At 49.2% G+C, this 142,642-nt stretch overlaps 2 protein-coding genes across 4 annotated transcripts in view; one reads left to right on the top strand and one right to left on the bottom strand.

Annotated features, from left to right (window-relative positions):
- ABCC1 (ATP binding cassette subfamily C member 1) overlaps positions 1-48,425 on the top strand; it is a 150,016-nt gene extending 101,591 nt beyond the window's left edge. The window contains exons 19-31 of the mRNA XM_030798043.1: positions 4,256-4,285; positions 7,995-8,085; positions 11,923-12,058; positions 16,558-16,765; positions 19,946-20,256; positions 26,828-27,027; positions 29,968-30,094; positions 30,976-31,077; positions 37,032-37,178; positions 39,510-39,668; positions 41,579-41,745; positions 43,724-43,918; positions 46,546-48,425. Of these exons, the coding sequence (XP_030653903.1) occupies positions 4,256-4,285; positions 7,995-8,085; positions 11,923-12,058; positions 16,558-16,765; positions 19,946-20,256; positions 26,828-27,027; positions 29,968-30,094; positions 30,976-31,077; positions 37,032-37,178; positions 39,510-39,668; positions 41,579-41,745; positions 43,724-43,918; positions 46,546-46,654 (1,982 nt within the window). The 3' untranslated portion in view covers positions 46,655-48,425. The remainder of the gene's footprint in view (positions 1-4,255; positions 4,286-7,994; positions 8,086-11,922; positions 12,059-16,557; positions 16,766-19,945; positions 20,257-26,827; positions 27,028-29,967; positions 30,095-30,975; positions 31,078-37,031; positions 37,179-39,509; positions 39,669-41,578; positions 41,746-43,723; positions 43,919-46,545) is intronic.
- A 6,587-nt stretch (positions 48,426-55,012) lies between these two features.
- On the bottom strand, positions 55,013-129,292 carry ABCC6 (ATP binding cassette subfamily C member 6). Of its 3 annotated transcripts, none has more exons than XM_030798034.1 (31): positions 129,220-129,279; positions 127,426-127,645; positions 125,656-125,804; positions 125,388-125,516; positions 120,235-120,360; positions 118,095-118,156; positions 114,626-114,757; positions 109,285-109,488; positions 107,916-108,093; positions 103,643-103,804; positions 97,976-98,068; positions 95,304-95,507; positions 93,990-94,133; positions 92,300-92,387; positions 90,153-90,228; positions 87,972-88,098; positions 87,605-87,781; positions 84,034-84,201; positions 82,711-82,885; positions 81,166-81,241; positions 78,492-78,612; positions 74,303-74,510; positions 71,079-71,389; positions 68,443-68,642; positions 66,890-67,016; positions 64,825-64,926; positions 63,038-63,184; positions 60,263-60,421; positions 60,018-60,184; positions 56,010-56,204; positions 55,013-55,673 (listed from the first exon to the last, which is right to left on the bottom strand). In XM_030798034.1, exons 1-31 carry the CDS (start codon positions 129,253-129,255, stop codon positions 55,565-55,567), a joined length of 4,572 nt encoding a protein of 1,523 aa, XP_030653894.1. In that variant the 5' UTR covers positions 129,256-129,279; the 3' UTR covers positions 55,013-55,564. The 3 variants fall into 3 exon arrangements, with proteins under 3 accessions (XP_030653894.1, XP_030653896.1, XP_030653895.1); XM_030798036.1 differs by having other exon boundaries at positions 55,146-55,673; positions 125,656-125,781; positions 127,432-127,645; positions 129,220-129,292; XM_030798035.1 differs by having other exon boundaries at positions 55,146-55,673; positions 125,656-125,781; positions 127,463-127,645; positions 129,220-129,286.
- Positions 129,293-142,642: the final 13,350 nt, after the last annotated feature.

The following is a 142,642-nucleotide window of genomic DNA, read 5'->3' as shown; positions in this document are numbered from 1 at the left end:
TCAGCGTGACGCTGTATTTTTAAGCATGTGCAGCAGAAATTCAGTGCTCTTTTTGGGCTGCTGACCTTGTGGCCAGCCCCACTTCTTGGCCTGGGCACACCTACCAACTCCATCATTATAATGTCAGAATGGTACATGTTGTTTCTGTAAAGTGGCATGTTTCTGATACTTCGTGGCCTTTTGTATGTGCGTACCTTGATGGCCTGGACACTTTCAGGATGCTCTTTTGGTTTTTGTTTTTTTTTTTTTTGAGATGGAGTCTCGCTCTGTTGCCCAGGCTGGAGTGCAGTGGCATGATCTTGGCTCACTGCAACCTCCGCCTCCCAGGTTCAAGAAATTCTTGTGCCTCAGCCTCTCGAGTAGCTGGAGTTACAGGCCTGTGCCACCACGCCCGGCTAATTTTTGTATTTTTAGTAGAGACGGGGTTTCACCATGTTGACGAGGCTGGTCTCGAACTCCTGGCCTCAAGGGATCCTCCTGCCTCAGCCTCCCAAAGTGTTGGAATTACAGGCATGAGCCACCATGCCCGGCCTCACAAATGTTCTTAAGGTGAACATGAAGGTTTGAACCTCTTGATCTGCATGATTCTGTGGGGTTTTCTGGATCAAGTGAATAGTGAACCATTTTCACAGATTGCCTCAAGCCACTTACGGGAAAAAAATTTTAAGGGATTTAAAAAAACGGATCATTAACCTTCATACCTGGAAGGTAAAACACATCTTTATGACTCTGGTTTCTTTCTTAGGAACCTAATACCTATAGCAGTGGTTTTCCATCGGGGGCAAATTGCCCCCACCCTGGGGACAATTGGCGGCAATGTTTGGAGACATGTTTGGATGTCACAACTGGAGTGGGGTTTGCCCCTGGCAGGCAACCAAGGTAGAGGCCAGCGATGTCACTGAACATCCTACAGCACTCAAGACGAATTCCTCCTTACCCTGCCCCCTGTGACAGAGAATTCCCTCGGACATCCAGAGCACCAAGAGCAAGAAGCCCTGTGTGCTCCGACTTCACACTGCTGAATTCTTCCCTTGTCCTCTTGGGAGAAGGATCTTTATTCCAACAATGTGGCCATTTGTCTGTTTTAAACAATTTTATTTGTATATTTTTATGTTTTTTTGTAGAGATGGGATATCACTCTGTTGCCCAGGCTGGTCTTGAACTCCTGGGCTCAAGCGATACTCCCACCTTGACCTCCCAAAATGCTGGGATTACAAGCATGAGTCACGGCACCTGGCCTGTGGCCATTTTTCAAAACCTTGCTTGAACCATCTGTTAACCTCATGGCAAATATTTTTCCCTGTTAAGTATTTACCGAGTTTTTTCTTAATGATTAGAAAAGCAACATGTGCTCATCATAGACATTTGCAAACTACAGAAGAGTACAAAGAATCAGGAAAAAAGGTGGCTCATATCTGTAATGCCAGGACTTTGGGAGGCCAAGGTAGGCGGATCACCTGAGGTCAGGAGTTTGAGACCAGCCTGGCCAACATGGTGAAACCCCATCTCTACTAAAAATACAAAAATATCAGGAGGCTGAGGCAGGAGAATAGCGTGAACCCAGGGGGCAGAGCTTGCAGTGAGCCAAGATTGTGCCACTGCACTCTAGCCTGGGTAACAGAGCGAGACTCTGTCTAAAAAAAAAAGTCCCGAAAAAGAACATCCTTCTGCCCTCACTGCCCAGAAGGGGAGCTGCTGTTAGCTTTGGCATCTTTTTCACCTGTCCTTCCTTCCTAGGCCTTTTCCCTTGACAGGATTGAGAGCATATCATAGAGTTTTCTCATCTCCTGCCACCGTTTGATTTCTTTTCTTAACAATGGGCCATAAGCACCTCCCCAAGTTACAGAAATTGGTTGTCAGCACAGAGCAGCTGCCGAGAGAGTTCATCAGACAGACCCCCACATTCCTTCTGGCTGTCCTCAGAGGCCGGATTTCTTCCTCTTTTGAGGTTGAAGAGCTTTCTCTGCCGAGGCTGGGGGAGGAGGTCGGTGAGGCAGCCAGTGAATGCCGTTTTTGGTCAAAAATGAGGCGTTGACTATAAAGCTGTGAGTTGAATTCATCCCTCCGGGAAGGCTGGCCTGCTGGACCTCGCCCAAGCAGAGTTCCAGAACCTTCTTGAGTAAAGGCAGTGTTGGTAGAATAAACAGTGAGAGGGCTGGCAGCGGAATACACAGACCCGGGGCAGCACTTAACGTGGGTCAAGGGTAGAAACAGCACCTGGCTTGACAGCATCCAAAACCCAGCACCTGGTGGTTGCATGAACTCCGTGACAGTCATTGAATTTCAAGTTTCACGTGTTTGCTTTAAAAAAAGAGAAAGAATTCTTGCTACTTTATAGCATTCTCCACCCTAGCCCCCAGCCTTCATTTCTCTCTTCTTCCCTGCTTTGATTTCTTTGTGGCACTTACTGCTGCCTGGAGTAAATTACGGATCTACTTGTTTGTTTATTGTTGGTCTCTTCCTTTGGAATTTAAGATCTGAGGGTTTTTTTGTTTGTTTTTTGTTTGTTTGTTTTGTTTTCTTTGTTTTGGGAGTTTCACTCTGTTGCCCAGGCTGGAGTGCAGTGGTGCGATCTCGGCTCACTGCAACCTCCGCCTCCCGGGTTCAAGTGATTCTCCTGCCGCAGCCTCCCAAGTAGCTGGGATTACGGATGCCCGTCACCACACCCGGCTAATTTTTGTATTTTTAGTAGAGACGGCGTTTTGCCACATTGGTCAGGCTGGTCTCGAACTCTGGACCTCAAGTGATCCACCTGCCTCAGCCTCCCAAAGTGCTGGGATTACAGGCATGAGCCATAGCGCCCGGCTGCTCTGAGGGCTTTTTGGTTGTCTCTCCATCCCCAGGACTAAGAAGAGAGCCTGACACATAGTAGACACTCAGTAAATGTGTTAAATAAGTGAGTGGATGAATCGCGCCTTGGCTGTTCAAGGCATGTCCTGCATAAGCAGTGGGTAGGCTGGAGGGCTTTGGATGTTTACACAGCAGCATAAATACCTCAGACTAGGAGAAAATAGGAGTGGATTTCACCCCTTTCTCAGGTCTGCTTTAGAAACCAGCTTTGTCAGTCCTGCCTATGAGAGGGGCCCCTCTGGCAATGGGAAGTCAGCTCTGCTTCTTGACTGTACACTTGTCAGTCTGTCAGGTGTGTACCGAGTGCCTGCTGTGTGCCACAAGGCCACCTGGTACGTGAGCCTCTGTGTGGAATGGTGCCCCCCCACCTTGAGTTGTGCAGTGTGCATCCTGTGTAACTGCACTTGGCCACCTGCTGTGCCAGGTGCTGGTAATACAGTGATGGATAAGACCCACTTCACGCCCTTGAGAGCTCACAGTCTGATGGGAGAGACAAACACCAAACAATTAAGGGTATCACAGTGCTAAATGCAGTGATGGAGGGGTGCTTGAGGGCCTGGGAAATCCCAGAGAAGGAGCCCCCATCCCAGCCTGGGAGGGTCCAGGGTGATATCTGGGCTAAGTCACCTTCTCTTCTCCTCTTGGGTACATGTGCCTCTGACTCTGAGTGGGGCCAGCCCCTCTCAGGAGCAATGTCTGTCCTCAAAGGGGCTGGAGCTGATGCCCATGCCACCTCCCAGTGTCATGCCTGGCCTGCCTACTGTAACACTTTCTTTTCCTCTCCTGCGTAAAAACAAGCCTGAAGACTGAAGGTTGGTCTGCATTATTTGTTTAGCTCTATTTATGGTTAAACACAGTTATGACTTTGGGCAGGCATGGTGGCTCACGCCTGTAATCCTAGCACTTTGGGAGGCCAAGGCAGGTGTATCACCTGAGGTCAGGAGTTTGAGACCAGCCTGGCCAACATGGCAAAACCCTTTCTCTACTAAAAATACAAAAATTAGCCAGGTGTGGTGGCGGGCACCTGTAATCCCAGATATTTGGGAGGCTGAGGCTGGAGAATCGCTTGAACCTGGGTGGCGGAGGTTGCAGTGAGCTAAGATCACACCACTTCCCTCCAGCCTGGGCTAAAGAGTGAAACTCTGTCACAAACAAACAAACAAAAACCCAACACAGTTATGACTTTGGAGAAAGGGGTTGGTCTTGGGCAGTGTGCTTGTCCCAGATCCACCCAGCACGGTGTGGGATGAGGAAACTGAGGCAGAAATGGAGCAGACCCTTCAGCCATTCTTGCCCCTCCCCCTTTAGGAAAGACAGTCCCTTCACTCCTTTATTTAGATAAGAGGCTTAGGGTGGGAGTTTTGCTTTGCTTCTTAATAATATCTTGGGTCTTCTGAATTCCCAGGCAGCAAAGTGATGGACGAGGAGGAAGCAGGTCAGTACTGCCCAGGTTGGAGTTGGCTCGGCTCATAGAATGAGGCCAGAGACGGGCGGAGACTGTCACTGCATGTCTGGGGAGGTGCCCTCAGATGTCTGTGTTTTCACCCCTCCGGTTGTTCACTGGTTCATTAGCACACATTTACTGGGTACCTACTGTGTGTCTGGCGTTGAGGCTGGCACTGGGGGATACAGCCTGAGTCCCCAGATCTGTTTGTTGTCACTGATGACCTTGGATAAGCTTTACTGTTTCATGCGTCACGTTACCGTGACCAGCATGCCTCGAGGGGACCATGCTTATGAAGTGCCTGGCACACAGTGGATGGACAATAAATGGCAACAGTTTGATTGTGAGCTGCCACCCATGCATCCTGGGGCACAGTCAAGACACACGTGGGCCCAGACAATGCAGGGTGATCAGCGCCTGTTGGGGAACTACAGCAGGTGGTGGTGGGGACCGTGAAGAGGGATGTCACCTAGTGGAATTCCAGTGGCCAGACTGGACCCGTCCCTCCTGCCTTCTGCAGTGTGTGGCTTAGGGTCCCAGCCAAGGGCTTTTTTGTAAGCAGCAGAAGCTGAATCTTGCCACCTTAAACAAACAGAGGGTGTTTCCTGGAAGGATACCAGGTAACTCATGAATCAAAGGCAGAACCGAGCAAGTAGGACTCAGGAAATGGGAACTCTGGGAGACTAGACTCTTTTAGGACAGGTGAACTTGAACTGTCCTTGATCCTTGTAGACCACTGACGATGGTTCAAATCCTGGGAGAGGGGCTTTTATGGGGCAACCTCAGATAGTGCCCACCTTGGCTGGGGGAATCTGAGGCACCCTGATTGACAGGCCCACCAAGGCTGTAGGAAGAGGGAGAGCTGATCCCTTCAAAAAGCCAACAGGGGGCCAGGCGCAGTGGCTCACACCTGTAACCCCAGTACTCTGGGAGGCCGAGGTGGGTGGATCACCTGAGGTCAGGGGTTTGAGACCAGCCTGGCCAACATGGTGAAACCCCGTCTCTACTAGAAATACAAAAGAATTAGCCAGGCACAGTGGTGCATGCCTGTAATCCCAGCTTCCTGGGAGGCTGGGCTGGGAGGATCGATTGAACCCAAGAGGCAGAGGTTGCAGTGAGCCAAGATCGCACCACTGCACTCCAGCCTGGGCGGCAGAGAAGACCTTGTCTCAAGACAAGAAAAAAAAGAAAAAGGCTGACAGGATGGTGGACTAACTGATGTTCAGATTCCTCCTCTTAGGCGCTTGGTCCTCCTCCATGCAGAGTGGAATTTTCCAGCTGCCCAGTTCAACCTGTGGGCTAACTGGTGGGTTGAGAGGGTGAGGCAGCCTTAGCGAGCACTGCATGCCTGCAGAAGCTCCTAGCTGACCGTGGTGGCTGTGCTCAGTGAGGAACAGGAGAAGTGAAGGCTGAGGCTTATAGGAGGGCGGCCTGAGGCTGCTGTTAGGAGAGGGGGGGCTCTCTGCGGCATGCAGCCTCCAGATGGGGGTCCCTGGGAGTGTTCTGGAACATTCTTATCCCTGCACAGAGAAAGGTGGTTAAGGGCGTGGCTGGTTCCCAGTGTCACGCATGTGTGTGAGGACTGGCTGGTATCACTCTTCCTTCCTGGGTGATGTGGCTATTTGTGTTTTGTTTATTTGTTTGTTTTTTAATTTAGTGTTTAGTTAGTTTAGACAAAACAGATGCTGACATTAAAGGGAATGTTTAAAGCAGACGTTCTCAGTTCCTTGCTGTGCCTAGAATTCTCTGTAGAACGTGTTTAAAAATGTATTTAGTAATAAGCAACACGGGGTTGCCATCACTGAACAGTTGCTGTGCCAGGCACTACGTGTGATCTCGTTTCACCCTCTTGTGAATGAAGGTTGGGTCTGCTGCTGTTCCTGTTTTGCAGATGTGGAAGATGAGGCTCAGAGAGGTTTATCATTTCCCCAAGGCACACAGCCAGGAAGTGAGAGAACATGTCCCACACATCACAGTTACTAGAGCGTGCTCTAATTGAGAGTCACAGCAGGGGCTGGGCTGGACACGAGGGCACCTGCTCATTTTTTAATTTTAATTTTTTGGGTTTTTTTTCTTTTATTCGTATTTTTAGATTTTTTTTTATTTTTATTTTTTAGTTTTTTTGAGACAGAGTCTCGCTCTGTTGCCCAGGCTGGAGTGTAGTAGCACGATCTCAGCTCACTGCAACCTCTGCCTCCCAGGTTCAAGCGATTCTAGAGCCTCAGCCTCCCGAGTAGCTGGGATTACAGGGACGCACCACCACGCCCAGCTAATTTTTGTATTTTTAGAATAGAGATGGGGTTTTTCCATGTTGGCCAGGCTGGTCTCGAACTCCTGGCCTCAAGCAATCTGCCCGCCTCGGCCTCGAAAGTGCTGGGGATTACAGGCATGAGCCACCATACCCGACCGCCAACTGCTCATTTATACAGCCCCCTGTGACTCATTTACAACCAAGACTGAGAATCCCTGGCATGGAGTGCCTCCCTGAGTCCAGGAATGATCTGCAGCCCCCTCTTCCCTTCCAGGTGTGTCTGTGTCTCCCTGTGGCTATTTCTGCAAGATTTTGCATTTTTGAGCTCTGCTTTTATTCGTGTCACCCGAGCATGTTCCCAGGGTCACCCTGACTGTGCTGCTGGCTGCATATTTATCACTTTTGTATTTTCTGTCCTTTGTCCTCTCCCACCTTTCCTGGGGTCAGCCCTTTGGTGCCTTACGTTGTGCTGCTTTCTCTCCTGGCACCAAAGAATGAGGCAGTCAGTGCAGAATGGGGGCAGTAGTCATCATCATCACTGAGTTATTGTGAACCGGGAAAGAGATATGATCTGTTTTGACACAACACACAGTGCCCAAGTGCACTTGATAAATGTTGGCTGTCATTGTCATTGTTGATGTTCTGGTGATTATTGTTGATGCTGGGTGGATTCTTCCTGGGATCAGGGCAGATATCCAGCTGCTGTGTCCCTTGGTGTCCTTATCAGGGTCCTTCCTAAGTCTGCAACCAAGGCATCTGCCAGGGCTGGAGTCTCATCTGAAGACTCAATCAGGGAAGGGTCCACTTTGAAGCTCACCTGGTTGTTGGCAGAACTCGGTTCCCCAGTTGTTGAAATGTTGAAATACTTTATTACTGTGGAAACAGCCACTACCCCAGGTACCTTTTACCCTGAACTCTTGGGACCTCACTGTGGTCTAGGAACTGAAGGGTTAACTCCTGGCACTACAGGGGTCTCTGGGCCTCTGCCTGTTGGCTGATGCCCTTGTCAAATTGGTTATCTATGTGAATATCACCTCTTCTTTCAATGCTTGGGAATCACGGGGCTATGCCCTTTCCCTCATGCGGTTCCTTGCATCCTGGTCCTAGGAAGTGAGCTTAACACAGCAGAGCTACTGTTTTCTGGGCTGGGTTTTACCCATTGCTGCTGGCGCAGGATGCTGGCTCAGGCCCAGTGCCCTCAGTGGATGGAGCCCTCTGCACTGTTGCAAAGCACTGTCCCTACCCCAAGGGACTGAGCTCCAGATACCACCCGCCCCACAACCAGACAGCCTGTTCATGGCCTCTGCAGAGCAGGTCTCCTACTTTCTGATCATCCTGGTGGCCAGGTGCTCTGCGGTTTCCTCCCTGAAGTGGCCGGTTTTTGTTGCCCTTGGTTTTAGCATCTGGCTCGTGTAACCCCACTTGCCCCCTTTGTCTCTCTTCTGCCAGGGGTCACGGGCGTCAGCGGTCCAGGGAAGGAAGCAAAGCAAATGGAGAATGGCATGCTGGTGACGGACAGTGCAGGGAAGCAACTGCAGAGGTAAGGGCGGGGAGGGAGGCCCCAACCCGAGGACCCTGCCCTGCCAATGGGCGGACAAGAGGAGGGACAAAAAAAGGCCTCAGCCCCCTGGGGTCCTGGAAGGCCTGGGCTATCTACCTTCCCTCCCAAATCCTCCAAGGACCTTGCTTTTCAGAGTACAGAGGCCCAAAGAAGGAATGTGGCACTTTTCTTGCCAGGTGGCACAACTCACACAGGCCTCATGATTTAACCATCTGTCCACGCTTCTGACACTCGCGTTCCCTCCATGGCGTGGGTCTTCACTCAGGTCTCTTGGTGGGGCCTGGAAGGTTCAGGCTTTGTGAAGTAGCATTCGATTTAAAACTGTCTCAAGGCCAGGTGTGGTGGCTCATGTTTGTAATCTCAGCACTTTGGGAGGTTGAGGCAGGAGGATCGCTTGAGGCCAGGTGTTTGAGACCACACTGGGCAAGACCCCATCTCTACAAAAGAGGAAGTATGCTTGTGTTTGATTATAGAGGGCTTCCTTAGATCCCTGGGGATTAATAGCGTATGCAGTATATTAACCATACTAGCTTTTAAAAAACTGGCTAAGTCGGCCAGGCATGGTGGCTCATGCCTATAATCTCAGCACTTTGGGAGGCTGAGGCGGGCGGATCACCTGAGGACAGGAGTTGAAGACCAGCCTGGCCAACATGATGAAACCCTGTCTCTACTAAAGATACAAAAATTAGCCCGGCACAGTGGCAGGCACCTGTGGTCCCAGCTACTCGGGAGGCTGAGGCACGAGAATCGCTTGAACCCAGGAGGTGGAGATTGCAGTGAGCCGAGATGGCGCCATGGCACTCCAGCCTGGGTGACAGAGCGAGACTCCATCTCAAAAAACAAAAACAAAACAAAAAACAACAACAGAAAACAGCAAAACAGCAACAAAAATTGACAAAGTCAGAGCCTAAACATACCTGACCGTGGAGATTTGAGAAAGGATCGCGGACCTGCAGTTGCTATGGGGTCAGGAGAGGGCAAAGACGATGCAGCCTAGCACTGTGCCTGGAACAGACACACACTTGGTAGATGTCGCTTTTGCCATTGTTATCATCTTGTGTCCGGAATTGGTGGGTTCTTGGTCTCACTGACTTCAAGAATGAAGCCGTGGACCCTTGCAATGAGTATTACAGTTCTTAAAGGCAGCGTGTCTGGAGTTTGTTCCTTCTGCTGTTTGGATGTGTTTGGAGTTTGTTCCTTCTGGTGGGTTCATGGTCTCGCTGGCTTCAGGAGTGAAGCTACAGACCTTCGCGGTGAGTGTTACAGCTCATAAGGCAGCGCATCTGGAGTCTTTCATTCCTCCCGCTGGGTTTGTGGTCTTGCTGTCTTCAGGAGTGAAGCTGCAGACCTTCATGGTGAGTGTTACAGCTCATAAAGGCAATGTGGACCCAAAGAGTGAGCAGCAGCAAGATTTATTGCAAAGAGTGAAACAACAAAGCTTCCACAGTGTGGAAGGGGACCCGAGCGGGTTGCCACTGCTGGCTGTGGCAGCCTGCTTTTATTCTCTTATCTGGCCCCACCCACATCCTGCTGATTAGTCCATTTTACAGAGAGCCAATTGGTCTGTTTTACAGGGAGCTGATTGGTCTGTTTTGACAGGGTATGTTTATTGGTATGTTTATAATCCCTGAGCTAGATAAAAAAGTTGTCCACATCCCCACTAGATTAGCTAGATACGGAGTGTTGATTGGTGCATTCACAAACCCTGAGCTAGACACAGGGTGCTGATTGGTGTGTTTACAAACCTTGATTGGTGTATTTACAATCCCTTAGCTAGTCATAAAGGTTCTCCAAGTCTGCACCAGACTCAAGAGCCCAGCTGGCTTCACCCAGTGGATCCCACGCCGGGGCCGCAGGTGGAGCTGCCTGCCAGTCCCGCACCGTGTGCCCTCAATCCTCAGCCCTTGGGCAGCCGATAGGACTGGGTGCCGTGGAGCAGGGGGCGGCACTCGTCGGGGAGGCTCGGGCCACGCGGGAGCGCATGGCAGGGAGTGGGGGAGGCTCGCATGGCGGCCTGCAGGTCCCGAGCCCTGTCCCGCAGGGAGGCAGCTAAGGCCTGGCGAGAAATCGAGCGCAGTAGCTGCTGGCCCAGGTGCTAAGCCCCTCACTGCCCGGGGCCGGCCGGCCATTCTGGGTGCAGGGCTCACGGATCCCACACCCACCTGGAACTAGCGCTGGCCTGCAAGTGCTGTCTGCAGCCCTGGTTCCCGCCCCCGCCTCTCCTTCCACACCTCCCCGCAAGCTGAGAGAGCTGGCTTTGGCCTTGGCCAGCCCAGAAAGGGGTCCCACAGTGCAGCAGCGGGCTGAAGGGCTCCTCAAGTGCGGCCAGAGTGGGCGCCAAGGCCGAGGAGGCGCCGAGAGTGAGCGAGGGCTGTGAGGGCTGCCAGCATGTTGTCATCTCTCAATCTTACACAGCCTAAATTCTAGTGAGAGACTCCAGACAGTGCATGAGTGTAGAAGGATGTAAGATTTTCTGTCGAGGTGTGTGGATTTGTGAAGTCCTAGGTCATGAAGCAGGAAGCCCCACCTCCCCATCTGAATTCTAGATTTCGTCCAGAGTTGGTTCTGATTCTTCCCTCTGCCACTCCCTGAAAACTCACTCTTGCTTTCGGATTTGATGGCCACTTCCACCTCACTAGGCCTTAACTAAAGACCTTTGCACAGATCTCATGGGTAAGGAGAGGTTACCCACCCCCTGGCCCTAGTTGAAAGAGGGGAGGTGGTGGAGGTTTATTCGGCCTTCAGAAAGTGTTTTCAGGGGACACAGTTCTGGGGGTGCAGGGATGACAGGGATGACTCACATGGGGCTCCTGACCTCAGTTAGCTTGTAATCTTGTGCAGGAGTCAAGTAGGTAGAGGAAAGTGTAGAAGTTTCCACGGCAGTGAGCCACAGCTGTGTTTTGCATGGCCTCCATTGTTTCGTTTCTTTTTTTTTTTTTGACATGAGTCTCCCTCTGTCGCCCAGGCTAGAGTGTGGTGTGCGGTGGCGCGATGTCAGCCACTGAAGATAAAACTGTGGGCAACGCAATCTGTGATAATCTCTCGGGGTCTGCATAAAGCTGATGACCGCTGATGTGCAAAAAGTGCATTTTATTTATTTATCTATTTATTTTTTTGAAGACAGGGTCTTACTCTGTTGCTGAGGCTGGAGTGCAGTGGTGCAATCACGGCTCGCTGCAACTTCTGCCTCTGGGATTCAAGTGATTCTCCTGCCTCAACCTCTCGAGTAGTTGGTATGGTACCATGCCTGGCTAATTTTTGTATTTTTAGTAGAGACAAGGTTTCACCATGTTGGCCAGGCTAGTGTTGAACTCCTGGCCTCAAGTGATCCGCCCGTCTTGGCCTCCCAAAGTGCTGGGATTACAGGTGTGAGCCTCTGCACCTGGCCAAATAATGCTTTCTGAGTAACACGCTTGCTTGAAGGAGCAGTCAGGGCAAGATGCCACCCCAGCGTCCACCACATTTGTAAAACAAGAAAATCGAACTAGCTGGGTACTTTGCCCTGTGCTTTTCATCATGTGTTACATTTTGAATCTTTTTCATGTTTGAAAAATGATCTACGATATGCTCTGTTTTATCTTTTATTGGCTTTTTTTTTTTGAGATCAATTCTAATTGATCTATAACCCTGGGGAATGACATGGTGGGGTGTGGTGCACATGTGCACATATTCATATATATGTTTACATGTGTGCATGTAGAAACACTCCACCTCTTATGCCATGGTTCAGACCCACAGTAGCAGTGCCAGCAGGGAGCCCTCTGACCCTGCCCAAGGCATCCATGCGGTTGACACCCTTGTGCTTTGCTTCTCCAGACAGCTCAGCAGCTCCTCCTCCTATAGCGGGGACATCAGCAGGCACCACAGCAGCACCGCAGAACTGCAGAAAGCTGGGGCCAAGAAGGAGGAGACCTGGAAGCTGGTGGAGGCTGACAAGGCGCAGACGGGGCAGGTGAGATTCGCTCCTTAAATGACGATAGTGGCTGGAGTTTATAGAGCGCCCACTGTGCACTGGGCACTGTGCAAAGTGCCTTGTCTATGTTAAGTCGCCTGTCCATCACAACACACCGCTGAAAGTACTGTTTCCAGCACCAGAAACTGAGGCCAGAGAGGCTAAGTGACTTACCCAAGGTCACCGCTGGTCAGCGGCAGAACTGGGATTTGAACCCTGGCAGACTCCAGGGTTAGTACTTGTAGTCTCTGCTCTTCTGACTGCCTGAGCAACTCAGGGGGTCTCATTTGCTAGAGGCGAGCTGGATGCCTTAAATCAGGGCTTCCTGCAATCTGGGGTTCAGTTGTGCATGAGATGGTGTCCAGTTGTGCACAGACACATTAAATGACAGATGAATGTTTGTTTCATTTCTTCTTTTTGTTTTTGTTTTTTTGAGACAGAGTCTCACTCTGTTGCCAAGGCTGGAGTGCAGTGGTGTGATCTGGGCTCACTACAACCTCTGCCTCCTGGGTTCAAGCAATTTTCCTGCCTCAGCCTCCTGAGTAGCTGGGATTACAGAAACTCGCCACCTCGCCGAGGTAATTTTTGTATTTTTAGTAGAGACAGGGTTTCGCCATGTTGGCCAGCCTGGTCTTGAACTCCTGACCTCAGGTGACCCACCCACCTCGGCCTCCCAAAGTGCTGGGATTACAGGCGTGAGCACCGCGCCCTGCCTGTTTTTAATTTCTCATTTGGTCCTAATGATTAGGTCCCTGAGAAAGTCGCAGGTGGGTCCTACCCTGCCTTCAGTACCTAACAACCGCTAGCCTCTCTTTGTAACAAGGAGACTGGGTTTTGAGCTCCTGTTTTATTGTTTTTAAAGATCGTCTATTTTGGGCAAGTGTTAATAATTCTCCATTTATGGTGGTGATCCAAAGTTTATTTTTAAAAATAAATGTGGTTTTTTTTTTTTTTACAGGGAATGGAATTTTTAAAGTAGGTAAAAAATAAGCATGCAGATAAAGAAGAACAAAAAAAAAACCCATGAAAGGTGGTAGCAGGGGAGTGAGGCTGGGGCACTTTCTCTTAGATCCGCCCGGATGTGTCCAGAGCTTCCCAGAACTGTCTGTTCCTGGCTTCTTCCCTAACTTGTCATCACAGTCAGGACCGTAACAAGGGGCAGAGGTGACTCTGGTATCCTCTCGCCTTACCCTTAGTAACCCTCCAGGAAGCCAGAGAAGTTACCCCAAATCACAGGAAATGGGAAGGAAGGGCCAGAGATGCCAGGCCCATTTAATCCTCATTTAACTCCAATTTTATATTCAAGGATCATCAAAGCCAGGGGGCTTGTAACTTGTCAAAGTTGGACCAAGAGTGGAGCCAGGCACAACATGCTCATCATTTCTTTTTCTTTTTTTTTTTTTTTTTGAGACGAAGTCCTGCTGTGTTGTCCAAGCTGGAGTGCCATGGCGCAATCTGAGCTCACCGCAACCTCCGCCTCCTGGGTCCAAGCGATTCTCCTGCCTCAGCCTCCCGAGTAGCTGGGACTACAGGCCTGCGCCACCATGCCCAGCTAATTTTTGTATTTTTGGTAGAGGCAGTGTTTCACTGTGTTGGCCAGGCTGGTCTCAAACTGCTGACCTTGTGATCTGCCTGCCTCAGCCTCCCAAAGTGCTGGTGCTGGGATTACAGGCATGAGCCACTGCACCCAGCCTTTTTTTTTTTTTTTTAATGTGTTTTCTTTTTGTTTTCTGAGACAAGGTCTGACTCTGTCACCCAGGATGGAGTGCAGTGGCACAGTCATGGCTAACTGCAGCCTCCACCTCACAGATTCAAGTGATTCTCCCACCTCAGCCTTCCAAGTAGCTGGGACTACATGTGTGCACCACCACACTTGACTAATTTTTATTTTTTTGTAGAGATGAGGTTTCACCCTGTTGCCCAGGCTGGTCTTGAACTCATGGGCTCAAGTGACTGGCCCGCCTCCCAAAGTACTGGGATTACAGATGTGAGCCACCACACCTGGTCACACACTTGTCATTTCTGACCCCTGAGCCCAGCACATTCCACTACTCATGAGAAAGAGGTTCCTGAACGCTGCAGGCTAATTTCAGGGACGGCAGGCCGCTTGGCTGCATGACAAAGCCAAGTGGTGAAATAAAAACATTCTTAATTGTGACCTGTCTCCTCACCCACATATTTCATTTTCCAGAATGGAGGCTTGAAAACTCAAAAGGAAGCAATCAGTTACACATCAGACCTGTTATCTTTCACCTGTTACCTTTCAGCTAGACCGCAGGGTCAGATGATGTTTGTTTTTTTTTTTTTCAGGTGAGGGGCAGGGCCTCACTGTGTCACTCAGGCTGGAGTGCAGTGGTGTGACCAACGCTCACTGCAGCCTTAAGCTTCTGGGACCAAGAGATCCTCCTAGCTCAGCTTCCTGAGCAGCTGGGACTATACGTGTGGACCACCACACCTAGCTAATTTAAAAATTTTTTGTAGAGACGGGGTCTTACTGTGTTTCCCAGGCTGGTCTCGAGCTCCTGGGCTCAAGTGATTTTCCTTCCTTGGCCTCCCAAAGTGCTGGCATTATAGGTGTGAGCCACCACACCCAGTCCAGATGATTTTTATGACCCAAAATTCAGCATGAAAAGCTTGAAATGACAATGAGCACAGACATGGGTAAAGATCCCTGGAATTTCCTGAAACCAAGCCGGGTGGTTTAGGTGGGGGCTGGCCTAAAGCAGATTGCCCTGTCTCTCAGGTCAGGCGGCTAGACACATTTGTTCAGCCCCATGCTGGGCCCCACAGGGAATATAGGAGGGAAAGAAACTCCAACCTTCACCTCCTGGAGCAAACTGGGCACTGGGAAGATGGGTGAGATGGTATTCTGTGCTCAGAGTGAAAAGAGTTGGGGGAGGCTGGCCCAGTTGTGGCTTGGAGGTGACATTTGGCCTTGGTTGCCAGGCAGCGTGTCACACATTGCTTAAAACTTATTGGTGGCTTCTGCTTTCTGTCAGTCTTGGCATAAAAGTTGGAATCCTGACCCGAGTCTCCCAGGCCATGTGTGGTCTGACTGCGACTGGTTTTTCCAGCCTCTTGTTCCTTGCTGCCCCATGATCTCCTGGCTCCAGCCACCAGTGCCTTCTCTCAGTTCCCCAGATGCACTGTGTTCCCTCCTACCTCAGGGCCTTTGCACATGCTGGTTCTGCCACCTTTTTTCCATTTTCAGCTGGTTTAACTCCTTTTTTTTTTTTTTCTCCTGGAGGCATTGTCTCCCTCTGTCACCCAGGTTGGTGTGCAGTGGCGTAATTTTGGCTCGGTGCAACCTCCACCTCCCGGCTTCAAGCGACTTTTGTGCCTCAGCCTACAGGCACGTGCCCTCACGCCCGACTGATTTTTGTGTTTTTTGTAGAGATGAGGTTTCATCATGTTGGCCAGGCTCGTCTTGGATTCCTGACCTCAGGTGATCCACTGGCCGCAGCCCCTCAAAGTGCTGGGATCACAGGAATGTGAGCCACGATGCCCAGCACTCTTTATTTGTTTTTTATTTTTCAAAGACAGTCTCACTCTGTCGCCCAGGCAGGAGTGCAGTGGCGCATTCTCGGCTCACTTTAACCTCCGCCTCCTGGGTTCCAGCGATTCTCTTGCCTCAGCCTCCCGAGTAGCTGAGATTACATGTGCCTACCACTATGCCCAGCTAATTTTTGTATTTTAGTAGAGAAGAGGTTTCACCATGTTGGTCAGGCTGGTCTTGAACTCTTGACTTCAGGTAATCCACCCGCCTCGGCCTACTGAAGTGCTGGGATCACAGGTATGAGCCACTGCGCCCAGCCTTGGTTTAACTCTTTAATGTCACTTCCTGGAAGAAAACCTCCCCCAATACCTCTCTAGACTGTGTTAGGTCGGGATGTCCTATTTTATACTCAACGTGGAATTGTGCGCTATTTACAGCCCTTCTCTGTGATGATGCATTTATCTGGGATGATTTTATGGGAGCCAATCTCACCAGGCGCCTGGAAGCTCCGTGCATAAGGGCAGAGCCCTGAGTTTGTCTCTTTTTTTTGAGACGGAGTCTCGCTCCGTCGCCCAGGCTGGAGTGCAGTGGGGCGATCTTGGCTCACTGCTGCAACCTCTGCTTCCTGGGTTCGAGGAATTCTCCTGCCTCAGCCTTCCAATTAGCTGGGATTACAGGTGCCGACCACCACACCCGGCTAACTTTCTATTTTTAGTAGAGGCAGGGTTTTGCCATATTGGCCAGGCTGGTCTCGAACTGTCTACCTCAGTTGATCTGCCCGCCTCAGCCTCCCAAAATGTTGGGATTACAGGTGTGAGCCATGGTGCCTGGCCCTCGACTTTGTTTACTGCTGACTTTGTCGAATAGCTAAAGGGGAGGGGTGTTCTCTGTAGGAGCAAAGGCAGGCAGCTGGGTGGTGCGGTGCTGGTGAAGCCCCTGACCTTGTGGGGCTGGGGCTGGTTGCATGCATGTGCTAAGCTGCCTTATCTCCTGTGGTCTCCAGGTCAAGCTTTCCGTATACTGGGACTACATGAAGGCCATCGGACTCTTCATCTCCTTTCTCAGCATCTTCCTTTTCATGTGTAACCACGTGTCCGCGCTGGCTTCCAACTATTGGCTCAGTCTCTGGACTGATGACCCCATCGTCAACGGGACCCAGGAGCACACTAAAGTCCGGCTGAGCGTCTATGGAGCCCTGGGCATTTCACAAGGTTGGTGCCACTGTCTCCCACCCCGCCTGATTTGGGCCCCTGTCGTGGCTTTGTCTAATTGTAGAAATGGATCCTTAGAGTCCTCAGGGTTTTGTGGGACCCCAAACCAAGCCAAACCCAGAGGAATGGTAGCTGTAAGCTAGTAGACACTCAGATATTTGTAGAGTGGGTGTTTGAGTGCTTTGTTCATATGGGCCTTGGTGGTAGACGGGAGGAGTGCTCTAGTGTGCCCATTTTACAGATGAGGACAGTTGAGAACAGAAGCCTCTAGAAGCACTGTGGGTTGGGAGGACCACCTTGACCCTGTTTGCTTTGTCACGGTGACAGAGCTTGCATGAGGTCCTGCTGAGTGAGGGTGGAAATTGGCTCATACTAGTAATTCCCAATTATGGGCAGGGTTGTCCCTCAGGGATGTTTGACAATATCTGGAGACACTTTTGGCTGTCACAAGATTGAGAAACCCTGCTGTTGGCCAGGCATGGTGGCTCACACCTGTAATCCCACACTTTGGGAGGCTGAAGTCAGAGGATCGCTTGAGGTCAGATGTTTGAGACCAGCCTAGACAACATAGTGAGACCCTGTTTCTAGAAAAAAAAGATAAATAAAATGAACTACAGGTACACGTGGTGGTATGCGCTTGTGGTCTCAGCTACTTGGGCAGCTGAGGTCACAAGATTGCTTGAGCCCAGGAGTTTGAGCCTACAGTTAGACCTATGATTGCACCACTGCCCTCCAGCCTGGGTGACAGAGCAAGACCGTGTCTCAAAAAATAAAACAAACAAACAAAAAAAACCCTGCTCTCTACTGTTCTGTGTGGTCCTATGGGAGTCCTCAAATGCAGCGGTGTTGATAATAACAGCTGGCATTTACGGAGCATTTACTTGGTGCTTGGATTTGTTCTAAACACTTCCACATGTTTTAACTTATTTTATCCTTGCAGCAGTCCTGTGAGGTAGGAGTTAATATTTCCCTCATTTTGGAGATACAGAAATCGAGGCCCAGAGAGGTTGAGTGAGTTGCCGAAAGTCACACAGCTAATATGTGGCAGCATTGGCATTGAACAAGGCAGTCTGGCTGAGGAGCTCACGCTGTTATCCACTGTGCTGTGCAGTATGTGAGCCATGTTTGCAAATACACATGTATGGTCCATATGATATACACACAGTAAATGGATAGTCTTGACACATTTGAGCACTTCTGTATACCAGGCACATTGCCAGGTGGGGACTTCACATTTCACAGTGCTCTGAGGTCAGCGTCATTGTCCCATTTTACAGATGAGGAAACTGAGAGATTCAGTGACCAGTAGGAGGTCCCATAGCTGGTAAGTGGCAGAGATGGCATTTGGCAGCATTGGCTCCAGAGCCTGTCACTTGAGCCCCTGCCTATTGGGTGTCTTCCTGATTAAGGAGGCCGAGACGGAAGCCTCTCTGTTCCTAGGAAGTTGCTGCTCTGGAAAGCACAGTGCCCTCCTGTGGGTTGTTTGAGAGAACCACCAATGTCTCAGGATCTCCAGGAGGTGGTTTTGGGAAAACCCACTGGTAGCAGAGCACACATGGATTCCTTGAGTCTCTCAATCCCCACCCTCCCCTTTCCTTGCCATTAGGGGAAAGGACTGTGGGCTACAAATTATAATTGAGGGAAGGTAGAGAACAGAGAGGGTGTGGTATTACCTGAACTCACACAGCAACAATGTCTGTTCCAGAGCTGTGCTGTCTGGTGCGGTAGTCACGAGACACAGGTGGCTATTTTAATTTCAACTGTTAAAATTAATATTGGGCGCAGTAACTCACGCCTGTAACCCCAACACTTTGAGAGGCCAAGGCGGGTGGATTGCTTAGTCCAGGGGTTCAAGACCAGCCTGGGCAACATGGCAAAACCCTCTTTCTACAAAAGATACAAAAATTCGCTGGGCATGGTGGCGCATGCCTGTAATCCCTGCTACTCAGGAGGCTGAGGTGGGAGGATTGCTTGAGCCCAGGAGGTCGAGGCTGCAGTGAGCCGTGATCACAGCCCTGCACTCCACCCTGGGTGACAGGATGAGAGAGACCCCATCTCAAAAGAAAAATAAAATGAAAGATTTATTCGATTAGACTAGACACGTTTCAAGTGCTCAGTAGCCATCATTTCCATCATTTCAGAAAATTATCTCAGATAGCACTGTTCTAAAGCAGCGATCCCCCAGCCTTTTTGGCACCAGGGACTGGTTTCATGGAAACGGTGGGGGGTGATTTCGGGATGAAACTGTTCCACCTTAGATCATCAGGCATTAGTTAGATTATCCTAAGAAGCGCACAATCTAGGTCCCTTGCATGTGCGGTTCACAATAGGGTTCACACTGCTAGAGGATCTAATGCCACCACTGAGAGCACAGGAGGCGGAGCTCAGCCGGTGACGCTCAGGAGGTGGCCACCACTCACCTCCTACTGTGGGGCCTGCTTCCTAACAGGTCATGAACTGCTGCCAATCTGTGGCCTGGGGGTTGGGGACCCCTGGTCTAGAAGAATATGGCATGTGGATTAAGAGCAGGCTGTCTGGATTAAAATCCCAGTTCTGCTTCTGACAGGCACAGTATACTAAGGGCAAAGGCATTCAGTTGTCTGGACTTCAGTTTTCTTATCTGTAAATTGGGTAGTAATAGAAGCTATTCAGAGTCATCCTAAAAATTAGTTACATGTAAAACCCAGCACAGTGCTTAGCACATAGGAAGTATCCTCTGAATAATAGCTGCCACCACCATCATCATCATCATTATTATTATTATTATTTTTTTTGAGACGGAGTCTCACTCTGTCACCCATGTTGGAGTGGAGTGACACACTCTTGGCTCACTGCAACCTCCACCTCCTGGATTCAAGCAATTCCCTTGCCTCAGCCTTCCGAGTACCTGGGATTACAGGTGCCCGCCGCCATGCCTGGCTGATTTTTGTATTTTTAGTAGAGATGGAGTTTCACTGTGTCGGCCAGGCTGGTCTTGATCTCCTGACCTCAAGTGATGCAACCGCTTCAGCCTCCCAAAGTGCTAGGATTACAGGTGTGAGGCACCATGCCTGGCTCATCATCATTACTATTATTAGAAGTTGGGAATCCAGGCCTGCCTCGTCCACGTGGCCGCTCCTCCCTGCAGTGCCTGGTCAGCTCCCTCTCTGCATTGTGGAGTTTAACTCCGAGTGTCTGCAGGGATCGCCGTGTTTGGCTACTCCATGGCCGTGTCCATCGGGGGGATCTTGGCTTCCCGCTTTCTGCACGTGGACCTGCTGCACAGCATCCTGCGATCACCCATGAGCTTCTTTGAGCGGACCCCAAGTGGGAACCTGGTGAACCGCTTCTCCAAGGAGCTGGACACGGTGGACTCCATGATCCCGGAAGTCATCAAGATGTTCATGGGCTCCCTGTTCAACGTCATCGGTGCCTGCATCGTTATCCTGCTGGCCACGCCCATCGCTGCAATCATCATCCCGCCCCTCGGCCTCATCTACTTCTTCGTCCAGGTAAGGGGTGAGGTCTTAGTGTTCAGGACAAGCCCTACTGCGCATTTTACACCAGTGTTACCTAAAGCCTCGTTTTATCTCACCACGTCCCCAGTGTGGTGCTTTTGAAGTGTAGAGATTTGTTTTTGTCACTTTCGAATACCTAAATTTTTTTTTGGTCACTGTAACAAAATGCACTTTTTTGTGGAATGCACTTTTTTCCTAAGTTTTATTTTTCCACCTGTCAATTCAAAAAGGAAACAAAACCTATCGCTATAAAGACAACTTCATTATTAATTTTTTTTTTTTTTTTTTGGAGACAGAGTCGCACTCCGTCACCCAGGCTGGAGTGCAATGGTGCAATCTCGGCTCACTGCAACCTCCACCTCCCAGTTCAAGTGATTCTCCTGCCTCAGCCTCCCGAGTAGCTGGGATTATAGGCACACACCACCATGCCTGGTTAATTTTTGTATTTTTAGTAGAGATTGGGTTTCACCAGTGTTGGCCAGGCTGGTCTCAAACTCCTGATCTCAGGTGATCCGCCCACCTCAACCTCTGAAAGTGTTGGGATTATAGGCTTGAGCCACTGTGCCCAGCCTAAAATTTCTTCAAGTATAAAATTCTTTAGTTCCTAAGCCTCCTGTAGATAGTGGAAATATGAATAATAGCAGCTTAAACAAGATAGATGTTTCTCTTTCTCTGTCATAATAGAAATTTAGAGTTAGGCTGTTCAGGGCTCGTATGGCAGCTTCAATGAGTTTAATATCCCAGATACCTGCTTTTATTTTAAAAATTTTAAAAATCTTACCATATTTGTACAAGGTTTTCATTCTTAAGTTGGCTTCGTGGTCCAAGGTGGCTGCTGGAGCTCCAGCCATTATATCTATATTTCAGTCAGTGAGACCAAAGAAGGGAAGTAGGGCAAGGGAGCATAGGGGCGCTGAATCAGCACTACCCTCTTATCTGCAGGCACACATTCTAAGATCCCCCGCAGTGGATGCCTGCAACCACAGATAGTATTGAATCCTACATATACTGTTTTTTTTTCCCTGTACATACATACCTATGATAAAGTTAAATTTATAAATTTGGCGTAATAGATTAATAGCAATGATTTATAATAATAAAATAGAACAACTATAACAATAAGCCAGTATCACTACTCTTGTACTTTAGGGGCATTATTTTTATTATTATTATTTTTGAGACAAAGGCTAGCTCTGTCTTCCAGGCTGGAGTGCAGTGATGGAATCTTGCTTCATTGCAACATCTGCCTTCCAGGTTCAAGCGATTCTCCTGCCTCAGCCTCCCAAGTAGCTGGGATTACAGGCACGTGCCACGCCCAGCTAGTTTTTGTATTTTTACTAGAGATGAGGTTTCACTGTGTTGGCCAGGCTGGTCTCTAACTCCTGACCTCAAGTGATCCGCCCGCCTCAGCCTCCCAAAGTGCTGGGATTACAGGCATTGAGCCACTGCTTCCAGCCAGGGGCATTATTAACTAAATTCGGGTTACTTACACGTAAGCACTGCAGTACCATGGCAGTCAGTCTGATAACCGATATGGCTATTAAGTGACTAAACTGACAGGGAGGGTCTGCAGCATGGGCCTGCTGGACAAAGGGATGATTCACACCCTGGATGGCACTGGGGGGGATTTCATCACACTACTCAGAAGGGTGCACAATTTAAAACTTACACGTTATTTATTTCTGAAGTCTTTTGTTTACTATTTTTGGACCACAGATGACCGTGGATAACTGAAACCATGTATATTAGTTTGTCCTCATACTGCTATGAAGAAATACCCAATACTGGGTAATTTATTAAGGAAAGGTTTAATTGACTGATAGTTCCGCGTGGCTGAGGAGGCCATGGCAGAAGGAGAAGCAAACATGTCCTTCACATGGTGGCAGGAAGAAGAGTGAGGGTGCCACAAAGATCTTGTGAGAACTAACTCACTATGGTGAGAACAGGTTGGGGGAAACTGCCCGCATGATTCGGTTGTCTCCACCGGGTCCCTCCCATGACACATGGGGATTACCTATTCAAGGTGAGATTTGGGTGGGGACACAGCCAAACCATATAACCGTGGAAAGTGCAACCTTGGATTAGAGGGACACCTGTACATCTAGTTGTCCAGAACTTCGTCATGGGACTGCCTGTATTCGCAAGGGACCCTGGGAAGTGCCGCGTTTCAGCTGGGCACATTGCACTTCCCAACAAGATGTTTGTGTTGGGCCTAGGCATGGTGGCCCATGCTTGTAATCCTAGCCCTTTGGGAGGCCGAGGTGGGTGGATCACCTGAAGTCAGGAGTTCGAGACCAGCCTGACCAATATGGTGAAAAACCCGTCTCTACTAAAAATACAAAAATTAGCCAGGTGTGGTGGCATGTGCCTGTAGTCTCAGCTACTTGGAAGGCTGAGACAGGAGATTGCTTGAACCCAGGAGGTGGAGGTTGCAGTGAGCCAAGATTGCACCACTGCGTTCCAGCCTGGGCGACAGAGCGAGGCTCTGTCTCAAAAAAATAAAGAAGTTTCCTTTGGGGAAGAAGGAGAAATTGTGTAGGCAGTCAGTCGTCTCTGCTGCATCCCTTCTGCAGAAACGGTTATTTGTTCTTTGTTCTTTGAACACATGTGGTTTCTTAGGATATCGCAGGATAGATCATGTTTTCAATTGACAGGTGGAGCATCTTGCTAAGTGGGAAAGCTGAGAGTGCAGCCTCAAGTCTGTCCAATTCCAAAACTGCCATTACCCCTAAAGGATTAACTGCAGCACAATTGCCAGTAGGGATGGGTTGTTTAGACGGGAGCATTCCAGCTGCAAGGGAAAACAAGAGTAAGAAACCATGAGGCACATCATATCTCAAACCACGCTGCACAGCTGTTCAGGTGGCGTCCAGGGGGCCTTGGTTCAGTCATCCGGCCCCTGCGCCCCACCACACCATAGCCCGATGATTGATGAGAACGAACACTGACGGAATCAGAGAGAGTAGGTCCAGTTCCCGGAGTCTCATTATATCCCCTTGAAATTGGTGCCAGCTTTTTTTTTCTTTTTCCTTTTTTTTTTTTTTTTTTTTGCATTTACCAAAAAATGTTATCTGTGTTCATACGCCAGCTGGAAAATTTCCTGAAAGACTCAAAAATAACAAAACAGGCCAAATGCAATGTTGAAGGCAACTTAAATGTCTGCCAATAGCAGGACCTTGGGTACACCGTGGAGGGATGTGGCTTTGAGGAGGGATAATTAGAAGACACAGCTGTTGGAGCACTAAGGATTTTATTTTTCAACAACAAAGGAAATGATTTCAGCAAAGGACCAAGTTCTAGGTGCACTGTCATTATCGCTGAGATGAAATGCGTCATGTGTGTGGGCAGGACTGGAAGGGAGGCAGATACATGAAAACATTGTCTTTTTAAGGGTTGAGATTATAGGATAGTAAATTTTTTAATGGCTTTTGGCTAAATTTACATTTATATACTCTCACTAGGCAGTCTCATTCCTAAGTGTATATGGAAAAAAAAACAAAACAAAACACAAAGGCAGTGCTTAGAATGTTCTCAGCATCTTGATTCATAATCGCCCCAAACTGGAAACAGCTCAAATGTCCATTAACAGGACCGTGGAGAAATAAATTGTGATGTAATTATACAATTTGTGGTTGAGTAGTAAAAAGGAATGAAATGCTAATACACAACAATTTGGGTTTATCTCACAGATGTTATAGTGATCAAAAGAAGCCAGACAAAAAAGAGTAGGTACTGTGAGATTTCATTTATATGAAGTTCGGTCGGGTGCGGTGGCTCATGCCTGTAATCCTAGCACTTTGGGAGGGCTAGACAGGAGGATCACTTGGGCCCAGGAGTTCGAGACCAGCCTGAGCAACATGGGAAAGCTTGGTCTCTACAGAAAATACAAAAATTAGCTGGGTGTGGTGGCGTGCACCTGTAGTCCCACCTGCTTGGGAGGTTGAGGTGGAAGGGTCACTTGAGCCTCGGAGGCTGAGGCTGCAGTGAGCTGACATTGTGCCACTGCACTTCAGCCTTGGTGACAGGGCGAGTTGTCTCAGAAAAACATCAGATCGGCAGGGCAGGTGGATCACCTGAGGTCAGGAGTTTGAGACCAGCCTGGCCAACATGGTGAAACCCCATCTCTAGTAAAAATACACAAATTAGCCAGGCACGGTGGTGGGCGCCTGCAATCCCAGATACTCAGGAGGCTGAGGCAGGAGAATTGCTTGAACCTGGGAGGCAGAGGTTGCAATGAGCCGAGATTGTGCCACTGTTCTCCAGCCTGGGTGACAGAGTGAGACTCTGTCTTAAAAAATAAGATCATTCCTGAACAAATATTCATCTCAGGTTAGATATTTCCAGTAAATGAGGTTCAGAGGCAGTGGCAAGTGGAGGAAACTGAACAGGTAACACACTTGAGAGCGATTTGTATCTGGAATGTTCAGAAAGCAAGCTGGTAAGAGAGGAAGGAGATGTGGTCCGGGGTAAGATGGGGCAGATCACCTGGGCCTTCAGCCATGCAGAGGGGTCTGGATTTCATGGGAGGCGGTGGGAACAGCTGGAGAAGAAATTATATCTGATCCACATTCCAGGAATTGTCAGAACAGCTATTCTGAGACTGCGTGGGGTTGTATGGTGCCTGGGTTCACTTACAGAGCTTCTGAGGCCCCAGAAGTCTCTCCATCTGTGGGTCCCAATTAACGCCCGTGCCGCCACCCAGAAAGAGGCTGCCAACCACAGAGGCCTCGTAAAAGCCACCTGCTGCTATTGATGCTTTTTGTTGGACTCTGCCCCAAAGCAGCCCAGTACACCTGGCCCAGGGCAGGACGCAGGGAGGCTGAGTTCCTAGCAACCCTTTGTTAGTTTTCCTAGCCCTGCTGTTGATAAGCAATTGTAGGCCCCTTGTGGAATCAGGAACCCCGGGCTTACCAGTTCCTTTTGCACAGATGAGAAAAACCTAGGCTAGGAGAGCACAGTGTCCTCATATGGCTGCTGCAGCCTCTGATCCACAGCTCTGCAAAGCTTCCAGAAGGTGGTTGGCTTTTGTTCTGAATCTAACAAGACTTCTCGGGAGGCTCTTGGTGCCTGGCACTGGCTAAGTGCCAGGTTGGGGGAGGCGGAGCAGATGAAGCGTCTGCCCGCGAGGGTGGATGGAGCTGCTTGTGAAACGTATCATCGTAGCCCAGGAGCTGGGACACTGAAGCCCGGAGAAGGTGCTCATGTTGGAGGATAGGAAGGGCTTCCCGAGGAAGTGACATCTGTGCTCCCATCTGCTGGGTGATGAGGAATGGCCTAGACGGCATGGGGATGATGGTGGAGGCAGGCGGCCAGTGTGCAAGGAAGAAAGGGGAGAGTTGCTGGACGAGATGAGTTGAGGGAGGCATGGTTGGCAACTCTAACAACCCTGGGAGGCCATCGAAGGAGGGGGGTGACGCGATTGACCCTGTCCTCATGGGCGTCTCAGCCGGGCTGAGTGTGCTGGAACCGGCCATTGCATGGACACAGTCACTCCTGAGGGGATGTGATCAACAGGCGGAATTCTGTCACTTAATGTCAACAATAGTCACCAGCTAACTGAGTGCTTACTGTTAGGTCAAACTATATGAAACTGCTGATACTCATTTCTTATCTATAGAAACAGCCATTTCCTATGGTTCCACCTAGTGTTACCAGGCACTGTGCTTAGTGACATCATGTATATCTATATGATTTATGAAATAATGTGTCCACGCAAATATACGTCACATGTAAGACTGTAATTCTTACATGTCACCCTAACAATGACCCCGTGAAGCAAGCCTTGTTTTGTTTTGTTTCTTAGTAATTTTTTATTTTTGTAGAGATGGGGTTTTGCCATGTGCCTGGGCTGGTCTCAAACTCCTGGCCTCAAGTGATCTCCCGCCTCTGCCTCCTGAAGTGCAGGTGTTACAAGCATGAGCCACCACACCCGGCCGAGCAAGCCTTGTTCCCATTTTACAGATAAGGAGACTGAGGCTTAGAGAAATAAAGTGTTAGTCGTGTTTATATTGCCAGTCAGTAGTTGAGTCAGGATTTGAACTGAGGTCTCGTTGACCTCAAAGGCTATGCCGAAAACCACACTGCTGGTTCCAGAAAACCCTAGAGGTGAAAGGCTTCAGAGAGGCAGTACGGGGTAGAGGTTAGCACTTTGCAGCCCAGATGGCCTGGGTTTGAATCCCAGCTCTGCCCCTTGCTAGCCACTTGACCTTGGGGAGGAGATTAACTAGCTTCTTTGTGCCTTAGTTTACCCATCACATATAGGAATGAGCACCTCAGGTTTTTTGTGAGGATTGAGTGAACTGATGTTTGTAAAAATGCTTAGAACGATGCCTGGGGCTGTGGGCTTTGTATAAGCATGAGCTATTATTGTCACTGTCCTTGTCATTGGTGGTGCTGTGCCTGTGGTTCACCAGGTGAGTGGGCACCCCTGTGAGGGCAGCCCGGCTCTAGCATTTTGCCTCTTGGAGGTATCGGTTACATCTAGACTTTCTCCAGCACAGCCCTGCCCTGGGAGGATGGTATGAGGGAACCTTCATCAACTCCCCATGTCTGTTCTCTACCCCAGAGGTTCTACGTGGCCTCCTCCCGGCAGCTGAAGCGCCTCGAGTCGGTCAGCCGCTCCCCGGTCTATTCCCATTTCAACGAGACCTTGCTGGGGGTCAGCGTCATTCGAGCCTTTGAGGAGCAGGAGCGCTTCATCCACCAGAGTGACCTGAAGGTGGACGAGAACCAGAAGGCCTATTACCCCAGCATCGTGGCCAACAGGTGGGCGTGGTGGGCCTGCAGGAGGGGGTGGAGGAGGCCGCCTTAGCACCTTGTCCCTTTGCCTCGATCTCTTCCTTGCACCTTGAGCTGTGTATAAAGCCAAACCCGGGCCTTTGCAGAAAGGATGGAGAGGCTTGATGAGCGCGGAGGACAGATGAATCATTCGGAGCAGACAGCGGCGCTGTAGACATGCAGTGCCCGGGGCATTTAAGTGCAGGGACACAGCTCTTCTGGAGTCAGAAAGCCTTGCAAGTGCCTCCCTTTAACTGTCATCCTAGTGATACAAGAGTGCAGCGACAGACTCTGCTGTTGGGCATCTTCATACCGCTGTTCCCATCTGGGGGTGATCATGCACTCCTGCGTGATGTGTGTCAGAAGCAATTTACTAATACTAAGTTAAACCATATGAGATTGTCATCTTGTGGGCCAGATGTCATGGCTCATGCCTGTAATCCCAGTACTTTGGGAGGCTGAGGCAGGAGGATCCGTTGAGGCCAGAGATTCCAGGCCAGCCTGGGCAACATAGCAAGACCCCCATCTCTCAAAAAAAAAAAAAAAAAAAAAAAAGTAGCCTGTCATGGTGGTGTGTGCCTGTAGTCCTAGCTTCTCGAGAGGCTGAGGCTGGAGGTCGTTTGAGCCCAGGAGTTCAAAGTTGCATCGAGCTATGATTGCACCACTGCACTCCAGCCTGGGCGACAGAGTGAGACCCTGTCTCTGGAAAAACAAAAAAAGGAGATGGGGATGGGAGATTGACATCTTGTGGATCACAGATAATAGCATCAATCCAAAAGAGGCAGAAGTTTGCTAATTATTTGCTGAATTCAGAGAAGTGTCCCTCTCACCCATTTGCATCTTGATAGACTTTCCTCAAAAAGTGACAGCACCCCAGAGGTGTCCCATAGCCATGAGCCCATCTTACACACTCTAATCCCATAGTGTAAGTCTGGGTGGGTCAACCCTGAATGATTAGAGACCTTGACTTCCCTTCAGAATTTTTAGGGAGTTTGTCACAATCTGGCTGTGTCTGGCAGAGTAGTGAGGATCAGTCACTTGGTTCATAAGGGCTGCAATGGAGAAAAGATCAACACCCCATCTTCCTAGAATGCTTTATATTTCAGAACTTTAAAATAATAGTTCTAGTGGTACATGATATACGAAGCCTAGCTTTAAACAAATAAGATGGCCAGGCGCAGTGGCTCACATCTGTAATCCCAGCACTTTGGGAGGCCAAGGTGGGTGGATCACCTGAGGTCAGGAGTTCGAGACCAGCCTGGTCAACATGGCTAAATCCCGTCTATATTAAAAATACAAAAAAAATTAGCCGGGCATGGTGGTGGGTGCCTGTAGTCCCAGCTACTCGGGAGGCTGAGGCAGAAGAATCACTTGAACCCAGGAGGCAGAGGTTGCAGTGAGCCAAGACGGCACCATTGCACTGGGCAACAAGAGCGAAACTCTATCTCAAGAAATAATAGAAGATAAGAGAAGAATAAAATAAAAAGTAAAATAAAATAGTTCTGATGGTACATGATACCATACGAAACCTAGCTTTAAACAAATGAGATGACCAGGCACATTGGTTCACACCTGTAATCCCAGCACTTTGGGTGGCCAAGGCAGGAGGGTCACTTGAGCCCAGGAGTTCGAGACCAGCCTGGGCATTATAGGGAGACCCTGTCTCTAAAAAAAAACAAAACAAAACAACCAAAAATTTGCCAGGTGTGGTGGCATGGGCCTGTAGTCCCAGCTACTCAGGCTGAGGCAGGAGGATCCCTGGAACTTGGAAGGTTGAGGCTGCAGTGAGCTGTGATCATGTCATCCACACTCCAGCCTGGATGGCAGAGTAAGACCCCATCTCAAAAAACAAGGCCGGGCGTGGTGGCTCACGCTTGTAATCCCAGCACTTTGGGAGGCCGAGGCAGGCGGATCACGAGGTCAGGAGATCGAGACCATGGTGAAACCCCGTCTCTACTAAAAATACAAAAAATTAGCTGGGCGTGGTGGCGGGCGCCTGTAGTCCCAGCTACTCGGAGAGGCTGAGGCAGGAGAATGGCGTGAACCCGGGAGGCGGAGCTTGCAGTAAGGCGAGATTGCGCCACTGCAGTCCAGCCTGGGTGACAGAGCGAGACTCCGTCTCAAAAAAAAAAAAAAAAAAAAAAAAATGACAGAAAACATGATTTCTGTTTCTATTTTAAAGGGTAACATAGTATATTTTAACACTTTGAAATGAAGAAGAGTCTGGGTTTGGGAACGTTACAATGATGTTTACTCGTACTAGTTACCTAGTACGCACTCCCCTCCCAGATCTGTCTCATAACAAGAGACTGTTCTTTTCTACTTATTTTTAGCCAAAAGGCCAAGAAACGACGGTTATTTTAAATCACTAGTGTCTCTTATAGTTAATGCCTTCTTAGTATTTAGGAATTTCCAGGACATCTTTTTGTTGTTGTGAATAACTCTGTGTGTGTGTGTGTGTGTGTGTGTATATGTGTGTGTGTATATATATACACATATATATATACGTATATATATGTACATATATATATATATATACGTATATATATGTGTATATATATATATGTGATTACAGGAGTGACCCACTACGCCCGGCCTATATGTATATATTTTAAAGGCTTCAATGAGAAAAAAGTTCTTAAAAAGGCAAGCTTCAGATTCCAGGGAAGATTGCCTCTGGAGAGCTCTGTTTTAATCCATGGGTTTGCCAGATTAATGAGGATTTACTGGCGTCATGCCTTTCGGCCGTCCCTACCCTGCGCCCATTGTGCATGTTTTGAAAAAGCAGTGCCAGGAAGGACTCTCTCTGGAACTATTGCGGAGTTACTTGAGTTAGCACAGAATCCCCTTCCTCCCCCAAGAGCTGTAAGCCAAGTCTCTGTAAAGCTGACTCCACGCCTGTTTGTCTGCCTGTGTGTCTTGGCGCAGGTGGCTGGCCGTGCGGTTGGAGTGTGTGGGCAACTGCATCGTTCTGTGTGCTGCCCTGTTCGCGGTGATCTCCAGGCACAGCCTCAGCGCTGGCTTGGTGGGCCTCTCAGTGTCTTACTCATTGCAGGTAAGAGGGGATGCTCGTGGCTGGATTATTAAAGTCTGTTAATGGGGGAGCCAGTTGTCCTTGGCTTTGGATTCCAGCTTCAACAGGAATCGGGCAGAGGAGTGTGAGAGGCATGGAGTTTGAGGAGTGGATACAGTGCTACAGTGCCAAGTGACCAACTAGAGCAGGAGAGGGATTTGACATGTGGCCAGGATTTTCCCCATCAGTCACAGAGATTCCTTAGTGGCCCAAGAGGATACTTCCAGCTACAAGGGGAATGCTTTTAAAGCTATGAATTTCCCTGTAAGAACTGCTTTAACTGCATCTCACAAATGGTGATACATTGTGTTTTCATATTGTTACCTGGCTAAAAATATTTTCCAGTTTCTTATGTGGCCCATGAGTTATTTTGGAAATGTGGTGTGTGCTTAGGAGATGGCAATGTGGCAGGCCTGGGTGATGGCTATACCTGGGGTTGCTAATTTCTGTACCTTTCTTACCTGAATGTTTCATAATTCATAACCTTTTTTTTTTGGAGGTGGAATCTTGCTCTGTCACCCAGGCTGGAATGCAGTGGTGCAATCTCGGCTCACTGCAACCTCTGCCTCCTGGGTTCAAGTGATTCTCCTGCCTCAGCCTCCCAAATAGCTGGGTTTACAGGTGTGCATCACCACGCCTGGCTAATTTTTGTATTTTTAGTAGCGACTGATGGGGTTTCGCCATGTTGGCCAGGCTGGTCTCAAACCCCTGACCTCAGGTGATCTGCTCGCCTCAGCCTCCCATGATTCATACTTGTTAAAAATAATTTGTTTCCTGTTATCTCAGTGGGAAAAAAAAAAGAAAAAGGAAAGTAAAGTACGCCTGCTCGCTCTAGAAATGTCACGTGACTCTTCCACTCACAGGTCACCACGTATTTGAACTGGCTGGTTCGGATGTCATCTGAGATGGAAACCAACATCGTGGCCGTGGAGAGACTCAAGGAGTATTCAGAGACTGAGAAGGAGGTAGGCAAGGGCCCCTGGCCGGACCTCTTGGCCTTTGGTGTAGCTTTACCCCAAGGAGATCTGTGGACCCTATCCTGTGCACCTCTGTCTCTGAGCAGGAGAGTGAGCTGGATACCTCACCAGGTGGAAGTGCATCTTATGCTTGTCCAGTCTTTTTGCAGCACTTAGTTAGAGCCCGGTTTTAGGGTGAAAATAGTTTACCGGCTTTCCCCAAGATCTGGGGTATCCGTATATGAGACTGTGGGATGCTGTCAGGGCATTCAGAAAGTATTCACATTGTGAAGAAGTTTCCCCCTCTAATTGTCTTTCATAACTTTTGACGGTATCACAGAGAAAGTCTTAGTCTGGGGCTAGCAGATCTTTAACACAATTGTTAACAGATCTTTAGCAATTGAGATGATCTCCCTTCAACAGACAGATAAACAGCAGCCCTCACACTTGGAGTCTTCAACAGGATGGCTTCTGTCTATCAGAAATAACCTTCCGTTATTTGTTATGAATTTGGTTTTTCTGTGTGTGAGATGGAGTCTCACTGTCACCCGGGCTGGAGTGCAAGGGCACAGTCGCGGCTCACTGCAACCTCTGCCTCCCAGGTTCAAGTAATTGTCCTGCCTCAGCCTCCCAAATAGTTGGGATTACTGGTGCCTGTCATCATGCCTGGCTAATTTTTGTATTTTTAGTAGAGATGGGGGTTTCACTAAGTTGGCCAGTCTGGTCTCGAACTCTTGACCTCAGGTGATCCGCCTGCCTCAGCCTCCCAAAGCGCTCGGATTACAGGCGTGAGCCACTGCGCCTGGCCTGTTATGTATTTGTATAGGGGACTCCTGTTATGGAAAATAATACTACTTTTCCATTTGTGATTGTAATAAATTTTCCTCTTAAGTTGAGAAGTTAAGTCTAAGTGACTGGATTAAGCATATTAAAACAACAAGAGAATGAGTACATGCATACTACACGAATAATTTAGCTGGGAAGTGTCCAAAGTTTGGGAAACTGCAGTTATTGAACCCCAGTCCCCTTTTTATAGATGGAGAAAAAGGGAGCCTGGGGAGGGACGGCGGCTGATCCAAGGTCCCACGTGGCTTGGTAGAACAGCTGGGACTAGGACCCATGCCTCCAGTCTTTGATGTGGTGTTGCCCTTAATAACTGCCTTCTTAGGCACTGAACACCAGCACGAGTAGGAACGCAGTGATAATAGATAATCACAATAATGCCTGGCGGCACCTCCACCCCACCATTAATGATAACAGGGACACACGTAGTGCCTTGTAGAATGTCAGGCCCATAGTTAAACGTTTAACACAGAGTAATGCACTCAGTCTTTACCCCGCTCTATGATTGATTTTTGAGACACGGTCTTACTCTTGCCTGGGCTGGAGTGTAGTGCAATCTCACTCACTGCCTCCCAGGCTCAAGTGATTCTCCTGCCTCAGCCTCCTGAGTGTCTGGGACCACGGGCGTACGCCATCACGCCCAACTGATTTTTGTATTTTTAGTAGAGATGGGATTTTGCCATGTTGCCCAGACTCGTCTCGATCTCCTGAGCTCAAGTCATCTGCCTGCCTTGGCATCCCAAAGTGCTGGGATTATAAGCGGGAGCCACCGTGCCCAGCCCAGCCCTATGATTTAGATGCTACTATTACTCCCATTTTACAGGTGAGGAAACTGAGACAAAAAGATGAAGTTACTTGCCCAAGATCACATGGCTGGTAAATGGCAGACCTAGGCATTGAGCCTGTGCCTCCTCAGAGACCCTATCCAGTGCCATGGGAGTCATGCTGCCCGGCCTCCTGAGGAGAGATGCCCCTTGGGAGTGAGACCAAGGCCTCCATAAGGTCTGTCCTCCTGAGGAATTCACAGAGTGACCTCTGCCCACTCCTTTAACATTCTGACTGGGTGAACCAAGTCCCATGTCACGGGTGAGCATTATAAGAATGGCGTGAGTGCCCCCGTGAGGAATCAAGGGTGTATTACACCGGCAGCTTCCAACTTGACGCTGAATTTATTTAATTCATTCACAGGGTATTTCATTAGGTTTTTTTTTTTTTTTTTTTTTTTTTTTTTTTTTTAGATGGAATTTGGCTTTTTTTTTTTTTTTTTTTTTTTTTTTGCCCAGGCTGGAATGCAGTGGCACGGTCTCAGGTCACTGCAACCTCCATCTCCTGGGTTCAAGTGATTCTCCTGCCTCAGCCTCCCAATTATCTAGGATTACAAGCACCTGCCACCGTGCCCAGCTAACTTATTTCATTAGTTTTTATAATAGCCTCATTGACATGTGAATTTCACATGCCATGCAATTCACTCAGTTAAAGCATGCAGTTTGATTGAATTCAGTTTTGGTTTTTTGTTTGAGACTTAAGTCTCGCTCCAGGCTGGAGTGCTGTGGCATGATCTCGGCTCACTGCAACCTCCACCTCCTGGGTTCAAGTGATTCTCAGCCTCCTGAGTAGCTGGGATTACAGGCGATTTTTGTATTTTTAGTAGAGACGGGATTTCACCATGTTGGCCCGGCTGGTCTCGAACTCCTGACCTCGTGATCCACCTGCCTCAGCCTCCCAAAGTGCTGAGATCACAGGTGTGAGCCACCACACCTGGCCTGAGTTCAGTTTTTAAAAGCATTTTACTTTTGACTGATATTTTTAGAAGGATTGTGTTTGACAAACCCAAGAGAAAGTAATTGTCCTCATTAGTCCTACCACTATTCTATATTTGCATGTATTTTTATATATAGATAGAAAGTTCCACATACTTCTCTCCATTCTGCTCACTGTTGTTATAGCATCTCCCCTTCAATTATGTACATAAATTATGAAATAGAGATATGCTTGTTGTTTTAAAAAAGAAAAAATCAATACAGGGCTGGACACAGTGGCCCACACCTGCAATCCCAGCACTTTGAGAGGCCATGGTGGGTGGATCACTTGAAGCCAGGAGTTCGAGACCAGCCTGGCCAACATGGTGATTCCCATCTCTACTAAAAATATAAAAATTAGCCGGGCATGGTGGCAGGTGCCTATAATCCCAGCTACTTGGGAGGCTGAGGTGGGAGGATCGCTGGAACCTGGGAGGTGGAGGTTGCAGTGAGCTGAGGTCACATCACTGCACTCCAGCCTCGGTGACAGAGTGAGACTCTGTCTCGAAAGACAAACAAAAAAAAAAACAAAGAAGTTTATGGTGGAGAAAGACAGTTTGTTCCTGTTCACCCCATTCCTCTCCTCTCCAGAGAGAGGCCCCATTAGCATTCGAGTGCATTTCTCCCAGAACTTTCCTGTGTGGATTCCCACATACCCCCACATGTTTGTTTGCTTGTTTCTTTTTCTTTTAACATAAGTGGGATCTACCTGTTATCCTGTGACACCTTTTCTTTAACCATGAGGCACCTTTGCATCCATGTATAGTAACAGTCACTGCCTCTAAGGGCTGCTGTGAGGCTCAGATGAAATCATGGGTCTCAAGTGCTGAGCAGAGCAACTTGCATTACTTGCATTGTAAGCGCTCAATAATAACACTTATTTTTTGGCCGGCATGGTGGCTCACGCCTGTAATCCCAGCACTTTGGGAGACCAAGGCAGATGGATCACTTGAGCCCAGGAGTTTGAGATGATCCTGGGCAACATGGTGAGACATCGTCTCTACAAAATAAAAAATAACACTTTTTGTTGTTGGCAGTGGCGGTGTTTTTTTTTGCTTTGTTTTGTTTTGTTTTTTGAGACAGAGAAGTCTTGCTCTGTCACCCAGGCTGGAGTGTAGTGGTTTTATGTTGGCTCAGTGCAACCTCTGCCTCCCAGATTCTAGTGATCCTCCTGTCTCAGCCTCCCAAGTAGCTGAGATTACAGGCTCCCAGCATCAGGCCCAGCTAATTTTTGTATTTTTAGTAGAGCCAGGGTTTCACCATGTTGGTCAGGCTGGTCTCAAACCCCTGACCTCAAGTGATCTGCCCGCCTCGGCCTCCCTAAGTACTGGGATTACAGGTGTGAGCCACCATGCCCGGCATTGCTGTTATTTTATAGCACATCCACAAAAGGGCTGAATGTCTTGCCTAAAAGGTGCCCAGTGTTTTCTTGTTATGTGCCCTCTGCAGTGCCCCTGAGCTTGGCCATGTGCTCTGCAGCCTGGTTCAGCACCTGTGTGTGCCCTGGAGGGGGATGTGCACTCCCTGAGGCTAAAACCACTGAACCTGGCCCAGGCCACATCCAGCTGTGGGCCTCAGGAAATGCTGAACTGAACCACTTTTCAGAAGGAGGGTTGTGTGTCCCTGGGCAAGTTACCGCCCCTCTCTGTGTGTCTCAGTCTCCTTGTGTGTAACCTGGGGATAATGAAAGGACCCCCCACATGGGATTGCTGTGAGGATTGGATGAGGCACTGTGATACAGCTGCTGCTTTTATTCTTGCCTTCCTGCCAGGGTGGGCAGCCAGGGTAACTCACTTTTATTCTCGTTGTCTGTCCAGAGAAGACCACTCATTTCATTGACTCCATTTATAAATACTTATTAAAAAAAATTTTTTTATCAAAAAGTAAGTTTTATTGGCATCTAAAAACAAAACTCACCCAACAGTGAAGCATACTTCAATATTTCTGTTATTGTTTTCTTGTTTCTTTTTTACTCAGTGTAGTGTGAGGAACGAATCACAAACATTTACTTCAGAGAAACAGAGACCATAGTGTAGATTTTATAGAATCACTTTTTAAAATCTCTGTATTGCGCTCCACAAATACCTAGAGCAAGTCTATGCATAAAATGTCACACTGTTCTCTAAACCTTAAAATTCTGCATCAGCCTAAAGATACGGATAAGATATACCTCCACTTGCTCTTTTGAAATGTATCTGTTACCTTGTCCAACCTAATGATAGTTACCTAAAAAATTCTTTCTTCCATATGAAGTATCTGACAAACTGTTACTCATTTCTTTGCCATTCAAAGAATTTGGGGGCAACATTTATATTTTATCAGAAAATTTTTTTAAAAGTTTATCATGTTCGTATTAAGATTAATGTCTGTGGCCGGGCATGGTGGCTCATGCCTGTAATCCCAGCACTTTGGGAGGTAGAGGTGGGCGGATCATGAGGCCAGGAGTTTCGAGACCAGCCTGGCCAACATGGTGAAACCACGTCTCTACTAAAAATACAAATATTAGCTGGGTGTAGTGGCGGGTGCCTGTAATCCCAGCTCCTCAGGAGGCTGAGGCAGGAGAATCGCTTGAACCTGGGAGGCAGAGATTGCAGTGAGCTGAGATTACAGCATGGCACTCCAGCCTGGGTGACAGAGCGAGACTCCATCTCAAAAAAAAAAAAGAACAATGTCTATACAAATCAGTTGTACAATTATTTTAAGACAAAGGTGAACGTGAACATCAGGTTAATTCTGGCAGACAAAAATGAACAACTGTGGTCCAGTCAGCCATTGTCTATGACACAGAGATGACAGCTTTACAGGAGGTATCTCTGACCCACTGAGTGATGATTATGTCCCCTCAGTTTCTGTGCCTTCTACCACTGGTTCACTTTCTATATCAGCACCCGTGTCATTCTTCTTTTTCATGTTCATAAATATGTATTGAACACCTGCTATGTGCTTCGAGCCCTGGGATACAGCAGTGAACAATTAGAGCCTGTCCTCATTGAGTGGATGGTGCAGTGGGCGTGGGAGACAGAATACACTCAAGCATACCAGCCCCGAGAGGGCTGGGGACAGGCAGTGCCCTGAAGGAGAAGGCAGCACGGGAGGGGACAGAGGGACACAGGGCTGGGAGGGCGCTCTGCATCGACCAGAGATCCACAGGATGCGAGGGGGTCATTTGGGGAAGAGCTTTCCAGGAAGGGCAACCCCCCAGTGCTGAGGCCTGGGAGGCCACCTTGGGCAGCAGAGTGAGTGAGAGGAGAGGTCGGGGGAGTCACAGCTTTACCGGATGGACTGGGAATTCCTTACTCTCTCCCTTCGCTGCGATCAAAGGCGCCCTGGCAAATCCAGGAGACAGCTCCGCCCAGCAGCTGGCCCCAGGTGGGCCGAGTGGAATTCCGGAACTACTGCCTGCGCTACCGAGAGGACCTGGACTTCGTTCTCAGGCACATCAATGTCACCATCAATGGGGGAGAAAAGGTGGGTACACATCGCCTCATTCCCCCACCCATTCCCAGTCGGGCACAGGGTGCCATCGGGCAGGTGAACCTAGCTGCGGCATCTCCCCAGTCACTCACGGCTCCACCCTCTGCTTGAATGGCTTTTCCGGGGGCCGGGAGTGGACTGTGGCAGTAAAAGCTGTTCAGAGCGCATCCAACTTGCAGAAGTGAAGGCTTTTAGGTAAACTGACAGCCCAAAGACCAAACGAGCCCCACAGATATGTTTTGGAAGATTTTTGTTGTTGTTGAGGCAGGGTCTTGCTCTGTTACCCAGGCTAGAGTGCAGTGGTGTGATCTCAGCCCCCTGCAGCGGCAGCCTCCCAAGTGGGGGGACTACACATGGTTGGGACTACAGGTGTATGCCACCACACCTGGCTAATTTTTGTATTTTTTGTAGAGACGGGGGTCCTACTATGTTGCCCAGGCTGATCTGAACTCTTGAGCTCAACCGATCCGCCCGCCTCAGCTTCCCAAAGTGCTGGGATTACAGGAATCAGCCACCATTCCTGGCCCCTGGAAGAAGCTTTTTGTTTTTTGGTTTTTTTTTTGAGATGGAGTCTTACTCTGTTGCCCAGGCCAGAGTGCAGGGCCCCGATCTCAGCTCACTGCAACTTCTGCCTCCTGGGTTCAAGTGATTCTCCAGCCTTAGCCTCCCGAGTAGCTGGGACTACAGGCATGCACCACCATGCTTAGCTAATTTTTATATTATTAGTAGAGATGGGGTTTTGCCATGTTGGCCAGGCTGGTCTTAAACTCCTGACCTCAACTGATCCACCCGCCTCAGCCTCCCCAAGTGCTGGGATTACAGGTTTGAGCCAGCGCACCCGGCCTGGAAGAAATTTGAGTAAGTTGCAAATACTGAAAAATCTGGAAGACTTAATCTAAAAATTTATTTTCTGCTTTTTTTTGGAAGATCAGAACATCTGGCAACATCAGGTCAATCCTCCCCCGCCTGGCTCTTTCTAGTCAACCCGTGAGCCTCCTGGTTCACCCCAGTCCCTCCCTGTCCCATTCAGTGCCTAGTTGGCCCCTCCAAGACATTAGAATTTGTGATCTCTAGAATAAGGTGTCACCATCCCTTCTAGGGGATGGCTCAAGGGAAGTGAGAAATTGTCAGAATTTTGGAATCTTTTCTTGGTTCCGAGCTGCTCTTGGAAGAGGTTCCTTGACCTGAGTGATACCCTTAGACTGTCCTCTGGAATCGGTCTGAGAGTCTTCCTGGCCATTTGCTGGGGGACAAGGCTGCTTTCACCTCTGAACATATGGACTTAGTGAACTGTTCTGCGTCCCTCTCACAAAGCTCAGAACATTCTGTTCCCAGCAGATAATTTCTGAGTTACAGAGAAGAGCAGGGTGGGTGATGTTCTTGCTGTCTTTGTTTTGTTTTGAGACAGGGTCTCTGTCACCCAGGCTGGAGTCCAGTGGTGCTATTTCGGCTCACTGCAACCTCTGTCCCCCGGGTTCAAGTGATTCTCCTGCCTCAGTCTCCCGAATATCTGGGACTACAGGTGCATGCCACCATGCCTGGCTAATTTTTGTAATTTTAGTAGAGATGGGGTTTTACCATGTTGGCCAGGCTGGTCTCGAACTCCTGACCTTCTGTGATCCACCCGCCTCGGCCTCTCAAAGTGCTGGGACTACAGGCATGAGCCACCGCGCCCCAGCCCTTGTTGAGTCTTTATGGCTTATCTCACATCATGAGAATTTTTCCACGCATGCTGCTCTCTGACGCCCCTGTAGGAGGGAAGAGGAAGCCCACCTCTCAAGAGCCGGGCAGGAAGGGGAGAATTGGAGATGAGGAACGTCATCCATTGGCCATTAGCTAGAGAACCTAGTTCCTTCAAGAGAGGATGCATGGAGACCAGGTCATAGCAAAGGGCCGGAAGATCTGCCTGAATCTTGCAGATATTTCAACAACTCGTGATGGGAAACTCACCATCAAAGATGTGAAAAACAGAGTGGGGAAATGAGGAAATGCCTGATTATTACTTAACAGTGACTTGAGTCTAAACAAATGGGCTTTGTTGGAAATTCCTTCTGTCTCTTCTCTATCTCTTTTGAGGTCTCTAGTAACTTATAAAAAGCTGAGTCATTCCTTTCAGGAGCTTGGCAAAGGGAAGAGAGTCCTTCTTGACCTTCGGCCAAAACACCCTTAAAGGAGTGTCTCTGGGCAGTGCGCGAGGGAGAGGGCTGTGGGGTTGGGTCGACCAGATGACTGATGCCTGAGGTGGGGCCGAGATGAGGGCACTTGGGGCAGGGACAAGTCCAGGTGCCAGCATTCCCACCACACCTGGGCCCTTCTGTCCTGCAGGTCGGCATCGTGGGGCGGACGGGAGCTGGGAAGTCGTCCCTGACCCTGGGCTTATTTCGGATCAATGAGTCTGCCGAAGGAGAAATCATCATCGACGGCATCAACATCGCCAAGATCGGCCTGCACGACCTCCGCTTCAAGATCACCATCATTCCCCAGGTGGGGTCTGGGTGCGGCCCAGGGGGTGAGCCCGAGCTGGCAAGCCCTGTGGTTGCACTGACAGGTGATGTATGTATATTTTGGGGGCAAACATACATTTGGCCTTACTTTCGTCGTTTTTTTTTTGTTTTTTCTGAAACAGGGTCTCGCTCTGTTGGCCAGAGTGGAGTGTGCTGGTGCAGTCTCAGCTCACTGCAGCCTCCATCTCCCAGGCTCAAGCGATTCTCCCACCCAAGCCTCCTGAGTAGGCAGGACTACAGGCACATGCCACCACACCCAGCTAAATTTTTTTTGTATTTTTTGTGGAGATGGGGTTTCACCATGTTGCCCAGGCTGCTCTTGAATTCCTGGGCTCAAACGATCCACCCACCTTGGCCTCCAAAAGTGCTGGGATTATGGGCGTGAGCCACCGCACCTGGCCTTCATTGTTTTTATAGAAGTTAGGCTATGCTGCTGCTTCCCTGAATTTTCTCTTAGCATATGATTAACAAGGTGGGAATTAACTGACTATCAGTCCCGACTTCTTGTTCCCTCAAGGGTAGTTTCGGAGCATCTAGAAAAATCGAGAAAGACACCGTCTTCTCTCTCTGCTGCCAGAGTCAGACTGAGAATCTCTAACCCTTCCAAGAGCTAGACAAGAAATAAGACTTTTTAATTTTTGATTCATGGGTGCACCTGCAGGGTTGTTACATGGGTATGTCGTGTGATGCTGACACTTCGGCTTCTGTGGATCTCATCACCCAACTATTGAACAAAGTACCCGAGAGAGAGTTTCTCAACCATTACCCTCCTCCATCTGTCCCCACTTTTGGAGGATCCGGTGTCTATCGTTTCCATCTTTACACCCATGAGTACCCAGAGTTTAGCTCCCACTTATAAGTGAGAACATGCCGTATTTGGTAAGAAATAAGGGTTTCCTTTTTCTTAATTTTTCTTTCTTTTTTTTTTATTCAAGTGATTCTCCTGCCTCACCTTCCCAAATAGCTGGGATTACAGGCACTCACCACCACGCCGGGCTAGTTTTTCTATTTTTAATTGAGACGGGCTTTCACCATGTTGGCCAGGCTGGTCTCAAACTCCTGACCTCAAGTGATCTGCCTGCCTCAGACTCCCATAGTGCTGGGATTACAGGGGTGAGCCAACATGCCTGGCTGAAATAAGGATTTTCTAGACCAGTCGCCACAGGTGGATTCCTTAATATGTTGCCTTTTAGTGTAATCTTCCGTAAAGTGTCTTAGAAGAGTCTCTTTTGCAGTTGGATGACAGGGGAGAATCCACAGGACTTTACTGTTAGGAATCACCTGTGCTGCATCTCATTTCTGGAGGTTCTCAACCCACTTGGATATTGAAGGCTGTAGGAAGTTGTATGGAAAGGAAATCTGTTTTATTCTGCCAAACTCAGACTTTCCAGACCTTTTTTTTTTTCCCACTATTAAGGAAATTTTTTTTTTTTTTTTTTTTTTTTTGGAGACAGAGTCTCACTCTGTCACCCAGGCTGGAATGCAGTGGCACAGTCTTGGCTCACTGTAACTTCCATCTCCCAGGTTCAAGTGATTCTCCTGCCTCAGTCTCCTGAGTAGCTGGGACTACAGGTGTGCACCACCATGCCCAGCTAATTTTTGTATTTTTAGTAGAGACAGGGTTTCGCCATGTTGGCCGGGCTGGTTTCGAACTCCTGACCTCAAGTGATCCGCTTGCCTCGGCCTGACAAAGTGCTGGGATTATAGGCGTGAACCACTGTACCTGGCCTTTTTCTCCATTATTAACATCTCCAGAAATAGTGATTCCAAGGAGCTCTGACACCCCACCTTCAGCAGTCCTGGCCAGAAGTCCTTAGGCCTCACCTCGTCTCCATCCATGTCATCTTGACACAGGCGTCACATACCATCTGCTCTCTTCTCTCTGAACAGGACCCTGTTTTGTTTTCGGGTTCCCTCCGCATGAACCTGGACCCATTCAGCCAGTACTCGGACGAAGAAGTCTGGACGTCCCTGGAGCTGGCCCACCTGAAGGACTTCGTGTCAGCCCTTCCTGACAAGCTGGAGCACGAATGTGCAGAAGGCGGGGAGAACCTCAGGTAGGCGGGGGTGAACAGGGAGACACCGGATAAGGTGTCCTAGGCGCCACCTCGGTAGGGGGGTTTGAAGATTCTGTCCAGATCTGTGTCAGACCTGGATTTGAGTCCCAGATGACCATTTGTTCCTTCACCTCTTGGAGCCTCAGTTTCTGTATCTGTATCTGTAAAATGGGTCTTAATCCAGGCTCTTTGTACCATGAGGTAGAATAACCAGGATGACCAGTACATTTCATTTTATACACACCAGCTCCATTCAGTTGACAATAGCTGTCAGTTGTTAAACTATGGAAAGTGTTCTGTACCAGTTGGTCACTAGCACTGCTCTGAGCCCCCAAGTCCCCATGCACTACCCCAGCTGTCTTGGTCCTTCTACCAGGATCCTGGAGCTTTGTCCATGACCCAGCAACTAAAGCATTAATGCCTGGCACACCAGCGGAACCTCTGGGGTCCCGCTTTGGTGGTGTTTGCTAGTGTCTGGTTCTGGTTCTGTTGTCCATCTCCATGACAACCAACCATAAAGCCTCAGGCACGTTCAACCTTAAAGCAATGATCATTGCTTCCATATGAGGGCAGTCAGCCAGGTGGCTATGCTGATCTCGGCTGGGCTCACATGCATGTCTAGGGGTCAGCTGGCTGTTGGCCTCAGGTGGGGCAAGAAGGGTATGTTCCGTGCATCCCTCATTCTCCAGCAGACCAGCTTGGGTATGTTGTCATGGCGATGGCAGGGGCACAAGAGCGTGCAAGCCCCTGTTGCATATGACAGTATTCTTTTGGCTGGCCTTAAGTTTGCCGGTGTCCCATTGGCCAAAGCAAGGTACATGTCTGAGTGCAGAGCCACCTCTCATGGCCCCACAGTTGGATAGGGATGCATGGATATGAGGCCTTTTTTTTTTTTTTTTTTGATATGGGGGGTCTCACTCTGTCACCCAGGCTAGAGTGCAGTGGTGCAATGTCATCTGCAACCTCCGCCCCCAGGCTTAAGCAGTTGTCCTGCCTCTGCCTCCCAAGTAGCTGGGGTGCCTGCCACCATGCCCAGTTAATTTTTGCATTTTTAGTAGAGTTGGGGTATCACCACATTGTCCAGGCTAGTCTCGAACTCCTGGCCTCAAGTGATCCGCCCGCCTTAGCTTCACAAAGTGCTGGGATTCTAGGTGTGAGCCACTGTGCCCAGCTTTTTTTTTTTTTTTTTAAAGAGACAGTGTCGGCTGGGCGCGGTGGCTCATGCTTATAATCCCAGCACTTTGGGAGGCTGAGGTGGGCGGATCACGAGGTCAGGAGATCGAGACCATGGTGAAACCCCGTCTCTACTAAAAAAAAAAATACAAAAAATTAGCCGGGCATGGTGGTGGGTGCCTGTAGTCCCAGCTTCTCGGACAGGCTGAGGCAGGAGAATGGCGTGAACCCGGGAGGCGGAGCTTGCAGTGAGCCGAGATTGCGCCACTGCACTCCAGCCTGGGCGACAGAGCGAGACTCTGTCTCAAAAAAAAAAAAAAAAAAAAAGAGACGGTGTCTCACTCTGTCGCCTAGGCTGGAGTACAGTGGATTGATCTCGGACTCTAACTCCTGGACTCAAGCAATCCTGCCTCAGCCTCCCGAGTAACTGGGACTACAGGAGCATGCCACCACACCCAGCTAATTTATTTTTGTTTTTGGAGAGATGGGGGTCTTGCTTTGTTGCCCAGGCTGTTCTCAAATTCCTGGCTTCAAGCTATCCTCCCACCTCAGCCTCCCAAAGTGCTCGGATTGTAGGTGTGAGCCGCTGTTTTGAGAATGATTCTGAACCTGCATCTTGCTGAATAGGAGATGTGCTCTGACTGATTAGTGATGTCTGCTGCAGACAAAGATGTTGGGAGTGGACGTGCTTTCCTGGTCAAGCAACATAGAGTGTCTCCTTTCACTTCTCCCAGCCTGGGCCTAGGTTCAGAGTCAGGGGTGGTTTGACCCAACAGTATCTCCTGGTCTTTTTCTTCTGGTCAAGTGTTGGGCAGCGCCAGCTTGTGTGCCTAGCCCGGGCCCTGCTTAGGAAGACGAAGATCCTTGTGTTGGATGAGGCCACAGCAGCCGTGGACCTGGAAACGGACGACCTCATCCAGTCCACCATCCGGACACAGTTCGAGGACTGCACCGTCCTCACCATCGCCCATCGGCTCAACACCATCATGGACTACACAAGGTGATGCCCCTGGCACAATGGCCTCTAGGCTTTGGGAGTTTGCCTTACTCACTGGCTCACTCACTCATTCGTTCATTCATTCAATACTGTCCTTATCCCTAGTGACAGCCCCAGTGGGTGGATCCTCTTCGTCCTGGATGGTGCCAGCTATTTCTTTTTTTTTTTTTTTTTTTTTTGAGACAGAGTCTCGCTCCATCTCCCAGGCTGGAGTGCAGTGGTGTGATCTCGGCTCACTGCAACCTCTGCCTCTGGGGTTCAAGCATTTCTCCTGCCTCAGCCTCTGGAATAGCTGGAACTACGGGAATGTGCCACCACGCCCATCTAACTTGTATATTTTTACTAGTGACAGGGTTTTGCCATGTTGGCCAGGCTGGTCTTGAACTCCTGACTTCAGGCAATCTGCCTGCCTCCACCTCCCACAGTGCTGGGATTACAGGCATGAACTGCTGTGCCCGGTGGTACCAGGTATTTCTAATATCATCCAGTCATTCATTCCCTCAGTGTATCTGCATAGCGCACCTGCCGTGTCCTAGACATTGGGGACTCTGTAGGCTCCTGTCAGACAAGGTCCCTGCCTCTAGGACCAAGTAGCTTATTAGATGGAGGAGACAAAAACTATACAGAGCAACAAACCAACAGGATTCCAGAGGGCAGCAGGTGCTGGGAAGGACACTTGCCAAGGAGACCGGATAGCGAGTGCCAGGCAGGGCCATTGTTTTCATTGAGCACTGCAGGCCCAGTGCCTGGGGCCCACAAAAAGGTTTTATTTTATTTTTTTTAAAAATCAGAAGCAGGCCAGGTGCGGTGGCTCATGCCTGTAATCCCAGCACTTTGGGAGGCTGAGGCGGCAGATCACCTGAGGTCAGTAGTTTGAGACCAGCCTGGCCAACATGGTGAGACCTTGTCCTCATTAAAAATACCAAAATTAGCCAAGTGTGGTGGTGCGCGCCTATAATCCCAGGTACTTGGGAGGCTGAGGAAGGAGAATTGCTTGAACCTGGGAGGTGGAGGTTGCAGTGAGCTGAGATTGTGCCACTGCAGTCCAGCCTGGGCAGCAGAGTGAGACTCCATCTCAAAAAAAAAATGAATGTAATCCAACCTGGCTTTTATTTATACCAACACAGTCATAAGACAGAATTTCTAGCATGTCGTGTGGAGAAAGCCGCCTCCGCAGGCATCAGTGCCGGGGGCCACAAAAGTCAGAATGTGGCCGTAGTGCCAGGGTCTTGGGGGTTTTGAGTTTTGCATGGGTCATCTCTGAAGAGGTGACATTTTAGCTGAGACCTGGACAATGAAAAGGAGTCAGCCTTGAGAAGATCTGGGACAGCGATCTGCAACCTTGTTCTTAAGGGCCGGGGTAGTTTCAGCTTTGTGGGCCACATGGCCTCTCAGCCACTTGACTCCAGTGTTGCCGTGTGAAAGCAGTCATAGATAGTGCACAAATGAATGAGCATGGCTATGTTCCAATAAAACTTTATTCATAAAAACAGGCAAGGGGTCAGATTTGGCCTGCAGGCCACAGTTTGCCAACCTTTGATCTAAAGGAAGAACGTTCTAGGCAGCCGGTACAGTCGAATATAAAAATGAATGCGCTTAATGAATTTGAAGGCTAGCATGAGGAGGCCATTGTACCTAGAGGTTGGAATTGAGCAGATGGGGGCAGGAGATGAGGCCAGAAAGGTAGGCAGGGGCGAGATCTTAGAGCACCATGTAACCACGGTGAGAAGCTTGGAACTTATTCTAAGAGCCCTATAAAGCCATTGGAAGGTGTTAAGCAGGGGAGTGACATGAGTTTCTATTTCATTTTATATATTTATTTTTGAGACAGGGTCTCACCCTGTCGCCCAGGCTGGAGTGCAGTGGTGGGATCACAGCTCAGTGCGGCCTCAAGCGATCCTCCTGCCTCAGCCTTCCAAAGTGCTGGGATTACAGGCGTGAGTCTCTGCACCCAGCTGACATGATGTTTCTAGTTCACTGAGTACCACCTACTAAGTGGCAGATGCTGAGTTGGTGCTTTTGAAATATAGGACATAGAAATGAGGACAGAAGTGGGCAGTGTCAAATCTTATAGGACCTAAAATATTAGGGGTCAGCCAACTATGGCCCACAGGCCATAGATCTGGCCCCCTGCGTGTTTTTATGAATAAAGTTTTATTGGCACACAGCCACATCTGTTCATTTTCCTGTTGTCTCTGGCAGCTTTCACACCATAAATACAGCAGAGATGCGTAGTTGTAACAGAAACCATATGGCCTGCAGAGCCTGAAGTATTTACTATCTGGCCTTTTTCAGAAAAATGTTGCCAATCCTTATTGTAGACTATGGTAAGATCTTTTTATTTTACTCTGAATGTAATGGAACAGTGCATGTGAACAGTCAACACTGTTAATACTGTTCCCACCATGATTGATGTGGGGTAGATATTAAGGAGGTGGCCTCATGGGAATTTGACATTGACTAGAAATAGAGATTGAGGGTGAGCAGCCAGCTGGAAGGTACTGCACCAGTCCTAGCAACAAGTGTTAGGGGCCTGACCGAAGCAGTGACTTGTCCAGGTCAGTTGTCCCAGGGGCACGAGGTGCTCACCCCTCCCCTTCCCCTCATGTCTGTATCCCCTCTCCCGACAGGGTGATCGTCTTGGACAAAGGAGAAATCCAGGAGTACGGCGCCCCATCGGACCTCCTGCAGCAGAGAGGTCTTTTCTACAGCATGGCCAAAGATGCCGGCTTGGTGTGAGCCCCAGAGCTGGCATATCTGGTCAGAACTGCAGGGCCTACATGCCAGCGCCCAGGGAGGAGTCAGTACCCCTGGGAAACCAAGCCTCCCACACTGAAACCAAAACATAAAAACCAAACCCAGACAACCAAAACATACTCAAAGCAGCAGCCACCGCCATCCAGTCCCCTGCCTGGAACTTGCTATGAAGACACAGGAGAGACAGAGATGCGAACCGCCCACAACACGCACACCCTTGCCCATGGTGCCCTGAGACACACACACAGCCTCACGCCCCCGGGAATGCAAGTGGTTTCCTGGTGCTTCCCACGGAGGAGTTTTGGCAGCCAGACTTCTGGAGGAATTGGTTGTATAGAAGATCCTAGTGACCAAATCCAGCCCACTGCCTCGGATCTCTCCAGCCGAAGTCTGTGGACTGCAAGTCTTTGCGATGGTTCTGGCTCCCATCACCTCTAACATCCTTGTCTGGGTCCACCAGGAATGCTTCATTTCCTTGGGGCTACAGTTTTGTGGTTGAGGGGCCTGGAGAAAATCATTCTCTCTCCTTGGCAGTGTCCCAGGGCCCTAGATGGTCCTCTTACCAACATCTGGTCTTCCAGGCACTCAAAAGCTGGGAACCAGCATCTCAGCTCCGGCTCTACCAGTTCTTGTTTCGGGCCAGAGGCAGCCTCTGCACTCCCATGCCTGTCCTCCTGGAAGGGACCTGGTTGGACTAACCTGGACCTGGAACTGTAGGGCCAGGGGATTGTCTCAGGGCTGACGTTCCACCTGGGGCTCCCCTCCCCACCCACCCCCACTCCAGGCTTTCCCTTGCTTTTTTCTTTCGTTCAACATTGTAAGAACAATCAACGCTGTTATTACTGTTCCCACCATGATTGATGGGGGTAAATATTAAGGAGATGGGCTCATGGGAATTTGACCTTGACTAGAAATTGAGAGCGAGCAACCAGCTGGAAGGTACTATGCCAGTCCTAGCAGAAAAATGTGTTAGGGGCCTGGCCCAAAGCGATGTTGGTTGCTTACAGTGTTGATTGATTTTGTTCTTTTTTCTTACTGCCTCTTTTCTTTCCCTCTCATGGTACCTGCTCATGGTTATGAAGCTTTCAAAGTAAAGAACACGAAATACCTCCCAAGTATTACCAGTGGGTACCAAAAAAATGTCCCCTTGAGTCTTTGTTTTTAGATTTTAATTCTCTCCCTTGGCATCTGGTTAGCCCCCAGGGGGGCAGCATTGTGGAGAACTTGACATTTAGTTACTGATGCTCTTCCAGGACACGAAAAGAACCCATCTTTGAATATCAATGATTTTTTTTTTTTTTTAAGTACTGTTCCGGGGAGAAAAACAGTCTCAAAACTTGAACTTCTTGGGAAGAGAAGTGTTGGGCTGAGAAGTAACATTCCCAGGAAATAGTGAGAAGATCGCCCTGCGTTTGACCGTTTTGGTCTCTGTGTTCCTGAAAGAAAACGGAGAAGCAGCATCTTTTAAAGCCTGTTCTTTAAGGTATCTCGGTTAGAGCCCAAAGTGAAATCCAGAAAGCAGCCAGAGCTGACGGCTGCCCCAAGACTCATACTTGCTAAGAATTACGTTGCCGACTTCAAACCCAGAGAGCATCTTTCTTTTAGGTGAAAACACATATATTTATTTTTTGTAAGTTATACCATTCTTTCACATTAGATAAACCAAGTTTTGGGGGATCCTTTTGTAATGACTTACACTGGAAATGCGAACATTTGCAGTAAAATATATATATCTATATATCTATATATTTTATTTCTTTCTAAAGAATGGTTCCCTTTGGGGCCTCGGCGAGGGCTCCAGCCATGTCCACTGAAGGGTCAGGATGTGGCATCTTCCTGTTTCTGTTCTTTCCTTTTGACAACAAGTTGCCTCTAGTGGGAGCTGTTGCCAGAAAGGGCAAGTCCTAGAGATCACTAGTCAGATGGGCTTTAGTGGGAAGGCGTGACAGCCGCAAGGTGGACGGAGCCCAGGCTTTGGGGTCGGACAGACCCTGGCTTGAGTCTTGCTCTTGTCATTCGCTGTTTGTGTGACCCTGTGAAAGTCACTCAGGCCTCTGTGCCTCACTTGCTTTGTCTGTAAAATGAGGCTGGTTGTACTTACCCTGTGAGCAGTGATGTGTGCGGTACTTGTAGCCTCGGTCAGGTTCTAAGACACAGGCGAGGCAGAAATCACATGTGGCCAGAACGATCCTTGAAAATCCTGCCCTCCCCCTGCCCCCCCCCTTTTTTTTTTCTTCCTAGAGGCAGGGTCTCACTCTGTTGCCCAGGCTGGTGTGCAGTGGCACGATCATAGCCCACTGCAGCCTCAAACTCCTGGGCTCACGTAATCTTCCTGCCTCGGCCTCCTGAGTAGCTGGGACTACAGGCATGTGCCCAGCTAATTTTTTAAAATTTTTATAGAGTCAGGGTCTTGCTATGTTACCCAGGTTGTTCTTAAACTTCTGGGCTCAGGGGATCCTCCTGCCTGAGCCTCCCAAAGTGCTGGGATTCAGGCACCTGGCCTGAAAATCCCTTTATGTTAGTCCAGAGAGGCAAGGCTGTGCTGCAGTAACAAATTCGCCATAAAATCTTGGGAAATGATTGCAAGGCTTTATTTCTTGCTCATGCAGTTCTTGATGCGGGTCAGCTGCTTCTCTAGGGTAGCTGACTTCCCTGTGACAGGTGATCCAGGCTGTCCTGGTTTTGTGACATGGCCTCCCAAGGGTTGGCCTCCAGGTCCCCACAGTGGGCGAAGGGAGAGTGGACGACTCTCAACCCGCTCTTCCGTGTCTGAAACCAGAACTGACGCAGTCAATCCCACTCACAGCCCGTTGGCCAAAATGAGTCACATGGCCCCAACCCACCCATTGCGGGAGCTGGGAAGTGGAGCAGTGCCTGTCGAAGAGAAGGATTTCTCCTTTTCCTAACTGATGTGGTTCTGGAGTTTTGGATAGCAGAGTAGTCAGACTAGTGTGTTTGGTTTCTAACTTTGAAATGGGTGAGTCTGGGCAGTAAGGAATGTCTGTATTTGGGGAGCACACCATTTCTGCCACACCTAAACCCATGCACCAAGTACATGTGCAGATGGAACTTTCTAGCGCTGCCATTGTTCCCTCAAGCCTTCCTGTCCCCTGATTGAAATTGTTGGCTTGCACTAGGGACTGTGGTGTACAGAGGTGCTCAGGGAAGAGCCGGCGAGGTGGTGACCATTAGAATGAGTAGTAGTGTCTGGGTGCAGTGACTCACGCCCCATTGAAACTGTTGGCTTGCATTAGGGACTGCAGAGTATGAAGGTGCCTAGTGAAAAGCCAGTAAGGTCATAACCATTAGAATAGGTAATATTGGCCAGGCATGGTGGCTCATGCCTGAATGATGTCATTGGCTTGCATTAGGAACCACAGAATATGAAGGTGCCCAGTGAAAAACTGGTGACGTTGTGACTATTAGAATTAGCAGTATTGGCTAGACGCGGTGGCTCATGCCTGTAATCCCAGCACTTTGAGAGGCTGAGACAGGAAGACTGCTTGAGCCCAAGAGTTCAAAACCAGCCTAGGCAACATAGTGGAACTCTGTCTATATAAAAACTTTTTTTGTGTGAAATTAGAAGTAATTGAGGCTGGGCGCAGTGGCTCACGCCTGTAATCCCAGGACTTTGGGAGGCTGAGGCGGATGGATTGCCTGAGGTCGGGAGTTCAAGACTAGCCTGATCAACATGGTGAAACCCCGTCTCTACTAAAAACACAAAAGTTAGTTGGGCATGGTGGCACATGCCTGTAGTCCCAGCCACTGGGGAGGCTGCGAGGAGAATTGCTTGAATGTGGGAGGTAAAGTTTGCAGTGAGCTGAAATCACACCATTGCACTCCAGCCTGGGCAACGGAGCGAGCCGAGACTCCATTTCAAAAGAGTGGTAGTTGGATCTAGGGGCGGGAATCTTTTAATATAGATGTGAGATGTGTTTAGGTCTCAAAGCCCGACCCTGAGTATTAAAATCGCAGGTCAGATCCTAAGCAGTCCCCGAGAGCTCCACCTGGTGTGCATCTGTGCCTGTGTCTCGGGGTGGGGCAGCTGCGTGCTCAGGTGGAATCCGGGGCTGGGTGCAAGTTTAATCCACTTTATGAAGAGGAGGCAGAGTGAGGCATCACCCCTCATCCAGGGGAGTGGAAGTACTGTGGAAGGAAGCTCTGTTTTGTACCTACTGCGTGCTGGCCCTGGGTTCACTGTTGGCAGAACTCTCCACATTGGAAAGGATCCCCCAGGCCAGAGAGGCGTAAGGAGGGGGCTGTGCTTTCTGGTGTTGAACTGTTCCTCTGTCCTCACACCCACCATCAGGTCCTACAGCAAATTTGTTTGATTTTCTCCAAAACACCCAGAATCTATCCACTCCCCATCCTCCCATTGCCACCACGCTGGTCCCAGCCACCCCACTTTCTCCCTGCATCCCTGCAACAGCTTCCACGGTGGTCTCGAGGCTTTTGCCCCCAGCCATCCACACACACAATCAGTGTCCTCAACCTGGTGGCTATAGTGACCTTATGAAAACGCACATTGGCCGGGCACAGTGGCTCACGCCTGTAATCGCAGCACTTTGGGAGGCCGAGGCAGGCAGATCACCTGAGGTCAGGAGTTCGAGACCAGTCTGACCAACATGGTGAAATCCTGTCTACTAAAAATACAAAAATTAGCCAGGTGTGATGGCGAGTGCCTGTAATTCCAGCTACTCGGGAGGCTGAGGCATGAGAATTGCTTGAACTGGGAGGTGGAGGTTGCAGTGAGCCAAGATCGTGCCATTGCACTCCAGCCTGGGTGACAGAGTGAGTGAGACTGTCAAAAAAAATAATAATAATAATAATTTTTTTTTTTTTTTTTTTTTTTTTTAAGAAAAAGAGGCAAGGTAGCCTGATGGTGAGGACCCGGGCTCTGAAGCCAGACTGCTTGGGCAGAGATACCACTCATTCTGTTTGTTTTCTCATCTGTCAAAAGGGCCTGATGGTAGTACCTTCCTCATCAAAGCGTTCCAGTAAGGGGCCCAGTGAGGTGGCTTCCTTCTCTGGTCCAGTGAATGAGTGTGGCAGGCAATTAAAGCAGTGTCAGGTACACGTAGTTACGTGTTTGCAGTGGCAAGGTCGACAGTGGTGAGTTTTAAAGAGTCTACTGGGCGCAGGCACCGACCAGAGAGGAAGTCTGCAGCCTTGCTGGGTGGAATTCGTGTTCCACCCACCAGGCAGGCCCTGCCGGCAGCAGCCCATGGCGGGGGTATTAATGGCCTGGGCATCCCCGCTGGCGCATCTCCAGACTGCCGTGGTATGGGCCCGACAGCAGTCTCGTTAGCAGGCTGGCAGGCACTGGTTCCCACGTGCTGGCCGCCTGTGGCCCACCCTCTGCTTCCTGGCACACAGCCTAGGAAAGAGAGTCTGGTGGCCCTGGGTCATCCCCAGCTGAGTTTGCCAAATGCCCACATGGCAGCCCCTGCCTAGGGTCACTCAGCGAGGCAGTCAGGTGGCTCAGCTCCAGGCAGAGAAAAGACAGGCTGCATCTGCCGCCCTTCCTTTCTCTAAAAGACAAACGTGCCCTGTGCAATGACTTTGGTATTAGACCCAGAAACAGATCCCCACTCTGTCCTTACTGACTGGGTCACCTTGGCAAGTCATGTCAACCCCTTGAGCCTCAGTTTCCTCACCTGTGAAATGGAGCCAGGAATAGGTAGTTGTGGGTCCACAGCTTTGCAGGCATGACTAGAGGCAGGTCAAGAATGTGGACTCCCTGCCCCACTTTGAAGGTGGTAGAAGCTGCAGTTAGATCTAGATTTAGTTTACTTCAGGCCAAAAGGGGCATCACAAAACCTTCTGTCAGCATGGGCCATCAGGAAGTCCCATAACCTGATGGGCGGAGCAGGCCCTGTGTCCTTAAGAAAAGGTGGCGTCCTTGCCCCACCACCCCTGACACCAGCAAAGCCACTGCTCAAGTATCTGTGGATGATGGATGGCAGTGGGGCAGGTTAGGCCGGGGATTCTCAACCGAGTGGGTCTTTTTGTTTTGTGTTTTTTCAGACAGTCTGGCTCTTTCACCCAGGCTGGAGTGCAGTGGTGTGATCTCGGCTTATTGCAACCTTCTCTCCCTGGGTTCAGGCGATTCTCCTGCCTCAGCCTTCAGAGTAGCTGGGATTATAGGCACCCGCCACCATACCCGGCTAATTTTTGTATGTCTGGTAGAGCCAGGGTTTCACCATGTTGGCCAGGCTGGTCTCGAACTCCTGACCTCAAGTGATTCGCCTGCCTCGGCCTCCCAAAGCACTGGGATTACAGGCATGAGCCACCATGCCCGGCCCAACCAGGTGGCTTTGACCCTTTGGGGGATGTATGGCAGTGTCTGAAGATACTTTGTCACAAGTCTGGTGGTGGTAGAGGGAGGATGTTATTGGCATCTAGTGAAGAAGAGGCCAGGGGCGCTGCTGAACGTCCTATGACGTGCAGGACATATCCCCACGGCACAGAACTATCTGGCCCCACGTGTCAGTAAGGTTCAGAAAGCCTGGGGGATTGCCTTCTCTGCTTCCATGAACACATATCCATGTATTATGTTACCCTTGCGGCAATGCCACGAGGTCAGTGAGACTCCCTGGCTAGCATAATGTTAGGATCAAGGGAGTTGTCTGATGTCTCTTGCTGCCCTTCCCAGAGATCTTTGTGTGGCCTTAAGCTTGGCTACTTTAGACTTAGTTCCTCTTTTCTGGTGCCTGAAGCTGGTTTGGTGAGTCCAATATTAATATACTGACCGCTGTCAGAAAGAGGAGTGAGGAGGCTGAGCATGATGGCTCACGCCTGTAATCCCAGCACTTTGGGAGGCCAAGGTGGGCGGATGACCTGAGATCAGGAGTTCAAGACCAACCTGGCCAACATAGTGAAACCCTGTCTCTAGTAAAAATACAAAAATAATTAGCCAGGTGTGGTGGTGGGTGCCTGTAATCCCAGGTACCTGGCAGGCTGTAGCAGGAGAATTGCTTGAACCTGGGAGGCAGAGGTTGCAGTGAGCTGAGATCGTGCCACTGCACTTTAGCCTAGGTGATAGAGTAAGACTCTGTCTCAAAAAAACAAAAAAAGAAATGTGTGAGGAATGCAACAAGCTGTGCATTGACCACCCTTGGTTACAGCAAGTTCTCCACGCTCAGCTGGGTCCAGCCTTTGGCTGTCGACAGCATTTGGAGCGGAACTGAACAGAAACACTCCAGGTGTTCCGATGGGTGCTGGGGCGCCCCCAGGAAGCTGGAATTTGGTTTTTAGCAATCACATATGGGAAATGAACCCGCCAGGCGCAGTGCCTCATGCCTGTAATCCCAGCACTTTGGGAAGCTAAGGCCAAAGGATCACCTGAGGTCAGGAGTTTGAGACCAGCCTGGCCAACATGGTGAAACTTTGTCTCTACTAAAAATGCAAAAATTAGCCAGGCATGGTGGCGGGTGCCTGTAATCCCAGCTGCTCCAGAGGCTGAGTTGGGAGAATCGCTTGAGCCCGGGAGGTGGAGGTTGCAGTGAGTCGAGACTGTGCCACTGCACTCCAGCTTGGGTGACAGAGTGAGACTCTGTCTCGGGGGAAGAAAAAAAAAGGAAATATACCAAGTCCTTGGGCAAATTCTCCCATTGAGGGCTGAGGAGTCTTGGCCCCTCTGTTGTGTTGGAAACCGAACATGCACATTTGACTTGCTCATGCGTGGAGGGGACCCATGCTTGGCATGGGGGGCACCTGGCTTTTGTGTCCTTGGAGCTCATCTCTGGTCGGGGAGGGAGAGCAGCAGGAGATGCGAGGGCTGTAGTTCTCAGTCCTGGCTGCACACTGGAATCCTGTGGGGGAGCTTTAAAATTATATACCAAACTCAGCCAGGCGCAGTAGCTCACGCCTGTTATCCCAATACTTTGGGAGGCCGAGGAGGGTGGATCACATGCGGCCAGGAGTTCAAGACCAGCCTGGCCAATATGCTGAAACCTCGTATCTATTAAAAATTACACAAGTTAGCCAGGCGTGGTGGCACACGCCTGTAATCCCAGCTGCACGGGAGGCTGAGGCAGGAGAATTGCTTGAACCCAGGATGTGGAGGTTGCAGTGAGCTGAGATTGTGCCACTGCACTCCAGCCTGAGCAACAGAGTGAGACTCTGTCTCAAAAAAAGATAAATACACACACACACACACACACACACACACACACACACACAAACTGGAGAACAGCATGGTCATTGGTGGCAGGAGCGAGGGTGATGGGTGTGGTCAGAAAACGCTAGTGGCTATTCTGTATCCTCACCATGGTGTGGATTCACGAGCCTGCATGTGTGATAAAACTGCATGGGACAAAATACACACACACACAGGAGTACAGGTAAAAGGGGAAATCAAGGAAGATTGTTGTGTGGATGTCAATACCCTGGCTGTAATGCTCTATGCTAGAGTTTTGCAAGATGTTACCATTGGGAGAAGTGGGGTAGCGAGTACACGCATCTCTCTACGTTATTGTTTCTTTAACTGCATGGGAGTTAAAAGTGTTAATTTGTAAAAAGTACACACAGCATGACAGTTCCCAGCCCCAGGGATTCTGATTTAAGGGTTTAGCGGGGAGCCTGGGCATGTGCTTGAGTCCCCCAGGTGAGTCCAGGGTACAGCGGGGCTGAGTGTCACTGTTGACATTGGCTGCAGGGTGGACAGGGCGAGATGGGCCCTGCCGGGGCAGACCTGTGTATTGCTAGGTCCTTCCGGCTCTGATGCTCTGTGATAATCAGCCGCTTTCTCTGCCATTTTCCTCCCAGAGAGAAAACACGGGTCTAGACTCAACATTGCGTGGAGCTATCGATGACCGCGGGTCACTTCCATCTCCAGCACTGCAGGCTCTGGTGGGCTGGCCCAACGGGGGTATGGTTGAGGGTCCTGGCTCAGACCAGGCCTGACTCCTGGGCCAGCCTGTAAAACAGGCCCTTCCGTGCCAGCAGCTGGGCCGGGCTGCCGCTCTCTGCCACCTGCCCCTTGTCCATGACCAGAACCCTGTGGGGGAGAGGGAGACCGAGAGGCTCTTTGGACACTAGCCCAGGCTCTCGGCAGCTGTGAGAGCCCAATGTGTCTGCACTGAGGTTTTCTCCATAGAAGTCCTGCTTTCTGTGCGGCTCCCTGGCCCTCACAGCTGGGTTGGAAGCATGTGCTGGGCGCATGTCCTTGGGCAACCTTCCCACTTGGCATGTGTTCCCGGGCATCCGTCCCGCTCTGGCCCCATTCAGGACCCTTCCAGCTCTAACCCGAAGCCCAGTGGCCCAGAACTGCCTCCACCCCCTTCCCCCACCGCTGCAGGGCTGCTGTGAGGTCAGGCCGGGATGGGGGCCTTACCGGGCACAGTCCATCACAGAGCGCAGGCGGTGGGCGATGAGCAGCACAGTGCACTGTGCAAACCAGCTCCCGAGCATGGCCTGCATCTGCAGCTCCGTGCCCGGGTCCACGGCAGCCGTAGCCTCGTCCAGGATAAGGATCTGCGTCTTCCGGAGAAGGGCACGTGCCAGACACAGGAGCTGTTTCTGGCCCACGCTGGGAACGATTGGGACAATTAGGTGGGATGTGCATTTGTCAGCACATCGTGATGTGTGGGTGTGCCCAGAAACAGGTCCCTGAAACAGTGTAGGAGTGAGGTGCCTGTGTTCAGGCATCCCCACACATGGGGTCTGCGGTCTGCAGAGCTGATAGGAAGCCCCTTCCCGCCATCTTTGAGCAGGCTGACTATAGGCAGGTCATTCAAACCCTTTGTGCCTCAGTTTCCCCACCTGTGAAATGGCTATTTTCTTTTTTCTGTTTATGGCTCTTTTTCTTTTTTCTTCTTTTTTTTTTTTTTTTTTTTTTTTTTTTAAGACGGAGTCTTGCTCTGTCACCCAGGCTGGCATGCAATGGCACAATCTCAGCTCGCGGCAACCTCCACCTCCTGGTTCAAGCGATTTTCCTGCCTCAGCCTCTGAAGTAGCTGGAATTACAATCATGCGCCACCATGCCTGGCTAATTTTTTGTATTTTTTAAGTAGAGATGGGGTTTCACCATGTTGGTCCAGCTGGTCTCAAACTCCCAGATGATGCACTTACCTCAGCCTCCCAAAGTGCTGGGATTACAGGTGTGAGCCACTGCACACCGGTAGTTCTATTTCTAGTTTTTTGAGAAATCCTCATACTATTTCCCATAGTGACTGTACTAATTTACATTTCCTCCATCAGCGAAAGCACAGCTTTGACTTCAGTCATGCCTTTGCAAAGAAACCTACAATGACCCACCACTGCTTCAAGAATTGAATCTACAGTCTTCCTAAGACATTCAAGGCTGGTGTCAAGCGGGCCTTAAATGCAGACGTGTACACTTGGCTGGGATTCCAGGCACGATCCACCATGCCTGGCCTGTTTATGGCTATTTGTAGTTCTCCGTCTTCACCTTGTGCCAAACACATTCTAAGTGCTTGTATATATATTGACTCAATCCTCATAATGTCCACAAAGGTAGACATTATTGTTCTCTTTTGAGAGAGGAGGACACAGATACAGAGAAGCTCAGTAGCTTGACCAAGGTCTAAAGGCTAGTGGTGGGTCCATAATTTGAACCCAAGTCCTCTGACCCCAGAGTCTGTGCTCCTAATGGATCCATCCTCACTAAATTGTGACGACATGGCACATAAAAGTGTGTGGGCAGCGGGGCACGGTGGCTCATGCCTGTAATCCCAGCACTTTGGGAGGCCGAGGCGGGCGGATCACAAGATGAAGAGATCGAGACCATCCTGGTTAACATGGTGAAACCCTGTCTCTACTAAAAATACAAAAAATTAGCCAGGTGTGGTGGTGGGTGCCTGTAGTTCCAGCTACTTGGGAGGCTGAGGCAGAAGAATGGCGTGAACCTGGGAGGCAGAGCTTGCAGTGAGCCAAGATCGCGCCACTGTACTCCAGCCTGGGTGATAGAGCGAGACTCCGTCACCAAAAAAAAAAAAAAAAAAGGTGTGTGGGCTTGTCACAGAGTACTTGGCACGAAGTAGCACCCTCTAATTACAGGTGGAGGAGTTGAGATTCCAGGTTGTGAGGCCAGTGAGACCCTGACTCAGGTGGGAACTGGCCCCTGGGGCCCCAGCATGGGTGTCTTGCACAGTAAGCCCTTCCATGAAACTGCATCCCTTTAAATGACCAGAACCTATTATGGTCATGCAGGCGTTAGAGTGCCTGGGTCTTGTCCCAACCTCACTACTTTTAAGCTGTGTGACCCCAGGCAAGCCCCAGGCCTCCAGTTCCAACTCTGTAAAATGACGTTATCAGGGGTGTGACTCAGGACTAAAATCAGTATTTACTGTTTCCTCTATGCCTGCCACTGTTTCAGTAACTTTATGCATATAATTCAATCCTTGCAAGGTAGGTAGGTGCTATTATTCCCGCTTTACAGATGAGGAAACTGAGGCACAGAAGATAAGTAAGTTGCCCAGGATCCTACAGCTGGGGGTCCTGGATTTGAGCCCAGGCAGTCTGTCACCTGTGTATACTCTCACCCACCAAGCAACACTGCCTCTCTAGTGCTGGAAATGATTTCCTACCACAAGCGCTTCTGACACCCTCAGGGTCAGAGGGGTTTTAAACCCAGAACACCTTGGTTTTGTTTTGTTTTGTTTGGGGTTTTTTCTGAGACAGAGTCTTGCTCTGTCACCCAGGCTGGACTGTAGTAGGGCAATCTTAGCTCACTGCAACCTCCGCCTCCCTGGTTCAAGCAATTCTCCTCAGTGTCTCAGCCTTCCGAGTACCTGGGGTTACAGGCATGTGCCACCACACCTGGCTAATTTTTGTATTTTTAGTAGAGACGGGGTTCACCATATTGGTCAGGCTGTTCTCAAACTCCTGACCTCAGGTGACACACCCACCTTGGACTCCCATAGTGCTGGGATTACAAGCATGAGCCACTGCGCCCGGCCACCTTGGTTTTTTTTAAAGACATATACCTGTATACCTATGTTCATAGTGGCATTACTCAAAATGGCTGAGAGGTGGAAACAGCCTGCTTATCTACTGGCAGATAAATAGATAAGCAAAATGTGGTCTATCCATGTAGTGGAAAATTATTCAGCCTTAAAAAGGTAGAGAATCTGACACATGCTACAATGTGGATGACCCTTGAGGACATCGTGCTATGTGAAATAAGCCAGTCACAAAAGGACAGATCCTATGATTCTGCTTCTATGCAGTGTCTAGAGTAGTCACACTCATAGAGACAGAAAGGACAATGCTGGTGGCCGGGTGCTGGGGGAGGGGCACAAGGAGAGTTAGGGTTTCATGGGTACAGAGTTTTAGTTTTGTTGTGTAACAGTGTGAATATACCTAACACTACAGAAACCATCCACTGAAAAATGGGTGAGATGGGCCAGCATGGTGGCTCACGCCTGCAATCCCAGCACTTTGGGAGGCCTGTGCAAGTTCGAGTGTAGCCTGGGCAACATGGAGAAACCCTGTCTCTACAAAAAATAAAAAGATTAGCTGGCCGTGGTGGCTCACACCTGTAACCCCAGCTACTTGGGAGGCTGAGGTGGCAGGAACGCTTGAGCCTGGGAGGTGGAGGTTGCAGTGAGCCGAGACCTCGCCACTGCACTCTAGCCTGGATGACAGAGCCAGACCCTGTCTCCAAAAAAAAAAAAGAAAAAAGATTGAGATAGTAAATTTTACGTGTATCTTTCCACACAACTTTGTGGTGGTGTTGAGATGAAGCCCAGGCTGGAATGCAGTGGCGCAGTATTGGCTCACTGCAACCTTCGCCTCCCTGGCTCAAGCGTCCTCCCGCCTCAGCCTCCCAAGTAACTAAGACTATAGGCGCGTGCCACCATACTTGGCTAATACTGTTTTCCATAGAGATGGGGTCTTGCTATGTTGCCCAGACTAGTCTCAAACTCCTGGACTCAAGCAATCCTCCTCCCTCAGCCTCCTGAAGTGCTGGGATTACAGGCATGAGCCACTGCGCCCAGCCCACACTTGACATTTACCAAAAAAAAAAAAAAAATCCTATATTACTTATAGTCCCAGTGAGTGGCGAGGTTACCACCCAATATCAAACAATATTTTCATAGCAAAATAAATACTGAGCAAGAGCAATAAAGGCTATCACTAGCCCTGTGTCAGTTGAGGTTGGGTTTTGCCACCAAATAAATATAGAAGGCTAATTTAGGGGGAAAATCTTGGTATTCAGAGACCGTCGGAGCTAGGAATTGCAGATAATAGACGTGGTTATTAATATAACAGAGTGACAATCCTATTGGGGGAGGCACTTCCTGAGGGCCCTTGGGGAGGGCATGGCCGTCCCCTACTCTCCCACCTGCAGGTCCCAGCCACAGTGGGACGACCGTACCTCAGGTCCTCGCCTCGGTCGGCACACTTGTACTGCAGCTGGTCGGGCAGGCTGGCCACCAAGGCTTTGAGCTGCACCGTCTCCAGAGCTGCCCAGATAGCCTCGTCCGAGTGTTCCTGCAGCAGGTCGAGGTTCATCCGCAGAGAGCCAGGGAACAGGATGGGGTCCTGGCGGGGAGGGGTGGTGAGTCAGAGCCAGATCCCACCATGCCTCCCATCTTTGCCCACCCCCTCCACCAGCCTCACCTGGGGGATGATGGTGATCCTGGAACGCAGTGTGTGCAGCCCCACGTGGGCGATGGGGACCCCGTCAATCCAGATCCCACCCTCAGCTGCCTCCTGGAGCCGCAGCAGCCCACTGGCCAGGGAGGACTTCCCGGCCCCGGTCCTGCCAACGATGCCCACCTGCCCGGGGTTGGGAGGAAAGGCCTGCTCTGACCAGAGGGTTTGTGGGCATTTATTGGGAGATGTTTCTGCTGTACCTGAGATCTGTCTATCCATCCTCATTGTGTAAGTATCCACTTTCCATCTCTCTTTCCATCTGTCTACATTTCTGTATATCCACCCATCAATCCATCCAGTCTTCCATCTGTGTTCTTCTTTATCTTTCCCTTATCCTGATATCTCTCTCCCATCCTTCTCCCCACCCTTCCTTTAGTTCCTCCATCTTTCCTCATCCTTCTATTTACACCTCTCCATCATCTCTTATCCTTCTACCCCATCCCATCCATCCGTCTGTCCGTCCATCCATCCATCCATCCATCCATCCCTTATCCTTTTTTCCACCCCATCCCGCCATCCATCCCGCCATCCATCCCGCCATCCATCCATCCATCATCCATCCTCAATCCCATCCCTCCATCTCTCATTCTTCCACCCCATTCCATTCACCCATCCATTCATCTGTCTATCCATCTCTCATTTCTTCTTCCCTATTCATCCATCAATTCACTAATCCTTTCATTCATTTATTTTTTCTCCCATCCATCCAGTCCATCCTTCCATTCATCCTCCATCCTATCCATGTGTCCATTCTGTTATCCATCTCCCATTCTGTTATCCACCCTCCATCCTTACCTCTCTTGCTACTATTGCATCCTCAGTGTCTGACACATGGTGTGGGTTCAACATTATTTGTTTAATTAATGATGGAAACGTGAGTCACCCCACTGTATGCCAAGTACATGTTTAGGCACCGGAAGTGTAAAAATTAGAGTCCTTGCTCCAGTGTGCCCACCATCTGGTCTAGGAAACAGTGCAATTGAGTAAATGTAATACAGTGTGATGAACAATGCTTTATTTATTTTTGAGATAAAGTCTTGCTCTGTTGCCCAGGCTGGAGTGCAGTGGTGTGATCTCAGCTCACTGCAACCTCCACCTCCCAGGTTCAAGCAATTCTCCAGCCTCAGCCTCCCGAGTAGTTGGGACTACAGGTGCCTGTCACCACGCTCGGCTAATTTTCATATTTTTAGTAGACACGGCGTTTCACTGTGTTGGCCAGGCTGGTCTCAAACTCCTGGCCTCAAGTGATCCGCCCACCTTGGCTTCCCAAAGTCCTGGGATTACAGGTATAAGCCACGGCACCCAGCCAACAATGCTGTTTATTATCAAGCTCTGGACCTCTGGCAATTAAGGGAAGCAAGGCAGTGCTGCTCATGCTGCCTGGGATTTGACAGGGGTAATAAGAGAAGACCTCCTGGAGGAAGGGATACTTGCATGGAAGCTTGAAGGATCAAAAGAAGCTCAAGGAAGGGGAACACTTCCAGGTAAACCACACCAAGTGGGTTTCCAAAACTAGAAGCTCGTGGAGCTCACAGCACCATGTGCCCCCACTGGCCAAGAGGCAGCTGCTCCACAATGTTGGCTAAGCCCTGGCAGAGCAATGAATGAGAGGGGGACGTGGGCAGGGCCCGGGCTGGACAGAGCGTTGAATGCCAAGCTCAGGAATTCAGACTTTACCCCAAGGGAAGTTGGAACTAGTAGAAGGTTTTGAGCAGGGGAATGACATGCAGTGTCATTCATGCTGATAAAGGTCACAGGATGGCTGGGCATGGTGGTTCATGCCTGTAGTCCCAGCACTTTGGGAGGCCGAGGGGGGTGATTGAGGTCAGGAGTTTAATACCAGCCTGGCCAACATGGTGAAACCCCATCTGTACTAAAAATACAAAAATTAGCCAGATGTAGTGGTACGAGCCTATAATCCCAGCTACTCAGGAGGCTGAGGCAGGAGAATCACTTGAATCTGGGAGGTGGAGGTTGATCTAAGATCATACCACTGCACCCCAGCCTGGGCAACAGAGTGAGACTCTGTCTCAAAAAAAAAAAAATCACTGGAGAGCAGATTGGAGCTGGTGAGACAGGATCCACTGTTTATTAGGGGACAAGGAGGGGACAGGGAGGAAGCCTCTGTAGGTTCAGAGGGAGGGAGGGAAGGGATTCAGTGAAGGGGCCTGATGAGGCATCTGTAAAATGGGATAGTACTAGCACCTCCCTTATGGGGTTGTTGTGAGAGTGAAAATGCAAATAATAAAAGCATTACTAAACATTTCTGGAGCACCTTCTATGAGCTAAGCATGTTCTATGTATTAACTCAAACTTTACAACAACTCAGAGATCAATATTACCAGTCCCAATTTACAGATGGGAAAACTGAGCTATGAAGTGCTTTTCCCAACGTTTCCCACCCAAAAGCAAATATCCCATTTGTGCAAACTGGAAAATGTACTTGGAGCATTTAACACACTGCCCAGCACATATTAGGCGCTGGGTTAACACTAAAGGAAGAAGGAAGTCAGGGAGTTGCTTCCTCATCTGGGGACACCAAGGTGGATGAGGACGTCACCAGATGGAAGCAGGTTTGGGGAAGGTGAGGAGCTCATTTTAGGGGGTAATGGGTCTGAAAGCTAGGGGACCTGAGGTGGGGATATTGTGGAGGTAGCTGGTGCCCAGGGTTTAGGGCCTTGCCCCTGGAGTCTTTTGGCCTAAACTCCATGAAGAGGACATTGTGAGAGAACCACTCACCTTCTCTCCTGCGTGGATCTTGAAGGACACACCCTGCACAGCCAGCGGGAGCTCAGGTCGGTATCTCAGCCCAAAGTCCCGGAACTCGATCTGCCCGCCATGAGGCCAAGGGGGCTGAGCTGCACATGTGGGCAGCCTCCAGGGAGCCTGGAGCAGGAGGGGAAACTGAGTCAGAGGAGCCTTCCTCTAAGACTTTGCACAGGATGGCCCACCTCTCTCAGCTTCAGTTTTCTCTTCTGCAAAATGGACATATTTATTGCTATTTTACAGGGTTGTTATGGGAATTCAATAAGAGAGGGCGTGGACTATGTCGATGTGAAAAACAGATGGTGGTGGCTACTTTCAGTCTATTTTATTGTTATTATTAGCCACTGTTTATTATAAAATAATCTCTTTTTCTATAGTGGGAGCAGACATTTCTCTTTGTGAAAGGACATGACTGTGCAGTGGGAAGACCAATGCTGCCTTTTGCTGTTCCTGTGACCTTGAACAGATCATTCTACCCCCTTGAGTCTTGGTTTTCCAATCTGGGAAATAGGGCTAATAAGAGAAGTGGACATGTATTGAGTGTTTGCAATGGACCAGACACTCTACTAAATCATTTATTTGCAGGATCTCATTTGATCCTCCCAGTAAACTCAATGCTGTTATGTTACTGTTACATTACTGCTATGCTGCTGTTCTTATCCTTTCTTCCACCTGATCCCATCCATCCATTCATCCATCCATCTCATCCTTTTTCCACCCCATCCCACCCGTCCATCCATCCATCCGTCCATCCCTCCATCCATCTCCAATCCCATCCCTCCATCTCTCATTCTTCCACCCCATTCCATCCATTCATCTGTCCGTCCGTCTCTCACCATTTCTTCTACCCTATTCATCAATTAATTCTTCCTTGTTCTGTTACTGTAATGTTACTGTTATGTTGCTATCACATTAGATCATGTTGCTGTTCTGTCCTTATAATGCTACTGTTATGTTGCTGGAATTTTGCCATCATGTTACCATAATGTTGCTGTTTTGTTACTGTTACATTGCCATGTTGCTGTTCTGTTACTATAATTTCAGTTATTTCGCTGGAATGTTGCCATCATGTTACTATAATGTTGCTGTTTTGTTACTGTTACATTGTTATGTTGCTACCCTGTTACTATGTTAAAGTCATGTTGCTGGGATATTGCTGTCATGTTATGATGTTGCTGTTGTGTTACTATTGCATTGCTATGTTGCTGTTTTGTTTCTATCATGTTACTAAAATGTTGCTAGTATGTTACTATTACATTGCTATGTTGTGGTTGTATTGCTGGAATGTTGCCATCATGTTACTATAATGTCTCTATTATGTTACTATTACACTGCTATGTTGCTATTCTGGTACTGCAATACTGTGGTTATGTTGCTGTTCCATTACTGTTCCATTGCTGTTGCATTACTATCATGTTCTGGAATATGGCCATTGTGTTGCTGTTGCCATTATGTTACTATAATGTTGCAGCTATGTTACTGTTGCAATGCTGTTCCTCATGGTTCCCTGCCACTCCCATAGGTGACCTGCTTTCCTCAAGCTCAGAAGCAAAGGAACCAAGATTTTGCCTGGCTCCAAACCTTATGCTCTTAACCATTGCTGCCACCCTGTCTGTGACTCTGACCTATAGTGGTGAGGGTTGAGTGAGGGGAGAAGAGCGTATAAATTCCAAAGCCTGTAGCAGATGTCAACAGGGACCCATTGCCCCCCCCCACAATATGTCCTTGCTGGGACCCCCTCCCCACCTCCCGCCTGTCACCTCCTTGGGCGTCCAAGCATAGTCCTGCATCCGCTCCACTGCTACGATGCTGTTCTCTAGGTCTGTCCAGTTGCGAACAACCCACTGCAGTGTCTGGGTCACCTGGTGCAAGAAAGCCTCTCTGGCTGGGTTTGGCAAGGCCACTTGAGGGCTTGCTATACAGTCCCCCTGGTTTCCCAACCTTTTCTGGGAGGCCAGACCCAGAGGAACAAAGTGGGGAGGCAGGAATGGGGCAGTCTGAGGACCTGGGCCCAGGGGACTGGGATCTGGATACAACCAACAGGTCCCTCTCTTCCTTCAGTAGAACCAGAGCATGCAGAGCAAAAAGCCCTCAGACATCAACTTGTACAGACTGGCTTGATACAGGTGAGTAGACAGGATCAGAGACGGTGTGTGGCCCTCCCAAGGACACCCAGCAGGACCCAGGCCCACTGATTCCATTCTGACAGCTTTCCCACAGTGACCAGGTGGCCAATTTCCCATGACACTTGGAACCACTCCAAGCTTCTCCCTATGAGCCATTACCAGCTCTAGCCCTGCCATCCCATCCCTAACCTTGTCTCCCAGCACCCCTGCCTTCACCCACTCTCTCCAGCCACACCCGCCTTCTTGCTGTTCCTCTAACACACCAGGGATGAACCTTCAACTCCCAGACCTTTTCTTCCTGCTATTACCTCACTTCCTCCTAAGTCACCTCCTCAGAGAGGCCTTTCTGGGTGCAGTAGGGAAGTGCCCCCACTGCCACCCAACATGCTCTGGCCTCTTACTTCATCCTTAAGCTTAGCAGCCTTGACTGTAAAATGAGGATAATAACAGTGCCTCTCTGATGGGGTTGTGGGCAGTATTAAGTGAGTTAATATTTTTAAAGTTCTTGTGCACAGTGGCTCATGCCTATAATACCAGCTTTTTGGAAGGCTAAGCAGGAAGATTGTTTGAACCTAGGAGTTGGAGGCTGCAGTGAGCTGTGACTACACCACTGCCCTCCAGTCTGGGCGAAAGAGTGAGACCTTGCCTCAGAACAAAACAGCTGGCCATGGTGGCTCACACCTATAATCTCAGCATTTTTGGAGGCTGGGGCAGGCAGACCACTTGAACCTAGAGTTTGAGACCAGGTTGGGCAACATGGCGAAACTGTTTCTACAAAAAAAAAAAAATTAGCCAGGCATGGTGGGGCACACCTATAGTCCCAGCTAATTGGGAAAGTGAGGTGGGAGAATGCCTTGAGCCTGGAGATGGAGGCTGAAGTGAGCCAAGATCATGCCACTGCACTCAAGCCTGGACAACAAAATGAGATCCTGTCTCAAACAGCAACAAAACCAAACCAAAACGAACAAAAATGTATAAAGCTCTTAGAATAATGCCTCCTCCATAACAAATGCTTATGAGTGTATATATATATTTTTTCATAGATGTCATGAACTGACATTACATACTGTTAATAGTTAACAAAAAGTGGCCAGGCATGGTGGCTCATGCCTATAATCCCAGCATTTTGGGAGGCTAAGGTGGGTGGATCACTTGAGCTCAGGAGTTGAAGACCAGCCTGGCCAACATGGCAAAACCCCGTCTCTACTAAAAAGACTAAAAATTAGCCAGGCATAGTGGCTCATGCCTGTAATTCCAGCAACTTGGGAGGCTGAGGCATAAGAATCGCTTGAACCCAGGAGGCAGAGTTCGCAGTGAGCTGAGATTGCACCACTGCACTCCAGCCCGAGTAAAAGAGAGAGACTGTCTTCAAAACAAAACAACAGTTAACAATGCACTAGAAATGTCCTCCATAGGATATGCTTTGTCTCAACTAGTCTTTATAACATCAGAAGTGATGGGATTTCTGGCCTGTTTTTCCAAGGAGCACACTGAGACTCCACAAGGAAAGACTCTTGCCCAAGGTTATGAGTTCACCTCAGCTGAGTCTGGCTCCTGTAGAGCATGTTCCTCCTTGGTGGAGGGACTCCAGACACCTTGGTGGTTTGGACACGGGGTCTTCAAAGGTCCCACTAGCAGGGGTCCGACGGTCTCTGCCTCTGTCTGTCCGTCAAGCCCAGTTTGGGGGTATGGGGAGTACCTGGAGGGCAGCAGAGACAGAGAAGCCCACGAGGCCGGCGCTGAGGTGGGCTTTGCTCAGCACAGCACACGTGGCAGCTGCAAACACCAGGCCATTCCCCAGGAGCTCCACATTGGCCGCAAGCCACCTGCAAAGGGAGGCGACAGCAAGGTGAGTGGGTACTCTCATCTGCAGGGAGATGCTTCTCTGGGCACAAGGACTGGTCATCACACCAGCTTTGTACACACAGGGGTCCCAGCAATGGCCTCCACATGCAACCCAGGCTCAGGGAGGAGAGGAAGATGACACTGTCCTGTCTCAACTGAGCCCAGCTTAGGGTCTGGGGTACACTCGGTGTTCCGAAGAGCTTCCCTGTGTGGCTGTTTTCTGTCCCTGGAATTTGCCAAGCCATGTCCACCTGCCATTCCCCTGGCCTGAACCGTGGTCTCCATGGTTTGGCTCTGTGTCCCCACCCAAATCTCATCTCGAATTGTAATCACGTGTGGAGGGAGGGATCTGGTGGGAGGTGATTGGATCATGGCGGCAGTTTTCCCCATATTGTTCTTGTGATAGTGAGTTCTCACAAGATCATATGGCGTAAAAGGATGCGGCAGTTTCCACCTCATGCTCTCTCTCTCCAGCCGCCATGTAAGACGTGCCTTGCTTCCCTTTCCACCATGACTGTAAGTTTCCTGAGGCCTCCCCAGCCACGTGGAACTGTGAGTCAATTAAACCTTCCCTTCTTTATAAATTACCCAGTCTCAGGTAGTTCTTTTTAGCAGTGTGAAGATGGACTAATACACAGCCCCAGCTGGCTGGGGACCTGAGATGAAAGGAAAAAGGACTTCACATGTATTGAGCACCTAGTTTGTACTTGACCCTCTCCACACTCTGGTACCAGACTGCTTGGATTCAAATCCTGGCTCTGCCAGCATTAGCTGTGTGACCTTGGACAAGTTTCCAAACCTCTCTGTGCCTAGGATTTATTATCTATAGAACAGTTTCTGCCTGGCGAAGCTGTTAGCAGAATTAAATAAATTAATCTACATAGATTGCTCAGAACAGTGCCAGGCATGCAATAAGCATGTTACAAGTCTTACCTATGAGTGTCTGTATTTAATCCTCATATCTACTCCATGAGCACGATACCAGTTTGACAAATGAGGCTCAGAGAGTTTATGTAACTTGCCTGAAATCAACCAGCTGGTAAGTGGCAGAGCTGGGATTTGAACCTGTGTCTATTTGTGCTTAAAGCTTGTGTTCTTGTTCTTGCTTAGTACCTAAAGATGGCTGAGGATGCTTATATGGCTGCTTTATCACCAAGGCAAAAGAGGCTGATCCAGTTGCCTGGCAACAGAAGCTTTTTCCTGTACCCCCCGCCCACCTGCTGTTCAGAATCTCTCGGTCATGTTCCATCTGCCCACAGTGAGAACCGATAGACTGCCTGTGGGATCTAACCTCAGCTATGTCCCTGATTCTCTGGGTGACCCCTCTACCATACAATATGACCTCAGGTCTCACCCTCTAAGGATATGGATGAATTACAAGGTCTTCTCTGCCCTGGCTCTTCCTACCTGTCAGCCACCAGTCGCGGGAAACTGATCCTCTGGCTTTCATCTACGCGAGCATTGTTCTGAGCCACAAAGGGGGCCTGGGTTCGGAATGCCCGGACCACTGTGCTGCCCTGGAACGTCTCAGCCATGTGGGAGCAGACAGACGAGTAGCTGGCTGACTCCAGGCGTCTCAGCTGGCATGAGCTAACCACATACAGGCTCTGAGAAGGATGGATGGGAGAGGGGATAGGAGAAGCCACAGACATAGAGAGGTAGTTTCCAGAAGCACAGAGAGAGCCCCAAGTACAGGATTCCAGACCAGGATCTGTTACCAGCTTACTGTGTGACCTTGGGCTAGTTGCTTGCCCTCTCTGGGTTCTCATTTCCTTGCAGAATCAGAATTATATGGTTTTTTTGAAAATCACCTGGGGAGCTTCAAAAACCTCTAATGCCGCACCCCAGAATGACTGAATCGGAATCTCTGGCAATGTCACCTTTACTTTAGTGCTGTTTAGCCTTCCAGATGATTCTAAGGGAGAGCCAGGGTTGAGAAACCACTGATTTAGTTTAAGTGTCTCACTTCCCAGCACTGAGGCCGACTACTTCATTTAAGGCTGGTCATTGGGAGAACAAAACTGTAAGGGGCAATGAAGGCAGTTGGCCAAGTCAGTTTCACTCATGTAACCCAAGGGTTACATGCCAGGTGATGTGCAGAAAATATGTGTTATTTGGTTTGCAGCTGCAGGTTGGGTGCAGCTGGCAGACAGGCAGGGAGGAACTGAATTTGCTGAACACCCAACTGTGTGTGCCAGGCTTTTTACACAGTGTCTCATTCATTGCAGAGTGAGCATTCCCATCATTCATCAGTTAGTAGTGAGAACATCCAAGGCTCGGGGGATTCAGCAGCTGTCCTGAGTGCCACAGTAACGGATAGAGCCTGGATTTAAACCCATCTTTGCTTGACTCCAAAGCTTGAGACAGAAACAGCCCATCCTGGGAGTCAAGTGAACTTAGAGAAGACCTAGGACAGTTGTCAGGGACAGTGGTAGCCATGGGTTTTGTTTTTTGTTTTTTGAGATGGAGTCTCACTCTGTCACCCAGGCTGGAGTGCAGTGGCGCAATCTCAGCTTACTGCAACCTCTGCCCCCTGGGCTCAAGCAATCCTCCCGCCTCAGCCTACCAAGAAGCTGGGATTACAAGCGTGCGCCACCATGCTGGCTAATTTTTTGTATTTTTAGTAGAGACGGGGTTTCGCCATGTTGTCCAGGCTGGTCTCGAAGTCCTGACCTCAAGTGATCTGCCCACCTCAGCCTCCCAAAGTGCTGTGATTAGACGTGTGGGCCACCATGCCTAGCCCTAGCCATGGTTTTTATCTGACTACCATGTTTTCTTCAATCTACTTCTGGTTTCCTGCGGGAAAGGGCTGGGTTGGGGTGCTGTCAATCATGGGACCTGATCAGAGAGGTGGTCACGTGATGCAGCCTGGCCTATCAGAGTCTACTATCCATTCAGTTACTGTGATGGGTTCAGAGATGGACACATAATCCACAAAGGGCCAATCAGAACCTTCCCTGGGATTAATGTATGACTATTGAGCTGGATAAACTTTTTTGCATGTTGAGTTGCTAAGGTGAGATGATATGATGGCTAGTGGCCATCAGACCTGCCCTGGAAAGAGAGCGTGTGCAAAATTAGACCAAACAGAGGTAAGCCAGTGGTTCCTAAACATTTGTGTACATCAGAATTACTTGGAGGGTTAATTAAAACCTAGATTCATGGGCCGACCCACATAGTATCTGAGTCAGTAGTCTTGGGCTGGGGCCTAAGAATGTACATTGCTAACTAGTCCCCAGGTGATACTACTGCTGGTCCTGGGGCCACACTTTGAGAAGCACTGAGTGAAGATATGGAGAGAGTCACTGTGTCCTGATGACAGCTGGGCCCATTGCCTCCTAGGAAACGTAAGCCACTAAATTCTGTTCTTTTGGTTAAGCTAATTTTAGTTGGTCTCTGGTCCCAGTAATTGAAAGAATCTAGCTTAATATAATAGCCTTTGAGAAGTTGCAATGCCTTTTTGGCTTCCAGATAATTGGAGAGGAAGAAATTACAGCAAGATAAAAACATTACGTGTGAAGGGCTCTGGCCCTTAATACTTAACTGTGCCATGAGGCACTGTGGCTCATGCCCTGTAATCCCAGAACTTTGGGATGCCAAGGTGGGAGGATCACTTGAGGCCAGGAATTCATGATCAGCCTGGGCAACACAGGAAGACACTTGTCTCTACAAAAATAAATTTAAAAATTAGCCAGTCATAGTGGCACGTGCCTGTAGTCCCAGCTACTTGAGAGGCTGAGGCAGGGGGATCACTCGAGCCCGGGAGTTCAAGGCTGCAGGGAGCTATGATCACCTATTGCACTTCAGCCTTGGCAGGACAGCAAAATTCTGTCCTCTAGAAAAAGAACTTTGATGTGAACATTTAGAGACAGAGACTAGTGGAGATACCAGAAAGACTGTAGTGTCTCTGTCCCTGGGAATTCTAGGAACAGCCCCTAGATGCCCAGCTAGGTGAAACCTCATATATGGAGTCTTCCCCAGAGACAGGGGACTGGCTGAGTTGACCTCAGCTGGTCCCAGAAGCCTCCCTGACCTCTCCATACCTGAAACCCAGCGTAGAGGAGAAACAGTGGCAGGATGGCCACAATGGCCAGTGGGGTAGCCACTGCCACCACCAGGCTGACCTCCAGGAGTCCGAAGGCATACATCAGCAGGGACCGGAGTTTGTCTGGAATGTCCACATCAACCGTGTCTGTCTCCCTGGAGAAGCGGTTTAGCAGGTTGCCGATGGGTGTCCGCTCAAAGAAGCTGATGGGAGATCGCACCACATCCCACAGGAGCCTCTGGAAGAGCAACCTGGATGCCCGGACCCCACCTAGGATCACCGCAGCCATGGAGGCAAACAGCCCGATGGCTGGGGAGGGAGAGGAGGTAAGAGCATGAAGGCTGGAGAACCTCAGGAGCGCCCCATAGGGCCTTGCGCAGGTCTCTCCCGCTACCCCATGGTGGACATCTTATGGCTTGGCCACCCTGATTATTACATTTTTTTGAGACAGGGTCTCACTCTGTCACCCATGTTGAAGTACAGTAGCATGATGATGGCTCTCTGCAGACTTGACCCCCTGCACTCAAGCGATCCTCCCGCCTCAGCCTCCGAGTAGCTGGGACCACAGGTGTACGCCACCATGCCGGCTAATTTTGGGTATTTTTTGTAGAGATGGGATCTTGCTATGCTGCTCAGGCTGGTCTCGAACTCCTGGGATCAAGTGATCTGCCTGCCTTGGCCTCCCAAAGTGCGGAGATTATAGGCATGTGCCACTGCGCCTGTACCCTGCTTGTTTCTTGATGTAATGCGTTGAAGAGTGTCCCCCAAAATTCATTTGGGATGGGTCCTAAATTCAGTGACTGCCATTTATATGAGACTACTAGAGGATACTCAGAGACTCAGCAAGAGACATGAAGATGGCGACACAGATGGGAGGGGACATCTACAAGCCAAGGGATGCCAGAGGCTGCTGGCGACCAGCAGAAGCCAGAAACCAGGAGAGAAGCCTGGGGCGCATTCTCCCTCAGAACCTCCACGAGGGGCCAGGCACAGTGGCTCATGCCTGTAATCCCAGCACTTTGGGAGGCCAAGGTGGGTGGATCACCTGAGGTCAGGAGTTCGAGACCAGCCTGACCAACATGGTGAAACCCTACTAAACCCTACTCTCTACTAAAAATACAAAAATTAGCTGGGCGTGGTGGCAGGCACCTGTAGTCCTAGGTACTCAGGAGGCTGAGTCAGGAGAAACACTTGAACCCAGGAGGCAGAGGTTGTAGTGAACCATAAGCCGAGACTGTGCCACTGTACTCCAGCCTGGGTGACAGAGCAAGACTCTGTCTCCAAAAAAAAAAAACAAAAAAAGACCTCCGCAAGGAGTTAACGCTGCTGACACCTTGATTTTAGACTCAGGCCTCAGAACTGCGACAGAACAAATTTCGATTGTGCCGGGCTCCCGAGTTTGTGGCAATTTGTTTGGCAGTGACCCTATGAGAGAAATGCACATCCTTCCTCCCGATGTTAATCTGCATGCCTGGGGTGGGGCTAACTTCTCCACTGGGGTGGGGCAAATTTCACCCATGGCCAATCCAAACCACTGCAATTGGTTCAGGGATGAACACATAACCCAAGTCAGGCCAATGACAGGGAGACCTGGGACTTCACTAGAACTTTTGGAAAAGTGGTACTTGGTTGTTGGAGGTGGCCAAGCTGGAGCTGTGGAATATCATCTTACTGCCAGGGGAGCAGCTGAGCTGGACAGGAAGCTCTCACAGAGGAGGGAAATGAAGCGATTTCTTGTTTGGACCCCTACATCCAGCCATACCTGAAGCCAGAATCTATGGATACTGGTCCCAAGAGCCCATCAATTCTCTTGTTGCTTAAACACTTTGAATTGGAGCTGAATTTGTTTATTTTCAGATGGAGTCCTGCTCTGTCACCCAGGCTGGAGTGCAGTGGTGCAATCTCTGCTCACTGCAAACTCCACCTCCCAGGTTCAAGCGATTCTCCTTCCTCAGCCTCCCAAGTAGCTGGGATTACAAGCACTGACACCATGCCAGGCTAATTTTTATATTTTTAGTAGAGATGGGGTTTCACCATGTTGGCCAGGCTGGTCTTGAACTCCTGACCTCAAGTGATCCACCCGCCTTGGCCTCCCAAAGTGCTGGGATTACAGGCATGAGCCGCCGTATCTGGCCTGGAGCTGAATTTTTTATTCTTTGTATTCGAGAGTCATAACCAATTTCTCTCTCTCAGCTCCCGTCTCTCCATCTTTAGGGGAGAGTAAGACTTGCCCTTAGCTATCAAATGAGGGATGGAAGTGGAAGGATTTTGAAAGGGCTATTTGCCACCCAAATGAGGATTTTGGTTAATTCCAGGGCTCGTCTGACTGTGAGAATCCCTAATTTCCTCTTGGTTAAGTAACCATTCGCCTTGAGTATTCCACTGTACATGCAGTTGTGGTGAGTAGGTGTACAGGTTCTTAGGAGTAGAAGAGTCCTCAAGTTCAGGCCTGGCGCCCCCCATTTTATAGAGGAGGTCACAGGCTCACAGCATTTTGGTGATGTGGCCAAGGTCACCCAGTGAATGAGGACAAATCAACATGAAAACGAGGCAACTGTCCTTTAAAGATGAAGCCAGGCCAGGCGTGGTGGCTCATGCCTGTGATCCCAACACTTTGGGAGGTTGAGGCGGAGGATTGCCTGAGCCCAGGAGTTTGAGACCAGGCTGGGCAACATGGCAAAACCCTGTCTCTATCAAAAACAAACAAAAATTAGCCAGGCATGGTGGCATGTGCATGTAGTCCCAGCTACTCGGGAGGCTGAGGTGGGAGGATTGCTTGAGCCCAGGAGGCAGAGGTTGCAGTGAGCCGAGTTCGTGCCACTGCATTCCAGCCTGGGTGACAAAGCCAGACCCAGTCTATATATACGTGTGTGTGTATAAATCAGAAGCCAAACTCACATGTGCACTCCTGTTACTCCTTTCAGCCAGGCCACGTATTACAAGGAGAAGAACCAGGGGTTAGGGACAGGGTGGGCGAGGCAGGAGGAGGGTGGGTGTGGTTGCAAAAGGGCAACACGAAGCTTCCAGAAAAGGAGGGATGTGCCCTGTCCTCCCATTCCCTCCAGCCTCATCTTAAGGACACAGACCTTTGCGTGGACCCTGGACGTTTTGCACATTGTTCCAGGGGGACAGGGTGACCCAGGGAGGGGTGGGGCAAAGGAGCCCTGAGCACCCCTCGGAGGAGCTGGGAGGAGGGGGATGAGGACGGCAGGTGAGGCGTACCTTGGAGACAGCCGAGGAGCCCGAAGATCCCGCCACGCAGGGCTGCCTGCGTCTGCTGCCCACCCACTGCGGGGTCGTCAGCCCACAGGCTCAGCCAGTAGCCCCGGCAGAAGGAGGCCACTTGCTGGCAGAGGAAGAGGAAGAGTGCGTAGAGGCAGAGCGGGGTGCCCACGGCACGCAGGTAGGCCAGGTGCACTGTGGCCTTCACCTGTAGCACACATGAGGGAGAGGGAGGCAGAGAGAGCACCCGGCGGGAGGGGTGAGTTGAGGCAAGGCCAGGCGAGGCTCCCAGAAAACATGCCTGTGGGCAGATGGAACCACCACGCAGACCTCACCAGTTCTCCCGCCGTGCCTCCCACCGGAAGCACTATCTCCCCGATAGGCCCCAGCCAGCCTTAGAACCCCCATCTCCTACACAATCCCCAGAGAACTAGTATTAATATTTTTTCTTTTCTTTTTTTTTTTTTTTTGAGGACAGGGTCTTGCTTTGTCACCCACGTCACCCAGGCTGGAGTACGCTGGCATGATTGTGGTTCACTGCAGCCTTGAACTCCTAGGCTCAAGTAATCCCCCTGCCTCAGCCTCCCAAGTAGTCAGGACTATCGGTTTGTACCACCATGTTTTGTTAATTTTCATAGTTTTAAAGAGATGGAGTCTCGCTATGTTTCCCAGGCTGGTCTCAGACTCCTGGCCTCAAGCAATCCTCCCTCCTCGGCCTCCCAAAGTGCTTGAATTACAGGTGTGAGCCACCACACCCAGCTAGAAGGGTTTTCTTCAACACCCACCATGGGTCAGGCATGTGTCTCTGCTCATAATAACCTCCATTTCACAGATAAGGAAACTGAGGCACAGAGAGGTTCAGCCACTGGCTTAAGGTCCTTCCTGCTCCTACAAATCTGAAGTTCTCTACACAGCTGCAGCCAGACAGGACTGTTGAAAACATTAATCTAATTATATCTTGTCGCTGGCCTGTCCATGGCTATCTCTTGCTCTTAGAAGAAATCCTAGCCAGGCGAGGTGGCTCACACCTGTAAGCACTTTGGGAGGCCAAAGCGGGTGTGTCACCTGAGCTCAGGGGTTTGAGACCAGCCTGGACCAACGTGGTGAAACCCCGTCTCTACTAAACATACAAAAATTAGCCAGATGTGGTGGTGGGCATCTGTAGTCCCAGCTACTTGGGAAGCTGCAGGAGAATCACTTGAACCTGGGAGACAGAGGTTGCAGTGAGCCGAGATTGCGCCATTACACTCCTGCCTGGGCGACAGGAGTGAAACCCTGTCTCAAAAAAAAAAAAGAAAGAAAAAGAAAAAAAGAAATTCCAAGCTTCTTATCTCGCCCCCACTCACTGCCTGCCAGCCTCATGGGACCCCTTTCTCTGGCACTCTAAGATACTTCCCACCTCAGAGCCATTGCACCTGCTGCTCTCTCTGCCTGGAGCGCTCTTTCTCCTGCCCTTTGTATGACTGGTTCCTTCACACATTCTTCGGGGAAGCTCAAATGTCACTTCTCAGAGCATCCTATCCATACCAACCATGGTATGGTTTCTCAGTGGTCTCTATTTCATCATTCTTTTAAGAGGCAGGGTCTCACTCTGTCACCCAGGCTGGCTTGCAGGTGACATGATCATAGCTCACTGCAGCCTCGAACTCCTGGCCTCAAGCAATCCTCCTGCCTCAGCCTCTGAAAGTGATGGGATTACAGCCATGAGCCACTGCGCCTGATCATTCTTATTTTCTTTATAGCACTTATTGTTATTGGATATAGCTTACTTATTAGCATAATTATTTACTCTCCATCTATCCTCACTAGTACCTAATCTCTACCAGACTTAGCCTGGCACATAGTGGGTATTGTGTACATGTTTGCTGGATGGATGAGCGGGTAGGTGGGTGAATAAATGAGTGGGTGGGTAGGTAGGTAGGTGTGTGGATGAATGAGCGGATGATGGATGGAAAGATCAATGAATGGATGAGCAGCTGAACAGACAGATGCATAGGTGAGGGAATGGTTGGATGTACTGTTAGGTGGGATAGATGGATGGGTAAGTGAATGGGATGGATAAATGAGTAGGTGGGTGAATGGATGGGATGGACAGATAAATGAGTGGGTGGGATGGATGGATAAATGAGTGGAAGGGATGGATAAATGAGTTGGTGGGAGAGATGGATAAATGAGTAGGTGGGATGGATAAATGAGTGGGTAGGATGGATAAATGAGTGGGTGGGATGGATAAATGAGTGGGTGGGATGGATAAATGAGTGGGTGGGATGGATAAATGAGTGGGTGGGATGGATAAATGAGTGGGTAGGATGGATAAATAAGTGGGTGGAATGGATAGATGAGGGGGTGGAATGGATAAATGAGTGGGTGGGATGGATAAATGAGTTGGTGGGAGGGATGGGTAAATGAGGAGGTGGGAGGGATGGATAAATGAGTTGGTGGGAGGGATGGATAAATGAGTAGGTGGGATGGATAAATGAGGGGGTGGGATGGATGGATAAATGAGGGGGTGGGATGGATAAATGAGTTGGTGGGAGGGATGGATAAATGAGTAGGTGGGATGGATAAATGAGGGGGTGGGATGGATGGATAAATGAGGGGGTGGGATGGATAAATGAGTTGGTGGGAGGGATGGATAAATGAGTAGGTGGGATGGATAAATGAGGGGGTGGGATGGATAAATGAGTTGGTGGGTGGGATGGATAAATGAGTGGGTAAGATGGATAAATGAGGGGGTGGGATGGATAAATGAGTGGGTAGGATGGATAAATGAGTGGGTGGAATGGATAAATGAGTGGGTAAGATGGATAAATGAGTGGGTGGGATGGATAAATGAGTGGGTGGGATGGATAAATGGGGTGGGATGGATGGATAAATGAGTGGGTAAGATGGATAAATGAGTGGGTGGGATGGATAAATGAGTGGGTGGGATGGATAAATGGGTGGGATGGATGGATAAATGAGTGGGTAAGATGGATAAATGAGTGGGTGGGATGGATAAATGAGTGGGTGGAATGGATAAATGAGTGGGTAAGATGGATAAATGAGTGGGTAAGATGGATAAATGAGTGGGTGGGATGGATAAATGAGTGGGTGGGATGGATAAATGGGGTGGGATGGATGGATAAATGAGTGGGATAAATGGATAAATGAGTGGGTAGGATGGATAAATGAGTGGGTAGGATGGATAAATGAGGGGGTGGAATGGATAAATGAGGGGTGTGATGGATAAATGAGTGGGTGGGATGGATAAATGAGTGGGTGGATGGATAAATGAGGGGGTGGGATAGATGGATAAATGAGGGGGTGGGAGGGATGGATAAATGAGTCGGTTGGATGGATAAATGAGTGGGTGGGATGGATGAGTGGGTGGAATGGATAAATGAGTGGGCGGGATGGATAGATGAGGGGGTGGGATGGATGGATAAATGAGGAGGTGGGATGGATAAATGAGGGGTGGGATGGATAGGTGGGTGGGTGGATGAGCATCTAGGTGGATGATGGGATGGGTAAGTAGGTGGGTGGAGATACATAGCAGTATAGAAGAGGAGAAACAGTGTAAGCTTCAGACTCAGACTGGCCTAGATTTGAGTCCCAGGTTGTGTCCCAGGCTAGCTATGAAAACTCAGACAAGTCTCTTAACTCTTTTAAGACTTCAGTTTCTTGGCTGGTCACGGTGGCTCACACCTGTAATCCCAGAACTTTGGGAAGCAGAGGCCAGAGGATCACTTGAGCCCAGGAGTTCGAGACCAACCTGGGCAACATAGCAAAACCCCATCTCTGCTAAAAATACAAACATTAGCTGGGCATGGTGGCATACACCTGTAGTCCCAGCTACTTGAGAGACTGAGATAGGAGGATTGCTTGAGCCCAGGAGGTCGAGGCTGCAGTGAGCTATGATTACATCACTGCAGTTCAGCCTGGGTGAGTGAGCGAGCCACTTTCTCAAAAGCAAAATAAAATAAATTTTAAAAGACTTCAGTTTCTTTATGTCTGAAATAGAGCTATCATATCTATTTTTTAGGGTGGTTGTGGGGATTAAGAAAATGAAGGTCTAGAATGCTACTGGCACATAGTAAGTACTCAAGAAAGGTGAGTATCACCGCCAAGTGCTACATTTGGTGGGAGGGCTTGGGCCCCTGGAGGTAGCAGCAGTGGGTGGGGAGGGGTGGGTGAAGCTGGTGGTTACCCTGCCGTATTGCATACTGTCCTTTCCTGTTGGCCATCCTGCCCTGTCAGGGTCATCTAGAGGAACCTCTGACTGAGCTTCTGAAGTGGTACGGTCCTTCTCAGGGACTGACTTGATGGACCTGTCATTTAGAGGAAATGAAGACAAAGTCAGAGTCTCTCCCAATGGTGGGGTGTATGTGCCCAACTCTCAGGCCCACTGACAGCCACTGAGCTCTGGGTACACTCTGTACTCATTCATTCATTCATTCATTCATTCATTCATCTAACAGAATACTGAGCAGATACCACACTTCCCTTCTTGCTGTGTGGTACCCAGCTAAATGCCATCTATTACCCCAGGGTCAAGCAAGCCCATTCTTCTGATGCCATTTCACAGGATGAATTTAACTTGCCCACCATTGGAACTCTGTTCTCAGAATTTTTTTTTTTGAGACGGGGTCTTGCCGCATTACCCAGGTTGGTCTCAAACTCCTGAGCTCAAGCAATCCGCCTGCCTCAGCCTCCCAAAGTGCTGGGATTACAGGCATGAGCCGCCACGCCCAGCCTGTTCTCAGAATTTTTATTTTGGCTTAAGCTTTGGTGCAATTGTTTTGCTCCTACTGTTTACCATCAGATTTGTCAGTCCAACTGGCAGAATATAAATTATGCACAATTCAGATGCTAAAGACTTTTTGAATGTTTTATCTGTGGATGAGTGGGCTGACTTAACCTTTGTGCCTCAGTTTCCTCAGCTGTAAAAATAGGAATATCATCTATCTATCCATCCATCCATCTATCCATTCATCTACATACCTGTATATCTACATATACATGTCTACCTACCTTCTATTAAATTAAGGTTAGCCCAAAGCTGCCTCCTTACATATTTTAAGTCTGGCCTAAAGCTTTTCCCGTACATAGCGAACTGTAACCTAATTGGACTCAAACAGACTGCAACCTACTCCTGTGTCAGTCACTGAGTTTCAGCCAATCAAAGGCAGCCAACTGTTCAAACCATGTTCAAATAAAGCAGACGCTGAGCTGTAACCAATCCAGCTATTTCTGTACCTCACTTCTGTTTTCTGTCCTTCACCTTCCTTTTTCTGTCTATTAATCTTTGACCTCGTGGCTGTACCAGAGCCTCTCTGGATGTATTCTGGTTCAGGGACTACCCGATGTGCAGATCATTCTTTGCTTAGTTAAGCTCTGTTAGTCAGGTGCAGTGGCTCATGCCTGTAATCCCAGCACTTTGGGAGGCTGGGGCAGGCGGAACACCTGAGGTCAGAAGTTTGAGACCATCCTGGACAACATGGCAAAACCCTGTCTCTACTAAAAATACAAAAATTAGCCGGGCCTGGTCGCATGTGCCTGTAGTCCCAGCTACTCAAGAGACTGAGGCATGAGAATCGCTTGAACCTGGGAGACGGGGATTGCAGTGAGCCGAGATTGTGCCATTGCACTCCAGCCTGGGTGACACAGCAAGATTCTGTCTCAAAACCCCCCCCCAGAAAAAACAAAAAACCTCAGACACATTAAATTTGCTAGAGGTTAATTTGGCACAATCTCGGCTCACTGCAATTTCCTCCTCCGAGGTTCAAGCGATTCTCGTGCCTCAGCCTCCCGAGTAGCTGGGACTACAGGCACATGCCACCACGCTAGCTTTTTTAAAAAATGTATTTATTTTTTGTTTTTTATTTTATTTATTTATTTATTTATTTATTTATTTTATTTTATTTTATTTTTAGTAGAGACGGGTTCACCATGTTGGCCAGGCTGGTCTTGAACTCCTGACCTCAAGTGATCCACCCACTTCAGCTTCCCAAAGTGCTGGGATTACAGGTGTGAGCCACCGTGCCCAGCCTTAATGTGTCTACTGGTTTTCTTTTAGCATGGCTACCTATCCATCTGATCTTACTTCAGATTCCTGTGCACTGTGAAGGTAGTGGGGTTTCTCAGTGTGTGTGTGATTGAGAGGTGCCCTTAGGGTGGCTAGCTGGGATGGGGATCAGCCCCAGTGGCCCCCGGGGACTGAGGCCCCTCAAGATTGCTGTCGCCCCCCCACCCTTGTATAGCAGGCACTTAAGCTCAGGCCACAGGTACCAGTGGCCTGTTGTTCTGCTTCCCAAGACCCCTCTCATTAAGGGGGAGAGTATCAGGCAAGCAGGTCCTTCTGCTGCAGACAGCCCCACAGTGAGCCCAGCTGTGTCCCAGTTGGAGGGAGCTGAGAGAAAGGGGGACCAGAGGCCTCCTCCTGCTCCCTTGCCCACATGTTCTGGCCAGCATCAAGTGATGCTGTGCATACAGACCGAAGCCCTGTGCACAGCCAGCCTGTCAAAACATAAGTGGCCAGGCCTGGCATGGTGGTTTACAGCTACAGGGAGGAACCAGTCCTGCCCTATTGCAGCATTGGGACAACTCCAGCAAGCTGGCCTCGGCCCACTTGAAGACATCCATCACATTGGAAGGCATATTGTTCATTCCATGAACTGGCCCTATGGGGACCTCATCACCTTGGGCAACTGGACCAATTTTGGTAAATTAACCCTCAGCAGGGCACCATGGGGGGACTTCAGCAGGTTCTCTATCCATAATGGTTTTGGTTGCCCCCCTAACTGCCCGAGATGCGGGTGGTCCCTTCAGCTACTTCAGCTTCAGCCTGTGCCCTTCTGAGTGTGGCACCATGGTGGACTCACCTCTCGGGTCTAAGCTCGGGCCTCCTGCCTGCAGAGGAGCCTCTGGAGTCCTTGGTGCTGGTCCCAGGTTCTGTTTCTGCAAGGTCAAGAGAGTCCTGTCACACAACACGGCCCAGATACCCACTTTGACACCCACTGACTATGTGGCCTTAACTGCTCTGACCATCCATTTCCCCTGATCTGGCTCCTGCCACCTCTTCAGCAACCTCTCTCAACACCCCACTCTGAGTTCTTCCAGGAACATCCTTCAGGCATTCACTCACTCATTCATTTCTTCAATCAGTGAATATAACTGAGCACCTGCTATGAACTTGAGGTTGGAAAAACAGCATTTAACACTGTACAAAGTGAAGTTACCTCTCTCTCCCCCAACAGCCTTGCTCAAGCAGTTCCTTGTGTCTGGAATGCTCTTTTCTGGCTAACTCTCACCTACCCTCAGGTACCATCTCCCCTAGGAAGGACACCTCCCCACCACTATCCCCCACGTGTGGCCAGTCACTGAAAGCAGATCTGTAGTAGTTTAACCACAGACCTGTAAGCAAGAAATAACTGCTACTGTAAGCTGCTGAGATTTGGGGGGCTATTTGTTACACAGCGTCATCACAGCAAAAGCTGACCAATACAAATAGGCAAGTTCTCTCTTCAAGCTTCAGGACTATGATATTGTGAATCAACACTTAAGGTTTTTACCAGGGTGGGCCAGTGCTAAGCAGATGTTCTCAGAAGAAGCAAAACCTGAGACTGAGGGAGACTGGATGTGAATCCTTGCTTTGTCATGAAGGGATAGTATAGAGTGTAGCAATTAAAAAACACATTCTCTGGAATCAAGTTGCTTGGGTTCAAATCCCAGTGCTGCCACTTATAAGCCGTGTAACCTGGGACTAGTTCCTTAACTTCTGGGCCTCAGTTTCCTCATCTGTGAAATGGAAATGATTCTAGTACCAGCCTCACAGGGGCATTACGTTGATTAAATGAGCTAACGTATGTGATGTGCTGTTAGTTGCTGCTTCTCAGTCATTGTGGGTGAGCTTGGCTTGGCAACATTACTTCCAGAACCTTGTCATGTATCCAACACACTCTGTGTTCTTTGGATTATTAGAAACCCTAGCTAGCATGGTGTAGCTTTCTAGGCATCAAAGTCCTTCTTGGGCTGTCTCTAAAGCAACTGCAAGCATAGACTCTGGAGCTGGACACACTCAAGTTCTAATCTTGTGACCTTGGGCAAGTGATTTAACTCTCTTTGCCTCAGTTTGCTCATCTGTAAAATGACAGCAATAACTTCACATGCCTCTGGGGGTACTGTGAGAATCAAATGAAATAGTATATTTTTTACAGAAGCACTTAGCACAGCCCCTGGCTCATAGATGGTGTTACTGGCTCTTCTTGGAGAGAGGTGACCTATTGGGAGAGCTGTCTACTTCCAGGCCTAGGCTGCAGGGAGGGTGTGACCAGAGCACTCCATTCATACCAGTAGGACCCTTTGAGCCTTTTCCCCCAAGGATGGCAGGAGCCAGGCATGGAGAATCAGCAAAGCCCACCTAGTACCTCCTTCTCCTGTATCTCCTGGCTGTCTGGCTTGATCCAGAAGACCCATGAGGGCCCCCTTCCTCTGTAGAAGCTCCTGGTAGGAACCCATCTCTGCGATGGCCCCATTTGCCAGCACTATGATCCAATCAGCCTGGGGCAGGATGTGGAGTGCGTGGGTCACGAGAATCCGTGTCTGGGCAGGGAAGGGGTAGAAGTTACACACATGTGGCCGGGTACAGTGGCTCATGCTTGTAATCCCAACACTTTGGGAAGCCAAAGCATGTGGATCACTTGAGGCCAGGAGTTCGAGACAGCCTGGCTGACATGACTAAGCCCTGTCTCTACTAAAATGTCAAAAATTAGCTAGGTAAGGTGGTACACACCTGTAGTCTCAGCTACTTTGGAGGCTAAGGCAAGAGAATCACTTGAACCTGAGAGGCGGAGCTTGCAGTAAAGTGAGATTGGACCACTGCACTCCATCCTGGGTGACAGAGCAAGCCTCTGTCAAGAAAGGAAAGAAAGAAAAGAAAGAAGAAAAGAAAAGGAAGGAAGGAGACAGAAAGAAAAAGAAAGAAAACAGTTAAGGCTGGGCGCAGTGGCTCACACCTGTAATCCCAGCACTTTGGGAGGCTGAGGCGGGCAGATCACGAGGTCAGGAGATCGAGACCGTCCTAGCTAATGTGGTGAAACCCCATCTCTACTAAAAATACAAAAAATGAGCCGGGCACGGTGGTGGGCGCCTGTAGTCCCAGCTACTCGGGAGGCTGAGGCAGGAGAATGGCGTGAACCCGGGAGGCAGAGCTTGCAGTGAGCGGAGATCGTGCCACTGCACTCCAGACTGGGAGACAGAGCAAGATTCCATCTCAAAAAAAAAAAAAAAAAGAAAAAGAAAAAAGTTACACACATGTGCTTGGCCAGCCTCCTGAGCTGGGGGTTGGGTGGGGGTATTGTCCCTGGACTCAGAGTGGGGACGGCTCCCCATCTTGTGCTCCTGCACCTTTCTTGTAAACAGCATGTCCAAGTAGAGAAACAGAGGGGACTCCTTTAGTCTGTGTCTCAAAACAAGAAGACAGGAGGCCATCTGACCCTGGCCAATCATCCAAGGCAAAGCTGTAGTAATTAAATCACAGATCCACAAGCAAGAAACACCTGCTGTTGTAAGCTGCTGGGATCTGGGGGTTGTTTGTTGCATAGCATTGTCACAGCAAAAGCTGACCAATACAAAGAGGAAGATTGGACTCAAGTGGAAGGGGGAGGTGAGATAAACTTGGGTTAGGACTGGATGCTAAGGGCTTCCTCTGCCTTTGCCCTGTACCCTCTGACACATGTTCCCAAACTTACTGTTCCCTGGAGTAGCCCACCAGGCCCAATGACCTGGTTGAAGACATGCTGGCCGACATGGGCATCCAGGGCCGCCAGGGGGTCATCCAGCAGGTACACAGCTGCCTTTCTGTATACAGCCCGGGCCAGGCTCAGCCGCTGCTTCTGGCCTCCAGAGAGATTCATGCCCTGTGGCCACAAAAGGAACAGTGGCCTGAGTCAGCATCTATAGGGTGAAACTGGGATGCCCAGGCTGGGGCAGGTCAGGGCACACCTGCCCATCAGGGTGAGGTACAGCTCAACATGCCTATTCCCTGGGGACAGGCCCAGCTTCAAAGGCACTTGCTCTTAAGACAACAATGCCTCCATCCTTACCCGACCTCACTTCTCCCCTTCCCAGGCATGCTTCCTGGAGGAGTTACCTACACTTCCCAATCCACTCTGTCTCCTCCTGCTCACTCTCTGTATCCCTTTGAGTCCAAATTCTGTTTCCCTTTCTCCACTGAGACCACCATCCATTTCCCTATTCCCTCATCCAGTGGTAGCTTTGCAGTCCTACTTTTTTATTTTAAATTTTAATTGTTTTATTTTAGTTTTTATTGATATGTAATAGTTGTAACTATTTGCGGGGCGCAAGTGGTATTTTGACACCTGTAGGGCAGTGGTCCCCAGCCTTTTTGGCACCAGGGACCGGTTTTGTAGAAGACAATTTTTCCATGGACCTGGGGGCAGGGGGATGGTCTGCGGGATGGTTTCAGGATGATTCAAGCACATTACGTTTGTTGTGCACTTTACTTCTATTATTATTATTATTTTTATTATTGAGATGGAGTTTTGCTCTTGTCACCCAGGCTGGAGTGCAATGGCATGACCTTGACTCACTGCAACCTCTGCCTCCTGGGTTCAAGCAATTCTCCTGCCTCAGCCTCCTAAGTAGCTGGAATTACAGGCGCCCACTACCATGCCTGGCTAGTTTCTGTATTTTTAGTAGAGACGGGGTTTCACCATGTTGGCCAGGCTGGTCTCGAACTCCTGACCTCAGGTGATCCACCCGTCTCGGCCTCCCAAAGTCCTGGGATTACAGGCGTGAGCCACTGCGCCCAGCCTACTTGTATTATTATTACATTGTAATATGTAATGACTCACCATCAAGCAGTATCAGTGGGAGCCCTGAGCTTGTTTTCCTGAAACTAGATAGTCCCTTCTGGTGGTGATGGGAGGCAGTGACATATCATCAGGCATTAGATTCTCATAAGAAGCTCGCAGTCTAGATCCCTCACATATGCAGTTTACAGTAGGGTTTGTGCTCCTGTGAGAATCTATGCTGCCACTGATCTGACAGGAGGCGGAGCTTAGGCAGTGATGCGAACAATAAGGAGTGGCTGTAAATACAGATGAAACCTCACTCGCCTGCCCTCTGCCCACCTCCTGCTGTGCTGCCTGCCTAGTTCCTAACAGGCCATAGACTGATGCTGATCCATGGCCAGGGGGGTTGGGGACCCCTGCTGTAGACAATATGTAATGATCAAAGCAGGGTAACTGAGATAGTCATCACCTCAAATATTTATCTTTTGTATTGGGAACACAACAATCCTTCTCTTATAGCTATCTTGAAATATACAGATAAATGATCATTAACTATAATTTCCCTTGTGTACTATTGATTACTATAACTTATTCCTTCTATCTAGGCCTTCTTGTCTTTCATTCATTCTTTTTTAAATTATTTTTATTTGTTTTTGAGATGGAGTTCCACTCTGTCACCCAGGCTGGAGTGCAATGGCTTGATCTCGGCTCACTGCAACCTCTGCCTACTGGGTTCAAGCGATTCTCCTGCCTCAGCCTCCCAAGTAGCTGGGATTATAGGTGTGCCACCATGCCTGGCTAATTTTTGTATTTTTAGTAGAGATAGGGTTTCACCATGTTGGCCAGGCTGGTCTCAAATTCCTGGCCTGAAGCAATCCTCCTGCCTTGACTTCCCAAAGTGCTGGGATTACAGGCATGAGCCACCGTACCCAGCCATTCATTCATTCTTACATTCAGTCATTCCACTAATAACTACTGCCTCGTTATCATAAACCAGGCATGGTTCCAGGCTCTGGGGAAACAGCAATGAGCAAAACAAAGTTGCTGCTCTCTTAATGGATCCATTATTCTAATGAAGGGGACAGAGACAGGCAATCCATAAACAATTAACACAGCCAGCACATCAGGTGGAAAGTGCTATGAAGAATAAATACTAAAGCAGGGGGAGCCAGGTGCGGTGGCTCACGCCTGTAATCCCAGCACTTTGGGAGGCCGAGGTGGGTCGATCACTTGAGGTTAGCAGTTCGAGACCAGCCTGGCCAACATGGTGAAACCCCATCTGTACTAAAAGTACAAAAAAAATTAGCCAGGTGTGGTGGCACATGCCTGTAATCCTAGACTCAGGAGGCTGAGGTGGGAGGATTGCTTGAACTCAGGAGGTGGAGATTGCAGTGAGCTGAGATTGTGCCACTGCACTCCAGCCTGGGCAACAGAGTGAGACTCCGTCTCAGAAAAAAAAAAAAGGGAAAAAGCAGGTGCAGGTGTAGGATGCACTAACATTAGCAGGGTGGCTGTGGTGGTAGATAAGGTGGTCAGGAAAGGCCTCTCTGTGAAGGTGACAAAAGTGAGGGATGAGCCCTGGGGACTCCTGGGGAGAGCTTTCCAGCAGACCGAACAGCAGGTGCAAAGGCCCTGGGGTCAGAGTGTGCTGTGGCGGATCAGGGAATATCACAGAGACTCAGGTGGCTGGAGTAAAGCTGGGAGATGATGATGGGAGATGGGGCTAATGGATACCAGAGCCAGGTCACAGGGACCTTGCCAGGGATTGTCACGACTTGGACTTTGACTCTGAGGTAAATGGGGAGATCACCTGAGGTCCAGAGTTCGAGACCAGCCTGGTCAACATGGTGAAACCCTGTCTGTACTAAAAATACAAAACTTAGCCGGGTGTGGCGGCGTGCGCCTGTAATCCCAGCTACTCAAGAGGCTGAGGTGTGAGAATTGCTTGAACGTGGGAGGCGGAGGTTGCAGTGAGCCGAGACTGCAGCACTGCACTCCAGCCTGTGCAACAGAGCAAGACTCTGTCTCCAAAACAAAACAAAAAACAAAACCACAAGTGGCGGGCTGGATTTCGCTTGGGGTCACAGTTTGCCAACCCCTGCCCAATCCATAGCTCCAGATGCATATATCCTGTTTCCTGGACATCTCTGTCCAGACCCTTTGGTGAGGCCCAGAGAGGGGAAGCAATTAGACCAACATTACCCAGCAAGGCAGGGCAGAGTAAGACAGGAGTCTAGGTCTTCTACTCTCAGTTGTCAGAGAGCTCCTCGCTGCCAATCCCTGCCACAACTCCCTGCCTCTCTCTTTCTGTCTATTTCTGTTTATCAATTAATGATTATGTATGGAGCACCTAGCATGTGCTTGACGCTGAGCTGAGCCCTTTTTCGCCCCTACTTCCCTGACCATTCCTCCCATTTCTCCATCATACTGCCCATGATGAGTCAGGGACCCAAATGACCCCCAACTTCAATGTCTCCCTGTCCCCAAAAGACTCCAAAACTCTCACCTGCTCCCCAATTGAAGTGTGGACTCCCTCAGGGAAACTGTCCACATCTGGCTGCAGGGCACAGGCCTCTAGGACTCTCTCCAGCCAGGGTGGGTCCAGCTCCTGCCCGAAGCACACATTCTCCACCACAGAGGTGTTCTGCACCCAGGCCTCCTGGGGCACGTAGGCCACAGCACCCTAAAACACAACTTACTTTGGTCACAGGAGGATGATTGGGACAGAGGTGGGATAGATTTTGAGAAGCAGTGGGAGGTGGAGAGAATGAGTGAAAGTGAGCTTGGCTGGGATGGGGAGGGTGGGAAGGCAGCGAGGAAGGGGGACTTTCAGGATGGGGACATCCTAGCAGACAGGCTGGGGGTGGCCTCACCTTGATGCTCACGAACCCCTCCACCTTTGACAGCTCCCCAAGGAGGGCGGACAGCAGGGAGGACTTCCCTGCCCCCACTGGACCGACAACAGCCAGCAGACAGCCCTGGGGCACGGTGAGGTTTATTCTGGACATGCAAGAGGGGAGACATGACCTTGGTTAGGGTTCGGCCCGCCTCTGTGAGGAAGGATGGGCTGCAGACGGAGCTGGGCTTTCCTGCTCTGGGAGTCTCCAAGAGGACCTGTGGGGCCGTTCTTTTTCCCAGCCCTTGTCTAGCCATTTGAGCAACCATCCTGTGCACATCTGTGCGCGTGCACACGCACACAAAGCGTGCACACATGCATGCACATTTGCACACTCATACAAGCATGCTAGCGTGCACAGCAACACAATGTGGGCACACATCCACACACACGTGTGTGCACATACCCAATCAATCCATGCTCACACACATACATGTGTGCACACATGCACACCATGCACACACATGGCTGCATGTCAACCCACATGCACACACACACACACACACACACACAGAGTTGACTATAGCCTGAGGGTTTCACCAGCCTGGCCTCCTGCCTTGGCTCTTGCGATAAATAGGCTCTTTCCTCCCTCCCTCCCCCTGCTCTTGGTCCCGCCCCACTCCTGTCTGTGTCCCGCGGCCCATCCTCCACCCAGTGAGCAGAGGGGTCTGTTAAAACCCAAGTCAGATCATGACGCTTCCCAGCTAAACCCGCCAGCTCTCCCATTTCACTCAGGGTCAAAGCTACAGTCCTGACGATCAGGAATGACGTCTCCCGCCTCCTTCCGCTCTGTGCCTCAGCTGCTCGGCCCTGGCCATGCCGACCTCCTTGCTGTTTCTTGAACACAATAGGTCAGTGGTTCTCACCTGGGGGTGACTGCATCCCCCAGGAGTCATTTGGCAAGATCTAGAGATATTTTTGGATGTCACAACCGGTAGGGGGTGCTGCTGGCATCCAGTGGGTAGAGATTGGGGGTCTGCTAAACATCCCACAATGCACACGACAGCCCCCAACAAAGAAGTTTCAGCCCAAAATATCAACCGTGCTGAGGTTGAGAAACCCAGGTCCAGGCACTCTCCTGCCCCAGGACCTTTGCTGATGCCATTCGCACCGCCTAGAAGGTTCTTCTCCCAGGCCGGGCATGGTAGCTCATGCCTGTAATCCTAGTCCTTTGGGAACTGAGGCAGGTGGATCACTTGAGGTCAGGAGTTGGAGACCAGCCTGACCAACATGCTAAAACCCATCTCTACTAAAAATACAAAAATTAGCTGGGTGTGGTAGCATGCGCCTGTAATCCCAGCTACTTGGGAGGCTGAGGCAGGAGAATTGCTTGAACCTGGAAGGCGGAGGTTGCAGTGAGCCGAGATCATGCCATCGCACTCCAGCCTGTGAGACAGAGCAAGACTCCGTTTCAAAAAAAAAAAAAAAAAAAAGCTCTTCTCCCAGATACTCCTTCCTTATGATCTCAGCTTGAATGCCAAGCCTTCCCTCGCTAGACATGCCATCGTACTCTGTCCCCTTGCTCTGGCTTTCTGTTTGGGCCTCACCTCTATCAGCATGTCACCCCAAGAGAGCAGGACCCTTGTCTGTTTCCTTCACCCTATCCCCAATACCTAGAACAGAGCGTGGCCCGTATCTAGTGCTCTATCGATGAAGTGAGTGAATGACAACCAATACAAATACTACCCAGGGCATACTCCTTCCCTTCTTAGGGAGTTTCAGGGCTGGCTGAGATTTTTGGACACAAAGACCAAGCGATAGAGTTGGGGGCTATAGGTGATCATGACCTCGGACTGATACAGGAGGCACAGAAGTGAGCACAGCTGATAGGGCTGAACCTTGGGGCTCCTCTCGGCCAGCCCTCCCTTGGCATCGTCTTGGCCAGCCTGGGAGCACAGGGGTGTCTCCCCCGATGGGGGAGGCTCAGATGCCCTGGTCCCCATCTGCAGGAGATACTGGTCTATGCTGTGCAGGTCCCCACCTTCAAGAGGTATAGATGCATCCTGGGAACCTCCCCAGCAGAGCCCCAGCCCAGCCTAACCCACCCTCCAGTCCCAGGCTAGAAACCTACACCACCTCTCAGGTGGGAGGTGGCAGGAGCCCCACGCATCTTCTCCCTAAAAACACGAGGCTGGTTACCACGGGTGTCGTTCTGTACCTGTGGAGGCAGGGAGGGCTTTCCTGGGACCAGGCGAAGGTGGCACTGTGTATGGTGATGCAATCCTTCCCAGCAGCTGCAGGGCACAAGAGACCATTTACAGGAGACCCCTGACCTGGCCAGCCTCTGCATCTGAGAGGCCCCCAGGCACCATCCCCCGCCCCCCCAGGGGCAGAGGCTGCAGGAAGAAATCTCTCCCACTGAACAAACTGCCCTGCTACTCACTGGCTTGTGTGTGACCCTGCAGGGTTCTTGTTCTGTCCGTGTCCCATGGCTATATAATCCAGGGGGAGGCAAACCGTGGCCCAGAGACCAAATCCTGCCTGCTGCCTATTCTTATAAATAAAGTTTTATTGGGACACAGCCACAACCATTCATTTCTGTATTTCATGCTTTGAGCAGTTGTGACAGAGACTGTGTGGCCTACAAGCCTAAAATATGCACAATCTGGTCATTTATGGAAAAAGTTAGTGAATTTCTGATATAAATTATCATCAAATCCCAGCCTTCCCAGAGTGAAGGGGGTGTTATTAATTTCACTGTGGCCGGCACAGTGTCTTATGCCTGTAATCCCAGCACTTTGGGAAGCAGACGTGGTAGGATCACTCGAGGTCAGGAGTTTGAGAACAGCCTGGCCAACATGGCAAAACCCTGTCTCTACCTAAAACTACAAAAATTAGCCAGGTGTGGTGGTGGGCTCCTGTAATCACAGCTACTAGAGACTAAGGCAGGAGAATTGCTTGAACCAGGGAGGTGGAGGTTGCAGTGAGCAGAGATCGTGCCATTGCACTCCAGCCTGGGTGAAAGAGGGAGACTCTGTCTCAAAATTATTTTGATAATTATTATTATTATTTCACTGTGATAACAAATGTAATTAGATTAGTGGTTCTTGATCCTTAACACATAGAATCGCCCGAAAGATTTTCTAAGAATCAAAGCTTTCATGGCTTAGCCCAGATCAATGAAATCCATCCTCACAATTAGCTGCTATGACGACTGACAGGCCCATTTTGGAGATGGGAACACGGAGGCTCACAGAGATTATCTACTTGTCAGGATCACCCAGCTAGTCAGTGCTGGGGCTGGGATTTGGACCTGGGCAGTTCAATGCCACAGGCTAGGCTTCTTACCACTATGTGGGTGTTTTCCAGGTACACAGTTTGCCCAGGTTCTTCAGTGCAACAAGGGGGAGGGTGTCTTGGCCCGTGGCCTAACAGAAGGATGGGGTGGAGGGGGAAGCCCAGGTAACTTGAGCTTGGTAAGTCTCATCGTGCAATGGTGCTTGAAATGTTGCTGTTTTCTAGCTTGATCAAAATGCTGCCATGCTTATTACCTTGGACTTTCTGCATGAGGACAAGGACCTGGTCTGTTAGAGCAGGAGCCCTCAACCCCCAGGCCACAGACTGGTACCAGTCTGCAGCCTCTCAGGAACTGGGCCATACAGCAGGAGGTGAGCGCAGGGCAGGTAAGCAGAGTGTCGTCTGTGTTTACAGCCACTCCCCATCACTCCCATCACCGCCTGAGCTCCGCCTCCTGCCAAATCAGCAGCAGCAATAGATTCTCATAGGAGCACGAACACTTGTGAACTGCGCACGTGAGGAATCTGGGTTGCGTGTTCCTTGTGAGAATCTAATGCCTGATGATCTCTGTCTCCCATCACCCCCATTGGGGTCATCTAGTTGCAGGAAAACAAGCTCAGGGCTCCCACTGATTCTACATTATGGTGAGTTGTATAATTATTTCATTATATAGTACAATGTAATAATAATAAAGGCACAATAAATGGAATGTGTTTGAATCATTCCAAAACCACGCACCTCACCCCGGTCCATGGGAAAACTGTCTTCCACAAAACCAGTCCCTGGTGCCAAAAAGCTTGGGGACCACTATGTTAGCGTGTTCCCTGTTGTACACCCAGGATGGTAGAAAGTGGGCGCTCAATGAGTGGTCACTGAACGGCTAGCAGAAAGAACAGCAGCACGGTGCCAGTTTCCAAGTGACAGGCAGATGGCGTGATCTGCACGTGCCATCCATTGCCCACAGCCCCCACCTCCCCCCAGTGCTGATGCCGGCTTGCCATTATGGGCCGGGGCGGCCCCCACATCCCCCATCCCTCCCACACCCCTCCTGCCAGACTCAGCACTCACAGCTTCCAGAGGAACTTGAGTCTATGGCACCAGGGTCAACTTCTTCCAGGCAGAGGAAGGCGACCAGACGGTCAAAGGACACCCGGGCCTAGGAAAACCGAAGCCGCAGGTCACCCAGCAAGAAGAGCAAAGAACTCGGGTTTTGGGTGTCGGTGTCACAAGATGTGTGGCAACAGCTTGCTGTCTACCAAGCTCTGTGCATAGGAGGCGTGAGGACAAAGCTTTCTAGTTCATGGGAAACGATGCAACCCGAGTGGTGACCTTGATGATGGCGATCTCCCACCTCTGCGCTCCTATAAATCAGTGACACCGGAACAAGCCAGCTGCCATTCTGCAGACAAGATCTGGGAAGAGGATGGTGGGCTTTTCCAACAAGGTTATCAAGCCATTATGTGGAACAATTTCAAATGTTGTCCACCTGGGGGCGCTCTCTCCCAGTCACAAACCCATCTTTGGGGAAGAAAGAGACCAGCTGTTAAAATCGAGATTAGGCCACGTGCAGCGGCTCATGCCGGTAATCCCAGCACTCTGGGAAGCCAAGTGCAGAAGGATCACTTGAGGCCAGGAGTTGGAGACCTGGGGAACATAGCGAGACTCTTTGTTTCTATAAAAAAGTAAAAAATTAGCCGGATGTGGTGGCCCATGCCTGTAGTCCCAGCTACTCAGGAGGCTGGGAGGTAGAAGCATCACTTGAGTCCAGGAGTTTGAGAATGCAGTGAGCTGAGATCGTGCCACTGTACTCCAGACTGGGTGACAGAATGAGACCTTGTCTCAACAAATAAACAAATCAATAAATAAACAAATAAGGCGGCCAGGCACGGTGGCTCATGCCTGTAATCCTAGCACTTTGGGAAGCCGAGGCGGGCGTATTACATGAGGCTGAGAGTTCAAGACCAGCCTGGCCAACATGGTGAAACCCTGTCTCTACTAAAAACACAATCAATCAATCAGTCAATCAATAAGACTGGGTGCAGTGGCTCATGTCTATAATCCCAGCACTTTGGGAAGCCAAGGTGGGCAGATCACCTGAGGTCAGCAGTTCAAGACCAGCCTGGCCAACATGGTGAAATCTCATCTCTACTAAAAATACAAAAAAATTAATTAGCTGGGCATGGTTGTGCGTGCCTGTGGTCCCAGCTACTTGGCAGGCTGAGGCAGGAGAATCACTTGAATCTGGGAGGCAGATCTTGCAGTGAGCCAAGATTCCACTACTGCACTCCCGCCTGGGTGACAGAGTGAGACTCCATCTCTAATAAATAAATAAATAAAAATAAAAAATAAGAAACATAGAGATGGCTCAGGTATGCTGCCGTTTCTTGTTTTCATCATGCTGAAAGGACTAGAGATAGCAAAGGAAGAGAAACAAAATTGCTTTGTATAAAAAAGGGAACTGACATGATTGCTCGTATGTGGAATTGCTGGGCAGATGGATAAGTATGCATGTTCTGAGGGTGTTTGTGGAGAGGTCTGCACATTGCCCTCCAAAGGCTGACCCCTTCCAGATGTATTTGCTGTACTCTCTGCCCGCCTCTGTTCTTGCCCCTGCTCGCCTCTTTTCCAGCTCCACACCATCCGTCTCCCTCCCACTCTGTCTTCCCTCTCCTCTGCAAATGGCAGGCGTAGGGAAGCTGGAGCCAGGTGTAGCCCACGCACTCTCCCAGGATGGCTCCAGCCCTTGCACCCACCTCACCTGGACGAGGGAGTGGATGGAGAAGGGCAGGAAAGCCTGGGCCTTGTTGAGGATGTTGAGAACCGTGAGAGTCACAAAGGCTTTCTCTGCATCCATAGCATTCTTGGCCACCAGAGTGTGGACAGCAAACACCACCAGTGCGACCTGGGGGGTGGGGTGGGGGGGGGGACACGTGGGGCAACAGTGAGACACACAAGCATAGATAGGGTAGCCCGGGCAAGCTGTGGTGCCTGCACAGTGCATGTGGCCCACCCGCCATGTCCACATGTGCTTCCCTCCATAGATCCCACTTCCAGTCCTGCTAACACACGTCCTCTCCTCAGTCATAAGCTATGCAAGGCTCTCTCTAAACACACAGCGCATTGCTAAAGGCAATGAATGTGTAGCCCCACGAGCCTGGGGAGAACCTGATGCCTCTAGGTTCCAGGCCTTGGGGGACAGCAGAGTTTTTGATCTTGGTAACGTTGTTGTTCGAGACATGGTGGAACTTGTGATTCTAGGGTCCTTTGGAAGATGACTCTAAAGTTGCAGGCAGGAGCAGCACTTGAGGGCTCTGGGTGTTGGTGTCATCTGTGGTCCTTTTTTTTTTTCTTTGTTGAGATGAAGTCTTGCTCTGTCACCCAGGCTGGAGTGCAGTGGCAGGATCTTGGCTCACTGTAACCTCTGTCTCCCGGGTTCAAGTGATTCTCCTGCCTCAGCCTCCCAAGTAGCTGGGATTACAGGCGCACGCCACCACAACCGGCTAATTTTTGTATTTTTAGTAGAGACAGGTTTCGCCATGTTGGCCAGGCTGGTCTCGAACTCCTGACCTCGGGTGAGCCACCCGCCTCGGCCTCCCAAAGTATTGGGACAACAGGCCTGAGCCACCATGCCCTATGTATCAAAGTTTTTAAAGTTGTGGTTTAGGAAGGTTGTTCTGACAGCAGCATGAAATAACTTACAGAATGGCAGGACAAGGATGATGTCCAGTGACAGGGTGGCTACGGACATCTGCTGGCCAGCATCAGGAAAGTCACTCTGACCCAGGATTCTACCTCTGCCGCCCCCCTGCATCTGTACCCTCCTCCCCACATCGGTAGAAGCCTGGAACTCTGAGAGTTCAGCAGACTTTATCGGCCACTGCCACCTTTGCTAGAATAATATGCTTAATTAGTTCTTGTAGAAGACAGCAGGGACCCAGAGAGAACAGGATCCAGAATGAGTGGGTTTTGATGGACACGGTGGTAGGATCTGGGGGGCTCCACCTACCTCACCCTGCCCCCACCCCCGCACTCCTTCCCCAGTGCTGCCCAGCATAGAGACGAGTGACGTCACCAGAAATGTAGACACTTGGAAGGACACCAGCGACACAGAGAAGAGGAGGCCGGAGGTCCGCAAGGCGCCCAGCTCCTGGCCTCGGATGCCCAGGACTCTGTCCAGAAAGGCTCCCTCCCAGCCATGGAACTTGATGGTCTTCGAGTTCCTGAGGATAGAGCTGGTGAGCCGTGCCCGTGAGTCCTTCTGCCTCATTTGCTCTTCCTGGGATCGGAGGGAAAAAGAGAGATGAAGACAGTTGAGAATTCTTCCCTGCACCCCGACAGCCACCCTTCAGCAAATCCCATTCATCTTGCCAAGCTGCGTCCCAAACCTGTCTGCCTCTCAGCATCTCTGACCCTCAGTCCTGTTCCTCCAGTCCCAGGTTGGAAACCTACACCACTTCTCAGGTGGGAGGAGAGCTGACCCTGGGACAATGCGCCCCATGGAGGAAGCCTCTGATGCCCGGAGAACAGAGGCAGCCTGAGCCCACCTGGGTATGGCACCGTCAGGAAGGCTACCTGGAGGTGGTTGATGCCCGAGCTACGTCTTTTTTTTTTTTTTTTTAACTTTTACATTTTTTGTGGAGGTGGGGTCTCGCTATGTTGCCCAGGTTGGCCTCGAGCTCCTGGGCTCAAGTGATCCTCTGCCCTCAGCCTCCTAAAATGCTGGGATTACAGCCTGAGCTATATCTTAAATGACCAGGAAGTGGGTGCTGAGCAGGCAGAGGATGGAGCTGGAGAAGAGGGAGAGGAGGGGCTTGAGATGGGGGTGGGGTGGGGGCTGGGGGTGCGGGGGTTGGGGGAGGCAGCTAAAACCCAGGCACAGGGAATGGCATGATTCAGAGGACACTCTGTGACCAGAGGAGCGCGTCGGCAGGGTCACTTGGCACTTTACGGTCAGGCAGAGGAATTCAGGGTCTCCTGTGCTTCACCATGGGGCGGGGGGGCATCATCAGAGGGGCAGCTGCCTGGAGAAGGTTTTTCTTTTTGAGACGGAGTCTCGCTCTGTCGCCCAGGCTGGAGTGCGGCAGTGCGATCTCAGCTCACTGTAACCTCCGCCTCCTGGGTTCAAGGGATTCTCCTGCCTCAGCCTCCTGAGTAGCTGGGACTATAGGCACCCGCCACCACGCCTGGCTAATTTTTGTATTTCTTTAGTGGAGACAGGGTTATGCCATGTTGGCCAGGCTGGTTTTGAAATCCTGACCTCAGGTGATCTGCCCGCCTCGGCCTTCCAAAGTGCTGGGATTACAGGCGTGAGCCACTGTGCCCAGCCTACAGTGTTTTAGAGGAGGCCATGCAGGAGGCTGGAGAAACAGCACAGGTGACAGACGGACACTGGGACAGCTGGGCCAAGAGAGGAAATAAGTTCCTTCCATCCATCCCCCATCCCTCCCTCTCTCTTTCCTGCCTTTCCTTCCTTCCCTATCTCCTTTCTTCCTCTCTCCTTCCCTTTCTTCCTTCCCTCTTTCCTTTTCTTTCCTTCCCTCCCTCCCCCCTTTCTTCCTTCTCTCCCTCATTCCTTCTCTTCCTCCCTCAATTATTTCCTTCCCTCCCTCCCTCCATCCTTCCTCCCCTTTCCTGTCTTTCCTTCCCTCCCTCCTTTTCTCTCCTTCCCCTCCCTCCTTCCTCTCCTCCTTTCCTTCTTCCCTTCCTCTCTCCTTCCCTTCTTCCCTCCCACCTTTCTTCCATAGTTCACAAACACTTACTGAGAACCTTCTGCCTGCCAAGCACTAACTAGATGCCGAGTCTGCCACAGTGAGTGGCCTGTGCTGTTGCAAAGCTTCCGGTTAAGGTGAACAAGGCAATCAACCCCTGCCGGGTGCTTCCTGCAGGGCCCTGTGGGATGTGGGAAGTGCTGTGGGGGCGGGGGGGGGGGAAGCAAAAACAAACCCAGGGCAGGCAAAGGAGAGGCTGCTGCTGGGAGGAGAGGGATGGACGTGTGGTTTCCTTGCTGGAGGGTGGTGAGGGAAGCTGCTCTGACTGCAGGGAGGTGACAGAGGGTCTTTGGGAGTGAGGGTGATCCAGGTGGAGGGAACAGCTAAAGGGAAGTCCTGGAGGGATGTGTGAAATCGGGCAGGTTTGAGGATGGGGGATGTTGGGGCGGGAAGGCAGGGAAGGAGGGGAGACGGGTAGAAGGTGAGGTTGGAAGCAATGAGGCCAGCTCAGGGCAGGCCTGGTGGGCCACTGTGGGGTCTTTGGCTCAGTCTGACGAAAAGGGGGCCGCTGTGGATCTGAATAGAGGAGGGGTGCAACATATTCGGTTTGCATAGGTCTCCTCTGGCTGGGAGTGGAGAGAGGCTGAGGGCAGAAGCGGGGAGTGAGCCAGGGGGCTTGCTGCTGTGACCTGGGTTAGAGACCATGGGGTTTGGAGAGCCTGTGCTGGGAAGGGTGACATTCTGGATGCATTTTGAAGGTGACGCCAAGCAAATCTGCTGACAGATGGGATGTGAGAGAAAAAGGCATTGAACTGACCCAGGGCCTGTGGCCTGAACACTGGAGGGACGGAGCCACTGTCCATTGAGATGGTGGGGGGAGGGGGTACAGGTCTGCATGATGGGCAGCTCACAGACGACAAGAACAAAGCCAGACCCGTGGGCTCGCACTCAACTCTCCCCTCCCCATCTCCCACCCCAGGACCTGTTGCTTCCTCCCTACTTCCTGCCTGGTCCGTCCCTTTCCCAAAAGCCAAACCTGATGGTGGTTCCTCTTCTTGGTGATGAAGAAATTCAGAGGGAGGAGGCTCAGGAAGACAGCGATGGCAGTGAGGGCAGAGGGGCCCAGGAGCTGGGGACAGAAGGGGCAGTATGTCAGGAGATCCCGAGGAGCCCAGCTCTCAGAGGCACGTGAACCAGGGCAACTCCATCTTGAATAGGGGCTGGGTAAAATGAGGTGGAGACCTACTGGGCTGCATTCCCAGACGGTTAAGGTATTGTTAGTCACAGGATGAGACAGGAGGTCAGCACAAGATACAGGTCACAAAGACCTTCCTGATAAAACAGCTTGCAGTAAAGAAGGCGGCCAAATCCCACCAAAACCAAGATGGCTACGAGAGTGACCTCTGGGCATACTCACTGCTGCACTCCCACCAGCACCATGACAATTTACAAATGCCATGGCAACATCAGGAAGTTACCCTATATGGTCTAAAAAGGAAAGGCATGAATAATCCACCCCTTGTTTATCATATCATCAAGAAATAACCATAAAAATGGGCAACCAGCAGCCCTCTGGGCTGCTCTGTCTATGGAATAGCCATTCTTTTATATCTTTACTTTCCTAAAAAACTTGCTTTTGGTCGGGCACGGTGGATCATGCCTGTGATCCCAGCACTTTGGGAGGCTGAGGTGGGCGCATCACCTGAGGTCAGGAGTTCGAGACCAGCCTGGCCAACATAGTGAAACACAGTCTTTACTGAAAATATAAAAACTAGCCAGGCGTGGTGGTGGGCACCTGTGATCCCAGCTACTCGAGAGGCTGAGGCAGGTGCATAGCTTGAACCCAGCAGGCAGAGCTTGCAGTGAGCCAGGATCACACTACTGTACTCCAGCCTGGGCCCCAGAGTGAGACTCCATCTCAAAAAACAAACAAACAAACACTTGCTTTCACTTTATGGACTCGCCCTGAATTCTTTCTTACACGAGATCCAAGAACCATCTCTAGGGTCTGGATCAGGACCCCTTTCCTCTAACACAGCTGCAGATCCCGAAGGTGATCAGACTTGGGTCCTAAGATGGGGATGTCAGGGAATCTGATAAGGGCAGCCACCAGGTCCCAGGGATCTGTGTTCATGGGGGTCTGCTGTGTCAGGAGATGCCTGCTGAAGGTGGGGTCCTTCAATGTCAGGGCGGGGGCGGCCCTCTTACACGATGGGGAGAGAGTTTCAAGACAGATCGTGCACACACACAAGTGGGAATGGGGGGTGTTCCCGGCCACAACGGTAAAGTTGAGACCTGTGGAATCAGGACCTGGTTCAAATCCTGACCCCGACACTTTTGAGTGTGGCCTTGGGGCAGGTCACCTCCCTAAGGTGCAATTCCCTTGTCTGCAAAATGGGAATAGAGTTGTTCTCATCTGGCATTTTCTGTTATTGTGCTTATTTTCCTAATCTTCATTTCATCCCTCACGAAGATTGTCAGATTTAGTAAATCATCATACAGGATGCCCAATTACATTTGAAGATAAAGAATGAGTAAGGTTTTAGTCTAAGTCTCGTGCAATATTTGGGACATACACTGAGAAATTCTTCCATTTGTCTGAAACTCACACTTCACTGGATGTCCTGTGTTTTCTCTGGCAACCCTGCTCCCCCACCAACGTGGTGATTTGGGGATAGTTACCTTCCCCCTCTCAGTTTTGGTTTCTATATCTGGAAAATGTGGAAGTAGGGGGTAGAATAAATGATTTTTAAGTTGTTGTGACTTTGAGATTTCTTCATGGGTTATTTGGACCCATTCTCTCGACAAGCCCCACCCCAACTCCAGTCTGTATGCCTCGGTTTCCCCTCTCAGTCCTTAGGAACACTACGTTTATTTATTTATTTATTTATTTTGAGATGGATTCTCGCTCTGTGACCCAGGCTGGAGTGCAGTGTTGCGATCTTGGCTCACTGCAACCTCCGCTTCCCAAGCGATTCTCCTGTCTCAGCCTCCTGAGTAGCTGGGATTACAGGCGTGTGTCACTCTGCCTGGCTAATTTTTGTATTTTTAGTAAAGATGGGGTTTCACCATGTTGCCCAGGCTGGTCTTGAACTCCTGGCCTCAAGTGATCCACCCACCTCAGCCTCCCAAATTGCTGATACTACAGGTTTGAGCCACCCCACCTGGCCTGGAAACAGTATTTTCTAACCTTCAGCCAGTTTGTTTCATTTATGCGGCAATGGCGCCACCTAGTGGCTCAATGGAGAAGTGCCCAGAGGGTAAACACCAGCCCACAGCAGGGCTTGGAAAAACACTCAAAGGAACGTGAGCAGAAGATGAACATCTCTGTCTGGGGGAAAAATGGTATCATTAAACCATAGCAACCTCAATGTCCACTCCTCCTTCACCAAGATCTCATGGTGATGTTAGGAACTGTCTACCAAGAGGCAGGAAAAGTACACAAGCAAAGTAACATGGTGCATTATCTATGGATATCTTGTTGGTCTCATTTTTTTTTTTTTTTTTTGGAAGGATTCTCGCTCTGTCACCCAGGCTGTAGTGCAGTGGTGTGAGCCTGGCTCACTGCAACCTCTGCCTCCCCGGTTCAAGCGATTCTCCTGCCTCAGCCTCCCTAGTAGCTGGGATTACAGGCACATGCCACCATGCCTGGCTAATTTTTATATTTTCAGTAGAGACGGGGTTTTGCCATGTTGGCCAGGCTGGTCTTGAACTCTTGACCTCAAGTGTTCTGCCGGCCTTGACCTCCCAAAGTGCTGGGATTACAGGCGTGAGCCACTGTGCCCCGCCTGGTCTCATCTGATTTTTAGCAACGGTGAGGTCAACCTGATCAATTGCCCTGAATTTTCCCGTGTTCTTCCTCTCTCTCTCTCTTTCTTCCTAATGATGACATTTATGTACTGCATATCAAGCCCTGTCTGAGTGCCTTATGTTGTGATTGCTAAGCACCTACCTATTGTTTGCAAGGCCCTGGAATACAAGGTGAAGGCACTGGAAAAGGTCCTGGCCCCTAGCCCTAGCAAAGGCAATCATATGCATGAGCGTTCGAGTTTTTTTTGAATATTCAACAATTACAATGAAAATGCCACTAACAGTTTTTACAAGGCCAGGCACAGTGGCTCATGCCTGTAATCCCAGCACTTTGGGAGGCTGAGGTGGGCAGATCACCTGAGGTCAGGAGTTCAGGACCAGCCCAACCAACATGGTGAAACCCGGTCTCTACTAAAAATACAAAAATTAGCCAGATGTCGTGGTGCATGCCTGTAATCCCAGTTACTCAGGAGGCTGAGGCTGGAGAATTGCTTGAACCTGGGAGGTGGAGGTTGCAGTGAGCCGAAATCGCACCACTGCACTCAAGTCTGGGCAACAGAGTGAGACTCCGTCTCAAAAAACAAATAAACAAACAAACACTTAGCCAGGGCTCTGTAAACCGTGGCATATACTATCTATACGGGAGACATATGGATCCCTCTACCTGTTTTCATATAGCCCATGAGCTGCACAAAAATGTTTAATATTTTTTATATTTTTAAATAGTTGAAAAAAATCAGGCCAGGCATAGTGGCTCATGCTTGTAATCCCAGCACTTTGAGAGGCCGAGGTGGGTGGATCACTTGGGGTCAGGAGTTTGAGACCAGCCTGGCCAAAATGGTGAAACCCCGTCTCCACTGAAAATACAAAAATTAGCTGGGAGTGATGGCATGCACCTGTCATCCCACCTACTCGGGAGGCTGAGGCAGGAGAATTGCTGGAACCCAGGAGGCAGAGGTTGCAGTGAGCCAATATCGCGCCACTGCACTAAAGCCTGGGCAACAGAGTGAGACTCTGTCTCAAAAAAAAAAAAAAAATCAGAAGGATACTATTTCATGACATATGAAAATGATATGCACTTCCAATGTCAGCATCCATAAATAGAATTTTATTGGAAGAATACCATGCCTGTTTGCTTAATATGGTCTCTGGCCACTTCTGCACCCCAAGGGCAGAGGTGAATATTTGCAGGAGAGACGGTATGGCTCCCAGTGTAAAAAATATCTACTGTCTTGTCCTTTATGGGAAAGTAACTAATGATAATATTACAAATACCTACAGGGTACAGCTGTGTGTCTGGCGCCATTTTAAGTGCTTTCTACATACGGGCTTGTTTAATGCCTCAGCACCTCCGGGGCAGGGGTGCTACTGTTAATTATGATCCTCACGTTGGAGACAAGAACAGGAGGCACAGAGAGAGTAGGTTCCTTGCACACGGATTCACAACTGGTAAGTGCTCAAAAGCAGGATTTGAGCCTAGGCACTTCCCGATACAGAGTCAAATTTTATTTTTATTTTTATTTATTTTTTGGAGACAGAGTCTCACACTGTCACCCAGGCTGCAGTGCAGTGGCATGATCTCGGCTCACTGCAACCTCCACCTTCAAGGCTCAAGCGATTCTCCTGCCTCAGCCTCCGGAGTGGCTGGGATTATAGGCACCCGCCACTATGCCCAGCTAATTTTTGTATCTTTTAGTAGAGACGGGGTTTCACCATGTTGGCCAGGCTGGTCTCGAACTCCTGGCCTCAAGTGATCCACCCTCCTCGGCCCCCCAAAGTGCTGAGATTACGCTGAAGCCACCACACCCAGCCCAGAGTCTGATTTTAATTTAAAAAAAGAAAACCCTGTACCACAAAGTTAAAGGATGAAGTTGGAAAGTAAATGTTTTGTTTGTTTTGTTTGGTTGTTTCCTGATGGCTACTTTGTGTTTTTTGAACACTAAATAGCAATTTTTTTCCCCCTAAAATGTTCTCCTCTTGTGTTTTGTGGACAGTAGCTGTGGTGGTGCCCCAGGGTTACTGGTAGCTTCAAAACATGGTTAACTTGCCTACTGGGTACCCTAATAGCACATGGGGAAGTGACAATGTCATCATCATCATTGTCATCATCATCATTCTACAGAGGAAACTGAGGCCCAGAGAGGGTGAGCTTCCTGCCCAAGGTCAAGTGAAGGTCATTCTTATTGAAGACTTTTCCCATTATATCAGACAATACTAGGCAAATGGAGACAGGATTGGAGGAGGAAGAGAAGGAGGAGATGGGGGTGGAAGGTGGGGAGAAAAAGGAGGAGAGGAAGAAGAAAGGGAAGAGAAGGAGAGGCAGGAGGAGAGGGAAGAGAGGGAGGAGGGTAGAGGAGAAGAGAGGAGAAGGCAAGAAGTGGGAGAGAAGATGACACGGAGCAGAAGGAAGAAGGTGGAGCAGGAGAGAGGAAGAGGAGGAGGAGTGGGAAGGAGGAAAAGGAAGGGGTGCAGGAAGAGGAGGGGGTGCTTGGGTAGAAGGTGGGGGGGATGGAGGAGGAGGGAGGGTGCAGGGAGGGGTGCAGGAGGATGGGGGCAGGAGGAGGAAGCTGGTGCAGGGGGAGAGGGGAGGAAGCCTTATAAGCTTCTACACCTGGAATGGAATCCGGGGTGATGAAGGCAGAACAAGGGTAAAACCTTTCATGTGCCTCTCTGACACCAACCCGGTTCTCCCACAGCCTCAAACTTGCCCTAACCCTGGGGTCACAGCAGACCTCTTCCAGCCTTTTGAATACTAAGTCAGGAGGAGGAAGGGTGGGAGGGAGGAGGAGGAAGGGTGGGAGGGAGGAGGAGGAAGGGTGGGAGGGGGGAGGAGGAGGGGGAGAAGGAAGGGTGGGGGACTCCGTTCAAATCCCGTCTTCCTCCTCTCGCATACCTGCCAGAGATAGACGAAGCAGACCACGATCCAGACAAGAGGCAGCCACAGCCCGTTGAGGTAGAGGACGCTCTCGGTCAGCCGCTGCACGTCCACCGACACCAAGTTGACCACGTCACCCACTGCACTGGCCTTTCTGGAGCCGCTGGACAGAGCCAGGACCTGGTGGGTGGGTGGAAGGAGAGAAGTAAAGTGGGGAGGCCGGGGCAGAGGGACGCCCCAGTGGCTTCTCCACCCACTGAGCCCCACTTCACGCGTCTGCGAGGTGGGTGAGTAAACTCTCTTAGGCCAACCTCTCAGGGCTCTGAGGATCCACAGAGATGACAAAAATGAAAATCCCCCAAGATCCCTAAAGCATGGGAGGTGTAATAATGTTTAACATACACGAAAACACCAGATTAACATGGATAATGGTGGTCATCTGCCCAGTGCTCACCGTGTTGCAGGCACTGTGCTGAATGAACAGCCTCATCCTGTCCCGGGTGCTCACAGCTGTGAATGGTACCAAGCAGGCACTACCACATTCATTCCATCTAATGCCAGGCCAGGCGCAGTGGCCCCTGCCTGTAATCCCACCACTCTGGGAGGCTGAGGTGGGAGGATTGCTTTGATCCCAGGAGTTTGAGACCAGCCTGGGTGACATAGTAAGCCCCAATCTCTACAAAACACTTTTAAAAATTAGCCAGGGGGCCAGGCGCGGTGCCTCATGCCTGTAATCCCAGCACTTTGGGAGGCCGAGGTGGATAGATCACCTGAGGTCGGGAGGTGGAGACCAGCCTGGCCAACACGGGGAAACCCTGTCTCTACCCAAAATACAAAAATTAGCTGGGCATGGTGGCAGGCTCCTGTAATCCCAGCTACTTGGGAGGCTGAGGTGGGAGAATTGCTTGAACCCAGGAGGCGGAGGTTGCAGTGAGCCGAGATCAAGCCATTGCATTCCAGTCTGGGCGACAAGAGCAAAACTCCGTCTCGGGGAAAACAAAAATTAGCCAGGCATGGTTGTGGTGTGCCTATGGTCCCAACTAGCTACTGGGGAGGCTGAGGTGGGAGGATCGCTTGAGTACAGGAGGTTGAGGCTGCAGTGAGCCATGTTAGTGCCACTGCACTCTAGCCTGGGCAACAGAGCAAGACCCTGTCTTAAAAAAAATGCCATGGATAAAATGCTCTCTATTATTCTCTCACCAAGGAAAACACCATTTCCAATTAAATTAAGACATGTAAAAGACATCTCGATTTTGGAAGTATTAGAGTGAAAAAAAAATGTGAGACTAGAATCAATGAAATAAACATTTACTAACCCCATTCTATGGCTAAAGAAACTGAGGCACAGAGAAGTTGAGCAACTTGCCCAGTCACAGGCCTTGTAAGCTCCTACACAAGGGATGGAATCCAGGATGACGAAGGCATGACAAGAGTGAGACCTTTCTTTTTTTTTTTTTTTTTGAGACGGAGTCTCGCTCTGTCGCCCAGGCTGGAGTGCAGTGGCGCAATCTCGGCTCACTGCAGGCTCCGCCTCCTGGGTTCACGCCATTCTCCTGCCTCAGCCTCCGAGTAGCTGGGACTACAGGCGCCCGCCAACACGCCCGGCTAATTTTTTGTATTTTTAGTAGAGACGGAGTTTTACCGTGGTCTCGATCTCCTGACCTCGTGATCCGCCCGCCTCGGCCTCCCAAAGTGCTGGGATTACAAGTGTGAGCCACCGTGCCCGGCCAAGGGTGAGACCTTTCACGTGCTTCTCTGACACCAACCTGGTTCTCTGGCAGCCTCACGTCTGCCTTAACCCTGGGGTCACAGTGGACCTCTTCCAGCCTGTTGAATGCCAAAGTCCACATGCAGTCCTCTCTGTGACTGTGTGAGGGAGTGAAGAAGTGATCCAGGAATGACTGGGCATCGAAATTCTCCACTTAGCAAGTCTTTGAATAGGGCCCACTGTGTGACTCACACTGAGCTGGGAACTGAAAACACAGCTGTGAACAACACAGATGAGGCTTGCTCTCCCGGGACTGGAGTTTGAGGTGAGGAACAAGGCTCTATAATAAAGATTCATATAACTGGCCGGGCACAGTGGCTCACACCTCTAATCCCAGCACTTTGGGAGGCCGAGGCGGGTGGATTGCTTGAGGCCAGGAGTTCGAGATCAGCCTGGCCAACATGGCGAAACGCCATCTCTAGTAAAAATACAAAAATTAACTGGGCATGCTGGTGGGCGCCTGTAATCCCAGCTACTTGGGACGCTGAGGCAGGACAATCGCTTGAACCCAGGAGGCAGAGGTTGCAGTGAGCCGAGATTGCACCACTGCACTACAGTCTGGGTGACAGAGTGAGACTCTGTCTCAAAAAATAAGACAAAACAAAAATATTTCTGTAACTCATGCTTTAATGGCAGTTATTCTGAGTAACATAAAAAAGCAGCCCAGGTCGGGCACAGTGGCTCACGCCTATAATCCCAGCACTTTGGGAGGCCAAGGTGGGCGGATCACCTGAGGTCAGGAGTTCGAGACCAGCCTGGCCAACATGGTGAAACCCTGTCTCTACTAAAAATACAAAATTAGCCAGGCATGGTGGCGCACACCTGTAATCCCAGCTATTCAGGAAGCTGAGACAGGAGAATCACTTGAACCCAGCGGGCAGAGGTTGCAGTGAGCTGAGACTGCGCCATTGCACTCCAGCCTGGGCAACAAGAGCAAAACTCTGTCAAGAAAAAAAAAAAAAAAGCCCAGAGGTTAGAGAGGAGGGATCTGATCTCATGAGGAGATCAAAGAAGGCCTCCCGGCGGGTGGGTGGGGAATAGGAAGATCAACGCCTGCTCGTCAGGTGGCCTTCCTCTTAGGCTCAGGAAATGTGCACTCTCAAGACAGGATAGGGCACACCCAGCTCTGGCATGCACAGGGGAACACGAGCCTGGGACGCAGCCCTCTGGCAGGACGGCATCAAGAGCTGCCCTCTCGGCCATCCAGGAGCTGTCCCCTCTGTCCCCTCCTCCCCTAGGGGACAGCTCAGGTGTCAGGGAATGAGACTTACATGGGACAGGACCTGCCCTGATTCAGATGCTCCATACCCCACAGAAGCCAATAGCTCTTGGGGCAGCAGTCCAGGGACTTAGCTTCCAGAGTCCCCCGAAGGGACAAGAGCTACTGCACAGAGAGAAGTCTAAAGCTGTGGCCTCCAACCAGGTATTCACAGTCAATGGACAGAACTTCCAGCCCAGATGCAATTTGGATTTTTTAAATTTTTTATTTGTTTTTTGAGACGGGGTCTCGCTCTATTACCCAGGCTGCGCTGTCGTGGCACGATCTCAGTTCACTGCAACCTCCACCTCCCGGGTTCAAGCGATTCTCCTGTCTCAGCTTCCCGAGTAGCTGGAATTACAGGCATGCGCCACCACGCCTGGCTAATTTTTGTATTTTTAGTAGAGATGGGGTTTCGCCATGTTGGCCAGGCTGGTCTTGAACTCCTGACCTCAAATGATCTGCCTGCCTCAGCCTCCCAAATTGCTGGGATTACAGGCGTGCACCACTGTGCCCAGCCTAGGGGTCATTTTTACCACAAGCAGTATTGTCTGGGAACACAGCTGACAGGCCACCTTATCAGAAGGTTAATCCTTTATCCTCAAGGGGGAATGAGTGGAAGTTAAAATTAGGCTCAAAAATTAAAATTAGATTGGGGGAGTGGAAATGGTGTCTAGGCAGTGAGAACAACTGCAAAGGCCCCAGGGTGGATGGGTGCCTGGAGTGTTTGAGGAACTGAAAGGAGACCTGTGTGGCTGGAGGAGAGTGAGCAGGGAGGAGATGGGTGTGTGTGTGACACGATGAGGTCAGAGACGTCCTAGGGGCCGATCACACAAGACCTTACAGGAATAACTAAGGAGCTGAGACAGATCACTTGAGGCTAGGAGTTCGAGACGAGCCTGACCAACATGGCAAAACCTTGTCTCTACCAAAAATACAAAAATAAGCCGGGCATGGTGACACGTGTCTGTAGTCCCAGTTACTCAGGAGGCTGAGGCAGGAGAATTGCTTGAACACAGGAGGCGGAGGTTGCAGTGAGCCGAGATTGTACCACTGCACTCCAGCCAGGGCAACAATGTGAGACTCTGTCTCAAAAAAATAAATACATATAATAAAGAGAAATAACTAAGGAAGTGAGAATGTATCGTGAGTGACTCTAATAAGCAAGGACTGAATGCATTCTCAGCTGCTGATAACATTACTGCCTGCTCAGTGATATTGCTTTTCCTGGCCGGGAAGGCCTGCCCTTGCCCCCCAGGGCTCACCTTTCTGTACACCAGGCCAGTGATGGCCGACCGCAGTCTCATCTGCAGCACCTTGAGCCTGTACATGTTCTGCTGCTCAAACAGCGTTTGCAGGCAGGCCGAGAGGAACATCAGCACAGCGAGGAGGTAGCCCTTCCAGGCTGGAGGCTTGGGATCACCAATAAACTCCAGGAAAAGGCTTGCAGGGGAAGGAGGGAGAAGGTACAGCTGGTGAGAGGAGGTGCCCAAGGGGGTTTCCTTTGCCCAAACCAGTCCAGGTTTGGAGAATCAGTCGGTGTGGTTGACTTTCTTGCAATAATGGTCTCTGTTATTTCCCCCACTGTCCATACTCCTTTTCAATCTGACTACAGCTCCTCAAGATCAAGAGGTGGAGTTTTTGTCCCCACTTGTTATGGGCTAAATTGTGTCCTCACAAAGTTTATATGTTGAAGCCCCGACCCCTGTACCTCTGAATGTGACTGTATTTGGAAACAGGGCCTTTAAAGAGGCAATGAAGTTAAAATGAGGTCATTAGGCTGGGCCCTAATCCAATCTGACTGGGGTTCTTTTAAGAAGAGGAAATGTAGACACACAAGGAGACGCCAGGGGGCGCACACAGAGGAAAGACCACATGGAGACACAGGGAGGAGGTGGCCAACTGCAAGCTAAGGACAGAGGCCTAAGATGGAACCACCTTGCAGATACCTAATCTCGAACTTCCACCTTCCAGAATCATGAGAAAATACATTTCTGTTGTTCAAGCCACTCAGTCTGTGATGCTTTGTTACGGCAGCTGAGCAGACACCACTTGAATCGGGGCTGGCTACAAAACTGGCTTTGGCCAACAGAGTAGAGTGGTGGTAAAGCCATGCTGGCCCTGAGCCTAGGCCTCAAGAGAAAATGTGGCTTTTGGCCTGTTTCTTAGAACCCTCCCAAGCAGCCACATGAACAAGTGAGCTAGCCTTTTGGAGAATGGGAACCCACATGGAGCAGAGACAGCCATCCCAGCCTCAGACACACCACTGCAGGCACTGAGAAAACCCAGCCAAGAAAAGAAGAACCACCCAGCTGAGCCCAGCCTACATTACTGACCCACATTACCATGAACTAAATAAATGAATGCTTGTAATTTTAAGCCATTCACATTTGGGGTATTTTACAGCAAAAGCTAATTGATGCAATCAGGTAAGAGCTTGCTTATTTGCCCTTCTGAGGGTCAGTCACTTTCTCATTAATCATTTCCCTTCCTCAGCATCCTTCTCACCCATCCTCCAGTGTCCCGAGCACCAGATGTATAGGCAGAGGCAGGAGAGCTGAAGCCCCCTGGCCCTGGAAGGATGCCACTAAGAGACCACCCGCCTTAGCAGGGCACTTGAAGTCTGGGACTCACCTGAGCAGCTTGGGGACAGTGAACCTGAAGATATCACTGATGATGAGGCTAAGAGTCCCCAGGAGGAAGGTAGAATGGAACACCTGCCAGATGGCCTTCAGCAGTGGGCCCCACTGGCTCCCTTCTTGCCGTAGGAAGGGCTCGGTCTCTGGAGCCTCCATGCCACTGCCGCCTTTCCTTTTAAATGCTGTTGCCTTGGTGTGCCTGAGGGGAGGGGAGAGATTAGCTCTGGGTCCCATTTTATACTCAGCCACCAGCAGCAGGGCCAGGCATTAAAGGGTTGTTTTCCCAACAATGGAGACGGGTGGGTGTGGATCTAGCCTGGCTCCCTCACCTGTTCCTCCTTATTACCCTGAGTACCCACTTAAGAGACAATCACAGGAGTTGGGGGGCAGGGCAGGAGGGCACTCTGAGGCCTCTTAGATGGCCATGGGAAAGCACACGTGTTGAGCACCTACTATGTGCCAGGCACTCCCGTCATCCTAAGACCCCCCGAGAAGCCAGGTGTTGTTCCCATTTCACAGATGAGAAAACTGGGGCTCAGAGAAGTGAACTTGCCCAAGGGCACATAGCTGAGAAGTAAAAGAACTGGAATTTGATTCCAGCTCTCTGCCTCCAGAGCCCATGCACTTTTCTTTCTTTCTTTTTTTTTTTTTTTTTTTGAGACGAAGTCTCGCTCTGTTGCCCAGGCTGGAGTGCAGTGGTGTGATCTCGGCTCACTGCAAACTCCACCTCCCAGTTCAAGTCATTCTCCCACCTCAGCCTCTCGAGTAGCTGGGATTACAGGCAAGTGCCACCATACCCAGCTAATTTTTGTATTTTCAGTAGAGAAGGGGTTATGCCATGTTGGCCAGGCTGGTTTTGAACTCCCGACCTCAGGAGATCCACCCGCTTCAGCCTCCCAAAGTGCTGGGATTACAGATGTGAGCCATCGCACCTGGCGTCTCATGTACTTTTCAACCTATCATGTTGTCAACCTGGAGGAAGAAGAGCAGCCCGTCCCCAACACACACAACCAGCCAGCCCTTAGGTGGTTTTGAACTGGTGGAGAATCATGGCTGATGTGCATGGGGCCTAGTGCTCTGGCTCTGGATAAAAGTGCAGACAGAAGCTCAGGCTGCCTCAAACTAATAAGATCCCCAGCCTTTGGCCATAACCAGGGGCCACAGAGAAGAGCTAAGGTGAGGGAAGGAGAGGAGGAGATAGGGGGAGGCCCGAGGGCCCCTCTGAGGCAGGTCAGAAGCCCCGGGCTGTAAAGGAGAGGCTGGGGCGATGCAGCTGCTGACAGTCCGGTTGCTGTATGGTCCTGCTCAGGCACGCTGCTCCTCTCTCCGTGTGTGAGAGGATGGGTGTGGTCCCCCGCTGAGTCCCCTGTGGCTCTGACAACCTATAAGGTTATCAGTAATTTCTTTTTTTTTTTTTTTTTTTTTTTGAGACAGAGTTTCACTCTTGTCGCCCAGACTGGAGTGCAGTGTAGCAATCTCGGCTCACCGCAACCCCTTCCTCCTGGGTTCAAGCAATTCTGCTGCCTCAGCCTCCTGAGTAGCTGGGATTACAGGCACAAGCCACGATGCCTGGCTAATTTTTGTATTTTTAGTAGAGACAGGGTTTCACAATGTTAGCCAGGCTGGTCTTAAACTCCTGACCTCAGGTGATCCACCTGCCTCGGCCTCCCAAAGTGCTGGGATTACAGGTGTGAGCCACCATGCCTGGCCACTTCTCAGTAATTTCAATCCCCATTACAGGTCTGTGACCCGGGGCCACGTGCTGGGATCAGCTCTTTACACGAAGGAGCTCACTGACTCCCCTGGGTCCCCTTGCCAGGTGGGCATTATTAGGCTCTCCATTTTACAGAAGAGGAAGCTGAGGCTCTGAGAGGTGGTGACAGCCACCCGAGGTCACACAGCAAGGGCAGAGCAGGGATTTGAGCCTACATCTTGATTTATGGTTCGTAGAGGGTTTCTTGTGCACTAAGGACCCCCAACCTCACCATAATAAAATAATAATTAAAAAAAGAAGCATAAGAAAAAAACTCTGGTGAGCTCAGGTGGCCAGACCCTTCAAGGCCAAGGTCTTTGTTCCACATTATTGGTCTGATCTGGTGTTTGGTTTGGCATCTATGGAGGGTTGTGGTTCAGCTCTGTTACTGAGTGGGTGTGGCCTGCTGCTCACAAATATTTTGGCATTTGGGTCTCAAAGCCAAGAAGATGCCCCTCCCATACAGAGAGCATCCCTGGCCACCCCTTCCGCTCTGATCCTGCCATTTAATCCATTGCCTTCACAGCCATGCCCATGGCTCCAACCCTCTCTTTGTCTCGTTAGAACCCCAGGTGGGTAGACTTTGCCTGTATTTTCCACCAAGATGTCCCTAGTATAGAGTCCAGCTCCTGCAAACAGTAGGAGCTCAATAAACACTTGTCAAATGAATGGGAAAAACAGATTGAGTGATGTGCGCAAAGGGCCTAACAAGAGTGCCCCCCGCACATACTGTTATAAAAATTTATAGAAGGAAGGAAGGAGCTTGGCTGGGTGGACAGAACTTGGCTTTGGAGCCAGGAGACTGTGGTTCCAGTGCCTGCTCTGTCTCCTCTCCTCTGAGCCTTAGTGTTTCCATCTGCAAAATGGGGTCGGGGAAGAGTTGACTGGAAAGTTTTCTTTCTGGCTGAGGTTTTGCTCAGTTCTATTTGAGCTGTTTGCGTCAGAGAGTCAGTGTGTTCAGGCTGCAGGCTCCATAGCAAGCGTTTTCCTCTCCTGCAGGTCTCACCTCCAATCAAGGAAGATGTCCAGATTGCTGTCTGACGTCTGGTCTCTGGACTGAAGGCCATTTAGTGCAGCTCTCACAAATGATAGTGGGGCAAGGCAGGGGGTATGCATGAGTGGCATGGGCAAGGTGTGAGTTGGGGGATACAAAAGGGAGTGGTGGAGGCCGGGCGTGGTGGCTCACACCTCTAATCCCAGCACTTTGGGAGGCCGAGGTGGGCGAATCACCTGAGGTCAGGAGTTCAGGGCCAGTCTGATAGCCTGAGTAACATGGAGAAACCCCGCCTCTAATAAAAAATACAAAAATTAGTGAAGCTGACTTGACCAGCAGGTGGCTGTTGTGTGGCCTCTCAGGAGGACGCCCTCTCCCTTCCCCCAGTAGTTGCAAAATACTTCAGAAAGAAAACCAAAGTTCTCTGTGGGTGCAGTCAGTTGGTTCAGAAGCTGATGGAGCCTGGTCTTTATATAACCCCATCTTTCCCCTTTCTTTCTGTCAACTGTTTATGGGAGGATTCTCAAACTGTTCTGGAGAATGTTTCTACCCTTTAGTTCTAGTGTTGGGTGACCTGTAATTTTCATGTTGGCTGGGGATGCCAGGAGTTGGCAGAGGCTCCTTCCAGAGCCCTTGTGGACTGAATTCTGCCACTTCTGTAAAATCATTTAAAAGTAGAGGGTGAGTCAGGTGCAGTAGCTCACACCTGTAATCCCAGCACTTTGAGAGGCCAAGGCAGGCAGATCCCCTGAGGTCAGGAGTTCAAGATCACCCTGGCCAACATGGTGAGACCTTGTCTCTACTAAAAAAATTAAAAAATGAGCCAGATGTGGTGGCACACGCCTGTGGTCCCAGCTACTCGGAAGGCTGAGGCAGGAGAATCGCTTGAACCCAGGAGGTGGAGGTTGCAGTGAGCCGAGATCATGCCACTGCACTCTAGCCTGGGTGACAGAGTGAGACTCTGTCTCAAAAAACCAACCAACCAACCAACCAACCAACCCAGTGAAGGGGGTCCAGCAAGCCATGCCTGGGGTGAGAGAGAACTGATGTTTTGGTTCTCTCACACTACTTACTCTGTTTGGAAAAACACATGCCCTTCCTTTGTGGGAACAGCGCCTACCCTCTTCTGTGGCTCTGAAGGGACCACAAGTCATGGAACCAGCCCCCTGGGCATGGGATTGGCCCCTGACAGGCACATGACTTGAGCCAGGCCAATTAGAGGCCTTCCTTGGGATTTTCTATGTGGACCTTAGGAGAGAGATGCTCTCTCATTCTGCTGGAATTTGCTGAACTTGCATGGGATGGGATAGGCCTTATGGAGAGACCAACACATAGATAATAGTTGGGATGGGAGATGAAAGGAGAGAATCCTGACATCATGTGAGTCCCCTGATCCAGCAACACCTGAGGCTAGATCCCCTTAGCTGTGTGAGCCTATAGTATCACTCTCTCTCTTCTCTGTCTCCCTTAATGTGTGGGATTCAGCCATCTGCAACCACTACCACAAAATCCCAGAGTATGCAGGGAACTTCCCACAGAGCTGACTTACTTCTTTGTTGTGTCTCCTGAAACACCAAGGTCCAGTGAGGTTAAGCAACGTCCAAGGTCATCACTATTTGAAGGCAGGGCAACATTTAACCCAATTTTATCTAATCCTATGTAGGCTAATTTATCTAGACCAGAGTTTCTCAAATGAGGCATCCCAGGCTCTAAGGGCTGCAGAGAAGTTTCCAGAGATGCCACTGAGGGCAGGAGTGGACAGAGTGGATAACTCCAAAGATCTTAACACCCTCTGGATGACTGACAGCGCTTGAGCACTTCCCATTTGCAAGACATTTGCAAGTTCTTTTCTGTAAATCATCTTTTTTTTCCATCCCCATAAGCTATGAGCTGGGGCTAATGACATCCCCACTGAACAGATGAGAAAACTGAGGCCCAGGAAAGGAACTGCTCAGGTTATACCTTAAGTGAGCAGCTGCCTGCGTGTTATGAGTCACCTCCCAACCCTCCACCCCGGCCTTAAAATACCTCTTCTCTTTCCTGCCTGTCATTCTGCCGTTTCCCCATTTGTAGGAACCTGTTTGTAGGAACCTGTGATGCGTTCTTGGAGGAACCATATCTTGAACCTGATACTACTCAGTGGGATCAGCTGGAAGGCAAGGTGGGGAGGCAGTAGTGCAGCAAGAATAGCGTTGGGGGCTGGACTGGGGGTCAAATGATGAGCTTTTCTTTTTTTTCTTTTTTTTTTTTTTGAGATGGAGTCTCGCCCTGTCACTCTGGCTGGAGTGCAGTGGTGACATCTCCACTCGCTGCAACCTCTGCCTCCTGGGTTCAAATGATTCTCCTGCCTCAGCCTCCTGAGTAGCTGGGATTACAGGTGCCCACCACCACGCCCAGCTAATTTTTGTATTTTTAGCAGAGATGGGGTTTCGCTATGTTGGCCAGATTGGTCTTGAACTCCTGACCTTGTGATCCACCTGCCTCGGCCTCCCAAAATGCTGGGATTACAGGCCTGAGCCACCACACTCGGCCAATGATGAGCTTTTCTCAAGGAGCATCCAGATGAGTTCTTGGCCTCCACCCACTTACCTCCGGGCTGCACTGCGGTTCCTCATCCACTCCTTTTCAAGCTGGGAGACAAGTTCTTCTGAGGAGTTTTCTCTCCCAAGTGACCAGAGGTCTTTTGGTCTCAGTGGCCTCCTATATCCCCTCCAGACCAGCCTGCAAAAGAGGCACACCAGGGAAAGCTTTTCCTGCCATTCTCCCCTGCAGGATCCTGGCCAGGTGAGTAGCTGTGTGACCCTGGGTAAGTCACTTTACCTCTCTGTACCTCTGCTGGCCCCTGAGTAAAAAGAAAGCAATTCACTAACCCTACCTAACATCTGCAGGGCATTTCTCATTTCACAAAGATTGTCTCATTAATTCTTACATGAACCCATAAGGTAGATTATTATTGTTTGTTTGTTTGTTTGAGATGGAGTCTTGCTCTGTCTCCCAGGCTGGAGTGCAGTGGCGCAATCTCGGCTCACTGCAACCTCCACCTCCCAGGTTCAAGCGATTCTCCCACCTCAGCCTCCTGAGTAGCTGAGATTACAGGCACCCACCACCATACCCGGCTAATTTTTGCATTTTTTGTAGAGATGGAGTTTCACCATGTTGGCCAGGCTGGTCTCGAACTCCTGGCCTCAGGTGATCCACCTGCCTCAGCCTCCCAAATTGCTGGGATTACAGGCATGAGCCACCACACGCAGCCTGTAAATTGATAGTTTATAATTGTATAAATGTATGAGTATATTATTATAGATCTATTTTACAGATGGGGAAGGAAAAGAAGTGTAGAGAGATTCAGTGGCTAAACCAAGGGATAGCCCTTGGCAAGGGAAGCAGACATTACCCTGGGAGTCAGAAGTCCATTGTCCAAAACTATCACTGTAGAAGAAGCTTGAACTCCTCCCTCAGCTTTATTTTTTTAATTATTATTATTTTTTGAGACGGAGTCTCACTCTGTTGCCTAGGCTGGAGTGCATTGGCGTGATCTGGGCTCACTGCAACCTCCGCCTCCCTGGCTCAAGCGATTCTTATGCCGCAGCCTCCTGAGTAGTTGAAATTATAAGCGTCCACCATCACGTCTGGCTGATTTTTGTGTTTTTAGTTGGGGTATCACCATGTTGGCCAGGCTGGTCTCGACGTACTGGCCTCAAGCAATCCTCCCACCTCAGCCTCCCAAAGTGCTAGGACTACAGGCGTAAGCCACCACACCTGGCTAATTTTTTTGTTTATAGTAGAGACGGGATTTTGCCATGTTGGCCAGGCCAGTCTCGAACTCCTGGCCTCAAGTGATCGGTCGGGGTTGGCCTTCCAAAGTGTTGGGATTATGGGTGTGAGCCACTGCACCTGGCCTCAGGTCTCTTTAATCTTTCTGATGACACCAGCCAGAAGGTCTTGCCCGGTTCTGGTCTCTGACTCTTCTCTAAGCCTTACCAAGTTCCCTTTTCTTTTTTATTTTTATTCTTTTTATTTTTTTGAGATGGAGTCTCACTCTGTTGCCCAGGCTGCAGTGCACTGGTGTGATCTTGGCTCACTGCAACCTCCACCTCCTGGGTTCAAGTGATTCTCCTGCCTCAGCCTCCCAAGTGGCTGGGATTACAGGCTCCCACCATCACACCTGGCTAATTTTTATATTTTTAGTAGAGATGAGGTTTCACTATTTGGTCAGGCTGGTCTCGAACTCCTGACCTTGGGTGATCCACCTGCCTCAGCCTCCCAAGGTGTTGGGATTATAGGCGTGAGCCACTGCGCCAGGCCACCAAGTTCCCTTTTCTAATGCGGAGCCAACTTGGGGAAGCAACTGTTCTGACATAGAAATTATTAACGTGGCTTGATTTTCTCTGAAATTATTTTTGGAGTTCTCCTATATGTCAAGTAATGCTATAGATTTTTCCTATTTTAGCAGTGATAGAGAGTTTCTTTTTAAAAACAGTTTATTAGAGTAAAAAAAGTAACTCAATTTAGTTTTTGCCCCAATAGGACAAAAAAGCATCAAGAGTGGTCCATAAATGCTTATGTTTGGGAAGCAGGGTCTGGACCCCCCAGTAGAGCCGTTTAGAAAACCTCTAAGCTCTTTCTACCAATTCCACACATTCAAAGCCCGGTATTTTCCATTTATTTAACAGCCATTTAGGCCGGGTGCGGTGGCTTATGCCTGTAATCCCACCACTTTGGGAGGCCGAGGGGGGTAGATCACTTGAGGTCAGGAGTTTGAGACCAGCCTGGCCAACATGGTGAAACCCGGTCTCTACAAAAAACTACAAAAATTAGCTGGGCATGATGGCAGTCACCTGTAATCCCAGCTACTTGGGAGGCTGAGGCAGGAGAATTGCTTGAACCTGGGAGGTGGAGGTTGCAGTGAGCTGAGATCGTGCCATTCATTGCACTGCAGCCTGGGCAACAAGAGTGAAACTCTGTCTCAAAAAAAAAAAAAAGAAAAAGAATAGCCCGGGCACAGTGGCTCATGCCTGTAATCCCAGCACTTTGGGAGGCCTAGGCGGGCAGATCACCTGAGGTCAGGAGTTTGAGATCAGCCTCACCAACATGGAGAAACACTGTCTCTACTAAAATTAGAAAATTGGCCGAGCGTAATGGTGCATGCCTGTAATCTCAGCTACTCGGGAGGCTGAGGCAGGAGAATTGCTTGAACCCGAGAGGCAGAGGTTGCAGTGAGCCAAGATCGTGCTATTGTACTCCAGCCTCGGCAACAAGAGTGGAACTCCATCTCAAAAGAAAAGAAAAATAATTACCACTTACACTCATTATTTGCCAGGCCCTGTTCTAAGTGCTTTACAGATCTGATCTTATTTAAACTTCCAACCCTATGAGGTAGGTGCTACTATTAATCCCATTTTGAAGGAGTGGAGATTGAGGCATAGAGAGGTTAAGTAACTTGTCCAAAGCTACACAGCTAGGAAGTGGTAGGGCCAGGATTCAAATCCACATGTCAGGTGCTACTGAGATCTGAATGCAGTGTGGTCAGGAGGGAGCACATCCTCAAGTGCCTTGTGAGCTGGCCCTGGAGAAGCAGCTGTTTTCTCAATGTGTCTGGAACCTTCTAGAAAGTAGACACTTGCTCCTGTATCTCCTCACCCCTGGGGCTTAGCACATAGTAGGTGCCTATTAAATGTTGGTGGAATGACTGAAATCAAGTATTGGAGACAATTCTATTACTATTAAGCACCTGCTGTGTGCAAGCACTAAGCACTTTCCGTCTCATGCAGGTTGAGTCATCCCCATTTTACAGAGGGAAAACTGAGACTCCGGGGGTTTGTGACATGGCCTGCTAACAGGCAGAGGCGGGATTCAAATCCAGATCTCACTCCAGTGAGTGAATGGGAACAGGATGCAGATGGTGGACACTGAACACGAAGAAGAAAGCACTGAAGCTGGGATGGAGAAAGACTTGCTGGCCTTTGTAAGCATACTGGAAGGGCCATGGGTGGGAATCAGAGCAGCAAATGCAGGCGGGTGAGGTACCATCCCAACCCTTCCCTGCGAGTTTACTTACCCAGAAACCCACCAGAACATGGCTTTGGAGGGGAAGGAGGCCCCAGCCTCTGGACAGGGGTTCTGCAACAGAGAAAAATGGAGAAGGGAAATATGTGGCAAGGTAGGAAGACAGGACGAACTGTGTATTTTTTTTTTTTTTTTTTTTTTTTTGAGACAGGGTTTCGCTCTGTTGCCCAGGCTAGAGTACAGTGGTGTGATCTTGGCTCACTACTACCTCTGCCTCCTGGGTTCAAGTGATTCTCCTGCCTCAGCCTTCCAAAGAGCTGGGATGACACGTGTGTGTCACCACACACAGCTAATTTTTTGTATTTTTAGTAGAGACAGGGTTTCACCATGTTGGCCAGGCTGGTCTCAAACTCCTAACCTCAAGTGATCTGCCTATCTCGGCCTCCCAAAGTGCTGGGATTATAGGCATGAGCCACTACACCCAGCCCTGACGGTGTATTTTCTACTGAAAGTACACATAGAGGTGCCCGGTCTCCTTGCCAGAGATGCACACCAGTGAGCTTGGTGCTTCCCAGCAGGCAGGGTAAAAAGACGTTGGGCCACAGGCCTGACAATGTCCACAACGTCAGAGCTAACAGTGGCTCAGAAGAATAACTATGATTATACTGAAACCAAAGCCTTGCCTTGCTTCTCAAAAGCAAGGACCCTGCAAAACGAAGACAATGAGATCCTGGACAATATCCCTCGGCAAATGTTGTGAAGAGAGACCTGTCATGCGATTTTGTCAGGTGAGCCAGGAAGATTCCAACAGTCTGTACTCTTTACCAATAAGGCGTGAAGGTGCCCATTTCACCACGTTTCTGCCATCACAGCTTATCAATTTTTAAATTTTGTTGCTACTCTGGTAGGTGCAAAAAAGATTCCTATGATAGTTTTAGCTATTCTCAAGCCTTCGAGCAATTTTTTTTTTTTTTTTTTTGAAAACAGGGTCTCGCTCTGTCACCCAGGCTGGAGTGCAATGGTGCAATCATAGCTCACTGTAGCCTTTATCTCTTGGATTCAAGCAATCCTCCTGCTTCAGTCTCCACAGAGCTACCCTGTAGTGGGACTACAGGCATGCACTACCACACTTGGCTATTTTTAAAAACCTTTTTGTAGAGATGGGGTCTCACTACGTTGCCTAGTCTGATCTAGAACACCTGGGCACAAACAATCCTCCTTCCTCGGTCTCCCCAAGTGTTGAGATTACAGGCATGATCCACTGCATCTGGCCCCATTTGAACATCTACTTATATGATGTCAGATCAGTCTCTTCCACAAAAGAATTGTTTCTTGATTTCACAGACTGCTTCAGTGTTACCTATTGTAAACCTCTCAGTCTCTCATGAGCTTCTTCTATGGAGCACTTACTCAGGGGTAATTTTCTTTTTCCTTGTTTTTTTTTTTTTTTTTTGGTGGAGTTTCGCTCTTGTTGATCAGGCTGGAGTGCAATGGCACAGTGTCGGCTCCCTGGAACCTCCACATCCCAGATTCAAGCAATCTCCTGCCTCAACCTCCCGAGTAGCTGGGATTACAGGTGTGTACCACCATGCCTGGCTAATTTTTGTAATTTTAGAAGAGATGAGGCCTTACCATGTTGGCCAGGCTGGCTTTGAACTCTCGACCTCAAGTGATCCACCTGCCTCGGCCTCCCAAAGTGTTGGGATTACAGGCATGAGCCACTGTGACCATCCAATTTTCAACATATTTGTCTAATTATCTGACCAACGTCTGGTTCCCCTGCTTGACCAGTAGCTACATGAGAACGGAAACTCTGCTTGTTCACCATAGATCCTTATGCCCTTGCTAGGGCATGGCGGGGGGGTTGGCAAGCTCTGACCAAATCTGGCCCACTGCCTGTTTCTGCAAATAGTTTTATTGCAACACAGCCATGAAATTTGTTGACATATTCTGCTTTTGTGTTCAATGGCAGAGTTGAGTAGTTGCCACTGAGATCACTGTGTGGCTCACAGAGTCCAAAATATTTTCTCTTGGCCCATATAGAAAAAGTCTGCCAACTGTGGCGTCGAGTAGAAATGCAATGCACTTTTTGCTGAATGGCTAAATGAATAAAAAATTAAAGACTTTGGTCACCTGGGGGAGACTGAGACCTCAAAGTGGAACAGGAATGAGGTTGGAACTTGGTGACTTACAGACTGCTGGGGGTCTTCAGGGAAGAAGGGGGGTTGATCCGCCAGGCAGGACAGCACAAATTGTGCCACCACCAGAGACAGGCATAGGTAGGTGGACAGGTGGCGGACAGGGTCGCTCTGGAAGCCCTGTGGGAGGGAAAGCAGAAGGTAAGGAATGAAGGCAGAGGAGGGTGCTCAGAGGAGAGAAAAGGTTTCTGATCTGGGGTCAGTGCCCATGCTGGGGACCAGGGCAAGAGTATTTGAAAGCCAGAGCCCTGGCTTTCCTAGTGGTTCTAATTTTCTTTTCTTTTTTTTTTTTTAAAGACAAAGTCTTACTCTGTCACCCATGCTGAAGTGCAGTGGCATGATCTCGGCTCCCTGCAACCTCTGCCTCTTGGGTTCAAGTGATTCTCCTGCTTCCGCCTCCTGAGTAGTTGGGATTACAGGTGCCCATCACCATGCCTGGCTAATTTTTTTTTATATTTTTAGTAGAGATGGGGTTTTGCCATGTTGGCCAGGCTGGCCTCAAACTCCTGACCTAAAGTGATCTGCCTGCCTTGGCCTCCCAAAGTGTTGGGATTACAGGCATGAGCCACCACGCCCAGCAGGTCCTAATTTTCAAATACCCAATTTATAATATTATGTCTATACAAATGGTGGGCCAGGGCTGTGTCTGGGGTTTGTCCTTAGCCACGTGATGATTGGCCACAGCTGCTGGGACAATGAGATGAAGAAACACTTTACCTTCTTCTTTGTGCCACAAAAGAAATCCTTTCTCCATTCCACCCTCTACCCCAATCTTCAACCCTGCTCCCCCTTGGCCAGGGTTCTCTGGTTTCCAGAGATGAGAGCTGGTTTTATTGAGCACTGGCCCTGCCCTGGGCACATGCGGCATTCTTGCCATACACAGTCTCATCAGCTGGAGTTTACTTGCTTCCTTTGACTCATGGGGAAATCAAGGCTCAGAGAAGTTACAGCACCTTGTTCAAGGACACGCAGATGATCTGGTCCAAATTGTGATGCTCCTGCTGCCACATCATGATGATTTTTGCATCTGCTGCCCTGTCATCTGGTCAGAAACACCCTAATTTTCTTTATTTTTTTAATTTAAAAATTTTTTTATTTTTTAATTGTAGGTGTGTGTGTGTGTGTGTGTGTATAAGTATATATATACTTGGTTTTTTTTTTTTTTTGAGATAGAGTCTTGCTTTGTCACCCAGGCTGGTGTGCAGTGGCATGATCTCGGCTCACTGCACCTTCCGCCTCCTGGGTTCAAGCGATTCTCCTGCCTCAGCCTCCTGAGTAGCTGGGATTACAGGCATGTGCCATGACCCCTGGCTAATTTTTGTATTTTTAGAAGAGATGGAGTTTTACCATGTAGGCCAGGCTGGTCTTGAACTCCTGACCTCAGGTGATCCACCTGCCTCGGCCTCCCAAAGTGCTGGGATTACAAGCACGAGCCACTGCGCCCGGTCTGATATATATATTTCTGGGTGATGTGAGATATTTTGATACAGGCATGCAAAGCATAATAATCACATCAAGGTAAATGAGGTCTCCATCCCCTCAATGATTTATCCTTTCTGTTACAAATGATCCATTTTACTCTTTTAGTTATTTTATTTTTTAGTTTATTATTGAGTTGGAGTCTCACTCTGTTGCTCAGGCTGGAGTGCAATGGCTTGATGTTGGCTCACTGCAACCTCCGTCTCTTGGGTTCAAGTGATTCTCCTGCCTCAGCCTCCTGAATATCTGAGATTCAGGTGTGCACCACCATGCCTGGCTAATTTTTTTGTATTTTTAGTAGAGATGGGGTTTCACCATGTTGCCCAGGCTGGTCTTGAACTCCTGACCTCAGATGATCCTCCTGCCTTGGCCTCCCAAAGTGCTGGAATTACAGGTGTGAGCCACTGTGTCCAGCCTCGTTTAGTTATTTTAAAATGTACAATTAAATTATTATTGCCTATAGTCACCCTGTTGTGCTATCAAATAAGTATTATTCTTTCTATTTTTTTGTACCCATTAACCATCCCCATTTCCCCGACCCACTATCCTTCCTAGCCTCTAGTAACCTTCCGTCTACTCTGTATGTTCATAAGTTAAATTGTTTTAATTTTTAGCTTTCACAAATAAGTGAGAACATGTAAAGTTTGTCTTTCCATGCCTGGCTTATTTCACTTAACATCCATGTTGTTGAAAATGACAGTACCTCATTCTTTTTTATGGCTGCATTGTACTCCATTGTGTATATATACCACATTTTCTTTATCAGTTCATCTGTTGATGGTCACTTAGGTTGCTTCCAAATCTTGTTTATTGTGAACAGTGCTGTAATAATCATGGGAGTGCAGAGATCTCCTCCATGTACTGATTTTCTTTCTTCCTAAGTCTTTTCGCTTGTGTTCAGGCGTGTGATTTGTGTAGAACTGACTCTACTCCAAGGCTGGGTGGGTGATTGAGGCCTGGCCAATGAATATGTTCTCGTCTTTTGGCTACCATGGCAGGGTTAGGAATGCACATAGCACCCCATGCTGGGTACTTGAGAGCTGGAACCATCGGGAGATTCTGCTGGGTTTGCTATGTGGTAGAATGTAAGTCTGAAGGTGTTGGTGGCTCTTCTTGCCACTCCATTGGAGAATCAAGCTAACATGGCAGAGCCAAGAGGCAGAAGCGGAGATCTGGTGATGGTACCTGGTCCCAGGCCTGGATCAGTCATGCCTGGGAGATCCCATGGGTGTGAGCTAATAGATGCATGAGCTAATGAACCCCCCTGACCTTCCCTTTTCCTTAAGCTAGTGTGAACTGGGTTTTTATGGCTTTAAACCAGAGCCCTAGTTTTAAATCATGATTCCTCTACTGGATTTTACACTCTTCTAGTTTTGGGTTTTTTTTTTTTTTTGGCAGATAGCAGACAATTGGATTTTCCAATGACAATATGGCCCATCTTCCCTAAACTCCCACTGTTTTCCCCACTGTTTCTCTCAGAAAGTTTGTTCTGAATTTTCCTGAGATGAACTCAGGCTCTGCACTCCCAACCTCTGTGGCCCCGAGGCCGTCATTCCCTTCTCCTAGCCTTACTCTCCCTCATCTTTAAAATGGGACATCTAGAACCCATCATTGGCTGAGCACATTGGCTCAAGCCTGTAATCCCAGCACTTTGGGAGGCTTAGGTGGAAAGATCACTTGAGCCCAGGAGTTTGAGACCAGCCTTGGGAACATAATGAGGCTTTGTTTCTATTTCTATTCAAAAAAATAAAAAAGAATCCATCACTGTGAACTCTTGTGAAAATCCAATGAGGAGAGGTGTGTAAGTGCCTGCCACAGTGCCTGGCACATGGTTGGAACCCCAGAGTGTATATGGTCCCAGTATTATTGTTTCTATGCTGTGTCCCAAAAAGCTGACTTGTGTCAACTGCGGGAACCCACCATTTCAGAAATTACTGAATAACCTGTGGAATTTCCCCTTAGTTACAAAGGTTACTCTTTTAAAAACTCTGTCCTTGGTCAGGCGCTGTGGCTCATGCCTGTAATCCCAGCACTTGGGAGGCCAAGGCAGGTGAGTCACTTGAGGTCATGCATTTGAGACGAGCCTGGCCAACATGTTGAAACCCTGTCTCTACTAAAAATACAAAAATTAGCTGGGCATGGTGGCACATGCCTGTAATCCCAGCTACTTGGGAGGCTGAGGTATGGGAATCGATTGAACCCGGGAGGTGGAGGTTGTAGTGAGCCCAGATCGTGCCACTGCACTCCAGCCTGGGCAATAGAGCAAGACTCTGTCTCAGAATGAACAAACAAAAAATAAAAACTCTGTCCTTAAGGACAGGGTGATGCTTCTCTACCTTCTCCTTTAGGGGCAGGGTGGAGTAACCACTGGACTCAAGAAATGATCTATGAGTCCAGACATGGTGGCTCATGCCTCTAATCCCAGCATTTTAGGAGGCTGAGGTCAGAGAATTGCTCGAGCCCGGGAGTTCAAGATCAGCCTGGGCAACAAAGCATGATGTTGTTTCCACAAAAATAAAATAATGAAGTGAAATATCTGAAACCTGCTGCAGCCTGTTCACTGGTGTTAAGATAACTCCCTCTCCCAGAAGCCTTGGCTAAGCACTCTGTCGAGGCCAGTGCCTCTCAATAGGTGGGTGACTTTGTCCTCCTCACCCCCAGGGACACTTGGTGATATCTGGAGACATTTTGGGTTACTGCAATTGGATGGTATGCTACGGGCATCTATGGGCAGAAGCCAGGGATGCTGCTTCATACCCTATAGCAAACAGGACAGCCCTGTCCGCCCAACAAAGAATTATCTGGCCACAATGTTGCTAAAGCTGAGGCTGAGAGAAGTTGGTCTAGACTACATGTTTTTCTCTTTACAGAGAAAATGACCCATCACATCTCCTAGTATAGAAACGCTGCTTCCGGCCGGACGCAGTGGCTCATGCCTGTAATCCAACACTTTGGGAGGCCAAGACGGGCGGATCACTTGAGGTCAGGAGCTCGAGACCAGCCTGGCCAACATGGTGAAACCTCGTCTCTACTAAAAATACAAAAACTAGCCAGGTGTAGTGGCATGCATCTGTAATCGCAGCTACACAGGAAGCGGAGGCAGGAGAATCGCTTGAACCCGAGAGGCCGAAATTGCAGTGAGCCGAGATTGTGCCACTTCATTCCAGCCTGGGTGACAGAGCAAGCCTCTTAAAAAAAAAAAAAAAAGCTGCTTCCCAGATTGGGCAACAGAAATATGAGTGGGTGTGCAGAATGAGTGTGTAAATATAGGTGCATAGGCACATGGGGAGGGTGAATCCATGAGATGAGGGGAGACGTGCACCTAGGGGTATGTGTGCACACAGGTGTGTCTGTGCCCAGGTTGTGTGTGCATGCATGCATGTGCTTGTGTGATGTATGCATCAGTGCCTGTAAGTGTGTGCATCATGTGCAAGTGGCACGTGTGATGTGGGCGTGTAAGACAGGAAATTGTGTTGATAAGAAATGTATGGGATGGTGGGTACTTACAGGTGTGGGAGTGGATTTTGTGTCTCTAGAGTGTAAGTGTCTGGCTTGTGTGTGTCACTGTATAGAGAATAAGTCATATGTGGAAACAGGAGGAGAAAGGAAGGGACCCAAGGCATGAGCCACCATTTTGGTTTCCTGGGATGGCCCACGCCCCGACTTACCCCTCCGGAGGCTTGCTGGGCAGCGTTGGTAGCTGGCAAGACAAAGCAGAGAAGCCAGTAACCAAACAGCACTCCAGATGACTGGACTCCCTTTTTCCTCTCGGTGTGAATCAGGAACACTGCGAAGCTCTGGACAGGAAAGTCAGGGAGGCCCCTTAGGGGAGGGTGGGAGGCTGCAGGGAGCCTCTTCTCTTCCCCTTGTTCTCCACTGTGGCAGGCAAAGCAGCAGCTGGGAGGCAGCCAGGCTCCAGACTGAAGGCATCGTTACCATCGTGGTGAGCCACACAGTAGGATGAATGAGGAATTCTGGGGCCTCAGGCGTTCCCTGTTGGATTTTCCAAAGAGCGACAGCCACGCTAGAGGTACACAGGACTATGAGGGCGAATCCAAGCACCTGAGGATACAGGCTTAGATAAGCTTGGGGGGCAATAAGAGAGGTCACAGCAAACTGGTGGGCGACCCCATGTCCAACTGGGAGCTGGTTCTGCAACCTTCCGGCTGATACTGAGTATACCAGGGTCACCAGCTAGCAACGTGCCAACGTGAACAATGTGTAAAGGGCATTGCAGATCAGCCCTGACCTGTAACTGTCATATAAATAATGCACAGCAAGGGCTTGAGCCAACTGAGTGTTTTCCAAAATGCAGGAAGTGCTCCAATCGTGCACATGTGAGATGACTTTGGCTGTGAAGAAACAGCAGGAAATGAAATGTACTCACCAGGTAAAAAACTGTCCTCTCTCCAAGTCATTTTTCAATCCCTGCTATGAAATCAAGGAGCAACTCTCTTTTGGGCCAGTAAGTTTCTAGGGTCTCTCTAATATATATTGGTTTCTCTATTGAATAAAAGGAAGGAAGAAAATGAGAGAACATGGACACACCAGAGGGAAGGCCAGAGCTAAGGCACATTGGAGGAACTGCTCAAAGAACCTCAGTTTAAAGCAGAAGTTGGCAAACTATCAATCATCAAAGAAAAATAAAAAGCGTATGTCATGACAGGTGAAAATTACACGAAATCCAAATTTCAGTGACTACAAATAAAGTTTTATTGAAACACAGTCAGCTGGGGGTGGTGGCTCACACCTGTAATCCCAGCGCTTTGGCAGGCCAAGGCAGGCAGATCACCTGAGGTCAGGAGTTGGAGACCAGCCTGGCCAACATGGCGAAACCCTGTTTCTACTAAAAATACAAAAAAATAGTGAGGTGTGGTGGCAGGCACCTGTATTCCCAGCTACTGGGGAGCCTGAGACAGGAGAACCACTTGAACCCAGGAGGCAGAGGTTGCAGAGAGCTGAGATTGCACCATTGCACTCCAGTACAAGAGCAAAACTGCATCTCAAAAAAGAAAAAAAGTAACACAGTCATGACTGTTGTCTAGGGTTATGACTATTGCGTTCATTCTGGAATGGCAGAGTTTAGTGTTCGGAAGGAAGATTACCTGGCTCACGAAGTCTCAAATACTATGTACTATTTGGCTCTTTAAGTTTGCCAACCCCTGGGATGGTGGTGGGTGATAATGCAAAAATTAACACAATGGCAGAAGAATGAATGAACTCTGAAGAACATTCTTTGGAAGCCTACCAGAATGGAGTAGAAGAGGATGGATGGGCAGAAAGGCTCACACTTGGAATGCCAGTGTTTATTTAACACACTAAAGTAAATACATATCACATATAAAAATTGTCCTATAATACAGCCAGTGGGGGAACATAAAAATAAATGCATAACTTTTTAAAAGGTTCATCCTAATATGGCCCTGAAATTACCTTGTGTATCCAAGAGTCTACATGGTATGTTTTGGAAAATGCCAGGTTATGGTAGCTATAACCTGTCCAGGAACATGGGAGTGTATGTGTGTGTTTGTGCATGCATGGATTTTCGGAATTACAAAATCTGTTTGGGAGAACCGTGTTCCATTGAATTGACCTCTGTAGCCTCTCTAATATTGCTCTGTTTGATTAACGGATTCCCTTTTACACCCTGATAGGAGTCTAATTTAAGACTTCACCAGGTTCCAGCCTGTCCCCTGCCTCCCCCACCATTGCCTGGTTCCAGGCTCCCAGGGATGGCAGCTACCATCTTGGCTTTGAAGAGTGGGGACATCCGGAGATAGCCCCGGCCATGGTGGTGGATGAAGAGGAGGTAGATGGGACCAAGGACCCAGAGGTACATGGGGGGCACCCAGACCCCTGCTGTTCTCAGGAAGCACAGGCTCAGCAGGCTGGTGGCAGCAGGTTCAGGCTCTGTCTGGTTCCAGACCTGAGGGAACACCAGGAGGACCCTTAGGATAGTATAAGGCAGGGGTACCCAGCTCACCTGTCCCGGGGGGCCAGGCAACTTTTTGGATCTTTAACATTTACACAAAAATGCGCCAAGTACTCTTTGGAATACCTACTAATTCTCAACTCCTTTCATCCTGACATTAAGCCTAGGTAGATGCAATTATATTGATTTGCAGATGAAGAAGCCGAGGACCAGAGAGGTTGAGTAACTTGGCTGACTTTACCCAGCAGAGGAGTGGAAGGGCTGGGATTTGAACCCAGGGAGCTGGGCCATGTGGTCTAGGAGACCTGGGCTCCATAATCATTGCTAGGCACAGACTGTCAGTTAATCCTTGTAACAACTCCAGGACATAGGCAGTACTGTCCCCATTTCAGAGACCAGCAGACTGAGGTACCGATTGGAGAACTGCCTCCCTCAGGGCCACACAAATGGGAAGTGGCAAAGCTGACTCTGACCCAGGCTTATCTGACCCCAGACCTTGTTCGACTGGTGGTCTTGATGTATGATTTATTTTTATTTTTTATTATTAATTAATTTATATTTTAGAGACAGGGTCTCACTCTGTTGCCCAGGCTGAAGTGGCACAATCAAAGCTCACCAAAGCTTCAAATTTTCTGGGCTCAAGCAATCCTCCCACCTCAGCCTCCCAGAGTGCTGGGATTACAGGCATAAGCTGCCTCACCAGGCCTGGCTAATTTTTTTTTTTATGTTTTGTAGAGATGGGGGTCTCTCTGTGTTGCCCATGCTGGTCTCGAACTCCTGGCCTCAAGCAATCCTCCTGCCTCAGCCTCCTAGGTACTGGGATTACAGGCAAGAGCCACCGGCCCAGCTTGATCTGTTATTTTCATCTCGGCAGGTCTGCTGGTCCTATCTTACCCTAGAAGAAATCTGAAGTTTAGTGGATGTCGCCTCTTCAATTCTCTCTCCGCTGTCTTTTTACTCCCCTTGGTTTCACAACTCGCTGGCTGTGCAAACTTTAACCTCTCTGTGTCTCAGTTTCCTTCCCGGCAAAAGGGGGATAATGAGACTCTACCTCTATGAGTTGTATTAAATGGATTAATAGCAGCAAAGTTCATAGCCGCATGGCACAAGGTTGGGCACAAGGCTAGGCACAGAGGAAGCCCTCAGTTCATACCAGCTTATTGCTTCACCTCCCTGGCCCTCGAAATGCTGGCAGTTTACAACCCCCACCTCCACCCCATGAACTCCACTCCCTGGAGTCCTTTGCTAAGAGCAATGGAAAAAGAAACCAGAGAGGTAAGGGCTCTCCAGGGTAGGAGGGCTTGGGGTACCCACTAGCTTTATGCAAATAAGGGTCAAAGCTCCTAGCAGCTGGGAGGTCTGGTGGCCCCTTAAACAGAGCTGGGCTCTCGGGGGCTGGCTTGGTGAAAGGAGTCCAGCCCGCTGCAGTGAGGGGGCCGGAGTAAGTCTCTTCGCTTCCTGGGTCCAGGAATTTGGGGGTCTCTCCTCTCCCCAGTATCGCAGCCCGAGCGATCTGCAGCCAAACCAAGCCTGGAAGAGGAGAGTGGGGCGCGATGGGGGGCACTCACCCCCTGCCCCGCGCAGGGCTCAGCAGGCGCGGCCATCGGCGCCTTCTGTCGTCGTGGATCCCAACGTCTGTCTGTCGCTAAGTCTCTGGGCAGACTGCTCGGCTGCGATCCTGCCAGGGAAGAGGCGGGGCTGGTCTGGTCGGCCTGGGCTGGTCCGGCTGGGATTCGAGCTCCGGGATCGGGAGGCCCCGGGCAAGGTCCAGCTGCGCGGCAGGGGTGAGGCCACGGGAGGTGAAAACGGGGGAGGGGGGAAGAGAGGCTCTCGGGGAGCTGGGACAGGCACCGGGTTGGGGGGTCCCGGAACCCCTGAAAGTTCAGTGACACCTCCATAGTTACCTCTTCCCCCCGCAACAAGAATCACTCCAAACTTCCCAAACACTTTGGACCCAGCAATTTCCAGGAGTTCATCCTGATGACAGAACTGAAAGGTGTGCACACGTTAGTAACAAGGAGGCCTGGTGACCGCCTAGGCGTCCAATCGCGGGGACCACCGGGTCAAGGCCGAGAGGATGGAGACCGCGTCACAGGCACCTCGCTGCTGAAATGGAGGGTGGTGGGGAGAATTTAGAAGATTATGCAATGGGCTGTCAGGGCTGTACCCAGCCGCCCTGGTAAGCAGAGACTCAAGAAACCTCTGGGGTCCTGTTTTCTGGTCGTGTGATCCCAGGAGTGCACATGGGCCCCTCGGGTATCTGAACAGAAGGGCACGGGAGGGAGGGCCGCAGCCCTGCAGTCTTACTCTGCTGGTGTAGCGGTCACCTGCCAACTCCCACCCCAGCCTGCACCGCGGGCTCCTGAGTCGGCAGATTAAGCATTTGATAAATTCTATTTTAAATACATGTTTTAAACTTGTCAGCTGTTTGTCTTCATTTCAGTCCCTGTGCCTGTACCTCTTGCTGTGGCCGCTTATTTAACACTGGGGGGTTACGCTCTGCTAAGTCCCAGGGAGAGACTGTGCCTAATATCCGAGGGAGATATTATTCCTGATATCACGCTGGGTGAACACCACGTGTGTACAGCCTCTGATATGATTCGTAATATCGAAGGGAGATATTATCCTAACATCTCAGTGGGTGAACACCGTGTGTGTAAACCCTGTGGTATTATTCGAAATATCCGAGGGACATATTACTCCTAATATCACAGTGGGTGTACATCCTGTGATATTATTCGCAATATCCGAAGGAGATTTTACTCCTAATATCACAGTGGGAGTACACACTGTGATACTATTTGTAATATCCGAGGAAGATTTTACTCCTAATATCACAGTGGGTGTACAGCCTGTGATATTATTCATAATATGCTAGAGATATATTACTCCAAATCTCACGGTGGGTGTACACTCTGCCATATAATTCGTAATATCCTAGGGAGTTATTACTGCTAATATCACACTGAGAGTACACACTGTGATATTATTCATAATATCCTAGAAAGATATTACTTTTAATATTACAGAGGGTGTAGAATATTATTATTCATAATATTCTATGAAGATATAACTCCTAATACAACAGTAGGTGTATACCTGTGATATTATCTGTTATATCCTAGGGAGATACTACACCTAATACCACAGTGGGTGTACACCCTGTGATATAATTTGTAATATCCTAGGGAGATATAACGCCTAATATCACGGAGGGAGTACACCCTGTAATATTATTCGTAATATCCTAGAAAGATAATACTTTCAATATCACAGTGGGTGTACACCCTGTGATAATATTCGTAATTTCCTAGGGAGATACTACTCCCAATATCACCTTGCGTGTACACCACATGATATTATTCATAATATCGTAGGGAGCTATTACTTTTAATTTCACACTGGGCGTATACCCTATGATATTATTCGTAATATCTTAAGAAGGTATTACTCCTGAAATCACAGTGGCTGTACACACTGTGATATTATTCATAATACTCTAGGGAGATATTACTCCTAATCTCATAGTGGGTGTACACCTTGTGATACTATTTGTAGTGTTCTAGAAAGATATACGTTTTAGTATCACAGTGGGTGTACACCCTGTGATATGATTCTAAATATCCTAGGGAGATATTACTCATAATATCACTGTGAGTGTATCCCTGTGATATGATTTATAATATTCTAGGGGAAAAAAACTCCATATATCACAGTGGGTGTAAACCCTGTGATATTATTTGTAATATCCTAGGGTGATATTACTCGTAAAATCACAGTGGGTGTACACATGTGGGTACACCTTGTGATATTATTCATAATTTCCTAGGGAGATATTACCCCTAATATCACAGTGGGTGTATACCCTGTGATATTCCTTATATCCCAAGAAGATATTATTATAACTAATATCACATTGATATTATTTGTTATATACTGGGGGGATATTATTATCCTTAATATCCCAGTAAACCTTGTATTATTATTCCTTGTTTCCTCGGGAGATATTGTTACTTCTAATATCAAAATGGATATACACCCTGTGATATTACTCGTTATATTCTGGGGAGGTGTTATTAACCCTCATGTCACAAATGGTGTACACCCTGTGATATTATTCATCATATCCTGGAAAGAAATAATTACCCATGATATCACAGTGGGTGTACACCTTGTGATATTATTTGTTATATCCTAGGGAGGTATTATTACCTCTGATACCACACTGGGTGTACACCATGTGATATTGTCTGTAATATACTGGAAAGATATTATTACTTCTAATATCACAGTTGGTGTACATCCTCTGATATTATTTGTTATATTGTGAAGAGATATCATTACTTCTGATATCACAGTCAGAGTACACCCTGTGATATTATTTCTAATATCCTTGGAAGATATTACCCCAATGTCACAGTGGGTGTACACCCTGTGATATATTTCATAATATCCTAGAAAGATATTGCTCCTAATATCAGTGCATGTACACCCTGTGATGGTATTCCTAATACCCTAGAAAGACATTACTCTTACTATCAGAGTATGTGTACACCCTGTGATATTATTCCTAATACTTTAGGGAGCTATTACTCCTAATATCACAGTGAGTGTACACCCTGTGATATTATTACTAATATCCTAGGCCGATAGTACTTCCAATATCACAGTGGGTGTACACATTGTAATATTATTTGTAATATCCTAGGGAGACATTACTTTTAATATCACAGTGAGCATATACCCTTTGATGTTATTCTTAATATCCTAGGGGGCTATTACTTCTAATATCACAGTGGGTGTACACCCTGTGATATTATTTATAACATCTTAGGGAAATATTACTCCTAATATCACAGTGGGTGTACACTTTGTGATATTATTCTTAATATCCCAGGGAGATATTACTTCTAATATCACACCAGGTGTATAACCTATGATATTTTTCTTAATATCCTAGGGAAATATTACCCCTAATAGCACAGTTGGTGTACACCGTGTGTGTACTTCCTGTGATATTATTCATACTACCCCAGGGAGATATTGGTCCTAATATCCCAGTGAATTTACACCATGCATGTACACGCTGTGACCTCCCAGAAAGATATTACTCCTAATATCACAGTGGGGGTACACCCTGTGATATTATTTGTAATACCGTATGGATATCATAATATCACAATGAACGTACACCATTGTGTACATGCTGTGATGTTATTTGTAATATTTTTGGGTGATATTACCCCTAATGTCACAATGCGTGTACATCTTGTGATATTATTTGTAATATTCTGTGGAGATATTGCCCCTAATATCACAGTGGGTGTATACCCTTTGATACTATTCATAACATCCTGGAAGATATTATCCATATTATCGTGGTGGGTGTACACCCTGTGATATTTATTCGTTATATTCTGGGGATATATTACCCCAATATACTGCAGGTGTACCCCCCGTGATATTATTCACTATATCTTGGAGATATAATATTACCCCTAATATCACAGTGGGTGTATACTTTGTGATATTATTCATTATATCCTGAAGAGATATTATTTCTTTTAATATCACAGTGCATGTACACCTTGTGATATTATTTGTTATATCCTGGGGAGATACCATATTACTCCTAGTATCACAGTGGCTGTACACCTTGTGATACTATTCATTATATCCTGGGGAGATATTATTACTCCTAATATCACAGTAAGTGTATACCCTGTGATATTATTCATAATATCGTCGGAGATATTACCCGTATTGTCACAGTGGGTGTACATCCCGTAATATTATTTGTAATATCCTGGGGAGATATTATTGCTCCCAGTATCACAGTGGGTGTACATCCTGCAATATTATTCATTATATCCTGGGGAGGTATTATTATTCCTAATATCACAGTGGGTGAACATTCTGTAATATTATTCATTATATTTTGGGGAGATATTATTTCCTCTAATATCACAGTGGGTGTACACCCTGTGATATTATTCATTATATCCTGGGAAGATATTATTACCTCTAATATCACAGTGGGTGTACACCCTGTGATAATGTTATATCCTGGGGAGATATTATTATGTCTAATATCACAATGGGTGAACACCCTGTGATATTATTCGTTATATTTGGGGAAGACGTTATTACCCCTAATATCACAGCGGTGTACAATCTGTGATATTACTTGTTGTGTATTGGGGAGGTATCATTACCCAAAATATCACAGTGGATGTACACCCTGTCATATTATTTGTTATATCCCTGAGAAATATTATTATTCCTATTATCACAGTGGGTGTACACCCTGTGATATTATTCATTACATCCTAGGGAGATATTGTTACCCATAATATCACAGTGGATGTACACCCTGTCATATTATTTGTTATATCCCTGAGAGATGTTATTACCCCTAATATCACAGTGGGTGTACACCCTGTGATATTATTCGTCAAATTTTCTGGAGATATTATTACCCATAATATCAGTGTGTGTACCCACTGTGACAGTATTGATTACATCTTGGGGTGATATTACTCCTAATTTCATAGTGGCTATATCCCTGTGTTTACACCCTGTGATGTTATTCATAATATTTTAGGGAGATATTACTCCTAATATCACAGTCGGTGTACACCATGTTTGTAAACCCTATGATATTATTTGTAATATTTTAGGGAGATACTACTCCTAATATCATTGTGGGTGTATAGCATGTTTGTAAACACTGTGATATTATTCATAATATCTGAGGGAGATATTACTGCCAATAGCACAGTGGGTGTACACCCTGTACACCATGTGATACTATTCGTGATATCCAAGGGAGCTATTACTCCCAATATCACAGTGGGTTTACACCCTGTGGTATTATTCATAATATTCGAGGGAGATATTACTCTCAATATCACAGTGGATGTACACCCTGTGATATTATTTGCAATATCCGAGGGAGATATTACTGCTAATATCACAGTGGGAGTACACCCTGTGATATTATTTGTTTTATCCTGGAGACATATTATTCCTGTTATCACAGTGGGAGTACACCCTGTGATATTATTTGTTTTATCCTGGAGACATATTATTCCTATTATCACAGTGGGTGTACACCCTGTGATATTATTCGTTATATTCATGGAAGATGTTATTACCCCTAATATCACAGTTGGTGTACACCCTGTGATATTATTCGTTATATCCTGGGGAGATATTATTACCCCTAGTATCACAGTAGGTGTACTCCCTGTCATATTATTCATTACATCATGTGAAGATATTATTACATCTAATATCACTGTGGGTGTATACCCTGTGATATTATTTATTATATCCTGGTGAGATGTTATTACTGCTGATATCACAGGGTGTGTCAAATTTTCTGGAGATGTTATTACACTTAATATCACAGTGGGCGTACACACAGGGTGTACACCCTGTAATATTATTCATAATATTTTGGGGAGATATTACTCCTAATATCACAGTGGGTGTACACCCTCCTCTGATATCACAGTGGGTGTACACCCTCTCAAATTATTCGTTATGTACTAAGTAGATATTATTACCCCTAATATCACAGTGGGTGTACACCCTGTGGTATTATTCCTTATATCCCAAGAAGATATTACTGTAACTAATATCACAGTGGGTGTACACCCTATGATATTATCTGTTATATACTGGGGGTATATTATTTGTAATATTTTAGGGAGATATTACTCCTAATATCATAGTGGGTGTACACCATGTTTGTAAACACTAGGATATTATTCATAATATCCGAGGGAGATATTACTCCCAATATCACAGTGGGTTTACATCCTATGATATTATTTGTAATATCTGAGGGAGGTATTACTCTCCATATCACAGTGAGTGTACACCCTTCTATATTATTCATAACATCCGTGGGAGATATTACATCCAATATCAAAGGGGTGTGATAATATCTGAGGGAGATATTATTCCTAATATCAGTGGGAGGCATTATTCCTAATATCTCAGTGGGTATACCATGTCACAGTGGGTATACCACGTCACAGTGGGTGTACACTGTGTGATATTATTCATAATATCCGTGGGAGATATTATTCCTAATATCTCAGTGGTTATACCATGTCACAGTGGGTATACCGCGTCACAGTGGGTGTACACTGTGTGATATTATTCATAATATCCGAAGGAGATCTTACTCCTAATATCACAGTGAGTGTACACCCTGTGATATTATTCTAATACCCGAGGGAGAGCCTTCTCCTAATATCACAGTGGGTGTACACTCTGATATTTTTCATAATATCCGAGGGAGATAGGATGGAGACCACGTCACAGTCCCCTCACTGCTGGAATGGACACTGTCTACCTGTCGAGTGGTGGGGAGAACTTAGTGAGATTATGCAAGCGTTTAGCACACTGCCAGATATGCATTAAATGCTCAGAAGACTTAGCTTTTATTATTACTGTTATAATTTGGGCCATGGGTTACTAACCAGTGGTTTAAAATGCCATTGCAGCCGATCACGGTGGCTCACGCCTGTAATCCCAGCACTTTGGGAGGCTGATGAGGGCGGATGACTTGAGGTCAGGAGTTTGTGACCAGCCTGGCAAACGTAGTGAAACCCTGTTTCGACTAAAAATACAAAAATAAGCTGGGTGTTTTTGTGCATGCCTGTAGTTTCAGCTTCTCAGGAGGTTGAGGCAGGAGAATCGCTTGAACCTGGGAGGCGAAGGTTGGAGTGAGCCAAGATTGTGCCACTGCACTCCAGCCTGGGTGACAGAGCGAGACTCTGTCTCAAAACAAACAAACAAAATGCCATTGAAGACATATATTAATATGAAAAGGTGGTTGCTAAATGATGATTGAATAAAAGAGATTATAATACAAAATAGGCTTTGGTTTTTTTAAAGAAAAAAGAAAAGGATATGCCCAAATTAGGGAACAGGGAGAAGGCCAAGCATTTACCTTCCTCTCTTGAGTCTTTTTTTCTCTCTCTTTTTTTTTGAGTCAGGGTCTTGCTCTGTTACCCAGGCTGGAACGCAGTAGTGCCATCATGGCTCACTGCAGCCTTGACCTCCTGGGCTCTAGCGACCTTCCACCTCAGCCTCTCCCGAGTAGCTGGGATTACAGGCACACACCACCAATGCCTGGCTAGTTCTTAAATTTTTTGTGGAGACTGGTCTCACATTGTTGCCCAAGCTGCTTTGGAACTCCTGGCCTCAAGCCGTCCTCTTGCCTAGGCCTCCCAAAGTGCTGCGATTACAGGTGTGAGCCACCACGCCCAGCCCTCTCTTGGGTCTTAAAGCAAAGTGTCAAAGACCCAGCCACCACTTAGAAATGACTCGATGTCATACTAGCATAAATGCATCGGTAAAAAGATGGAAATGTGGTAATGCAGTGATCTTGGGGAATCCTAGTTTTCTTTTCCAATTTCTTTGTTGTTGCAGTGAGCAAGTATTCATTTCAAGATAGGAATGAAATATTCAGCTCTTTTAGACAGACAAGCACAGGTGCTCAGTTTGGGAGAAGAATTAAAATCCTCTGCACTCTCCCTGCTGCCTTGCTAATTCTCAGGGTCCTGTCCTCATCTTCTACTCTTGCCTTCTGCAGGCACCCCACAGCGTGTTTTCCTCGACCTTTTTGTGTCTCTCTAAATCCAGTATTGGGCCCAGGGAGCACCCCCTCCCCTGCCCCCTTCAGCTGTCCTCCTGCCTGAGTCTTCTGGAAGCTTCGGGACAGAAAGAACCCAAGGATTTGTCATGAAGCTCAGTGTGGCAGGTCTACTGTTTCCATGTAAATCATGTCTGCTTATCTGAGCTGGTTTTGGTGGAAACTGATGGAAATTATGGGGAAGCTAAATCCCTGTCTCTCTGCAAGCCACTCCCCAATCCCACCCCCATGAACTGGCATTGTCACAGTCCTGGTGCTTCATTTCTTTCTATATTTGAAGATGAATTTGAGGGAAATAGAAAGTCAGGAACACAGCAGAAATCATTTGGGGTGAGTCCAGAACAAAACTTGGGGATCCCACTTCCTGCTCTTTTTTTTTTCTTTGAGACGGAGTCTCACTCTGTCGCCCAGGCTGGAGTGCAGTGGCAAGACCTCAGCTCACTGCAACCTGTGGCTCCCTGGTTCAAGTGATTCTCCTTCCTCAGCCTCCTGAGTAGCTGGGATTAGAAGCGTGCGCCACCACACCTAGCTAATTTTTGTATTTTTTGTAGAGATGGGGTTTCGCCATGTTGGCCAAGCTGGTCTCAAACTCCTGACCTCAAATGATCTGCCCACCTTGGACTCCCAACATGTTCATTTTACAGTCGTGAGCCACGGCTCCCGGCCCCAATTCCTGTTCTCTAGCTCCTGGAAAACCTGTGGCTGCATGCAGAGAGTCTTAGACAACTTCCTTTTCCTCTCTGGGCCTCGGTTTCCCATTCTGTAAGATGAGAGGTTTCCATAGGCCAACACTTTCTAATTGGTGGTTTTCAATCCTCCGGTGATTTGCATAAAAGGCATCTATTTCAATTGTGGTTATAAATAACAAACCCCAATAAATAGACGAATTATTTAAATGGTTTCTCATTATCACTAAATAGTTGAGAGTCTACTGTATTTGAGTGAAAATGCAGCACGAGAAACTGAAATCAGATGCACTCATGATTATGACCCTGAGGTCAATGTGTCATTCCCTTCATTCCCTCTTTGCCTCCATGAAGGTTTGACTACTGTATAGTTTGAACCTGTGCTTCTTAGTTGTTTATTGCTTAAGTTTTAGCCACAATGGCAAATTGCAGCAGGAAATCCAGTCCTACTTTGTCATTTAGAAACAAAATACAAAACCTATCAAAATAAAAGCACTAGCTTTTTTTGTTTTTTGAGGCAAAATGGAAGAATTCCTAATATTAGGTTAGAAAAGCATTTTTTTTTTTTTTTGATACGGAGTCTTGCTCTGTCGCCCCGGCTGGAGTGCAGTGGCAGGATCTCGGCTCACTGCAAGCTCCGCCTCCTGGGTTCACGCCATTCTCCTGCCTCAGCCTCCCAAGTAGCTGGGACTACAGGCGCCCGTCACCACGCCCGGCTAACTTTTTATATTTTTAGTAGAGACGGGGTTTCACTGTGTTAGCCAGGATGGTCTCGATCTCCTGACCTCCTGATCTGCCCGCCTCGGCCTCCCAAAGTGCTGGGATTACAAGTGTGAACCACGGTGCCTGGCCTCTTTGTTGTGTGTTTTGATGTGGTGACTGCTAGTTAAATTCAGTGTATATATGAATTCACTCTTGGGACAAAATATGCTGGATTTGAACTTATTTTCAGGCAAATCATATTTCATCTTGCAGAGCTAATTCAAAGTATTCTGACCGCATGCACTTCTTGCTTAGGGGAAGAAAACTCATCAAAATTTGTTTTTAGGCATATGTTATTAGAGGTAGGATTAAAATAAATCTTACATACTTTCTTTTTTTTTTTTTTTTGAGACGGAGTCTCCCTCTGTCGCCCAGGCTGGAGTGCAATGGCGCGACCTCGGCTCACTGCAAGCTCCGCCTCCCTGGTTCACGCCATTCTCCTGCCTCCGCCTCCCGAGTAGCTGGGACTACAGGCGCCCGCCACGGCGTCCGGCTAATTTTTTGCATTTTTAGTAGAGACGGGGTTTCACCGTGTTAGCCAGGAGGGTCTCGATCTCCTGACCTCGTGATCCACCCGCCTCGGCCTCCCAAAGTACATACTTTCTTTAATATGCTAACATTAACATGTTTCGCTTAAAAAAGTATCGATCATTTATCATGGAAAAATACACCAGCTTACACAATTCCTAAAGCGTTTTTCGTGTGTGTGTGTGTGTGTGTGTGTGTGTGTGTGTGTGTGTAGAGATGGGGTTTCGCCATATTACCCAGGCTGATCTCGAACTCCTGGGATGAAGCGATCCACCCACCTCAGCCTCCCACATAGCTGGGATTACAGGCTTGAGCCACACACCCGGCCCGAAAGCTTTTGGTGAGATTATATATTTTACCTGCGAAATATATGGATCAGAAAGGTTTGAGAAAGTTGTTAGATAATTCTGCCAACAAAATCTCCCGTCCTTTCCAGCTGTGATGGTGAAGTCTAAAGTAGCATTCATCTTTGGAGCTTCTCCCTGTAGGCATGCACCTTGCGTTGCACCTCCCAGATGTTGCGCGGAGTCCTCCAGGCCTCTAGAGGGCAGAGATGGCCTTGTTTCCTTGCCGAGCATGCGCCTTAGTTCTCTCTTCTGGGGCTGTGAGCGTGGGGTCGAAGCGCGCGTGCGCGGCGGCGGTTGGCGGCGGTTGGCGGCGGTTGGCGGCGGCGGCGGTTGGCGGCGGCGGCGGTTGGCGGCGGCGGCGGTTGGCGGCGGCGGCGGTTGGCGGCGGCGTTTGGCGGCGGCGGCGGCGGGGCCTGGGCTGTCGGCCGGCCTGGGAGGAGGAAGGAGCCTGCAGCGTGCGGTGTGAGGGGCGGGACCCGGCTGCCTGCGTAGGGTCTGGCTGGGGGAGGTCGGGCCATGCTGGTGGGCCAGGGCGCGGGGACGCCGGGGCCCGCGGTGGTCGCCGCCGCGGTGGTGCTGCTGCTGAGCGGCGTGAGGCCGGCGCACGGCCCGGAGGACATCGTGGTGGGCTGCGGTGGCTTCGTCAAGTCGGACGTTTAGATCAACTACTCGCTCATCGAGGTGAGCGCCCGCCCCGCGGCCCCGGCGCCGAGTCTCCAGGCCGGTGGTTCAGCCTCTCTGGGCCGCGCTGGCCTCGTCTCTGACACCGGGCGGTGTGGAGTCCTTGGAGCCCTTACCTCTTCCGAGGCTATGCTGTCCGCGGGCTCCCTGCAGTCCCTCCCCAGTCGCGCTGGAGGGGAGATTCTTATCATGGGGTCGTCTAAGGACTAAGGGGTGCCAGATCTCAGGTTCTTCAAAACCCGGACTCCAGATCCCCGGAACACAGACCCCAGATCCTCAAAACTCCGACCCCAAATTCCCTGGAGCCCAGACCCCATTTCTTTAAAACAGACCTGAGATCTCCTCGAATCAGACCCCCTGAAACTCAGATTTCCCCAAACCCATATTCCAGAACCTAGAGACCACATGTCTTATCCCCCAAGCTCCACAGCCCAGAACCCCCCGAAGTTCTAATCCACTGCTCCTCCAAACCCCGCAGCATGATTTTAAAGAGCGTCAATTCCCATCCCATAGATTCTGACCTAGTAGATCAGTATTGGAAACCCTGGGGCCGGAAAGCTATTTTTATTTCTCCCGCTCCCCTCCACCTCTGAAAATGGAGAGTTGCCAGCTGCCCTGATTGCCTTAATGAGTAGTTACTGGAATTACCCTAGAGATTTGTGCTGAAGGATTTTTTTTTTTTTTTTAAATTAAGTTGTAAAGTCCTGTGAAATGTTTTTCAGCCCGGTGGGATTATGACCCAGAAGGGTTCCCGTAAAGAGGAAAGGGATGGATGGAGGTAGGGGCAGAATGTCATTTGTCAGGGTAGATGGAAGGTGACCAGAGCAAGGCTTGGGCCTCATTTTTGGGAGGGGATTTATGGTGGGGTAGGACAAGGAAGAGGAAAAGAGCAGGTGCCTCCGAGGTAATTTAGGAGAAAACGAAGGAAGAGGCTGGGAAATGCCAGAGAGGGATTGGGGAATAAGACCCCAAAGATCGTCTGAAGGCACCTTTGAGCTGTTCCAGGGCTGGCAGGGAAGGGTGAAGCACTGTGTTCTGCAAGGCGGGTTGCTGAGGTTTGGGGGAGGGGTAGGGAGTCAGTTCCACACCCCACCAGCTCTGCGACCTGCCCTTGCTTTAGGTCTCAGTTTTTGTACCTATAGGATGGTGTTGGGAGAGAAACAGTGGAACCCAGCAGATATATTTCTTTAACAAGCGGATCCGTGATCTTCTTCAAGGCCCCCTTGTTTGCTGCTTTTTCAGTCTGAAGAGGTCAGAGGTCACTCATTGAATGCCTCTACCCACTGGTAGCGGCAGGGCTCCTAGGATTTCCTGGGTACATGTTTCTGGGTGCCCATGCCACCTCCTAGGTCTGCGTTGGGGACAGGGCACGTTCAGGGTGGTATGGTTGTAGACGGCACAGGGCATTTCAGAAGCTGCCCGGTAAGGCCTCTTGCAACTTGTAGTTTCCAGGGATTCTGGAAGGAAGGAAAAGACAAGCATCCCCTCCACCCTCACCCTCATACTAATAGTGACCTTGAGAGCAGAGAGCAGGTTTTGTGACCCCTTATGAAGTGTGTTCCTTAAGCCCAAGGGCTGCCTGTCCAGATGGTCTGGGACACTCACTCTTCGTAATTCCGATTCTGAAATCAGACATTTCATACTGGCCATCTTGATGTAGGTTACATTGCCATCCTGTGTCCTGATTGTACTTTATGAAAGACGTAGAAATAATCAAGATACTTCATGCTCATGGCCATTTCTTGATGGCGTTTTTTGTGTTCCTATGCAACTGCCTTCATTCTTCTTCAGCTTTCTCCTATCCTGGGTGTTTTTACATCATGTTCATTGAGTCAACAACTATTTATTGAGCCCCGGCACATACTGAAGCCTTGTGCCCAGTGTGGATATAGCAGTACAGTGAAAAGAACAGACAAAACTCCATACTCTCATGAGACTGACATTTTGTTCTCTAACAGGGACCTTACTGTAAAAAAAAAAAAAAATTATACTGGTCGGTAATACTTTAACAATCAGGAGGTTTCATAGTAAAGAGTGGGTTCTTTATTTCTCTGGAAAACCAGCCGATCTTTGGGCTGCCACACTTGGCTTGGGTTGTGTAGTGATCCGAATCCCTTTGGATGAATGCCCCTTGATGTTGCCTCCCTAACCCTTCTAGGCTGGTGAATTTCCAGTCCCTGCCTTAAATGCATGCGTCTGAATCTCTGTCCCATGTAGCAAATTCACTGAGTACCTACAGTAAGCAAGACACTGTCTCAGGCACTGGGGAATGAAGTTGTGGTCACTGCCCTCAGAGAACTTTACATACAGGCTT

Source organism: Nomascus leucogenys, chromosome 18, assembly GCF_006542625.1.
Source record: "Nomascus leucogenys isolate Asia chromosome 18, Asia_NLE_v1, whole genome shotgun sequence".
Lineage (NCBI taxonomy): Eukaryota > Metazoa > Chordata > Mammalia > Primates > Hylobatidae > Nomascus > Nomascus leucogenys.
Note: the sequence above shows the minus strand (reverse complement) of the source record. Positions and strands in the feature narration are given on the sequence as shown.

Bases quoted from the DNA above. Each gene is read 5' to 3' on its own strand.
- ABCC6 (XM_030798034.1), bottom strand. From the start codon at position 129,255: ATGGCCGCGCCTGCTGAGCCCTGCGCGGGGCAGGGG. The intron at 94,134-95,303 runs GTGACGTCACTC...CCCACCCCCCAG, and splicing joins TCCAAGTGTCTACATTTCTG to GTCGCACTGGTGGTGTTTGC. The intron at 56,205-60,017 runs GTACGGTCGTCC...AATCGTTCCCAG, and splicing joins GACCGAGGCGAGGACCTGAG to CGTGGGCCAGAAACAGCTCC.